The 142,964-nt window shown below is 43.2% G+C and overlaps 7 protein-coding genes and 1 pseudogene across 22 annotated transcripts in view; 5 read left to right on the top strand and 3 right to left on the bottom strand.

Moving 5' to 3' along the window:
• LOC111956636 (uncharacterized) overlaps positions 1-1,711 on the top strand; it is a 3,720-nt gene extending 2,009 nt beyond the window's left edge. The window contains exon 2 of the mRNA XM_023977154.2: positions 1-1,711. This exon is cut by the window's left edge and continues 909 nt beyond it. Within this exon, the coding sequence (XP_023832922.1) occupies positions 1-792 (792 nt within the window). The 3' untranslated portion in view covers positions 793-1,711.
• Positions 1,712-3,003: 1,292 nt separating this feature from the next.
• On the top strand, positions 3,004-30,731 carry LOC111956612 (chromodomain-helicase-DNA-binding protein 8). Of its 7 annotated transcripts, none has more exons than XM_023977113.2 (39): positions 3,004-3,124; positions 4,063-4,148; positions 4,420-5,481; positions 5,651-5,920; positions 6,049-6,159; positions 7,846-8,336; positions 8,432-8,546; positions 8,697-8,918; positions 9,024-9,092; positions 9,209-9,264; positions 9,419-9,536; positions 9,690-9,767; positions 9,915-10,052; positions 10,165-10,286; positions 10,361-10,604; positions 10,784-10,960; positions 11,151-11,393; positions 11,522-11,681; positions 11,926-12,136; positions 12,520-12,715; positions 12,833-13,003; positions 13,110-13,403; positions 13,501-13,721; positions 13,882-14,084; positions 15,343-15,499; positions 15,586-15,675; positions 15,796-15,899; positions 16,015-16,138; positions 16,255-16,330; positions 16,414-16,745; positions 18,546-18,778; positions 26,002-26,664; positions 26,767-26,879; positions 27,065-27,292; positions 27,510-27,605; positions 27,791-27,934; positions 28,079-28,186; positions 28,300-28,404; positions 29,522-30,731. In XM_023977113.2, exons 3-39 carry the CDS (start codon positions 4,507-4,509, stop codon positions 29,870-29,872), a joined length of 7,809 nt encoding a protein of 2,602 aa, XP_023832881.1. In that variant the 5' UTR covers positions 3,004-3,124; positions 4,063-4,148; positions 4,420-4,506; the 3' UTR covers positions 29,873-30,731. The 7 variants fall into 7 exon arrangements, with proteins under 7 accessions (XP_023832881.1, XP_023832882.1, XP_023832875.1 ...); XM_023977114.2 differs by having other exon boundaries at positions 8,694-8,918; positions 16,414-16,688; XM_023977107.2 differs by having other exon boundaries at positions 8,694-8,918.
• Positions 30,732-31,780: 1,049 nt separating this feature from the next.
• LOC111956629 (TOX high mobility group box family member 4-A) lies at positions 31,781-38,503 on the top strand. 7 transcript variants are annotated; one of them, XM_023977142.2, is made up of 10 exons: positions 31,834-31,872; positions 33,808-33,867; positions 33,941-34,006; positions 34,144-34,440; positions 34,553-34,807; positions 34,946-35,296; positions 36,147-36,227; positions 36,434-37,210; positions 37,303-37,457; positions 37,626-38,503. In XM_023977142.2, exons 1-10 carry the CDS (start codon positions 31,867-31,869, stop codon positions 37,681-37,683), a joined length of 2,106 nt encoding a protein of 701 aa, XP_023832910.1. In that variant the 5' UTR covers positions 31,834-31,866; the 3' UTR covers positions 37,684-38,503. The 7 variants fall into 7 exon arrangements, with proteins under 7 accessions (XP_023832912.1, XP_023832911.1, XP_023832910.1 ...); XM_023977144.2 differs by lacking the exon at positions 33,808-33,867 and having other exon boundaries at positions 31,781-31,872; positions 34,147-34,440; XM_023977143.2 differs by lacking the exon at positions 33,808-33,867 and having other exon boundaries at positions 31,781-31,872.
• A 743-nt stretch (positions 38,504-39,246) lies between these two features.
• LOC139023432 (tripartite motif-containing protein 14-like) lies at positions 39,247-49,297 on the bottom strand (annotated as a pseudogene).
• Positions 47,297-54,054, bottom strand: LOC111956637 (uncharacterized). Its single transcript, XM_023977155.2, has 4 exons — positions 53,690-54,054; positions 52,891-53,030; positions 52,382-52,466; positions 47,297-52,252 (listed from the first exon to the last, which is right to left on the bottom strand). The coding sequence occupies exons 1-4, from the start codon at positions 53,952-53,954 to the stop codon at positions 50,865-50,867; spliced, it is 1,878 nt and encodes a 625-aa protein (XP_023832923.1). The 5' UTR covers positions 53,955-54,054; the 3' UTR covers positions 47,297-50,864.
• A 2,896-nt stretch (positions 54,055-56,950) lies between these two features.
• Positions 56,951-71,042, bottom strand: LOC111956668 (calsequestrin-1). Its single transcript, XM_023977202.2, has 11 exons — positions 70,644-71,042; positions 61,579-61,672; positions 60,772-60,872; positions 60,497-60,608; positions 60,241-60,314; positions 60,007-60,137; positions 59,289-59,334; positions 58,120-58,174; positions 57,895-57,995; positions 57,680-57,754; positions 56,951-57,333 (listed from the first exon to the last, which is right to left on the bottom strand). The coding sequence occupies exons 1-11, from the start codon at positions 70,878-70,880 to the stop codon at positions 57,190-57,192; spliced, it is 1,170 nt and encodes a 389-aa protein (XP_023832970.1). The 5' UTR covers positions 70,881-71,042; the 3' UTR covers positions 56,951-57,189.
• Positions 71,043-84,980: 13,938 nt separating this feature from the next.
• On the top strand, positions 84,981-97,119 carry LOC111956634 (DDB1- and CUL4-associated factor 8). Of its 3 annotated transcripts, none has more exons than XM_023977151.1 (13): positions 84,981-85,040; positions 85,880-85,950; positions 86,114-86,203; positions 86,456-87,087; positions 87,235-87,375; positions 87,836-87,930; positions 88,124-88,234; positions 88,326-88,456; positions 88,703-88,810; positions 88,960-89,090; positions 89,268-89,387; positions 89,519-89,635; positions 94,321-97,119. In XM_023977151.1, the coding sequence occupies exons 1-13, from the start codon at positions 84,985-84,987 to the stop codon at positions 94,426-94,428; spliced, it is 1,911 nt and encodes a 636-aa protein (XP_023832919.1). In that variant the 5' UTR covers positions 84,981-84,984; the 3' UTR covers positions 94,429-97,119. The 3 variants fall into 3 exon arrangements, with proteins under 3 accessions (XP_023832919.1, XP_070292804.1, XP_023832920.1); XM_070436703.1 differs by having other exon boundaries at positions 84,988-85,128; XM_023977152.2 differs by having other exon boundaries at positions 84,988-85,252.
• Positions 97,120-97,824: 705 nt separating this feature from the next.
• On the top strand, positions 97,825-135,051 carry LOC111956628 (complement factor B). Of its 2 annotated transcripts, none has more exons than XM_023977137.2 (18): positions 97,825-98,019; positions 98,310-98,516; positions 104,663-104,848; positions 105,558-105,731; positions 105,851-105,943; positions 106,069-106,211; positions 106,615-106,747; positions 106,900-107,025; positions 109,749-109,844; positions 125,024-125,161; positions 125,269-125,378; positions 125,497-125,620; positions 129,047-129,188; positions 129,274-129,350; positions 132,423-132,523; positions 132,883-133,006; positions 133,468-133,517; positions 133,824-135,051. In XM_023977137.2, the coding sequence occupies exons 1-18, from the start codon at positions 97,962-97,964 to the stop codon at positions 134,004-134,006; spliced, it is 2,265 nt and encodes a 754-aa protein (XP_023832905.1). In that variant the 5' UTR covers positions 97,825-97,961; the 3' UTR covers positions 134,007-135,051. The 2 variants fall into 2 exon arrangements, with proteins under 2 accessions (XP_023832905.1, XP_023832906.1); XM_023977138.2 differs by having other exon boundaries at positions 97,859-98,019; positions 98,313-98,516.
• Positions 135,052-142,964: the final 7,913 nt, after the last annotated feature.

Below are 142,964 nucleotides of genomic sequence, written 5' to 3'. Positions count from 1 at the left end.
CGCTGGAATTCTGAATACTGTGCAGTGGAAAAGATGGTTTCTCTCCCTGAAACAAAACTAATGGATGTTTGTGACAGCCTGGGGGTCCCAAGACTGCTATCTTACGAGATAGCATTTTTAAAAGAATACATAGATGTCTTCAAGCCACTTGCTTTTGCACTGGACCTCTTCCAAGGAGAGCAAAAATGTTTTCTTGGACTGGTCATACCAACGGTACTCACATTGAAGAAAAAGCTATGTGAGAAGAAAACTCTTACACTCTATCTCTTCGATGTAATCAACCCTGTTCTAGAAGCAATAGATTCCCGCTTCAAACAGCTGTTTGCTAGTCTGGATGCAAAAATGGCAACAGCGACTACTCCACAATTTCGTTTGTGGTGGCTACCAGAAGCTGAGAGAGAAGACATGCATTTGATGCTAGTAGCTGAGGCGACCCCAATGGAGCTGACTGATGGTGCACCAATCGGCAGCGACGACATGCAGTCAGAAGATGAATTCTTCAGTTTCGGACCTGGGACCGGCAACAGTGACACAGAAGAGGAAGTCCGGAGGTACCTAGAGGGAACCAGCAAAAATCTCAGCTGCCTGAAATACTTCCCAAGAGTGAGAAAGCTGTTCCTCAAATTCAACACCATCCTACCTTCAAGTGCTCCTGTGGAGCGCCTCTTCAGTCATAACGGGAACATTCTCACCCCCCAAAGGAATGGTCTGACTGATGATCAGTTTGAGCAAGTTCTCCTTTTGCGTTACAACAGCAAAATATGCATACAGGACAAAATATTCCCTGAATGAAAAAGGAATGTGATTTTTCTCACAGATTATGTATTAGAGGTGTATTCTTTGTTGCGTTTGTTAAGCTGTTTAAAAGTAATCAAAGGCTGTGCGTACTGAGGTTTAAACAGAGATTTATGTTTGAAAAATGTTTGTCTGCGTGACATATTATTATACTGAACAAAAATATAAATGCAACATGTAAAGTGTTGGTCCCATTTTTCTTGAGCTGAAATAAAATCCCAGAAATGTTCCATACACACAAAAAGCTTATTTCTCTCAAGTTTTGTGCATAGATTTGTGTACATCCCTGTTAGTGAGCATTTCTCCTTTGCCAAGATAATCCAGCCACCTGACAGGTGTGGCACATCAATAAGCTAATTAAATAGCATAATCATTACACAGGTGCACATTTTGCTGGGGAAAGTAAAAGGCCACTAAAATGTGCAGTTTTGTCACACAACACAATGTTGCAGGTTTTGAGAGAGCGTGCAATTGGCATGATGACTGCAGGAATGTCCAACAGAGCTGTTACCATTTAATAGAATGTTCATGGCTGTGCTCCTGCCCAGTAATGTGAAATCCATAGATTAGGGCCTAATGAATTGATTTCAATTGACTGATTTCCTTCTATGAACTGTAACTCAGTAAAATATTTGAAATTGTTGCATGTTGCATTTATATTTTTGTTCAGTGTATGTGTATATATATATATATATGTGTATATATTCTGAATATTGAGTTATGTACTAGTTGTTAAATGTGAATGTTTACTTAACTATACTTGTCAGAACATTGAGTGTTCTTTACTAGTTGTTAAACGTGACAATCTACTTTTCTTTACTACTTTGCTTAAAAAAAATGTACACAAGGCTAATAGCCTACTTTTTACACGAGTACATTTGAAAATGAGTAACAAAAATAAAATGCAACGTGTTTATTAGTGCTTTTATTAAACATGAGGTTACCTTAAATATTTTAAAAGATGTAATGTAATTTGTATCAAGTAGGGTGGCAAAATTCCAGTAAATTTCCCAAAATTCACAAGTTTTCCAGAAATCCTGGTTGGAGGATTACAGATATCCTGTTATTCCTTCCTGATTCCAACCAGGATTTCTGGAAAACAATGGCATTTGGGCAAGGTTGCTGGATTTTTGCAACTCCAGTATCCAGTAACTGATTTTCTGTGCTCCTACATGGCTTTGGAGACCTCCAAACAGAGGAACAGGTTCACACTCACAGTTTACACACACTATCACCTCTAGGCGGCAATGTTGAGTGTGTGTGTACTGTGAGTGTGAACCTGTTCCTCTGTTTGGAGGTCTCCAAAGCCATGTAGGAACACAGAAAATACATTACTGGATACTAGGGCTGTAAAAATACAGTAACTGTTGGCAACCTATCTTTCATTTAGCAGGCCACTTTTACTATAATGTACCAGTTCAGTTTGTGTGTATCAGGAAAATAAAAACACAAGACAATACCCAGTTTCAACTTAAATAGAGAGCACCATACAGAAAATCATATACTTGGAGCATAATGGGGCAAAGGTGAGATGAGGGCATCTCATCAGGTGGCAGTTAATGGACAACTGGGCATTTGAAAGAATTGAGGTGAGGTGTCATATATTCCTCTGCTGCTAGTGATTTTGTTAGTGAATCCAGTGCTAATAATAATATATTTGATGGGTGCACCTTCTAGAGACCATCACAACATAAGCCTCAAGGTGCATTTCAGTTTTGATTTAGTGTACAGAAATAATATAATTAAGAACATTTTAAAATAAGCATTGCATCTCCAGTCTAGGCACAGCTAAAATTTTGAGTGAAGGGTTATAACATTGAATCAACATGGTCACCTTTTGTAGAGGCTGAAAATATAAGAGGTCAAGTTGTATTATTGCCTGGATGGTTAACAAAACATTCCCCATTATTAGATACATTATGCAGGTAATAGGACATATCTTTACTTCTTATTCAAGTTAAACTTTCAGTAAACTGGTGGTTACTCGTTTATTTGGATGTTTGACAGCAAAATCCAACGTGTAGAACCTCTGAGCCAAATTGTCCCAACTAGGCCGCATTTATTGTTTTCTCAACCTAACTATGTCTATTACTGTCTCCCGCCCAGTATTCCGTTCATTATATGATGGACAGCCCTATTCAGCCAATGGTATATTAGAATCCTGCCGGTTTGTGTAAATTCAGACCAATGATAGTCAAGCGGATGGGATTCGATGGGCACAGGTTCAATGTTTTCGCTGGCAAGAACGTTAGTTCCTGCTCTTTGCTGGCCGTTTCCTGTAATCGTACAGTGTTGTGAGACGGAGAAAGCCATGTGTGTCGATGGAAAGGTACATTTAGCACCCCTAAATTATAACTGAGAGTCGGGGCAGTGGATAGTATGGTTATTAGGGGATCTTTTTTCTGATGAACAGACGTAGTCCAACCCAAATAGCATTGCGGCCTTACCCGTGTCTGATCGTAGACAGACTATGGTTATTGTGGCACGTTGCCTTTGGTTTGGTCCGGTTTGTTGATGAGATTGAAATAGTGGATGGTAACGTTATGCAGTAAATTATGGAGATGCTGCTACCTATTGACAGATCTATTATATAGTACCGTTTTTATATACCATTTGAAATAGATTTATCCCAAAACAGCCTCATCCAATTCAAATAGCAATTTAATGCTAACGTTATATCTGTACTGAAGCGGGTTTGCGGAGAGCAACACGGTCAGAAAGAAACCATGTTATCCTAGACGGATGTTTTTCGCCCACTTGCCATTTAAACTATTACTTTCCATACAAACACTGTACTTAAAATAGTCTATGATCACAATGAAGGCATGTTTGATTGAAGGAAAAACAGAAACTACTAGTTAGTGTTTGTTGTTGTTATAGCTAACTAGCATCGATGGATCAACTTATGATTCCGGGAAACGGTAAACAATACGGGAATGACGATATAGATAGCTTTTCAGAACCCCTACTTGAAGCTGAATGCATCGATTGTTTTCGTATTATTGAAACAAAGTCTTTATGTTATACTATTTTCACCAAAATCATAAAAATAGGTCAGCAACAGGGCCCCGGTGCGCTAGTTAGCTTACTAACTACCGTACGAACTAGCTTACGTTACTAACTAACTAGATACCACATGACAACTCAGACAATTTCATCCCACAAAGAGCAGCGAGTGTCATGGCACACTTTGCCTGCTACTTTCAGTAAGTATATTGGAATAGTGATTTTCCCTGGTTAAGCTAACCCCTTATTCTCTCTCTTTAGGAAAGAGACATCAGCGAATGATCTCTCAGATGGGGATCATTGCACACAGAGAGAAGTAGGCACTGAAAACAAGGAAGAGGAAAGGGGTGAGGAAGAGGTGGAAAAAATTGTGCGATTCTCCTCTTCCCTGAACCTCTTTCTCTGGTATCTAGCTTAAACATAGATTTTTTTCCCCCACCACCCCAATATTTGTCATTAGAGGATACACTGACAAAGCCCAAGTAAATTGTCTGCACAGGACTGAAACCTCAGAATCCATTTTAGTAAGCGATTGACGTTTTGATAGAAATGTGTTTTGGTTATCTAATCACAGAAGGATATTTATGATCTTTTTGTTTTTCCAATAGTTTTTTTTAGGACATACCAGTCAGATCTACGGTTCCCTATCTTTCTGACTGAGAGCAAGGCTGTTTTGTTCTCTATATCTTCTGTGGACTGGGAAAAATGGCAGATCCCATCATGGACCTCTTTGATGACACGCCACTGTTTAACCTGGATGCCCTGCCAGACGATGCCTTCACAGACCCTGTGGAGGAGGCTCTGAAACTGGCTCTGGGGCAGGTGGACCCCCCCTCCGAACCAACCCCAGACCTCTCCTCCCCAGCGCMCAGCATACCAGTGGCAGCTCCAACCATCCCAGACCCAGTACCTGTGCAGCAGCTGGCCCCAGTCCCGGTTGCCCTCCCTCAGACTGTTTCAATAGCTACAACAGTACCTCAGACAACACTCTCTGTAGCCAGTAACACCAGTGGGGCTGCCACAGTCCTGCTGGGCTCGTCTCTGACTGTCAATAGCTCTACTGGCACCACGCAACACATCACCACACAACAATTCACCACACAGCAGCTTACACAGATCGCACAGCAGCTTACTCCTCAGCAGCTAGCTGCCATCACCCAGCAGGCCGGAGGCCAGGGAGGTGCCAAGATCGTCATCCTGAAAGGACCCGGGGGGCAAGCACAGGTGCTGCAGACTGTTGCTGGGACAGGCTCCCAAGCGGGGAAGGTCACCTTTGCCAGGGTACTGTCTGGAACCCAACTCAGGCCTGGCATGCAGATACTGTCTGGAGGAACGGTCCTGAACCAAGCGTCTCCTGSGCAGGGACAGGTAAAGGTGGGAACTGGGGTACAGAGACTGGTTCAGTCGCCCAACGGACCCCTGAAGCAGGTACAGTTGATCTCCATTCCTCAGGGCCAGTCCCAAAGCCAGACTCAGACTGTCCAGGTGCAGATACCGCAAGCCCAGCTTGCCCAGGCTCAAGTGCAGCTCCAGACCCAAGGACAGGCAACGCAAATCCAGCTACAGCCCCAGACACAGGTGCAGCTGCAGTCTGCCATGCAGACACAGGTCACCGCTGCTGCTACAGGCACCACTACAGTCCGACCACAAGGGGTCACCCTTACTACAGTACCACAACAGGTAAGATTGCCCTCTGAGCTCAATTTGGCCTAACCATCAGGATTGTCAAATACTATGTTTTCAGTAGTCAGTAACCTCCATTAACCAGGGCTCTTCACCTCAGGTCTCAAGATTGTACATTTCTAACTAAATTAGCATCTTTTAATTGATAATTTCTCTCTCCTCTCAGGGTGAAGCCAAGAGGATCACCCTGGTGCTGCAGCAGCCTCAGGGGGGTGCGGCCCAGGGGGGTGCTGTGACAGTCGGTGGGTCGGGTCAGCTGCAGCAGGGCCAGCAGCAGAGGCTGGTGTTGGGTAATCTCCCAGGGAAGCTGGTCCTCCAGGGGGGTCAGCTAGCTGCTCTCACCCAGGCAAGGGCAGGGCAGATGGGGGCACAGCCTAAAGTGCTCACCATCCAGCTGCAAGTGCAGCAGCAACCCAACCAACAGGGGGGACCCAAGGTAAGGAGGAGGAGGAGGAGTGGCTTGAATTAGTCGTTAGGAAATTCTCCACTCTGTTAACTAATCAGAAATACTGACCTGTTCTATGAAGACTTTGATCTGTAACTAGAACGGTCTCTGTCCTGCAGTTTCAGCTGGTGTCCGGAGGGCAAGGAAGTAGCCCACAGGTTGTTCAGATCTCCCAGGGCCAAGGTGGACAGAGACTAGCCGTGCCGCTCAAACTGCTGCTGCAACCACAGGTACACACAAACATATACACATACATATATATACATACATACATACCAGTCAAAAGTTTGGACACACCTGCTCATTCCAAGGTTTTTCTTAATTTTTTACTATTTTCTACAATTTTCATTGTAGAATAGTATTGAAGACATCAAAACTATGAAATAACACATGGAATCATGTAGTAACCAAAAAAGTGTTAAACAAATCTAAATATATTTGAGTTTCTTCAAAGTAGCCACCCTTTGCCTTGACAGATTTGCTTACTCTTGGCATTCTCTCAACCAGCTTCACTTGGAATGCTTTTCCAACAGTCTTGAAGGAGTTCCAACATATACTGAGCAGTTGTTGGTTGCTTTTCCTTCACTCTGTGGTCCAACTCATCCCAAACCATCTCAATTGGGTTGAGGTTGGGTGATTGTGGAGGCCAGGTCATCTGATGCCACACTCCATCACTCTCCTTCTTGGTCAAATAGCCTTTAGACAGCCTGGAGGTGTGTGTTGGGTCATTGTCCTGTTGAAAAACAAATGATAGTCCCTCTAAGCGCAAACCAGATGGGATGGAGTATCGCTGCAGAATGCTGTGGTAGCCATGCTGGTTAAGTGTGGCTTGAATTCTAAATAAATACATCTAAATAAATCACAGACAGTGTCACCAGCAAAGCACCATCACACCACCACCTCCCTGCTTCTCGGTGACCTACTCTGCGTTTCACAAAGACACAGCGGTTGGAAGCAAAAATCTCAAATTTGGACTCATCAGACCAAAGGGCAGATTTCCACCTCTTTAATGTCCATTGCTTGTGTTTCTTGGCCCAAGCATGTCTCTTCTTATTGGTGTCCTTTAGTAGTTGCTTCTTCAGCAATTCGACCATGAAGGCCTGATTCACACAGTCTCCTCTGAACAGTTGATGTTGAGATGTCTGTTACTTGAACTCTGTGAAGCATTTATTTGGGCTTCAATTTCTGAGACTGGTAACTCTAATGAACGTATCCTCTTCAGCAGAGGTAACTCTGGGTCTTCCTTTCCTGTTGCAGTCCTCGTGAGAGACAGTTTCATCATAGCGCTTGATGGTTTTTGCGACTACTTGAAGAAACGGATTGACTGACCTTCGTGTCTTAAAGTAATGATGGAGTGTTGTTACTCTTTGCTTATTTTAGCTGTTCTTGCCATAATATGGACTTGGTTTTTTAGCAAATAGTGCTATCTTCTGTTTACCATCCCTACCTTGTCACAACACAACTGATTGGCTCAAACGCAAAGGAAAGAAATTCCACAAATTAACTTTTAACGCGGCACACCTGTTAATTGAAATGCATTCCAGGTGAAGCTGGTTGAGAGTGCCAAGCATGTGCAAAGCTGTCATCAAGGCAAAGGCTGGCTACTTTGAAGAATCTCAAATATAAAATATATTTTGATTTGTTTAACACTTTTTTAGTTACTACATGATTCCATGTGTTATTTCATGGTTTTGATGTCTTCAATGTTATTCTACAATGTAGAAAATGGTACAAATAAAGAAAAATCCTTGAGTGAGTAGGTGTATCCAAATTTGAGTGGTACTGTGTATACACACACGTCTACATGATAGATGTATCGAGTTGCAAATCTCACTTGTCAAACCTTACACGTGTAGGTTATTTTGCCTCTTAACAACTTAACCCGTGTGTGTATCTATCTATATATATCTCCACAGACAAATGCCACCTCGACGGCAGGCAGAGCTGTCTCCGTAGTGAAGGTCATCAACACCTCAGCTGCCGGCTCCGCCCCTTCCACCACCACTATGTCGTCACCAGGGATACGGCTAGCCAAGGCCCAGGAGCCTGTACGTCGTTTGGAGACCCTGTGCAAACAGGAGAAGGCCAACCGTATTGTGGCTGAGGCCATTGCCAGGGCCAAGGCCCGGGGAGAGAGGAACATTCCACGAGTCCTCAACCAGGATGAACTGCCTGCCGGACAAAAGGCTGCTGACCAAGGGGCCGCTGCAACAACCACTGGCACACCTGGAGCCAAGAAGAAGGGAGGAGGGAGTAAGAAGAAGAGCCCAGCGGCGGCAGCAGGGAAGGGCGGGGCTGGTGCAGAAAAGAAAGGCAAAGCCAAGGCAGCAGGTGGGGCTGCTGGTGGGACACTTGGAGGGGCGGCTGGAACCGGCTGCAGCAAGAGCAAAAGCAAGGCAAAGATCAAGTAAGTTGCAATGTTCTCATTGTCTTTTTTGGGGGGTGTTGTATGTATTTCTCCAACTAATTCTCGTTCTCATCCTCCCCTGTCTCTCGCTCCAGTACAATCACTCTAGTGGGGGGTAAGAAGAGGAAGAGGAATGCCTCCTCAGACCACTCTGATGGGGAGTTGAGCCCCGCCTCTCCCTCTAAGGCCCTGGATGAGGACATGCTTGCGGTGAGTCACATCCCTCCTACTGACATACACTTACACACAACGCCCCCCCCCCCCTACGTATAATACGTACAGTACTGCACTGGATGTTTGTCAAGACTTCCTGACCGATGTCTGACTTTTGTTCATGTCATCTCCCTCTTCCACCAGAAGAGGCGTTCTAACCGTCAGGTGAAGAGGAAGAAATACACTGAGGATCTGGACATCAAAATCACTGACGACGAGGACGAACCGGAGGAGGACGTGGACGTAACCACCACGACGGCGGCGGTGGCGTCCATTACCGGAGGAGGAACGGGGCAGCTGATGGGAGAGCAGCTCAAACAGGAGCTGCAGTTGGACGGGGACAGCCTTTCCAGCATGCAGTTCTTTGTGGTGAGTGGGAGATTTTGATCAGGTTTGAGCTGTTCTGTTGAGTGAGTGTTGGTTATCTTATCACCTGCACATGACAGCTGTATAACACATGTATATGTATCACAGGAAAACCCCAACGAGGAAGATGCAGCAATTGTTGACAAAGTTTTGTCCGTGAGGTTAACTAAAAAGGAGGTGAGTGTGCTTACTGTGCTTTTTTTCTGTTAATTGTTAGTATTTGGGGATTTTGCTAATTTAAGAAGTTACAAATCATTATGTATCATGTTTGTTCCTCTCTTCATATTTTAAAGGTGTCTCCAGGACATTACATCAATGCTGAGGAATTTTTTGTCAAATATAAGAACTAGTAAGTCTCACTCTTTCCTGAGGATGTCTATTGACTAAAATGTCGGTGTGAGATTCACAAAATTGTTTGTGGAGCATCCAAGATCAACAGTGCATGGGGAGTGTCTTCCTTTATATCCATGGCTGACCCCTGATCCCCCCGTTCTCTCTCTCAGCTCCTACATGCACTGTGAGTGGGCCACTCTGGAGCAGCTGGAGAGAGACAAGAGGATCCATCAGAAGCTCAAGAGATTCAAGGCCAAACATGCACAGATGAGACTCCTCTTACAGGAGGTAAGGGAATAATATGCCGTCTTTCACAGAAACATTTTGGTAACCCTCCGATTGTGAAGTAGATGGGTATGTGTATAGAGGTGTATCATATCATAGGGATCATAGTCGCTGTGTTTTTTGTGCGTCTTATCCTCTCTGTGTTCCTGTCCTTAGGAAGAGGAGCCCTTCAACCCAGATTATGTGGAGGTGGACCGGATCCTGGATGAGTCCAACAGTGTGGACAATGGAGAGGTGAGAGAAGTCAATGACTGAATCTGATCTCTAAAGGACAAGTCTTAATCTGTTCTTGTAAACCATGAATTAAAACCATGAATTGATCTCATTGTGAAAATTCTGAGTTAGGATTATTTGTCTCTAAGTGTGTATTGTATCTCCCAGCCGGTGGTGTATTACCTGGTGAAGTGGTGCTCTCTGCCCTATGAAGATGCTACCTGGGAGCTAAGAGAGGATGTGGACGAGGGCAAGGTGGAGGAGTTCAGGAAGATCCAAGACCGCCAACCTCAACTCAAGAGAACGGTGCGTGTGGGTGTTCACTGGTTGTGTGTTCACCACATTCCATGTGAGTGTTGCCACTGCTTTAGTCCAATATGTCATCATTCCACAGTCTAAACCATTCACTCCTCATTAGCCCCGGCCCCAAGCAGCTGCATGGAAGAAGCTGGAGGAATTCAGAGAGTACAAGAGTGGGAACGTACTCCGAGAATACCAGCTAGAAGGAGTCAACTGGCTGCTCTTCAACTGGTACAACAGGTACTAATGTTTCTTTTATTGAAATCATTTCATATCCCATTCTATCCATATTAACACATCCTCTCGCCCTACAGGCAGAACTGTATCCTGGCAGATGAGATGGGTCTAGGGAAGACCATCCAGTCCATCTCTCTGCTGTCCGAGGTGTTTGGTGCCGGGGTCCAGGGCCCCTTCCTGGTCATCGCTCCTCTCTCTACCATCACCAACTGGGAGAGGGAGTTTGCCACCTGGACTGACATGAACGCCATCGTCTACCACGGCAGCCTGGCCAGCAGGCAGATGATCCAGCAGTACGAGATGTACTGCAAGGATGACAAGGTGTGTGTGTCGCATTCTGTTTGTGTAACCTTAGAACAGAAGAATGGATTACAGTGGTTGCAGTGCTAGTGTTGTTGTGCAGTAGGAACTGTCGGAAGACAATGATTCTCTCGTGTACCAAGAATCAAATTATCTGAACATCGACATCTAGTTCCTCTAACTAGAGTGTTGGATTACAGGATCATCTGATCCCAGGGGCGTATAAGTTTGATGCCCTGATCACCACGTTTGAGATGATTCTGTCCGACTGCCCTGAGCTAAGGGAGATCTCCTGGCGCTGTGTGATCATTGACGAGGCTCACCGCCTCAAGAACCGCAACTGCAAGCTGCTGGACAGTCTCAAGATGCTGGACTTGGTGAGTAATCAGGGGATAGATAGTCTAAGGGACAGGGTGACAAATGTATTACTTGTGATGTGACAACGTTTTGGTCTTATGTTTACAAAGAGGCATAATAACACCCTCTCTACCTCTTTTTCTCTCTGTTCATCTCCTTGTCTTCCTCCTCCACTCTCTATTCCACTCCTCTGTCCTCCCTGGTTCTTAGGAGCATAAGGTGCTTCTAACTGGTACCCCCCTCCAGAACACAGTGGAGGAACTCTTCAGTCTGCTGCACTTCCTGGAGCCAGCTCAGTTTTCATCAGAGTCTGAATTCCTTCGTGACTTTGGAGACCTCAAAACAGAGGAGCAGGTCCAGAAGCTCCAGGCCATTCTGAAGCCTATGATGCTGCGCAGACTCAAAGAGGACGTAGAGAAGAACTTGGCGCCAAAACAGGAGACCATCATTGAGGTAAGATTTGACACTCAAAATTAATAATATTGCACCATATAACCAAGGTGACCTTGTATATGAGTAGCAGAATTATGTTTTTCTTAATGGACCATAACCATCAAGCTAATACAACCTTATTTACACAGGTGGAGCTGACAGATGTGCAGAAGAAATACTACCGGGCCATCCTAGAGAGGAACTTCAGTTTCCTCAGCATGGGAGCCACCAGCAACAGCAACGTTCCCAATCTGCTCAACACCATGATGGAGCTACGCAAGTGCTGCAACCACCCCTACCTTATTACCGGTACCTTACACCACAACAACACTTCAATACCCTTCCTCCTCCAAAAACAATACCCTTCCTCCTCCAAAAACAATAACCCCAACAGCGTCTCCTCTTAATGCAGCTAGCCTGCAATCACTTGATGCTTACCACAGCATCTGTTGACCTAACATCACTCCAACTGTTCATCTGTATACGCCAATGTCTTCATACCTTTCCCAGGATGCAATGGGATAGTAACCCCCCTTCTGTCTGTTCTGTCCAGGGGCAGAGGAGAAGATTGTGGCTGAGCTGAGGGATGTTTACGACCCCGTGGCCCCAGACTTTCACCTGCAGGCGCTGGTGAGATCCGCAGGCAAGCTGGTCCTGCTGGACAAACTGCTGCCTCGCCTGAAGGCCGGGGGACACAAGGTGCTCATCTTCTCCCAGATGGTGCGCTGCCTGGACATCCTGGAGGACTACCTCATCAACAAGAGGTATGCGTACAGCCCAACACATCACTGGGGCCAAACTTCCTGCCATCCAGGACCTATATACTAGGTGTGTCAGAGGAAGGCCCAAAAAATTGTCTAAGACTCCAGTTACCGAAGTCAGACTGTTCAGTAAGCATTTCATGATAAGGTTGTATTCGGCGCATGTGACAAATAAAATGTGATTTATGACGGTCTAGATAGACTGCCTGCCTCATCAGCGGGTATGGGCATGTTGAAAAACAATAGATTTTGTTAGTAAGTTTTGTTTTACTACATTATCAGTCTGTGGTAGTAGACTAGGATGTGGGTGATTTAAAAGTAGACAGACTGGATGTGAAGAGTAATCTAGATGAGTAAGAAGTTGTCTTTATCAACGTTCTGCCCAGATACCTGTACGAGCGTATTGATGGCAGAGTGAGAGGGAACCTGCGTCAGGCAGCCATTGACCGCTTCAGCAAACCAGACTCGGACCGTTTCGTCTTCCTGTTGTGTACCCGGGCTGGAGGTCTGGGCATCAACCTGACTGCTGCTGACACCTGCGTCATCTTTGACTCCGACTGGAACCCTCAAAACGACCTGCAGGTAATGTCTGATCTCCCGCTTTTGTGTCTGGTTCCTTCCAATGTTTCGTCCTAGTACCCTTACCACACTGTACAAATGGCATCCTATTGATGTACTAATCCTGCCTTCTCCCAACAGGCTCAGGCGCGGTGTCACCGTATCGGCCAGTCGAAGGCGGTGAAGGTCTACCGTCTGATCACCAGGAACTCTTATGAGAGGGAGATGCTGGACAAGGCCAGCCTCAAACTAGGTCTGGACCGGGCTGTACTGCAGAGCATGAGCGGTAATAAGGAGAGCAACGTCAATGGAGTAAGGAGGTCCAAGCTGTTGTTTACTTAATATGGAGTTTTTTTTAGTCTGCTGTTTGTTTAGATGCTAACTGGTTAATGTCCGTCCTGTTCCACTCGTTTCGTAGCAAATCCAGCAGTTCTCCAAGAAGGAGATTGAGGACCTCCTGAGGAAGGGTGCGTACGCTGCCATTATGGACGAGGAGGACGAGGGCTCCAAGTTCTGTGAGGAGGACATTGACCAGATCCTCCAGAGGAGAGCCACCACCATCACCATCGAGAGCGAGGGCAAGGGCTCCACCTTCTCCAAGGCCAGCTTCGTGGCTACCGAGAACAGGACCGACATTGCCCTGGATGACCCCGAGTTCTGGCAGAAGTGGGCCAAGAGGGCAGACATAGACTTTGATTCCATGAATAGGAAGGTAATGCTGATGTCTCAGGCGTGTGTGTGTTTACTCTGTGCTTGTTTTTTGTGAGAAAAGCTAATTTTCCTTATGTTTTCTCACACCCTCCCTGTAGAACACCCTGGTGATTGACACGCCCAGGGTGAGGAAGCAGACCCGTCAGTTTGCCACCCTGAGGGGCGAGGGTGGGGAGATATCTGACCCCGATAGCGACGATGAGTACCCGCCCGCCAATTCCCGGCAGTCCCGGTCCGCTAGGCGCTCCGAGCGCCACACCGGAAACGGCTACGGCCGCACCGACTGCTTCCGTGTGGAGAAACATCTGCTTGTTTACGGGTAGGTGTATTTGGCTAGGGCCTGGAGTTGTTTTTATTTTCTAGACAGGTGTAGTTATAATACATATGATAGTAAAGTTGTTAACGGAGTTTCTAATAAAGTAAGCTCCACGCTATTGTGTTGAGCCTCCTTTCTCACTCTGCGACCTGTGTTTGTCCAGGTGGGGGCGCTGGAGGGACATCCTGTCTCATGCACGCTGTAAGCGGCGCCTCGGGGAGCGAGACGTGGAGACCATCTGCAGGGTCATCCTGGTCTTCTGCCTGCTGCATTACCGTGGAGACGAGAACATTAAGAGCTTCATCTGGGAGCTCATCACCCCGCCGGAGAACGGCCGGGAACCCCACACACTCCTCAACCACTCTGGTACGGACTGAACCCCACACACTCCTCAACACGTGAGAACCTCATGGAGGGTTGGGGGTGTCCAGTCCGGTCGCGAGTGGTTTACCGCGACTGAACTCTGGCTCAGTTACATCAGACATTCCGGTACTAGAAGGTTGGCGCTTGAGGAGCTTGTGTGGCCGGGGTTTCAGCACACGTCCGTATACCAGAGTTCTGGGTGAGATGTACGCGAGTGTGTGAGGTTCACAGACTCCGTACTTCCACGGTTATATCAGATGCCAGTGGTATGGAGCGTACGTTCTGCTAGTAGCGGTCTTAGGCCACTCTGTACGGACTGAACCCCATCATCACTCCTTCTTCACGCATCTCTGGTGACGGACTGATATCCTCTTCTCAGGCTCTCGCGCCGACATTGGCCACTCTGGGTACGTTCGTTGAGGGCCAACCCACCAGAGTCTCCTCTTTAACTATGCGTCTGGGCGTTACGGTGAGCTGTAACCCCGGAGCTACACTTCTCACCACCAGTGCTGGCGGTATCGTCGCACGAGCCGGCGAAGCACTATCTGGCCACAACGCAACGTCTGCGTACCGGATGCACAGGCCCACACACTCCTTTCGACCACATACTGGCTACTTAAGGTAACCTGAGGGTCGATGACCGGGACTGTAAACCCTGCCACGCAGCACACTCCTGCAGAAAACGACTCCTACTGGTGATTACAGCGACTTGAAGCACACACTCAGCGCCTCTCCACGTTCGCTCGAGGCGTCCGCTTACACGCACCGTCGTGCAGTGGTACGGACGTAGACAACCGCCAGCATTGCTCACTCTCCTCCACCACGCTCCTCAGCTGTAGGGACATAAGAACACGCACGAGGTACGCTCCAGTGAGTCAGAGCCACGGATACTGAGTGCGGGAGACTGTCACACACCACATACGCGTACGCGCCTACGCAACCACTCTGGTACGGACTGAACCCCACACACTCCTCAACCACTCTGGTACGGACTGAACCCACACCACTCCTCAACCACTCGGTACGGACTGAACCCCACACACTCCTCAACCACTCTGGTACGGACTGAACCCCACACACTCCTCAACCACTCTGGTACGGACTGAACCCCACACACTCCTCAACCACTCTGGTGCGGACTGAACCCATTGTCTAAATATTTCTTGCCGTTTTGGATAACTTTGTGTTAATGTATTTTCTCTCACTTTAGCGTTGCCTTCCAGGGTCCTGCGTATATGTTTCAATGTGTTTCTCTGTCTAGGTTTGTCCATCCCTGTTCCTCGGGGCAGGAAGGGGAAGAGGGTGAAGGCTCAGAGCTCCTTTGATGTTCAGAAGGTGGAGTGGATCCGCAAGTACAACCCCGACTCCCTGCTTCTGGACGACAGCTACCGCAAACATCTCAAGCACCAGTGCAACAAGTCAGTGTGTATTCAGCCTCAACCTCTAGAGAGTCCTGAAGTGTTTGTGCTCAGTGTCAGAGCATTAACCCTTTCCTCGTCGTCAGGGTGTTGCTGAGAGTACGTATGCTCTACTACCTGAGACAGGAAGTCATTGGAGAACATGCTGATTCTGTGCTGAGAGGAGCTGATGCCAGGTCTCAACCTATTAAAAATCCTTGTTATCTGCTATACACATGCGCACACACATACGTCTACACACACACGCACACACTCACACAGGTGTATACTGAATCCATCTGTCTGTGTCCTCGTAGGGATATTGACATCTGGATGCCTGAGATGGAGCAGCTTGAGGTGCCATCAGGTTGGTGGGATACAGAGGCAGACCGCTCCCTCCTCGTCGGAGTTTTCAAACATGGTGAATGTGAAAAAGTATTTAGGAGTTTGTTTACTTGTCAAGAATATCTTGTTTATCAGTAGGAACGTGGTGTTTAGTGAGTGTGTTTTGTAGTAACTCCAGTGTGTTTCTCCAGGGTATGAGATGTACACCACTATGCGTGCCGACGACTGTCTCTGTTTCCTGGAGAGAGCTGGTCGCCCTGACGACCAGGCCATTGATGCTGAGCAGCACTCTGCAGACGCAGAGCTGGGAGACGGGTGAGCTACACTGGCTAATCTTATTAGCACCTCACCAAACAACCCGCTAACTATATATTACAGAATTATTTAGAGCTGGCCTCACCACCATTAACTTGAAAAAAAAATTCCCCCAGAGGAGACGATGACAAGTATTCTGAAGACCCGGAGTTCAAGCCTGCGTTAAGGCACACCAAAGACCTATACGAGGAGGTGTGAATCAGTGCTTATTATTCTCATTGATTGATTTTTGTTGCAGAATATTGTTGACATTAATGATAATCCCTCTCCCCCAGGCCGACTCCTTGAACATGGATGATGATATCTGTGTCGAGGACAAGGCAGGGCCTGTTAAAACCAAGGGGCCGCCCTCTGGCCAGTCCGGAGCCTGTGAGTGGCCGACCAGCTCATCACTTACCGCGCGGCTCCGGCGTCTGATCACGGCATACCAGCGCAGCTACAGGAGAGAGCAGCTGAAGGTGGAGGCAGCAGAGAAGGGCGACCGCAGGCGCAGGAGGTGTGAGCAGGCCAGTAAACTGAAGGAGATTGCACGCCAGGAACGCCAACAGAGGTACCAACTACTACCCTCAACTATTAACTCTGCAAGCATATGTGTCCTGAAACTGAGGTACAGTTGTTGATATGTTTGTTTAATGTGTCTGTATGGTGTAAGGGACAGTTCAAAATTTACTGGGTTGGGGGTCCAGAATAGCGGAAGGTTTCATAGCCGAATGTTACCTGCTTGCATGCTCCTCCCCTATCAATACTTCCTTTATGTACTACACTTCTCAGCATGCTTACTATACAGTCAACTCTATTCTGCCCTCTATCCAATGTGACAATAGTGGTAGGTGGATTGTTTGTCCAAATCTGCAATAGGTTAACTAGCAATCATATCAAACATAAAACCAATTTTCAATATAAATCCACAAGAACTTAGAGGACAAGCTGATGGGCAGTAGAGAGGCCATTGTGCATGAAAGAACAGTCAAGATGTGACATGCAGCTCAAAGGTGTCCTATTGATCTTGTTAAGGCTATACAAATGCAATATACTGTAACGGATTTTGTAGATTCTTAAAGTTGATTTGGACATTACATTTATGGGACATTGCAACTCAATAGATGCTTGTAGTCAGCCTGAAGTAAACATTTCTAAAGGTAAGATGGCTATAGCTTATTTGCTCTATAAAATCAGCAATGCGTGCTTATAGTCATTTTCAATGATTTTCCCCAAAAACCTTCCCAATTAAATGTTGACTGCAAAGTAGCAGTAGCATATCATGAGGATTTATATCAATCGGGTGCACATTTGTTTTGCATACTCTGCCATGTGCAGTACAGAAACACTGATAGACTAACACAAATGTACTGTGACTACAACTTGGCTGGGACATGCTTTCAATGGTGCTATCAACCGTCACAATCCTCGCTATATGAGCCATGATACAGTTCCTACGAAGTGGGTTAACTATATTGGCACGATGCAGGGTGTTTGGCTTTTACGCCAGTGACCTGGGTTCACTTCCTTGTCCTGCCGTTTACTACTTTTTTATTTAAAACATTTTTTTCCTTTATGTAACTAGGCAGGTCAGTTAAGATAATTCTTATTTTCAATGACGGCCTAGGAACAGTGGGTTTAACTGCCTTGTTCAGGGGCAGAACGACAGATTTGTACCTTGTCAGATCGGAGATTCGAACTTGCAACCTTTCGATTACTAGTCCAACGGTCTAACCACTAGGCTACCAGGTCTTCTACAAAGGGTGTTTAGTATTATTGTTTAGTATTATGATAAGTATTATCACGTGCGTTTTGCCTCCTTTCCGATCCAAACAGATATTGATCGACCCTAACGCTTCAGTATAACCCAAATATTTCATTTAACTTTTAAAATGTAGTATCTTTTTGTATGTGGTATAAACACAACCAGTCACAATGTTATAATCTGATTAGGCTACTTCAAAAGTCTCTTGTAGGCTAAGTGCGCACATTCATCCACTCTAATATAATTCCAGCATCCAAACTGCGCAACGGCCATTCGATGAATGGAAAGAGACATCGAAGAGTGTCAAGCCGATACTGAGTGGGAGGGATGTATTTTCTGTTTGTCGAGATTGACATACTCCATTTGATTGAGGTGTTGAAAATGCAAACAGTCTATAATCGGTATGCAGTGATGTCACTTATTGGTTGTGTGGGGTGCATTGGCACAACCTGTTGGTGGAAAATGTGTTGCATATATTTAATATAATTATAAATATAGCGTCAATGTTAAGTCAAGGAGGGTGAGATTATAKATTTTTTTACAGTACAAAGGGAGGGTCATGTGAATTTCGAACTATCCCTAACCGTACATTCTGGTATACGATTGGGAGTGAGTTTTTAGTGTTTTACTACTTTAACCATCAGTCTTTTGTCTCCTTGCTAGGTGGACCCGTAGAGAGGAGTGTGACTTCTACCGTGTGGTGTCCACGTTTGGTGTGGAGCGGATAAAGAAAGAGGCAGATGCCCCAGAGGGGGAAGAGGCTGAACTGGAATGGGCTCGCTTCCGGACATTTGCCCGTCTAGAAAAGAAGACTGACGAGAGTCTGAGCCGTTACTTCCGCTGCTTCATGGCTATGTGCCGGAGGGTGTGCAACCTGCGGCCCGCCCGCGGAGAAGGTCAGAACTACATCAAATGTTATTACAGTCAAGGTGTTGATAAAGTGTGTAGTCACATAAAGGTAGACTCAGCAAAATGACGTTGCCACGAGCCGCACCGCATATATTGAGATTAGCGAGATGCAAGACTTCGCTCTCACAGTCACAAACAGTATCTGCGCATGTGCACAGGTTCACTTCATTCTGTACAGCATGCTAGCCACGGGACCCAAACAGCGGAGAAGTTGAGCCTTGCGCTTCAACGCTCTTAGTTATTGTGGAAATTCAGCCACTGTGCTGTTTACTTTCTGCGTCAATGTCATATCATTGAGTCTACCTTTTAAATCAGTCAAATACACCGAACGAAAATATAAACGTAACATGTAAAGTGTTGGTTTCATGAGCTGAAATAGAAGATCCCAGAAATTTTCCAATACACACAAAAAGCTTCTTTCTCTGAAATGTTGTGCACAAATGTGTTTACATTCCTGTTAGTGAGCATTTTTATTTTGCCAAGATAATCCATCCACCTGACAGGTGTGGCATGTCAAGAAGCTGATTAAACAGAGTGAACATTACACAGATGCACCTTGTGCTGGGGACAATATAAGGCCACTCTAAAATGTGGAGATTTGTCAAACACAATGCCACAGATGTCTCAAGTTTTGAGGGAGCGTGCAATTGGCAGCCACCTGGACAGCTGATGAAACTGGGTTTGCACAACCGAAGAATTTCTGCACAAACTGTCAAACTGTCTCAGGGAAGCTCATCTGCGTGCCAGGGTCTTAACCTGACTGCAGTTCGCTGTCGTAACCGAATTCAGTGGGCAAATGCTCACCTTCTATGGCCACTGTCACGCTGGAGAAGTGTGCTCTTCGCAGATGAATCCCGGTTTCAACTGTCGCGGGCAGATGGCAGACAGCGTGTATGGCGTCGTGTGGGCAAGTGGTATGCTGACGTCAACGTTGGGATTATAGTATGGGCAGGCAGGCAGGCATAAGCTACTGACAACAAACACTTTTTATTGATGGCAATTTGAATGCAGAGATACCGTGACGAGGTCCGGAGACACCTTGTCTTGTCATTCATCCGCCTCCACCTCATGTTTCAGCATGATAATGCACGGCCCCATGTCGCAAGGGTCTACACAATTCCTGGAAGCTGAACATTTTCTAGTTCTTCCATGGCCTGAATACTCACCAGACATGTCACCCGTTGTTATTTTTTTAATGCTGCTCTTTAATTACTTGTTACTTTTATCTATTTTTCTTATCCATATATTTTTTTAAACTGCACTGTCAGTTAGGGGCTTGTAAGTAAGCATTTCACTGTAAGGTTGTATTCGTTGTTGTATTCGGCATGTGACTAATACAATTTTATTTGATTGAGCATGTTTGGAATGCTCTGTATTGACGTGTATGACAGCCTGTTCAAGGTGCCTGTAATAACGCCACGACGGCAGTCAAATTTCACGTGACTGTTTAGTTAGGGTAATTGGGCTTCTCCAAGCTATGATGCTGCTGATGGTCATTAGTAGCCTACCAAACTTGCTAACTGCCTGGTACTCCGCACTCTATTGTCTCTCTAATCACTCTGACATCAATGCAAATGTAATCGAAAATCTAATCAAAAACTTCATGAGAGCTAATGTTGCGTAACATTTTCTATAGGCTATGCAATTGCTTGAGAAAACAGTGATGTACTCTATTAAAAGGATCCCATCACCTTTTTAGAGGCTAGGCCTACTATATTTATTTTTCAACTTTTCTAATATTAAGCACATTGCTTCTCTTTACAATATGAGTATAGRCTACCTGGCTGGCATAAAAATTTACCGCGGGAAAAGCGTCCTCCATTCGCAATTTAAGTGCATAGATGCAGTGGCGTGCCTGGGGCCTGGGCCTTCAGTGAGGTACTACACAGTCCCACCCGAATTAATCCACCTCTTATTACCATCATTATGATGCCATGGCTCTAGACACTATACATTTAGACAGAAACGCAGTATAACCAGGCGTTGCGTCACCTTGAAATTGACATTTTTGGGTAAACAGTGTTTACCCAAAAACATGACACAATCAATGAGTCTTTTCAATATTTCCCTTCACCTTTTCATTGTGCAGCTCCGTTGCCCTGCGCGCTTGTTCGTTGAGCTGTAGATCCACTCCGGTGTCCCCAAAAGTTTTCAAAAGCACCATTGCTTGTAAGTGCCCAGCCGTACTTTGGTGTCTCGTTGCTGCCTTGGTTAGACAACTCAAGTTTGCAAAGCCAGTGTGGCTCCAAACACCAAATCGATCACTTGCAAATAATAGGCATTCCCAGCAGTACAGTTTGCAGTGCTTCTCGGAGCCTGTGAGCCATTGATAGCGCTCGTAGTTGGAACCCCTTTCCCGCCTGTGACAGGCTTTGTAGCGTCGGCGTCCGGCGACCTCTCCTTACAATGTCTAACTTTTCTTGAAAAGTTCGTCTTGAGAATGGCGTTATAATTATATCCTCGACCAAATCGATATCTTCTCCTCCTTCCGCCATTGTGGGTTGAAAAAACAGCTTAGTAGTACGCGAATTAATTCGTTTATCAAATTCAGTTTCCTAGATCTGCATAGACCTGCCCATAGGACCTGCCTCTCAATATTGGTAATCCAATCAAAAGACGTGCACGCACTACGCCTGCTAGCTGGCTCCTGTGTAACACTGGAGCCAGCCAGCAGGCGTACAATAGCCAACTCTAAAGCTGATTGGTTGACACTAAATTTTCATTTCCATTCACTATAAGCTACAAGCGCCCGCACTGTTGATTCTGAAGGCCTGAGGGCAGATTTTAGACCCCTGGCAACACGTGATGGCTGAATATGATTGGATAAAAGATCTAACATAAAGACCAGCCCTCCAAATCTCAACCTGGGGCTGGAAGCAGTGCAACCAAGAGGAAAGCTATGAAATGAAGAGTATAACTCTTACTCTGGGGAATAATTTAATACATATTTATGGGAAAATATATWTTTTTTAAAATATTATATTCTGATGATGTTTAGGCCAGCAGAGAAGGCCTTGCTGGCCCTGACGGCCCACCACTGCATAGATGACATTTTATATAAACGTTTTCCCCTGCCCCTGTTTCGAGACGGGTGCATGATAATGATCCATTCTAAATCAAAACAAATTTCACACTTATATGATTTAGTACATGTAAAGACCAGATTAAATCAAGAATAGTCTGATGGGTAATAACATTAGCCTATCACTTGTGAATGATGACCAGCTTGTGTGCAGTAAGGCAAGAAACAGCGCATGCCATTTTTAAAAACGTTTTCAAATTGTAGTCGCAAACCTCATGTAGCCTAGCCCAAATGCCTATGTGTTTTTAAGGTTTGTATCATAACTGAAGTGTCCAAATAACTTCTTAAAATTAAGCACATTTAATCCGCTTTAAAACGAGTGTAGAGCCTAACTGGCATACATACGCAGCGTGTGAGTTTCAACTTTGAGGGAGAATTTTCACCATAAAAAGGCACCTTTTTTATAATAAAAGCATTAATGCATAATCGCATTTCCAGTCACTTTTGAGAATAGTGTTTTCCAGCTAATTGATTGCATTTTGGAATTTTCGCGCTTATAGCCTACTGCCGTGTGCGCATTGCTGAGCTTATGTGAAGAAATAGCCTAATAGTTTATCAAAAATGTTCAACTAAACGTTCTGATCTGTTGCGTCAACCTAATAGAGTATAAAAGTTTTTTTGATGCTAATGGTTGTATTAATTTGGGATCTATCGCATCCCATAACTGTCCGACTATGTTTGGAATATATATTTCTCGCACAGGATAGAGTAGGTCAACTATTGTACTATTTATTTATTTATTTTATTTGACCTTTTATTTAACCAGGTAGGCCAGTTGAGAACAAGTTCTCATTTACAACTGCGACCTGGCCAAGATAAAACAAAGCAGTGTGACAAAACAACAACACAGTTACACAAACAAACGTACAGTAAATAACACAATAGAAAAATCGATGTACAGTCGTGGCCAAAAGTTGAGAATGACACCAATATTAATTTACACAAAGTTTGCTGCTTCAGTGTCCTTACATATTTTTGTCAGATGTTACTATGGAATACTGAAGTATGATTACAAGCATTTCATAAGTGTCAAAGGCTTTTATTGACAATTACATGAAGTTGATGCAAAGAGTCGATATTTGCAGTGTTGACCCTTCTTTTTCAAGACCTCTGCAATCTGCCCTGGCATGCTGTCAATTACACATCCTGACTGATGGCAGCCCATTCTTGCATAATCAATGCTTGGAGTTTGTCAGAATTTGTGGGTTTTGTTTGTCCACCCGCCTCTTGAGGATTGACCACAAATTCTCAATGGGATTAAGGTCTGGGGAGTTTCCTGGCCATGGACCCACAGGACTGATGGTAGCGCTCACCTTGTCTTCTCCGGACAAGCTTTTTTCCGGATGCCCCAAACAATCGGAAAGGGGATTTATCAGTGAAAATTACTTTACCCCAGTCCTCAGCAGTCCAATCCCTGTACCTTTTGCAGAATATCAGTCTGTCCCTGATGTTTTTCCTGGAGAGAAGTGGCTTCTTTGCTGCCCTTCTTGACACCAGGCCATCCTCCAAAAGTCTTCACCTCACTGTGCGTGCAGATGCACTCACACCTGCCTGCTGCCATTCCTGAGCAAGCTCTGTACTGGTGGTGCCCTGATCCCGCAGCTGAATCAACTTTAGGAGATGGTCCTGGCGCTTGCTGGACTTTCTTGGGCGCCCTGAAGCCGCCTTCACAACATTTGAACCGCTCTCCTTGAAGTTCTTGATGATCCGATAAATAGTTGATTTAGGTGCAATCTTACTGGCAGCAATATCCTTGCCTGTGAAGCCCTTTTTGTGCAAAGCAATGATGATGGCACGTGTTTCCTTGCAGGTAACCATGGTTGACAGAGGAAGAACAATGATTCCAAGCACCACCCTCCTTTTGAAGCTTCCAGTCTGTTATTCAAACTCAATCAGCATGACAGAGTGATCTCCGGCCTTGTCCTCGTCAACACTCACACCTGTGTTAACGAGAGAATCACTGACATGATGTCAGCTGATCCTTTTGTGGCAAGGCAGAAATGCAGTGGAAATGTTTTGGGGGGATTCAGTTCATTTGCATGACAAAGAGGGACTTTGCAATTAGTAGCAATTCATCTGATCACTCTTCATAACATTCTGGAGTATATGCAAATTGCCATCATACAAACTGAGGCAGCAGACTTTGTGACATAAATATACATTTTCATTCTCAACTTTTGGCCATGACTGTACAGTGTGTGTGCAAATGTAGAAGAGTAGGGAGGTAAGGCAATAAATAGGCCATGGAGGCGAAATAATTACAATTTAGCATTAACACTGGAATGACAGATGTGCAGATGATAATGATGTGCAAGTAGAGAATAGAGATACTGGGGTGCAAAAGAGCAAGAGGATAAGTAACAAAATGGGGATGAGGTAGTTGGGTATGCTATTTACAGATTGGCTGTGTACAGGTACAGTGATCGGTAAGCTGCTCTGACAGCTGATGCTTAGTTAGAGAAGGAGATCGAAGCCTCCAGCTTCGGTGATTTTTGCAATTCGTTCCAGTCAATGGCAGTAGAGAACTGTAAGGAAAGGCTGCCAAAGGAAGTGTTGGCTTTGGGGGTGACCAGTGAAATATACCTGCTGGTGCGTGTGCTACTGGTGGGTGTTGCTACTGGTGACCAGTGAGCTGAGAAGGTGGGGCTCATAGACTTAGATGACCTGGAGCCAGTGGGTTTGGCGACGAATATGTAGTGAGGGCCAGCCAACGAGAGCATACAGGTCGCAGTGGTGGGTAGTATATGGGGCTTTGGTGACAAAACGGATGGCACTGTGATAGACTACATCCAATTTGCTGAGTAGAGTGTTGGAGGTTATTTTGTAAATGACATCGCCGAAGTCGAGGATCGGTAGGCTAGTCAGTTTTACGAGGGTATGTTGGCATCGAAATAGGAAGCCGATTTCTAGATTTCATTTTGGATTGGAGATGCTTAATGTGAGTCTGGAAGGAGAGTTTACAATCTACCAGACACCTAGGTATTTGTAGTTGTCCACATATTCTAAGTCAGAACCGTCCAGAGTAGTGACGCTAGATGGGCAGGAGGGTGCAGGCAGCAATCGGTTGAAGAGCATGCACTTAGTGTTTATTGCATTTAAAAGCAGTTGGAGGCCTCGGAAGGAGTGTTGTATGGCATTGAAGCTCGTGTGGAGGTTTTTTAGCACAGTGTCCAAAGAAAGGCTGGATGTATACAGAATGGTGTTGTCTGCGTAGAGGTGGATCAGAGAATCACCAGCAGCAAGAGCGACATCATTGGTATGATTGGTATAGGCATGGATTTTTTTTAAGGGGCATTACATCCACACAAAGGTTGATGCCACCGGGAAATTCAAGGCATTGTCAAATTGTGAATTAGAGACTGAAGTGTGCTGAGGAAAAACCAAAGCAGAGCTCATGCCTTTTCATACGACTTTTTTCAAATCATCGTTAGTTGCTTCATGCAGCCTTCGAATGTAATAGAAATCTAAACATATAGCCCAACGTTTGTATCACAACTAAAGTTGCATAAATAACTCTAAATTAAGCATATAGGAGGACCTGTTTCTTTGTTAACCGTTCAACACGCAATAGCTGCATATGCGCACTCCTTCAAATCGTTTGGAGAAAATATCCTTTTATTTTATTATGCTATGTTCAATTGTATTCTTCATATTATAAAATAATGCCACGGAATTCTATGCAAATCTTGTCTGCTAAATGAACGAGTGTAGTCTACAGCCATATGGCATAGCCAGATCGGAGCATAACATTAGAACAACTGAGTATTCTGTTCTTCAACATTCCACAGGCTACAATCAACAGCCTGATCAACTCTGTGTGAAGGAGATGTTGCGCTGCATGAAGCAAATGGTGGTCATACTAGATACTGACTGGTTTTCTGATCCATGCACTTCTTTTTTCTTTTCTTTTTCTGTGACCCAACAGATGCATATCTGTATTCCTAGTCATGTGAAATCCATAGATTAGGGCCTAATGAATTGATTTCAATTGACTAATTTCCTTGTATGAAATTATTGCATGTTGCGTTTTCATATATTTTTGTTCAGTGTATATTAATAAAGCATGGTGTTTAATATTTTGGTAGATCTGAAGAGAGACAGGTCCCTAACCCCTCTCTCCGTCCCCAGACCCTTCAGAGCTGGGCCAGTCTCTGGCCCCAATCACTGAGGAGCGGGCCTCTCGCACCCTGTACCGCATCAGCCTGCTGCGCCGTCTCCGTGAGCACGTCCTGCCTCACCCTTCCCTGGAGGAGCTCCTCCTGCTGGCCCCGCCCAGCTCCGAGCTGCCTGCCTGGTGGAGCACTCCAGCCCATGACCGGGAGCTCATGCTGGGTTCCACCCTCCACGGCGTCAGCCGCACTGAGCTCTCGGTCTTCCTCGACCCGCAGTTCTCATTCAGCCAGGCCCGCCACGACTACCTCGAGAACCAGCAGAACCAGCCCGCCCCCGCCACTCCCCTCCTCCAACCACAGGCAGAGGAGGGCTCAGTCGTCAAAGACGAGGAGGGTCTGGACAAGGAGTCCCGCATCCTTGGAGCCTCTGAGGCTCTCGGCCACTCAAATACCCAGATCACACCCCTCTCCCGTCCCGATGGGAAGGGCCGAGCCCGGCCCGGCTTGGGATGGAAGAAGAGCAGGGGGAGAGAGCCGAGAAGTGGAGGAAGTAAAGGAGAAAGAAGTGTAGGAGGGATTTCCGATTCCGATTCGGACTCTGATTCTGGCTCGTCTACCTCCTCCCAGCGATCAGGCAGCTCTGACGACAGTGGTGACAGTGACACAGAGAGGGAAAGAGGTGAGTGGGGACTGAGTGATATCGAAGTGTGAGGATTGAGATAAGACAACACATTGATGGGGTTGAACAAACATTTATGTTTTTTTTWAATTCTGTTTTCAGCTGCTTTGAAGATGGAGGAAGATGGTGAGAACAGCTTGCTCTCAATGACTCTATCTCAAGATGGCGCGCCACCAGAGTCCCTTACCGACCCCTTCAGGGTTGATTGGCCCAAGGTATGTAGGTGGGGGACATTTACAGTCTGCAACTATAGAGTATGGATGGATCCAGATATGTGGATGATGTTCTGGTTGCTTGCACATTAGTACTTCAAATACAGTATTAACAGGAAGTTGAATATGAACTGTACAGTAGAAGGGATTGTTGTGTTGGTGGAGTGATTGGCTGGTTTCTCCCTCAGGACCGTGTGTTGATAAACCGTCTGGACAGCCTCTGTACCCTGGTGCTGTCTGGGCAGTGGCCAACAGGGCGGCGCTATGCCTCTGACGCCCAGCTCAACCCAGGCTCTGACGACCTAGGGGCAGGGGATGAGCTCAGCTTTGCACGGCTCATGCGGAAAGGCAACAACACGCCCGGTGGAGAAGGAGCAGACGGACAGGAATCTGAGTTCACCGTCAAACTCCTGAAGGTGAGATGAGAGGAACACAGAAAAGTTTAATCAATTCTGGTGCTGGGGACCCACAGAGTAGTCAGTATTTTGTTCTAGCCTAGTAATAACACCTGATTCAGCTTTTTAAGCCATTGAAGTACATTGGGATAAAGCTTCTTTAACTGAGGTACAGATGGAATGACTAAATTGTCTGTCTTTCTCCATCCCCCTTTTTTTTACTGTCCTACTCTCTTAGGAGGAGGGGCTGAAGCTGACCTTCTCTAAGCATGCCTTGATGTCCAATGGGTCAGGGGGAGAGGGGAGCGGACGCAGGAAGCGTAGGGACCAAGAAGTACACATATATACAATACTAGTGCACATTCTCATAGTCAGAGTTTAAGACTGCTCATAATACACAGATGTGCAGACAAAGAAACAAACTCGCAAAAACTGACTAAACAAACTCTGAAATCTACGTACTCAAACATTCATGTAATGTTTGCATTTATCATGCCTCATTCATAATCTTCCACCTAGTTGTCAGATCCAGACGGAGCAGTCCCGGTGGTCGATGCCATGACGGGCACAGTGCTGAGTGGGGAGCGAGCCCCTCGCCGCAGAGACCTGCCCAACTGGCTGAAAGAGAACCCAGACTATGAGGTGGAGGGAGACATGTTGGAGGTAGATTTACCTGGAAGATTATGTCCATGTCTCTCTGCGCCTATGTCTCAATTGAGGCTCTGGGCAGAAGTACTGCACTTTGTGAGAAATACAGTATCATTTGAGATTTTCAGTGACTGTCTCCTGTGTCCCGCCCCCCCTCAGCTCCTTGTGAACCGGAAGAAGAGGAGGAGGAAGAAGAGGACTGAGAAGACCGCAGCACTGTCGGGCAGTGAGACGGTTAAGGTCATTGATATGAGGACAGGAAAGAAGGTGAGAAATGGCAAAGGATGAATTACATGGGTGCATTGGGATCCTCGGTCAAATATTTATTTATTTGTGGATGTTGATTGCTTAAGGGTGGATTTTCTTTCCTTTTTATTCAGGTTGGGGCTGCGTATGGACCTATGCTGCAGGATCTGAGGGAGTTTCTGGAGGAGAACCCTGACTGTGCAGTGGCACCAGAATGGGCTGAGATGGTCCAGAGCTCTGTGAGTACCCTTAACCTATTTACAGCACACGTTAGGGCTGGGCAATATGGCCAAAATCTCCTATCCTGATATAGGTAATTTCAAATCCTGATAACGATACATATCACGATATAGCACATTTTCTGTAAATTCAATTAATAAATAGTTTATATAAAATGACCACATGTAAAGGCCTATTTCTTATTACATTTTGAATTATACTCAACAAATAAAAGGCACTTACTCATATTTGATTATTTCTCCTTTTATTTAGAACCTTTGTGCAAATGTTCAATTAAGCATGTAACAAAATATTAATGTATAAAATCTAAAGGTAAATAGAAAACATTTCAACTATATATATATTTATATTTTTGGGGGCTTGCCTGTTAGCATGTTATTTTGGCATTAATACGTGTCTTATCAATTTGCATTTGGTACCTTGGGTCGAGTGTTACCACCAACTCACGAAACCCCCGTTTCTTGACCGTGTATATTGGGGCCATGTCTTTGCAGATGTAAGTTGTAACGGCAGCTGTTATCTTCGTGATTCTTTGCCATATGGTGTGCCGCAGGCAAAACCCGCTTGCAACGTTTGAGTTGGGGGTTTGTTTTGAGCACTCGACTACTTTTTGGAGTCTCATCCGTAGACTCTCTTTGTACTGTTTCACATGATTCTTGCGTAGGTGGTAAAAGATGTTAGTGGTTTGAGCCTGTTGTTGGGACCGGCCTGCCACATATTTTGCAGAGGACGGTTTTCTGGTCCGTGTCAGACTTCATACCCAAACCACGTCCATACAACCGAAGTAGCCCCTCTTTTAGGTACGAGCTCTGTGTCTCCGTGCTCTGTGTCACGTTCACTCTCCTCCATGTTTGTGTTGCGAATTTCCTTCCACACGTGAACACAGTGTTGTCCAATTGACAAAAAATATTGCCGTAAAGAGTGTGATTTGCGACACAACGAAATAAACGATAGAGCATAATATTAAACGATAGAAAAACATCTATCGTCACACGATATATATCGTCATATCGCCCAGCCCTAGCACACGTCATTAAGTTCAGTGAATCAGTTCTGCTTCACATTGTAAAATATTTCCAAAAACTGATCCTGGTTCACTCCATTTTGTCCTTCCAGGGCTTTCTGCCAGACAGCCTCTTCCACCGGCTCCTCTCTGCACGCTCTGTCATCCCCAAGAGAGTCCGCCGCCGCCGCCACCACCACCACCACCATGCTCCTCAGCCTGCCCCGCTGGAGGACCCAGTCCTGGGCGGAGGTGAAGAGACCCTGGTCTCAGACGGGGCCTACATGATGGAGGACGAAGACTTGGAGAATTCCCCTTTCCTGACTCAAGCTTTTGATGTTAAGATGGAAGGCGGTGACAGCTTGTCACAAGGGGGATACGAGAGTTCTGACAGGGAGGCCCTTTTGGACAACGTCATCATGGCTCAGAAGGACTCAGACTCTTCCTCCAGCTCAGAGGATTGACCAAGACCATTTTGTCTGATATAGTCCCAGAAAAATCATGTTATTTTCCCTTTCATGTTATTGCTCACTGTTTATTTTTATCATGATATATATTGAATTTTGGATGAATTTGTTTTTTGTTTTTTGTTCTTTTTACTCACTTGGTTTATGTAGATTTTTGGAAAGGACCAGGTTTGCACCCAACTCTTTCCATTCCCTTCATTCATGATATTCCCCCTCCCTCCATGACCATCCCCTTGGCACCCTATCTACCCACACAGTGAGTCCACGCCCAACTCTGTTTCTCAACCCACTGCTCTTCTTCTCCCTCAAACCCATTCCCAGTCTCAGCTTTAAGGGGAGCCCTGCTGTGAAGGCATTTGATCGAAGAACCTCCTAGCTAGTCCTCCAGTATAACTGGACGAGAGGACATGCGTACTGAGCAGACCAGAACTTTGCTCCCATGATGCCTGAGTCTGATGTCAGGCCATTTCTGCTCCCTGTTGAGTCAGTGAACTTGAAGGGGTCCAATTTGTGATGTACATTTTTCTGGTAGGGTAAAGGTGGGGGGGGTACCGGTATATAAGTTACTGATCCAGTGCTAGGAAGATGGGTGTATTGTACAATGTAGAACTGGTCAGTTGTGTGCTATGGTGCAAAGATGACCACGATGAGTTAATATTCTTGTTTTATGACCTGAATGTATCTGATATGAATAACAATCTACAGTGAAAGCAGCCAAGTCCTCTTGTCCTTGTGTATTTGTGTGAAATAGCTGAACACATGCTGTCAAGAAAAAGTAGTTTTTGTCAGGCATTTTCCCTGTTAATTTACAATCCTGAGTTTTAAAAAGGATTAAATTAAGATGTTTTTTGATGTATATTTGGGAAAATCCCACGTTTGTGAATGCCCCAGGTCGCTGGTTTTCAGGGTTCTGACTAGAGTACGACTTTTTCGTATGCAGGTAAGGAGAATTTACGCAGCAGGTTAGAATAATTAAGGTGGCAGGTTGAGACTACGGTTAAGGTTGGCTAAAATGCTTTGTTAACCTACTCCCTCTAGTCACAGGCGTATTTCAGGGGACACGAACAGTGTAAAATTACAATACCAGATATCCATCAAGTGGACATATGCTCTGACATAAACAAGCATGGTGCTGGTCACAATCTATTTACGTTTATACGTGGTCACCGGAAAGCAGTCTAAAGCGAAGAGTTGAATCTGGCGTATCTTATCTGGTGCCTATACTTGAGTGAATTTTCTCCTGCCTTGCAAGCGCCAATGAAACTTTTAGAGATGTCTTTAGTGTGAGCGCGCTGCAATGTTTCTTCAATTCTATCAACGAAAATGGAGAGGGGTATACACGCTGGTCAGCATGATTTTGTTGTTGTTGTAAAACGTATTAGCCTCGATGTGAATGGTTTAATTACACGCGACCGGCATTGATTGCATAACTGGTTTTCATTCGATATGGCTTTATAACAAACCAACTATCTCTCCATCTCAGAAGGTGGACCTCGCGGGCTAGCCCACCAGCTCGGCCCATCCGGTCCGGTTCTTCCCCTGGACGACAAGTTCTCGCGGCACCGAGTGATACTGATATGCTTCGGGCTCCAATTCATGTGCTATAGTAGCAAATACTGGTATGTATTAGCTCTACTGAATACTCACGCACCCATTTCCGTTATATTGAATTATGTTGAGCAATATTAGTTGGGGTTACTTTTTAAATGGTTCAACTCGTTCTTCAAGATGACAATGAAAATAGTGAATAAAGTATGTTTGTTAAACAACCCCCTTACTGTTCTATTTTACTTAATTTGATTATGTGAGTTGTGTGTTGTAAATAGCATTCTTATGGTATGTTTTGTTATCAAATACATTATTACCGATGATAACCAGTAAACAAGGCCAACGGAATCTTAGTGACGTCATTTCCCTGAATCAAGGAAACCCGGAAACCAAGTGTATCAACTAAAACAATTAGAAAATAAGTGGACCGATGTAGTGCGAGGATGGAGGTAAGAGAGGGGATAAGAAGCGTAGGAATTTGTAAAAATGTTTTTATTGAAGATTGAGTATGATTAAGTCTACTGAACGCCTTGATATTTTGTACCGTCTTTCCACTTTTAATAGCCTTCTGTCTATGCTAAGAATTAGCCACGCCAGGTAGCTTGTTAACCAAAACTTCCCCAACACTCATTTTTGACACGTCCATCATGCTGGTTGTCATTTGTAAAGCTGATAAACAACTATCACAGCTATTATCACACCACGTTTTTACTATGACAATATTTAACTAAGTACAGTAGTTATAGCCTCCCTGTAAACAAGAGTGTATGCATAACGCCTATACTGTGGCAAAACCTTTTCGAAACCTATTCAGTCTGTTGGTGTAGGTGGTTTCCAGTTTCCACTATTATCACACCAATCCATTCCTTAATAATCCACGAGGGGGTGTACAGTCCTCTCTTAGGACAATGGTGACATAATTCCAAATTGACCTATATCCCAACTGCCCAGACATGTTGGATAGGTCTCAGCAAAGTTATATTTCGACGTCCAGTAAGGTGAGATTTGACGATAGACGTTCCAGCGATATTTTCATCAAACTATTTAATGAGAGAATCCTGTCTGCTATCAGGAGCGCCGAGCCAGAGATGCTGTCTTACTCACTGGACAATGGCAGCAGCAAGATTGGTGACCTGTTGCCACAAGAAAAGGGCAATTATTTAACCTTTACCTAAATACCTATTTATGTTTATTCCCCCTTTTGTACTTGAACTATTTGCACATCATAACAACACTGTATATAGACACATGACATTTTAAATGTATTTTCTTTCGGAACTTTTGTGAGCGTAATGTTAACTGTACATTTTTGTTTATTTCACTTGCTTTTGCAATGTTTCCCATGCTAATGAAGCCATTTAAATTGAAATTTATAGTTTTGAGGAGATGGGAAATGTATACGTCGGCAGTGTGTCGCGCGGTGCTTTCTGGAACAAGGAGAGCTCTCCTTCAATTAGTGAATAGCAGTCAATTGGGCACTAGCTCAAAAACCAAACATTAGCAATAATTTCGTCAAGAAGTACAACAGTACAAATCTTTTCCGATATATAATATAAAGAACTTGTTCTCTGTGATATCGTATAGCTTTGGAAACGTAACATTACGTACTTTCGAGGAAAATAAGCAGGTTTCTCGACACCCTGGTTTTGAGAAGCGATTGCGTGGCGATTAGTCTTGCAACCGTGTTGACGCAGCATGACAACCTGAACACGATTGGTCTACAGGCTGCTTGGTGATGTGTTATACGTTCCTCAGTTCATTGACCAATGGGATTCCTATCTCCTTTTTCTAATATCTGCCTAGAATTAGTTGTCGAGTTTGCTGAGTAGGGACCGAATGAACCCTAGCAACGTGATTTTGACACATTGCCTTATAGTTAGCTAAATATCACAGGGGAACCTAATTCTTATGGGAAACAAAGATTGTTCCCATAATTAGTTAAAAATAACAGCAAACGTGAGCTAAATCGGAATGATTCCCTGGAAGCTAGCATTAGCATTGTTGTCTAGCCTGCTAGCTAGTTAAGTACTTTATATTAATTTCATCAAATACTCAATTAGCTCTCTGATAATGCTGAACAAATCATTTACTTYCAATGTAATTTTGTAAATCAAAGTTACCTAGCTAACATTTGTCAGSTTACATATATTGATGTACAGCTAGTGGTTAGCTAGCTAGCACACCAGTTAAAGTGAGGCGATTGATTCGTCTCGTTTGGCATGATGGTGCTCTCTAACTAGTTTGGAGTTCTTATTGTAGCTCAGTGGCTAGGAGACTGCATCACAAAGAGCTCACCACTCTTGGTTGTTAAATTGCACAATTTTGATTGGTTTGTCACGATGGATCTTCATTTTTACTCTGACCTCTCTGATGGCACCGATCAGAATGCCGACCAGGAGTTCTTGGAAGCACAGGGTTATAATGGATACGACCCAGTTAATAAGGTATGGGGCCTATTTCTAAACAAGGGGAAAGAGAGAGTATTCACACAACATGAAAACAATATGTGTTTTGCAGTTTCCGGGAGGCAATGATACTTACCTCACCATCTCTGGGGCAGGTCATCCTTTTCTCTCCTCTGAGGTGGGTGTCATGATCCTCAATGCCTGCACACATTCCACAAAGCATATTATTCACATTGTGCAGTGTATTCACACCTAAAATGTTCATGTAATCGATTTGTCCCATTAACAGTTGTCCTTCTCCTTCTCTCTGTTTAGCAGACATTCCATACCCCCAGTCTTGGAGATGAGGTGTTTGAGATCCCTCCCATCTCCCTGGACCAGGACTCGGCCCTCAGTGTGGGGGATGAGGTGTCCCATTTTGGGGAACTATCGGGGGGAGCAGGGGGTCCTTCCGGTGCTGGAAGCCTGGCGAGGAATGCTGTGGTTGGGGGCAATGACCCCTCCTTTGCCTCCACCTATGTGAACCCAAACTCTCAGGGCCTGGAGCACCTGAGTCTTAGGGTGATGAGCCAGCCTGGAGGGGGGGCCCTGCTCAGCTCAACACTGGGGGTGGTAAGTGGTGTACTTATGAATATTACTAGAAGACTTTGCGCATCAAGAATGTTTTTTTCAAATTGTAATCATTTTAAGACTTGTGAAAACTCCTGTCTTTGTCTCTCTCTAGGAACTTGGCCACTCCATTGGCTCCCATTTCAGCAGCTCCTCTCCAATGACCATTGATGTCCCACTTGGTGACATGAATCATGGCCTATTGGGACACAATCAGCTAACCACGATTGACCAATCAGAGTTGAGTGCCCAGCTTGGGCTTGGTCTTCATGGCGGGAACATTCTGTCCCGTTCCAAGTCCCCTGACCAGCTGTCTGCCACGCCTTCTCCAGCAGGCTCCCTCCAGGATGATGACATGGATGACTTCAGGGTGAGTGTCTGTTTGTATGTTTGTTTATATGTGTAGGACTTGTTGGTTTGTCATGTGTTGCTGAAGTCTTGCTAAGTCAACTGATCTGGCCTTGTATCTTTCCCTGTTTCTCTGTCCACTGGTCCCACTGTCACCCAGAAGAGTGTGCTGGTTGACTCTCCAATGTCCCTGTCGGTCTCCCCTGCAATTCTCTCCCACCTCTCCACCATGCCGGGCTCTGCCCCCATGCTCTCCTCCATCTCCCCTGCATTAGTGAGGCGCGGTGGGGGAAAGCCGGCCATGGTGGCCGCTACGGCAGGGCCTGGAGGAGGGAAGAAGGGAAAGAAGAAGAAAGACCCCAACGAGCCCCAGAAACCCGTCTCTGCGTACGCCCTGTTCTTCAGGGACACCCAGGCTGCCATCAAGGGCCAGAACCCCAATGCCACATTTGGAGAGGTGTCCAAGATCGTAGCCTCCATGTGGGACAGCCTTGGGGAAGAGCAGAAACAGGTATACAATACACACTTTTACTAAAAGATATACCGTAAAACTTCAATTAATAGCCCAGGCGCTTATTTGCCTCAATCACTGAACACAACCGGCGCTTATTAAAACAGGGGTGGCAGGTAGCCTAGTGGTTAGAGCGTTGGGCCAGTAACCGAAAGGTTGCTGGATCGAATCCCGAGCGGACAAGGTAAAAATCTGTCGGTCTGCCCCTGAACAAGGCTGTTAACCCACTGTTCCCCGGTAGGCCGTCATTGTAAATAAAATACAAATTCTTAACTGACTTGCCTAGTTAAATAACAACATTTTTAAATGTATTAGGTGGGAGTCTATTTTGTTCATGCACACAGCGTATTAAAAAAAATACAACCACACTGTTTGTGACCAGTATAAACATTATTAACAAATCCATCGCCGATCAGACTTACAAAGACTAGGCTGCCTATCGTACACCCACGATTTCACTCTTCATCACCGTTCTCTCACCCGTTCCACCGGGCCCCAGTATAGTTGAGCCGGGCATGTCAAACCACACAGCTGTCTGATCCATGGCAATGATGTTGCTTTCCTTTATTTTCTTTTGCCAATCTTTACATTACACACTGCAGGAAACCCGTAAACAATTCTTTTGAACCCAGCGTTTATTTGAAACGGGCGTTTATTTGTTGAAATGACGGGGTCCCTATTAAAAGGGACAGGCGGCTATTTGAGACTGCGTTTCATTCAAGTTTTACGGTACACTTAGAACAATTGAAGGACATTGTGGATAAAAGGATATACTGTAATTCATGTAATAAACAGGATTGGTGTTTACTCTTGTCTTAATCTACATAATTATACCCTCTGTCACTATTAGGTGTATAAGAGGAAGACGGAAGCAGCGAAAAAGGAGTACTTGAAGGCATTAGCAGCTTACAGAGCCAATCAGCTCTCACAGGTAAAATCTCTAGGCCTGTCTTTGCTTTGAAATCATGTGACTAGCCATGAAAATGTCTATAAGCTGTTCTTCTCAATTGTCATTTCTCAATAAATGTAATATACTCTTATCTCACCAATTCAATAATATATATATAGAATAATAATACAGAAATAAAATCTATTTTTTTATTATATATATTTTTTCCTCCCCTGGGTTCTCTTCAGCCCTCCATTGAGATGATGGACACGGCCTCTTCACCACCACCTCCAGTGCCTGAGCCAGTGAATGTGGCCCTCCTGGCTCCCGTCCGCCCCTCCCGCCTCCCCCAGCACAACCCTGACCAGAATACCATCACCAACATCTGCACCTCCAATATCATTCTGGACGTCCCCCAGGTCACCACACGCTCCCGCACAGGGGCTCACAAGCCCCTCACCCTGGGCTCCACCACCACAGCCACCCCGACCCTGATCCCAAACATCACAGCCACCCTGACCCCCACCATCACCAAGATCATCATCTCCAAACAGATGCTCCAGGCTGGGGCTCAGCTCCACCAGATCCCCACCTCCATGGTGACTGTGCTCCCTGGCGGTGTGCGCACCCTGCTGCCCTCAGCCCCACGCCAGCCCCCACCTCTGCAGCAGATGCAGCATGCCCCTCCTCCCCCACGGCTCCAGCAGATGGTACACTCCCCAGCCCCGCCTCCCCTCCAGGCCAAGCCCAGAGGAAGTGCTGGACCTGGGCTTCCTGTGTCCATCACCGCGACACCTCCCCCTCCACTACAGATCACAATAGTCCCTGCTTCTTTGCAAGCAGACGCATCCTTGCCCATTATTGTTACGACAACAGCAACCGCCAACTCAATTTGTGTCACCAATTCCACTGTACCTACATCTGCTTACTCCACCCATACAGTGGCTCTGCAATTGGCAAAGTCCACTGACTTGACGGCCAGTGCAGATGAGGATGCGGTTACGGAAGAGTTCACGTCAGGAGAGGTAGGCTGAGGTTTTTCTTCGTAAATTGACCCAATGTGCATGTTAAATATGCTTGGTGTTTTAATCATCAACTTTTCCCTATTTTTCTTCAGATGGAAATGGAGTTCAATGTGTCTCCAGGTGCCACTGATGTGGCTTCTGGCCCTCTGACTATGTGTGTGCGTGCAGGATGCACCAATCCTGCAATAGAGAGCACGGACTGGGACAAAGAGTACTGCAGCAATGAATGTGTCGCCACTCACTGCAGGTGTGTGGGTTTGAATTTAAATGTATGTGTTCCTTTATTTCTGTGAGGAAGGTTGATGTTGTTTTTGGGACGTTTAAGTGAAAGTGGTGTTGGAGTAGGAAAGGGAACATGATTGATTATGTTAATAGACTTAAACACTTGTCTCCTTTTCTCCTTTCTCTCCTTCAGGGATATCTTCATGGCCTGGAGCTCCATCAGGAATCACAACACCATGTTTGTCAAGTAAAGACCAGCATTACCCAGACAAATGGAGGAATGTGTTTTGTTGGGTTGGGTGATAACAGACCTACGGTAGACTGATTGGGGTGAGAGGAAAAGATGGAGTTCGGAGGGGAAAAGAAAAGCACACAGTGTACCACGAAGCGATCCATTGGAAAGAATTTATAAACATTACACATGGGATTCATTTACAAATTCATGGATAGTTGAGACCGTGGCCGAGATGTTTTATTGTTTGGACGTGCATACCTTTAACAGGTCTAGTCACACTGATGGTGTTAGAAGAGGATGTAGCCATATGAAGGGACCTAAAGTCATAGTGGGATTCCGAAGGGTTCTATTCCAGAGGGTACATTGGAACATAGTGCCACTAGTTGTGACACCCCCATTTGATAGGTTCATTGAAATCAGGTTTGACATAGAAAAATTAGGATCAAAGATTTTTTGTGATCCATGGCAGCCAAAAGCTTAATAAAGTGTGCTATCTTAACTATTTGGATAAATATATATTTGATACCCACCTTTTTTTTGTTGGTTGCCTTTAGGTCCTTGAAAAACATTTGTCAGTGTCTCTTCTTTTTAGAGAAACAGAATCAGGAAAATACAAAACATTTCAGTGAAACTGAAAATATGTGATTTGGAGTAGTGTATCATACAATACTCTTGTTTTCTTTTTACATTTAGTTTAGTGGCCTCTAGGGCRAATACTCTTACTTTTTCATTATTGTGATGGAAATGTTCACTGTGTCCGTGGTGAGTAAACGACAGCAGAAATCAAGGTAAATTTGTTATTTGCATTTTTAATAAAAGAGAGATGAAGATAAGGAGCCCAAACTCTGGTCTCATTTATTGTGAGTAGCGGTGAATAGTGTGTTTCAGTGCTAAAGGGGATGCTTCAATCACATCAGACAGAACAACAGACAGTATTCCAGTAAGTTATTTCTGAGCCTCACTGTATAATGCATTTCCCTAATACATCCTTTACAATGGACAATAAGCAATAGTTAAATACACCGATGTTTGTTCATAAACAAAACATTTAATCAAAATGCTATGGAGTCATGTCAACATTTGAATATAAAAGAAACCTGAGACATTGGAATTGTACATTTGGTTCAGTGCTTGGTGAATAGTGTGTCATAAACCTCATTTACACCTTGTGCTAACGTGTTCTGTAATCTGATCAAGGTTCGTCGCTTGTACACATTGTATTAAAATGTGCCTCTTATCCTTCCACTGTGTCCATATTGTGACCAGATTAGCTGGCCTGTATGCAAAATATTTTACAGATATTCTTTCAAAATCATATGAATCTCTTTTAAGACAATTACCTACAGTATGCCATTAGTCCAGCGCTTCCCAAACTCAGTCCTGGGGACCCCAAGGGGTGCACAATTAGCTTTTTGCTCTAGCACTACACAACTGATTCAAATAATCAACATCAAGTTTTGATTATTTGAATCAGCTGTGTAGTGCTAGGGCAAAAAGCTAACTGTGCACCCCTTGGGGTCTCCAGGACTGAGTTTGGGGAACACTGCGTTAGTTAATGGTGCTTCCTGTAACCAATTTTTAAAGGCCTGTATAATGATGATTTAAAGGGTTTGACAATCATATGTTTACACTTGATTGATATCGATGGGCTCCCGACTGGCGTAGAGGTCTAAGGCACTGCATCTCAGTACAAGAGGTGTCATTATAGATCCTGGTTCAAATCCAGGCTGAATCACATCCGGCCGTGATTGGGAGTACCATAGGGCGGAGCACATTTGGCCCGGGGTATGCCGTCATTGTAAATAAGAATTTTTTCTTAACTGACTTGCCTAGTTAAATGAAGGTTAAATAAAATAACCAGACAACGGGTTCTTGACTACCTCTGGAGGTTGTCAGGAAGATCAGATCACAATGTGTATTTTAATCTACACTGCTCTAAAAATGTGAGTACAATCAGAATGTGGGCAAGATCAGGACAAAGGGCACATGTTAGCACCAGGTAGAAACAGGGCTAAAGTAGAACCATTACCGTGTCTCTATAATTGTGACTCTACTTGGAGGATCTATGTGGTAGAGGCCGAATCCCAGGCACAGTCTGGCTGAGCTGAGCCTTGAACTGGTGTAGCTGGGTCAGTTTCATACCCACTTGAGAAAAAGTGATGGTTCCCTTCCCAAAGTCTACCATCACTGCCAATCTGTTGCCCTTCAGGGAATTGGCGATCTCCCTCTTCATCTTGTTGTGGTAGGCAACAGATTGCCCTTGTGTGTGATGCTCCAGGATTCATTTTGTGTGTGATGCTCCAGGATTCATTTTGTGTGTTATGCTCCAGGATTCATTTTTGAGGCCAAAAGTGAGGCCCTCAGTCCCCTAGCATTTAATGCTCTGGTAGGACACAACGATATCCGAGTAGCTCACGGCCTCCACCTCCCAGTAATGTCTCTCAGAGGAGTAGCACTGGGTGGTGAGAACCTCAGGTGCTTTGTCAAAGCGGGGGAGGGACAGTTTGTAACCCAACTCCACAGACTGGAGGTCAGTGGTGGAAAAAGTACCCAATTCTCATACTTGAGTAAAAGTCAAGTTACCTGAATAGAAAATGACTCAAGTAGAGGTGAAAGTCACCCAGGAAAATACTACTTGAATACTACTTAAAAGTCTAAAACGATTTGGTTTTAAATATATTTAAGTATCAAAAGTAAATGTTGCTAAAATATACTTAAGTATCAAAAGTAAGAATAATTGAAAATTCCTTATATTAAGCAAACCAGATGGCACCATTTTCTTGTTTAAAAAAAAATATACAGATAGCCAGGGTCACACTCCAATACTGACATAATTTAAAAATAAAGCATTTGTGTTTAGTGGGTCCGCCAGATCAGATGCAATAGGGATTACCAGGGATGTTTTCTTGATAAGTGTGCGAATTGGACCATTTTCTGTCCTGCTAAGCATTCAAAATGTATGGAGTACTTCTGGGTGTCAGGGAAAATTTATGGAGTAAAAACTACATCATTTTCTTTAGGAATGTAGTGAAGTAAAAGTTGTCAAAAATATAAATAGTAAAGTAAAGTACAGATATCCCCAAAAATTACTTAAGTAGTACTTAAAAGTATTTTTACTGCTGGAGGTCCAGGGACACGTTGAGAAAAGGACTGGCCGAGTCTATGTCCAGATTCAAGGCACCTAAGAAGACAAATGGACACAGATCAGTGACACACACTGCTTATGTTGGGCTCCTCTGATGTCTGCATTTCTGTGGCCCTTTGGTGAATTTTAAACCATGAATTCTGTAAACAACTACATCACATCTCTTATTACCATGTGGCAGGTGAGCCTGGAATGGGAGGGTTGCTAGTTTGAATCCAGGGACGGACAGGAAAGATTTGGTGGGAAGTGAGCTGGCAAACAGGATTGCTGTTATAAAATCCTAGATGCCATTTCCTGCCATTGTGCCCTTGAGCAAGGCACTTAACCCCCCACAACAACAGCTCCCTGGGTGCCCAGTGTGGCAACCCCCCTCACTGCCAAAAAATCCCTGTGTGTGTCTTTCATGGGGGGTTGGAAGTCAAATTTCGGTTGGACCTTAATTGACCAATAAAGTGATATTAATCTTAAACAAATAATCTTAAACAAGTAATAAATATGTAATGACCTACTTATTACTACAGTACCAGAATCTTAAAGCTTGATTATCTACAAAGAACAACATATCCTTATTACTTCTCACCTGCCATGGAGGAGTAGACATTGTGGAAGAGAGTCTGCCATTTCTTCAGTGTATCTGTGAAATTCTGATTTTAAACATAGGCTATGATGTAGAATTTTTTTTTCATCAGACAGACACAAACACCTACACATAGCTGCACACACATCTGTGCACACACTCAGGCATACAGGCACACGCCCACGCTCACTCATTCACCTTGCCGAAGTCCAAGTGTATGCAGGTCAATGATTGGCAATGTTATTTGGGGCAGGTAAGAGAGCAATGACTCCTCGTGATGCAAGAATGCTATATTCAAATTCAAGACCATAATAGAGGACAATGAACCAGAGGCACAGCAGCACCACAGTAACTGTTAATGCTGGAGTCATTGATATTAGAGGTCTGCCTCTGTGCACAAAGAAAACTATGAATCTCAAAATAAATCAAAAACACTAAAAGCATTAGAGTGAGTATACACTGAACAAAAATAGAAACGCAACATGTAAAGTGTTGGTTCCATGTTTCATGAGCTGAACTAAAAGATCCCAGAAATGTTCCATTCTTACAAAAACCATATTCTTTCTCAGATGTTGTGCACAAATTTGTTTACATCCCTGTTAGTGAGCATTTCTCCATTTCCAAGATAATCCATCCACCAAGAAGCTGATCCCGAAGAAGAAGTTAAACAGCATCATCATTACACAGATGTACCTTGTGCTGGGGACAATAAAAGGCCACTCTAAAATGTGCAGTTTTATCACACAATACTATGCCACAGACATCTCAAGTTTTGAGAGAGTGTGCAATTGACATGCTGACTGCAGGAATGTCCACCGGAGCTGTTGCCAGAAAATTGAATGTTCATTTCTCTATCATAAGCCGCCTCCAACATTGCTTTAGAGAATTTGGAAGTCTGTCCAACTGGCCTCAAAACCGCAGACCATGTGTGTGGGGTCGTGAGCAATTTGCTGATGTCAATGTTGTGAACAGAGTTCCCCATGGTGACGGTGGGGTTATGGTATGGGCAGGCATAAGCTATTGACAATGAACACAATTGTATTTTATTGATGGCAATCTGAATGCACAGTGATACCGTGAGGAGATCCTGAGGCCACATTCTTTTTAACACACAGTCAGTTTTCTCCCCAGAACATTGGACGTCAAGACGATGAGGTTCATCTGCTTCTTGTCCAGACATGGAGCAGTAGTATCTCAGCACCTCATCCTCATGCTCAGGGTACCTCCTCTTGCTCAGGTCTCCTAGGGGTTTGACCAGAGGATGTCCCACGTAGGCAGGGAGCTGCAGGTGATGCTGGACATGCTCCTGCCACAGCGACACCTCACACTTCAGACACGTCTTTATAGCCAGGCTCTGTTTCTCTGGACAGTAGTCACAATACACACTCAGTCCTCTTAGCCTTCAATGAAATCAGAAATCAATCGGTTAAAGCTGCAATATGTAACTTTTTGGGCAACCCAACCAAATTCACATAGAAACACGGGTTATAGATCTGTCATTCGCATTGAAAGCAAGTCTAAGAAGCTGTAGAGCTGTTCTACAGTGGCTTTGGAAAGTATTCAGATCCCTTGACTTTTCCACATTTTGTTACATTACAGCCTTATTCTAAATAAATAAAAAAATCCTCAGCAATCTACACACAATACCCCATATTGACAAAGCGAAAACATTTTTTTTTGCAAATAAAAATACAATAGAAATACCTTATTTACATAAGTATTCAGACCCTTTGCTATGAGACTCGAAATTGAGCTCAGGTGCATTCTGTTTCCATTGATCATCATTGAGATGTTTCTACAACTTGGAGTCCACCTGTGGTAAATTCAATTGATTGGACATGATTTGACACACCTGTATATACAGTATAAGGTCCCACAGTTGACAGTGCATGTCAGAGCAAAACCAAGCAATGAGGTCAAAGAAATTGTCTGTAGAGCCCCGAGACAAGATTGTGTCGAGGCACAGATCTGGGGAAGGGTACCAAAAAATATCTGCAGCATTTAAGGTCCCCAAGAACACAGTGGCCTCCATCATTTTTAAATAGAAGAAGTTTGGAACCACCAATACTCTTCCTAGAGCTGGCTGCCCGGCCAAACTGAGCAATCGGGGAGAAGGACCTTGGTCAGGGAGTTGACCAAGAATCCGATGGTCACTCTGACAGAGCTCTAGAGTTCCTCTGTAGAGATGATAGAACCTTACAGAAGGACAACCATCTCTGCAGCACTCCACCAATCAGGCCTTTATGGTAGAGTGGCCAGATGGAAGCCACTCCTCAGTAAAAGGCACCTAAAGACTCTCAGACCATGAGAAACAAGATTCTCTGGTCTCATGAAACCAAGATTGAACTCTTGGGCCTGAATGCCAAGCGTCACTTCTGGAGGAAACCTGGTACCATCGCTACAGTGAAGCATGGTGGTGGCAGCATCATGCTGTGGGGATGTTTTTCAGCGGCAAGGACTGGGAGACTTGTCAGGATCGAGGGAAAGATGAACGGAGCAAAGTACAGAGAGATCCTTGATGAAACCCTGTTCCAGAGCGCTCAGGACCTCAGACTGGGGCATAGGTTCACCTTCCAACAGGACAACGACAAGTCTCTGAATGTCCTTGAATGGCCCAGCCAGAGCCCAGACTTGAACCCGATCAAACATCTCTGGAGAGACCTGAAAATAGCTGTGCAGCTACGCTCCCCATCCAACCCAACAGAGCTTGAGAGGATCTGCAGAGAAGAATGTGAAAAACTCCCCAAATACAGGTGACTTGAGGCTGTAATCGCTGCCAAAGATGCATCAACAAAGTACTGAGTAAAGGGTCTGAATACTTATGTAAATGTGCTATCAGTGTATGTTTTTTAGTTTTTAGTTTTATATAAATTAGCAACATTTTCTCAAATCCAGTTTTTGCTTTGTCATTATGGGGTATTGTGTGTCGATTGATGAGTGGGGGGGAAAGCAATGTTATCAATTTTAGGATAAGGCTGTGACTTAACAAAATGTGGTCTGAAAGGGGTCTTAATACTTTCCGAAGGTACTGTATGTGCACTATTTCTATGATTCCCGTTCTGAAGCTTCGTTTTTGCATCTTTTACTTTCGGTTTATGTACATCAATGAGCTGAAAATACAATATTTTTGGTTATGGAAAATATATTTCACAGCAGTTTAGATGGTACAATGATTCTCTACACTAGACTTGCTTGTTTTGTCACCTAAATAGAAATTAGGCAAACTATTACAATTTTAGCAACCAGGAAATGGCGGAGCGATTTCTACATAGTGCATCTTTAATCAAATGGATAGTCATGACACAGTCATAGCAAGTCAACCAAACCAATCTAGTGACAGATAGATCAAGACACAAATGATAAATGCAGCAACAGAAGTCTTGGCAAAAGTAATAAACCAGAACTGTGAACAAAGAGAGAGGAGCACCTTCAGGTTCTCTTTAGCCCTCTGCGATGTTAGCCAGGGGTAGCATAGCTTTCCTGGACCCCAATGATAGCCCCCCAGTATGAGCAGTGGAAGGGCATATCCGAGGCGAAGTCTATCAAATCAAATTTTATTTATATAGCCCTTCGTACATCAGCTGATATCTCAAAGTGCTGTACAGAAACCCAGCCTAAAACCCCAAACAGCAAGCAATGCAGGTGTAGAAGCACGGTGGCTAGGAAAAACTCCCTAGAAAGGCCAAAACCTAGGAAGAAACCTAGAGAGGAACCAGGCTATGAGGGGTGGCCAGTCCTCTTCTGGCTGTGCCGGGTGGAGATTATAACAGAACATGGCAAGATGTTCAATGTTCATAAATGACCAGCATGGTCAAATAATAATATCACAGTAGTTATCGAGGGTGCAGCAAGTCAGCACCTCAGGAGTAAATGTCAGTTGCTTTTTAGCAGGTCCGGTGAACAGGTCAGGGTTCCATAGCCGCAGGCAGAACAGTTGAAACTGGAGCAGCAGCAAGACCAGGTGGACTAGGGACAGCAAGGAGTCATCATGCCAGGTAGTCCTGACGCATGGTCCTAGGGCTCAGGTCCTCCGAGATAGAGAAAGAAGAGAGAAGGAGAGAATTAAGAGAGAGCATACTTAAATTCACACAGGACACCGGATAAGACAGGAGAATCCTCCAGATATAACAAACTGACCCTAGACCCCCGACACATTAACTACTGCAGCATAAATACTGGAGGCTGAGACAGGAGGGGTCAGGAGACACTGTGGCCCCATCCGATGATACCCCCGGACAGGGCCAAACAGGAAGGATATAACCCCCCCCCACTTTGCCAAAGCACAGCCCCCACACCACTAGAGGGATAACTTCAACCACCAATTTACCATCCTGAGACAAGGCCGAGTATAGCCCACAAAGATCTCCGCCACGGCACAAACCAAGGGGGGCGCCAACCAGACAGGAAGATCACGTCAGTGACTCAACCACTCAAGTGACGCACCCTCCTAGGGACGCATGAAAGAGCACCAGTAAGCCAGTGACTCAGCCCCTGTATAGGGTTAGAGGCAGAGAATCCCAGTGGAGAGAGGGGACCGGCCAGGCAGAGACAGCAAGTTGCTCCAGAGCCTTTCCGTTCACCTTCACACTCCTGGGCCAGACTACACTCAATCATATGACCTACTGAAGAGATGAGTCTTAAGTAAAGACTTAAAGGTTGAGACCGAGTCTCTGCGTCTCTCACATGGGTAGGCAGACCATTCATAAAAATGGAGATCTATAGGAGAAGCCCTGCCTCCAGCTGTTTGCTTAGAAATTTCTAAGGGACTAAATCTTAGGAGGCCTGCGTCTTGTGACCGTAGCGTACGTGTAGGTATGTACGGCAGGACCAACTCGGAAAGATAGGTAGGAGCAAGCCCATGTAACGCTTTGTAGGTTAACAGTAAAACCTTGAAATCAGCCCTTGCCTTAACAGGAAGCCAGTGTAGGGAAGCTAGCACTGGAGTAATATGATTTAAAAAAATTGGTTCTATCACACCCTCCAGACACACCATACAGTAGCTGTGCCCACAGGGCAGCAGTCCTTATGTTCTGGCACACTGGGCATATCAGCATCACCTTCAACTGGGTTCTCCTTGAGGGAGGAATGGTACATTTATTGTCCATCTTGCTCCCTTCCTGTTGTTCAAAGACGATTGGAGCAGAAGGCAGAAACGTAGAGTGGAATCCCAGAGGGTTTAAGGAATTGTCTCTCTGCAGTCTGCTGTGGGTGGAGCTCAAAGTTGCCCGTTTCAATGGTAGCCACCTGCTGAAGTGAATGGCATGTTAACACAGTAGGTAATGAGCCATGGGAAGGTCTGTGCAGCTAAATCACACAAAATAACCTACCTATAAGGTCGTCCGTGAGTCCTTGCCTGTGTGTATTTCTCTGGGAGAGTCTCAGTTGGATACTCCTCACGTCCTCTATCCTTGCCTCCTCCTAAAAACCAATTGGAGAAGGTCAGAGTGGAGAGACCTCTGCCTTTCTCATCCAACGAGTTTTGAAGAGGTCGAGGAGAGAGGACGCAAGGAGGGTGAAATTGAGATTCTCCCTCTCTCGGTGTGCAATTCAAGCATTCAAAAGTGAAAGCAAAGCTCACTCATATGTTGCAAAATGCATGACACCAGCTGTATTTCTGTATTTCGAAAGTAATACATCTTGAAAACTTATCGCTGACATGCAAAACATTGGGACTATATCAACAATGGACTAATGAAACAAATACCGTAAGATCGTTTTGGGGTTTTAACCCTTACCATTTAAATGTAAACTTCAACGGGGTAGGGATGTCCCAAGGAAACAGGATAGCAAGGACCAGTTATGGCATCTTTGCGGCTGGAATTTTTGAATATGCTATAAAATAGAATATGCTACTGTAACATACATGAACTTTTGGAACAAAGTGAACAGAGACTGACATCAGAAGTGTCTGGTTGTGTGAATGTTTAAAAGTCATTAGGGAAACCAAAAATACAGGTGATGTCTATTATTGCCAGGCAAAGGGCCAACTTGTGGCTGTGATTGTGTAACAATCAGGAATTCCCACAAGATTACTACAGTACTTACCAAAATCCATATAATAAAACACAGACCTTTGATTAGTATTTTCACACATATTACAAAAACTATTTTCCAGTAAAACATTATTTTTTTTTTAAATTGGAACACAGATTACAGCATTTTGGGTTAGAATTTCATACAATTAGTTGACAAAAAAAAGCTATGTAGTAATATATTTCTAATATCTTCAGAAAATAAGCCAGAGACATCCGCTATAATTGCATAATACATATGAAATAACTCCTCTCTACACATTAAAAGGATACATCATACTTCCCATTTTGAACTAAGTCATGTGTTTTTAGAGAAACTTCCCTACTTCTATAAAGGAAAACGTAAGGAGGATGTTTACCTGACAAACACAGCAGTATGGATAAAAAAGAATGAGAGAAAGTTGCTGCATTACTAAAATATTTGGCATAATGGTTTAGTAAGAGTTAGAGATAAAAGTATCAAAGTTCACACCAATCTCTAAAACAATTTATGAACAAAGACACACAAAGGAACAATCTGTTTGTATTTACAACAAAGTGAAGATATGTATCATGAACACAGATTGTGGTCTGAAAATAATCACAGCCCGGGTCCCTTGTGTTTTGTACAACGAAATACAGTGTAAAGACCTAGAGCCAGTTTTCCAGACCCAGATTAAAAGGAATACTTAATTTTGGCATTGAAGTCTCATCTACTTCCCCAGAGTTAGATGAACTGGTGGATACCATTTTTATGTCTGAAGTTGAAGTCGGAAATGTACATACACCTTAGCCAAATACATTTAAACTCAGTTTTTCACAACTCCTGACATTAAATCCTAGTAAAAATTCCGTCTTAGGTCAGTTAGTATCACCACTTTATTTTAAGAATGTGAAATGTCAGAATAATAGTAGAGAAAATTATTTATTTCAGATTTTATGTCTTTCATCACATTCCCAGTGGGTCAGAAGTTTACATACACTCAATTAGTATTTGGTAGCATTGCCTTTAAATTGTTTAACTTGGGTCAAACATTTCGGGTAGCCTTCTACAAGCTTCCCACAATAAATTGGGTGAATTTTGGCCCATTCCTCCTGACAGAGCCGGTGTAACTGAGTCAGGTTTGTAGGCCTCCTTGATCGCACAACTTTTTCAGTTCTGCCCACAATATTTCTATAGGATTGAGGTCAAGGCTTTGTGATGGCCACTCCAATACTTTGACTTTGTTGTCCTTAAGCCATTTTGCCACAACTTTGGAAGTATGCTTGGGGTCATTGTCCATTTGGAAGACCCATTTGCGACCAAGCTTTAACGTCCTGACTGATGTCTTGAGATGTTGCTTCAATATATCCACATATTTTCCCATCCTCATGATGCCATCTATTTTGTGAAGTGCACCAGTCCCTCCTTCAGAAAAGCACCCCCACAACATGATGCTGCCACCCCCGTGCTTCACGGTTGGGATGGTGTTCTTCAGCTTGCAGGCCATCCCCTTTTCCCGCCAAACATAATGAGGGTCATTATGTCCAAACAGTTCTATTTTTGTTTCATCAGACCAGAGGACATTTCTCCAAAAAGTACGATCTTTGTCCCCATGTGCAGCTGCAAACCGTCTGGCTTTTTTATGGCGGTTTAAGAGCAGTGGCTTCTTCCTTGCTGAGCGGCCTTTCAGGTTATGTCGATATAGGACTTGTTTTACTGTGGATATAGATAATTTTGTACCCGTTTCCTCCAGCATCTTCACAAGGTCCTTTGCTGTTATTCTGGGATTGATTTGCACTTTTCGCACCAAAGTACGTTCATCTCCTTCCTGAGCGGTATGACGGCTGCGTGGTCCCATGGTGTTTATACTTGAGTACTATTGTTTGTACAGATGAACGTGGTACCTTCAGGCATTTGGAAATTGCTCCCAAGAATGAACCAGACTTGTGGAGGTCTACAAWTTTTTTTCTGTAAACAATTGTTGGAAAACTTACTTGTGTCATGCACAAAGTATATGTCCTAACTGACTTGCCAAAACTATAGTTTGTTTACAATAAATTTGTGGAGTAGTTGACAAACTAGTTTTAATGACTCCAACCTAAGTGTATGTAAACTTCTGACTTCAACTGTATATACAAAATGATGTGGACATCCCTTCAAGTCAGTGGATTTGGCTATTTCAGCCACACCCGTTGCTGACACGTGTATAAAATCAAGAACACAGCCATGCAATCTCCATAGACAAACATTGGCAGTAGAACGGTCTTACTGAAGAGCTCAGTGACATTCAACATGGTACCGTCATAGGATGCCACCTTTCCAACAAGTCAGTTTGTCAAATTTCTGCCCTACTAGAGCTGCCCCGGTCAACTATATGTTCTTATATTATGAAGTAGAAACATCTAGGAGCAACAACGGCTCAGCCACGAAGTGGTAGGCCACACAAGCTCACAGAATGGGACCGCCGAAGCGCGTAAAAATCGTCTGTCCTCAGTTGCAACACTCACTACAGAGTTCCAAATTGCATCTGGAAGCAACATCAGCACAAGAACTGTTAGTCGGGAGCTTCATGAAATGGGTTTCCATTACCGAGCAGCCGCACACAAGCCTAAGATCACCATGCACAATGCCAAGCGTCGACTGGAGTGGTGTAAAGCTCGCCACCATTGGACTCTGGAGCAGTGGAAACGCGTTCTCTGTAGTAATGAATCACGCTTCACCATCTGGCAGTCCGACAGACGAATGTGGGTTTGGCGGATGCCAGGAGAACGCTACCTGCCCCAATGCATAGTGCCAAATGTAAAGTTTGAACATCTCATTCCGAAATCAACGAGCAGGTGTCCACATACTTTTGGTCATGTAGTGTAGTTTCGCAAGCCAATTCTAACTAGCGTTAGAGCAATGACCGGAAATCTTATGTTATCTACTAGCATACTAGCAGTTACTATAGCCTTCCAGTCATTGTGCTAGTTAGCAACTTCCTTCAAACTGAATGCAGTCATAAAAATGGTATCCATGAGTTCATCTGACTCTGTGGAAGTAGATAAAGGGCTTCATTGCCAAAATCCCGAAGGGTCCCTTTAAGCCTAGTCCAGCATGCGCAATAGAAAAACTCCATTGAAATAACGTTTTGATTTAAAATTAGGCATAATCTGTGTCTGGAAAACCAGCCCTTACCGTATTAGAACATTATGACTGTCAACAACATCAGTGTCCACTGAAGCTTACACTCTGATGATCATTCTGGACATTCCAAACCTATGAAGGATGGTTGACTGTGTCATTTCAGATCTCTCCACTGTCCCCATCTCTCATAATGGCAATTTACCATCATAGCACCTTATCAAAAATAACCAACCGGGTTGGTTATAATGAGGAATGGACATTTAGTAGTTTCAGTTAGAGGTAGGACAGTTTTGTAAGGTGGCCTACAAAAGGCTGCTCATGCTTTTAGCACAGTTCTCTTTCGCCGGAAAATTTGCTATTTCGCTGTCGCTCCCAAGTGATCAATGCTGTGTTTCTCAAGATTCCGGAAGATTCTGAAGCTCTTGGAGCAGAAGGAGCAGGTGAAAGGTCTCTCACCAGTGTGAAAGCGCAGATGAGCCTTCAGATTGTCCCTGAGACGAAAGCTCTTCCCACACTGGGGGCAGCTGTGAGGTCTCTGCCCTGTATGGAACCGTTCGTGCCTGCGGAGGCTTTTCCGCAGGGCGAACGTTTTGGAGCACTGGGAGCAGGAGTAGGGCTTCTCACCAGTGTGGAAGCGCTCGTGCCTCCTCAGGATCTTCCTGCGCTTGAAGCGCTTCCCACAGATCTTGCAGCCATGGGCGCGGTTTGAGGAGAGGACCCCTTGCAGCCGCCAGACACCGTTCCCACACTGAGTGAAGCAGCAGAGGCGTCGACCCGTGTGGAGGCCTTGGTGGGTCTTGAGGTCCTTCGGCATGGGGAACCTCTTGTTGTCATGACAGTTGCTACCATTAGCCTTCTTCCCTCCAGAGTTCTTTCCTCCGGGCACCAAAAGCAGGTTCACCAGCTGGACAGAGCAAGGCCTCGTCAACTTCTGCTCCAAGGAGGTCTGGTCCAGCTTGAAGTCCACCTTCTCCTTCTTTGTCTGGTCCAGTTTGAAGTCCACCTTCTTCTTCTTTGTCTGGTCCAACTTGAAGTCCACCTTCTTCTTCTTTGTCTGGTCCAGCTTGAAGTCCACCTTCTCCTTCTTTGTCTGGTCCAGTTTGAAGTCCACCTTCTTCTTCTTTGTCTGGTCCAGCTTGAAGTCCACCTTCTTCTTCTTTGTCTGGTCCAGCTTGAAGTCCACCTTCTCCTTCTTTGTCTGGTCCAGCTTGAAGTCCACCTTCTCCTTCTTTGTCTGGTCCAGCTTGAAGTCCACCTTCTTCTTCTTTGTCTGGTCCAGCTTGAAGTCTACCTTCTTCTTCTTTGTCTGGTCCAGCTTGAAGTCTACCTTCTTCTTCTTTGTCTGGTCCAGCTTGAAATCCACCTTCTTTTTCTTTGTCTGGTCCAGCTTGAAATCCACCGTTTTCTTCATTATAGCAGAGGGAGGGTTCGTTACATCCATAAATTTCAACTTACTCTTAGCCTGTACAGGGGCCAAAGCCCCATCTGAGGAGGACGTGCTGTAGGCTGTCCCTTTGGCGGTGCTGTAACTGGCCTGCTGGAGCTCCACCTGGTTAGGCTTTTCTTTATATGTAGGCTGTCGTGTTATGTCCTCCTCCTCTGCCTTTGGGACCATTTGGCAGATGACTTTAGTCTCGCATTCTATGTTGATTCCATTCTCGGTTTCTGTCTTGAGGAGCTGGGGTTTCTGCTTAGTTGGGGAGCTTTGAACAGGAACATAGAGGTGGATTGGATCCACAGTGGCTGGAGGACAGAAAATAAAATAGTTGTTAAATAGTACCCTCAACCCTTTATATACAAAGAGTTTATAACAAATATATTTCAGTGTTTATAGCTTTACTACCACCTCCTAGAATAAATTTGTTTTTTTACCAGAATAAATCACTTGTTTTTCTTCTGGCTCAGTGGTTGTTGAAGATTTTGATTCTAGACTGCTCTCCTCCACCATCTCCACAACCTGACGACAGATGACAAGCCAAAAAGACAACTACTTAGGTTCTGTAATACAGGTGTCAGCTAATCAAATTAACTTGAAGCCTACAAGTCAAAAGGGCATTAGTCCTAGTAACAAACAAATCTTATGGTTCACAATGAAGCCCTTTATCTACTTACCCACAGTCAGATGAACTCGTGGATACTATTTTTATGTCTCTACATCCAGCATGAAGGAAGTTTGAGGTAGTTTTGCGAGCCAATGCTAACCAGCATTAGCACAATGACTGGAAGTCTATGGTAACAGCTAGCATGCTAGTTAGCAACTTCCTTCAAAATGCACGTAAAGACATACAAATGATACGAGTTCATCTGACTCTAAGGAAGTAGATAAAGTACCTCATTACCAAAATCACAATGTATCCCTTTAACCCAAACAACTCACTGACCTTCTCTTCTAGAACAGAGCACTTGAGTTCAGCAGGCTGATTAGCCTTCAGCAGGGGGATACGATGTGCAGGACCCTCCTCCTCATTGCTCCCATTCAAAGAACCACTGCCCCCCTCCAAGGACAAGCCCTGTTTTGGGTCTAGAGAATGCATGGGAAAGGGGAAGGGTGGAAAACAAAGCACACAAACATTCCATTTGTTAGACTGCATGGTGCAGTCTAACAAATGGTGCATAAACTGTGTGTATTTACTCAAATGTAGGAAAGTTTAACATATGGCTTTCGTGAGAACATGATTGTATACTTGCTTCAAAGTATCCAGAAGAATTGTTTTGATGAGATTGTGAACAATGTTTCACTGCACTCTCTGCAGAGCAACAATGTTAGCTACAGGACAATGAGACTACGACGTTTTAATTTAAAAAATGTATGCCAAACAAAAACCATTGACTTCAAACCATACAACTCTATGCACAAAGGCTACTTTGAACATTTTACACAGTAAATACATAAACTGTGCAGATGCAGTCTGGTAACAGAATTATGGTAAAATGTCAGTTTTCATTCTGTTACCAAACTTTATCTGCAGTTCTTCCTGTAAATGTGTTTTTGTAAAATTGTCAGTGGAAATTGTTAAAATTAGTATTTGTGCATTGAGTTGTATGGTTTGCTAAACTTTGAAATCAATGGTTTTTGTTTGGTATACATGTTCATCTGAAAAAAAAATCTGAATTTCTGCCTAATTCCGTTACCATGGATTTACCAGTGTAATGAAGTACTACTAAGGTTAGCTAACATACTTTCATGTAGCTCTGAGGACGTTGTTGTCTCCTCATCCACTTGAACTCCGATACTGCGAAGACATTTTTTGCCAGACTTTTTTGCAGCGTCCACTGTTTGCAGGGTTTCATTTTGTTCCCTCCGCCCTTCAATGAGAATAGTGGTTCCCGAAGCAAGGAAGCGACTCTCGAACAGTTTCGTTATTTCCACGACGGCCACCTTTGCAAGTGAATCCAAAACAGACGCAATCTGTGTTTCAAAATTCACATCGTCGGAAACAGACATGCTAACAGCTAATCGTGAGCGCGCGGTAATAAATCTAACTAAAGTCGAACAAATGTTAAAACCAAAAAGCTTAACATGGGGAGATATTAAACTGTGTTTATCATCAACCACATGGTCTGAGAAACAGGGGGCGTGTCTCTGACGTTTAATGAAATAAAAAGTACGTGTTTCCACTAGTTACCACAGCCACAAAGTATATCGTAAAAATGTATGAACATTTCATTTAAGGTTAGCAGTGTCGTTAAGGTTAGGTTTAAAATCACATTTTAAGAAGATAAATTGTAAAAATAGGCGGGGTTTAGGATTTGGTGGCTGTGCTAACTAGTGACGACCACACGTACGCTTAGCGTCTTGTGCCAAATATTTTTTTTTCCGGGGAAAGCGTGGTGCGTAATATGGTAATATCTCATTATGTAATATGGGGGAAAATAAAATAATGCTAACAGTGAGAGATATTTGTTGTTATTATCTTATCTGAGTTGTATGGTACACACACAGTATTGTACAACTAACCTTGTGGGGACACACAATTCAGTCCCATTCAAAATCCTATTTTCCCTAACTTCTAAACCTAACCCATACTCTTACCCTAACCATAACCATAACCCATAAACCTAACCCTAAAACTAACACTAGCTCCTGACCCTTAACATAATTCTAACCTTTACCATAAATCCTAGAAATAGCATTTGACCTTGTGGGAACTAACAAAATATCCCCAGTTGGTCAAATGTATGTTTGTTTACTATTCTTCAAATCAAATTGTATTTGTCACATACACATGGTTAGCAGATGTTAATGCGAGTGTAGCGAAATGTTTGTGCTTCTAGTTCCGACAATGCAGTAATAACCAACGAGTAATCTAACCTAACAATTACACAACTACTACCTTATACACACAAGTGTAAAGGGATAAAGAATATGTACATAAAGATATATGAATGAGTGATGGTGCAGAATGGCATAGGCAAGATGCAGTAGATGGTATCGAGTACAGTATATACATATGAGATGAGTAATGTAGGGTATGTAAACATAAAAGTGCATAGTTTAAAGTGGCTAGTGATACATGTATTACATAAATATGGCAAGATGCAGTAGATGATATAGAGTACAGTATATACATATACATTATATTAAGTGGTATTGTTTAAAGTGGCTAGTGATACATTTTTTATCAATTTCCATTATTAAAGTGAGCTGGAGTTGAGTCAGTATGTTGGCAGCAGCCACTCGATGTTAGTGGTGGCTGTTTAACAGTCTGATGGCCTTGAGATTGAAAAACAGCTTCTGTCTCGGTCCCTGCTTTGATGCACCTGTACTGACCTCGCCTTCTGGATGATAGCGGGGTGAACAGGCAGTGGCTCGGGTGGTTGTTGACCTTGATGATCTTTATGGCCTTCCTGTGACATCAGGTGGTGTAGGTGTCCTGGAGGGCAGGTAGTTTGCCCCTAGTGATGCGTTGTGCAGATCTCACTACCCTCTGGAGAGCCTTACGGTTGTGGACGGAGCAGTTGCCGTACCAGGCGGTGATACAGCCCGACAGGATATTCTCGATTGTGCATCTGTAGAAGTTTGTGAGTGCTTTTGGTGACAAGCCGAATTTCTTCAGCCTCCTGAGGTTGAAGAGGCCCTGTTGCGCCTTCTTCACAACGCTGTCTGTGTGGGTGGACCAATTCAGTTTGTCCGTGATGTGTACGCCGAGGAACTTAAAACTTACTACCCTCTCCACTACTGTCCCGTCGATGTGGATAGGGGGGTGCTCCCTCTGCTGTTTCCTGAAGTCCACAATCATCTCTTTTGACGTTGAGTGTGAGGTTATTTTCCTGACACCACACTCCGAGGGCCCTCACCTCCTCCCTGTAGGCCGTCTCGTCGTTGTTGGTAATCAAGCCTACCACTGTAGTGTCGTCCGCAAACTGGATGATTGAGTTGGAGGCGTGCATGGCCACGCAGTCGTGGGTGAACAGGGAGTACAGGAGAGGGCTCAGAACGCACCCTTGTGGGGCCCCAGTGTTGAGGATCAGCGGGGTGGAGATGTTGTTACCTACCCTCACCACCTGGGGGCGGCCCGTCAGGAAGTCCAGTACCCAGTTGCACAGGGCGGGGTCGAGACCCAAGGTCTCGAGCTTGATGACGAGTTTGGAGGGTACTATGGTGTTAAATGCTGAGCTGTAGTCGATGAACAGCGTTCTCACATAGGTATTCCTCTTGTCCAGATGGGTTAGGGCAGTGTGCAGTGTGGTTGCGATTGCGTCGTCTGTGGACCTATTGGGGTGGTAAGCAAATTGGAGTGGGTCTAGGATGTCAGGTAGGGTGGAGGTGATATGGTCCTTGACTAGTCTCTCAAAGCACTTCATGATGACGGAAGTGAGTGCTACGGGGCGATAGTCGTTTAGGGGACTTCTGGTCCCCACAAGAATAGTTAAACATGTCCACACACACACACAATAAATCTTTTTCCAAGCTGTCATTTATTTTAAGCCTTTACAGTATGTTTAAGTTTTCTTGTTTAAAAAAAATGAATACTGTTGTTATATTTCTTTGTCAGTAGAAAACATCCATGTGATTTACAGCACATTTCAGTGCACAAGAAGAAAAAAAGCTTACCAACTAAAGTTACAATAATTCAACAGAGTAGGTTGGTATGACCCATGACCTGTCTGTAGGAAAAGCCTGCTTGCACCCTTGGATTTGACAAGTTAGAAGAGGGGTGGGTGAACATTTAATCTAGAGAAAATAAAACAAAAATAAAATACATTCAGACGACAAGTTTACAGATGGACTCAGACTTAAAATGCATCAACAAAGTAACCCCTCTATTTGTTTGAAATATAAAAATCAGAAGCATCAGGTGTTTTGAGATTTAGTGCTAGTGAATATCCAATAGTTGTATTTTGAAAGTATTATTTTCACGGTCATTTTTTTGTATCCTTTTCATATTGTATGGATGGCAAAGTTACAGGTGTGGTGTGAATAAAAAAATGGGGCTCTGAGAAAGTACTGTCTTTTATGGATTCAAAGCAAAGTGAAAAAATGAAACAATATTTTGACAAGATGCTCTGAGCAAGGATGTTGAAAACATGAGGATGTCCATATGAGCGGACATATTTAACTTAATGACGTGTTACAACAGAGGACAAGGAAAACTTGAGGAAGGGGATGATGTGATTGGCCAATTCTATTATATTGGCCAGATTTAGACATAGGCCAGTGAAATGATGAGATCAACAATTTACTCATCATCATCGTCATCATCATCATCATCATCGTCATCTGGATCAATTTCATCTGAAAGAACATCTTCAATCCATTCCTCAAGCTCATCTGCGCTTGGTAGGTCGTCATCATTGTCGATTTCCATCCATACACTGTCGGCCTATAGAGAGACAAAAAGCAATTCAGTGCCAAAGATAGACTATTGAATGTTTTTTAATGCTAGTGGAACTAGAAATAGAATGATTAGAACGGACGTCACCATTAAAGTCACTGAAAGCATAATGGGTGCACTACCGGCCATTGCGAGTGTAACCATAGCAGCAAAGCAGGAAGTAAAAGCAGGAAATGTACCCATCAATCTGTGCTGTAATTTGTTGAATCAACTGAACAACACATGAGTTTACCAGTTAAATTGCCAGCGTTAGAGGTTCCAAGCCTGTTCTATTCATTCTATTTCTATGAGTAGAACCTCATGACTCCTCATACATGACAGAAACATTACTCACATCTTCAACATCCACAACACCAATCTGGGGAGAGCCCAGGTCAATTCCAAAGGTCTTCTCCCAGTATGGGACAAGCTAAAGAGGATGGATAATATTTCAGGAAGAAATCAACAGCAATCAGAATCTCATATCACTATCCCCCATATTTAATGTGGGAAATTGGATAGATGGATTATATTGTATTGATAAGTGACCATCCATGACCATGATTTTACCAGCGGGAAGTCATCTGGATCAATCCAGACAATGCTGAGGTTGGGATTATCATTGTGCTCCTCTGCTACTTCCTTTAGGATTTCCAGGAACTCAAAACCATCTGGGAAGTCAAAGGTCAAGTGTCAAATGTACATAAAGCCTTATGAAACCCCTCTTGCTGACAATGGTTCACTCCTCCCCCACCCAGCCCTATTGACTCATTAGCCTCCCCTTTGGTTCTGTACCTGGATCATCCTCTTCTGCGAATGCAATGATGTGCTCACCATCGATGTCATCCTCCTAAGAAAATACAGACTCCTTAAACGCACTAACACCAGGTAAGAAAACTGGCATGGGGAATATAGACTACCTACAAGTGTATTTCCATCCTTGTTTGCACATTTAGGCCACATAAATACACTGAACAAAAATATAAGCACAACACGTAAAATGTTGGTCCCATGTTTCATGAGCTGAAAAAAATCKCAGAAAATGTTCATATGCACAAAAGCATATTTCTCTCAAATGTTGTCCACAAATTTGTCTACATCCCTATTAGTGATAATTTCTTATTTGCCAAGATAATCCATCCAATTGACAGATGTGGCATGTCATGAAGCTGATTTAACAGCATGATCATTACACAGGTGCACCTTGTGCTGGGGACAATAAAAGGCCACTTTAGAATGTGCAGTTTTGTTACACAAAACAATGCCACAGATGTCTCAAGTTTTGAGGGAGCATGCAATTGGCATACTGACTGCAGGAATATCCATCAGAGCTGTTGCCAGAGAATGTAATGTTAATTTATCTACCATACACTGCCTCCAACGTTGTTTTAGAGAATTTGGCACTACGTCCAACCAACCTCAAAACTGCAGACCACGTGTAACCACGCCAGCCCAGGAGCTCCACATCTGGCTTGTCTGTAATAAAGGTATTTTGTGGGAAAAAACATATTGTGATTGGCTGAGCCTGGCTCCCTATGCCATCCCAGGCCGCCCCATGGCTGCACCCCTATCCAGTCATGTGAAATACATAGATTAGGGCCTAATGAATTTATTTCAATTGACTGATTTCCTTATATGAACTGTAACTCAGTAAAATCTTTGAAATTGTTCCATGTTGCATTTATATTTTTGTTCAGCATGTTGCGTTTATATTTTTGTTCAGCATGTTGCGTTTATATTTTTGTTCAGCATGTTGCGTTTATATTTTTGTTCAGCATGTTGCGTTTATATTTTTGTTCAGCATGTTGCGTTTATATTTTTGTTCAGCATGTTGCGTTTATATTTTTGTTCAGTATACTATATAGGTGGATAACAATAAAAATTGGGGAGGCATGCTTACTAAGAAGACATCATCCATTTTGTTTTGTCGGATGATTTTTATGGTAATAGTTGGTATAGCTTACCCAGATCTCATACATGTTATCGGGCTCCATCTTCCTCAGGGTTGGTCTATAAAGAAATAGGACGTCAGATATTTATTTATTGTTCATTGAGCAAGGTTACACTTTTTAAACTTTGAGTCTTACTTTAATGGGAATAGTCAGTTAAGAGTAATTAACACAATACTTAGCATATTTATATGTTTTCGCTTTCTGTAATACACATGACTTCCAGTGACCTATTTGCAACACTCATTTGTGTACGGGTTGATGGTCACTAGACTTGTTACTGACTGTTATGGATTGTTCTCATATCGTTTGATAGGGATTGACGCCGGAGCTACTCAAGGTACAAGGACCGAGGACACACTGATTATTATTGTATTGATGACATTATGAACACTCTGTGATTCTGTAGCAGAAAAGTTACTGTCTTTTGTTTTGACTTTGTACAAGCCTCTTGGGCTGATGTTTAGAGAACATTTAGTACTGTTCGATTAGAATTTAAAGGGGCCCGTCTCCAACAGGCCCGATTATACATTTTTTCTGGAGGTGTCTCCCTGTTGCAACTGTTGATTTTGATTGATATTATCAACGACTGCTCTCCTTTTGGTTCACCTGAAAATTCCCTTTACACCTAGTTATAGGGTTTTTACAAGTCAAATCACAAAGCCAGGAAAGAACACCTGACRCTTCTCATTATGTATTGTGCCATTCTGGCCACTGTGGCCATGAATCTCACCTGTCGTGATCCTCTATGTACTCGACAAGCTCCTCCTCTGTGTAGGGCTTTCCGGGGATAACTATGGGTTCATCTATAAAGGGTTCATAGAAGTCCACCTCATTCACCTTCAGGCCCAGATCCTTGGCAACCTGGAATACAGAGGATTGGACTGAAGGAACAATGGGATACTTTTAAAGGAGAGTAGAGCTCCAGTGTAATTTTGAGGATGTAGTTGTTAGTAAGGTTCTTCACCTTGGGAGTGAATGTAGCGAAGAACTTGATGTGTGGGTGGAACTCCTCAGCCGCGTCCACATAGGCCAAATAATCTGAAATGTTACAGGCATCTGTTAAGACCTTAGTAAAATCTAGATTTTTTGTTGACAAATACACTGTTAATACACTGTTTTATCCATAAAATGTACACATAACTTATAATATACAGTAAAAACACAGAAATAAAATGTTTTAAATAATACATTATATAATATAATACATTATATATTCTTACGTTCAGACTTTTCGCTCTTAAAGTAGCCAACCAGTTTGATATCCTCCTCAATGTTATGGAAACCTTTAACCTCCGGATCGTTCTCAATGATCTCAACTGGGTCTTCAAGAACCTTGAACAGAGTAAAAGAAGGATGGATGGAGAGAGGAAGATCATGGTGGGGGAAAAGAGTGTGAAACAGTACAGAATATATCAGTGGTGGATAAATAGTCTGTTTCCTACAAATTGTAGCCAGGTAAAAGAGAGCATAAATAGATGACATTACTCTCACATACATCATAGATGAACTCCACAATTGTGTCTGCAGCAAGCTCCCCATCGTACTCAATGATCTCGTTCTCGGTGAAAATGTAGATGCTGTCGGCCTCCTCAAGTCCTGAGGAGATAACAGAATTTCAACTCGGGGCTTACATATACAGTCATACCCTTGAATCCACTAGTGGTCAGGCTTGCTCATGGGTTGCCTTAGCACAGTGACACAAGATGTGCATCTCAAAAGTGTAGTGGCTTCTTCTCCTTGCTTCATCATCACTGAGGTGAGATAATTAAAAAGGTGATGTCTCAGTGGGCAATGGGCGTCCACCATATTGCTTTCTCCTATAATATATTTCCTATTTCTGGGAGAGTGTAAGTCTCAGTGACCCCTTCCTTCAAAATAACCTTTTTGAAAAACAGTACTCCGCAAAACTGTCATCGTAAGAGTGAGGTATCTTAGTCAGCAGCCTGTCGAAGTGCGACCTGCACAGCAGCTCGTGCACATAAACAAGTAGAAATGTGAAATAGTGTTCTGCAGCGCCCTCCACAGGGGAAATTATCTACATTGATAGTTGCAGAGGAAGGAGGCAAGACAAGGAGAGGAATCCATGTATGACTATTGAGATGCATCCATTGAGACCGGTCAAGCAGTTTACTCCACTGAGCACATACCTGGTCAGTGGTGATGTCTAGATTTGATTGTGACACTTTGACAAATGGATCATGTTGAAAGATGGTGACAATTTCACCATAACTGGCCTCAGAACTATAAATAATCCCATGAATCTTGAATATCGTTAATAGTGTCTATTTCTGTGCGTATTTACCTAGTTTCTTAGCAACAACACTGCCCTTCTTCTCATCAACAAGGCCAAATCCAATATCCTCATCGTCAAGGTCACCAAGGACCTGAGCTGCAAGCTGTGAAAAAAAAACACTTTCACATAACTGAAGACACAGTGGCACCCTTATGCCTGAGCAGGAATATCTTCTGTATAATGTACGAAGAACTTATAAGGACTTTTGGGGAGTTTGTTTTTAAGTTTATTTATGAGTATTCTGTAAGGAAATTGATATGCATTCATTTCACCCTCAGCTTTGTGGGTTTGCAAGAGGGACAGGTGTCATTCTCAGTGCACTGTGTACACACTAAAGCAAACAGAAATGTTGTTGTTTTATTTCGCACATTTTCATTCAGTTCCTCCACCATAAAAGCCTGGGACTCAGAGCGCTGTCCATGCACTTTCTAAATCTGTGTGAAACTTGACCCTTATAACTGACAACTGGCTCAACCAACGATGTTGCCACATCCGTGGCCTGCATACGGAGGGGGTGGGATAACAGTTCTGCTGACTGCGTTGGGGTAACTGGGTGCTTGGATAGCAACAGGTGCAACCCTGCTTTCACATATCTCTTGTAGCACTTCATCAAGGAGGTGCAGGCACCCAAACATACATACACATAGACACACAGACTGACATGAAGGATAAGTTATCAGTGCTTCTGTGCAGTTAATTTTATTGCATAGCAAAATCCCATAACCAGGCTGTCATGTTCCACACCATGGCAATGATGATAGCTGGCACTGATGGTAGGCCTAGAGATCCTAGCCAGAAACTGCGGGATGCAAGCAATAGTGGCCCTTGCTTTATGTCTTGGTGTGCAATTTGATATTATCTACCTTTTGGGGGAATTTTATTTGTGAATAACTGTAAAACAGCGGCCCAAATGTCTGCGGTGAATTATTATACTGTATTATAATAGTACAATAGCAGGCTGTCCCAGGAAAGCTGATTTTCAGCTAAAGTCCCCACTATTTACTTGTCAGATTAATAGGTTTTACCTTGTAGACACTTCCCACTGCGTACAAACTGTTTTAAACAAATTTGTTTCCATGTCATTTCAACAAAAAAAATTCAATCTGATGATGCTGAATCAACATGGAAAATTGATAAAATTTGCAAAACGTCATCAACGTGCATGAATTTAGGGACTTTTTGTATTTTTTTCACCCAACCTAAATTCAATGACATGGTTTGACTTTTTGTTGTTTTCACTTTGAATTCACGTTAGATGACAACTCAATCAAATATGAATCAAAACTACACGCTGAACTGACGTCTGTGCCCAGTGAGTTATGTGTCCATATTTGTCATGGGGGGGAGTGGTATTCATATGAAGAGGTTCTAAGGGGGTCAGGATCTAGATCGGCCTGTTAAATAGATTGAGGGCTAAACTCAGCTAAAGGCTTTTAGCCAAACAGACTACTACAGCTATATAAGGTTGCTGTTTGGGGGCATGAGTTGTGAAGCGGGCAGGTTTCTTGCCTGAGTGCAAGGGGAGAGTTTGCTTCGTGACAAATCAGGGAAGGGAGGAGGGAGGAGCACATACTGTACATCTAAATGAGATGACATGCTATCCTCATCTATCTCATTGCCTGACCTAGATTATACCATAGAAATAGAATAAATAGAATGGGTGTCTCCATTCAAGTCGATGATGGCATAATGGGTGGACTGGCATCAATTCATGAACTAGCCCACTGCAAAGAACATCAGGCTCAGCCTTTCATAAATATGTGGGACTGACTCATAAACGATATGTAAAATCTGATATGGACAGTGTTGTATAACAGTCTCATCGGTTGTTCCCTACAAATGCTGTTTTGAATTAAAAATAAATTGTACCTAGATTAGGAGAAGAAGGCTGCAAAGGCTGCAAAGCCGAAACGTCTGTGTATGCTATCCTGATGCAGTGAATTTTTTTCTCTCAAAATGAAGTAAGATTTGAGACATCTTTTTGAGTGCAGACCCATTACACCTTTTGTTTGTCCTAATTTGCGGGTTTTTTACACACTAGCCAAGCTTCTGGGAGAGCGCGATGGTTCTCTTTTGATTAGCCATTGAGAGTGTACCCATAGCAGCAAAGCAGGAAGAAAAAGCAGGAAGTGTACCCATCAATCTGTGCTGCGATTTGTTGAATCAACTCAAGTGTACCACATCAGTTAGCATCATTTGAATACAGTGGAGGCTCCTCAGATGAAGAAGGGGAGGACCATCCTCCTCAGTGAATTTCATAAAAATAGTGAAACATTATTTTTTAAAATAATTTTCAGATAAAACCATATGCACATCACCAAATAATTGATTAAACACACTGTTTTGGAATTAAGGTCTACAGTAGCCTCAACAGTACTCTCTGGGGTAGCACCATGGTGTAGCTGGAGGACAACTAGTTTCCGTCCTCCTCTGGGTACATTGACTTCAATACAAAACCTAGGAGGCTCATGGTTCTCACCACCTTCCATAGACTTACACAGTAGTTATGACAACTTCCAGAGGACGTCCTCCAACATATCAGAGTTCTTGCAGCATGAACTGACATGTTGTCCACCCAATCAAATGATCAGAGAACAAATCTAGTACTGAAAGCATAAGCTACAGCTAGCTAGCACTGCAGTGCATAAAATGTGATGAGTAGGTGACTCAAATAGAGAGAGACAATAGTTGAACAATTTTGAATAAATAAATATTCAAAATGAAGGATACGCAAGAGATAGAGAGAGAGCTAGCTATATTTTGTTGTATACATTTTTCCACTTCAAGATGCACTATGTAGAAGTCGCTCTGCCATTTCCTTCTTGCTAAAATTCTAATAGTTCGCTTAATTTCAGTTTGTAACAAAACAAGTATAGCGTAGAGAATCATTGTACCATCTAAACCGCTGTGAAATAGTTAGCTAGCTAGCTAGTTTAGCCTACTGAGACACACGGCTCAAACAGAGGGATGTTATGTTAGCTAGCTGGCTACGGCTTTCCAACACTGGAACTCTTCCAAGTCAAGGTAAACTTTTGGTTTTATTAATCTATTCCCACAGGGGCCCTGTATTACTTGCTGTACACTGTACTGCATGATTGTATCGGGTTTACTAACGCGTTAGTTTTAGTAGCTATGGTGACAACGATGTAGGCCAGCATTTCCCAAACTCAGTCCCTGGGACCCCAAGGGTTGCATGTTTAGTTTTTTTGCCCTAGCACTGCACAGCTGATTCAAATTATCAAAGCTTGATGATTAGTTGATTATTTGAATCAGCTGTGTAGTGCTAGAGCAAAAACCAAAACGTGCACCCCTTGGGGTCCCGAGGACTGAGTTTGGGAAACCCTGATGTAAGCTGTGTGTAGCGGTTATGGTATGAAGGTTTGGCTTGGAAAGGTTTTTTTCGCCTGGTCACAGAATAGCGTGTAGCTGCGAGAAGGAATTATACAATGAGCAAAGAGATCATGCTGTTTGTATGTGGCTGTTATGAAAGTGAGCTGTGGTTGGGGGTGATCATGGGTGTATTCATTCCGCCGATTCTGTAAAAATGAATCTTAAACGGAAGCAAAAGGAACAGAGTGCTGATAAACATACCTGAACTTGTCCAATAGAAACTCTTGTTTGCAACTGTTTGGACTAATGATTACACCCTAGATCATCTAGATGCAGATGAAATCTCGCGTCTTGTGACGGCCGGCCGCCCAACAACCTGCCCGCTTGACCCTATCCCCTCCTCTCTTCTCCAGACCATTTCCGGAGACCTTCTCCCTTACCTCACCTCGCTCATCAATCATCCTTGACCGCTGCTACGTCCTTCAGTCTTCAAGAGAGCGAGAGTTGCACCCCTTCTGAAAAACCTACACTCGATCCCTCCGATGTCAACAACTACAGACCAGTATCCCTTCTTTCTTTTCTTCCAAAACTCTTGAACGTGCCGTCTTGGCCAGCTCTCCTGCTATCTCTCTCAGAATGACCTTCTTGATCCAAATCAGTCAGGTTTCAAGACTAGTCATTCAACTGAGACTGCTCTTCTCTGTGTCACGGAGGCGCTCCGCACTGCTAAGCTAACTTTCTCTCCTCTGCTCTCATCCTTCTAGACCTATCGGCTGCCTTTGATACTGTGAACCATCAGATCCTCCTCTCCACCTCTCCGAGTTGGGCATCTGGGCGCGCCCCACGCTTGGATTGCGTCCTACCTGACGGTCGCTCCTACCAGGTGGCGTGGCGAGCTTGTCTCTGCACCAGTGCTCTCAAACTGGTGTCCCCAGGGCTCTGTTCTAGGCCCTCTCCTATTCTCGCTATACACACAAGTCACTTGGCTCTGTCATATCCTCACATGGTCTCTCTATCATTGCTATGCAGACGACACACATTAATCTTCTCCTTTCCCCTTCTGATAACCAGGTGGCGAATGCATCTCTGCATGTCTGGCAGACATATCAGTGTGGATGACGGATCACCACCTCAAGCTGAACCTCGGCAAGACAGAGCTGCTCTTCCTCCCGGGGAAAGACTGCCCGTTCCATGATCTCGCCACCACGGTTGACAACTCCATTGTGTCCTCCTCCCAGAGTGCTAAGACCTTGGCGTGATCTGGACAACACCCTGTCGTTCTCAACTAACATCAAGGCGGTGCACGTTTCTGTAGGTTCATGCTCTACAACATTCGCGAGTAGACCGACTGCTCACACAGGGCGGCGCAGGTCCTAATCCAGGCACTTGTCATCTCCCGTCTGGATTACTGCAACTCGCTGTTGGCTGGGCTCCCTGCCTGTGCCATTAAACCCCTACAACTCATCCAGAACGCCGCAGCCCGTCTGGTGTTCAACCTTCCAAGTCTCTCACGTCACCCCGCTCTTCCGCTCTCTCCACTGGCTTCCAGTTGAAGCTCGCATCTGCTACAAGACCATGGTGCTTGCCTGGAGCTGTGAGGGGACGGCACCTCCGTACCTTCAGGCTCTGATCGGCCCTACACCCAAACAAGGGCACTGCGTTCATCCACCTCTGGCCTGCTCGCCTCCCTACCTCTGAGGAAGTACAGTTCCCGCTCAGCCCAGTCAAAACTGTTCGCTGCTCTGGCACCCCAATGGTGGAACAAACTCCCTCACGACGCCAGGTCAGCGAGTCATCACCACTTCCGGAGACACCTGAAACCCCACCTCTTTAAGGAATACCTAGGATAGGATAAAGTAATCCCTCTACCCCCCCCCCCCCCCTTAAAAGAGTTAGATGCACTATTGTAAAGTGGTTGTTCCACTGTATCAATAAGGTGCATGCCCAATTTGTAAGTCGCTCTGGATAAGAGCGTCTGCTAAATGACTTAAATGTAAATGTAAATGTAAGAGTGTGCAAGGTGGTATTGAATAGGCACACAATGTACTTACTCAAGTCCGATTTGGATTTATTTGGCAGTTTTTGCTCCATAACATGTAGAAGTTGTCCCTTTTTAGGTTTAGAAGAAGATTAGTTAGAATAGAAGCTGGTTAGAATAGCTAGCATACAGCAATCGTTTATGGTAGTCAAATTTGTTTTTTAATTGTAACTCTTTACCACATCTATTGCGAGTGTACACATCAGTTTACCAGTCAAATTGCCAGGGTTAGAGGTTCCAAGCCCGTTCTATTCATTCTATTTCTATGTAGTATACTCTCTCTCTCTCTTTCTCTGCAATAGACCAAAACAGAGTGCAGAGTGAACATTAATTTCACATAATGTCATGGCACTACTYCCTTTCAAATAGCAACACAGCACTTTAGGATACACAAAAATCCACAATAGCAGCACTCGATAAATATAGACCCAGAGCCACACCAACCAAGGACTATTTTGGCAAGGTGCTGATGACGCTCAAGTCTCTAGGATCCGCTGACAGGTACAGTACTGCAGCCGTCTGTCAGCCCAGTCCAGTCAGCCGACACCGCAGTACTGGGGCCTGAACCTCCTGGGCTAGGCCTCGATGTCCCATAACATACAGAGGAGGGGGCAGGCAAGCATTCTCAGATGATGATTAATATATCATTAATCAAAACACCCTGCTGAGTAGACATATGTCTCTCACACACACGGACCTACATACATACATACATGCACACATGTCGGACCTACATACATACATACATGCACACATGTACTAATATACACCCACATGCACACACGCAAGTGGATGTGTTCGTTTCCTGAAGCCTTTGTTTCCACCCGGGGAACCTGGTCATGGCAAAATTCTACAGTAGACTTTGGTATATTTGTTCATTATTCGTTTTCCAGGTGATTAAATGAGTAAAAGAAAAAGAAAACCATACAACTCCTTAAGAGGCACCAGTCCCAAAATAGCTCTTCAGCCATCAGAGCTGTGTTGTGTTTCTCTTCAGGGAATCCTGGGAGCTGTAGTCCAAAGTGGTTAAGTTGTAGTCCTAAGAAGTTGGGCCAGGCCTGGCAGAGCTGGATTTGAGAGGATTAGCTCATTGGCCATCTGAAGAGCATTTATATTTCTTTATAAACCACCAGTCATTCACACCCATTTGTCTTCAGTTTCAGGCCATCCAGGGGTACCTATGGGTTTCACTGCTGAATGAGATAACCTTTGTGCCTCCTGAGAGGGCTACTGATTTCACTGGAGATCAAGAACCAGTATCCCCTTTCAAGGGTGAGAGAGTGCAGGGGTTAAAGATTGAACAATGTAGTTAATTCGAAATGTAGGTTGGCACTTGCTTTGGTGCCAAAACTAATCAAAAAGTGTCTATGAAATCACACAATGCATACCTTCTTGACATCCATATTGCTCAGATATGAGTGAATTAGGAATAGCTGCACATCTCTCACTGAACGTATGGAATTGTGTAGACAGTAGGCCTATGTGGAGTTCTCTAAGTAACAGATTTACAATGGAGTGGTGTAGCCATTGAAATAGAATGTACACATTTTATTTATATGGGTAKATTTTTCTTCTATGTGCTGAACGTGACTGTTCTGCAGCTGAACATCTTGAGTGACAGGATGGAGCTTTAACCTTTGACCTTTAGCCTATCGTGAGGGGTTATAGGGATGGCATGTTGGCTGGTAGGAAGGCCAGTTGGAAATCAGGGAGAAGAAAAAGGTCACTTGAGTGTGCGATGGATGTAGCGAGGGGCGTACTTCAAAGAACAGGGTCACATAAACAGCTGTAGTCTGAAGCAGACCTACGGTGTAACTCTGTTGAAATGAGGTGATGACACGTCTAAATGATCATGCTATGGATGTAACCCTCTCACCAGGCTGAACGTGACTGTTCTGCAGCTGAACATCTTGAGTGACAGGATGGAGCTTTAACCTTTGACCTTTAGCCTATCGTGAGGGGTTATAGGGATGGCATGTTGGCTGGTAGGAAGGCCAGTTGGAAATCAGGGAGAAGAAAAAGGTCACTTGAGTGTGCGATGGATGTAGCGAGGGGCGTACTTCAAAGAACAGGGTCACATAAACAGACACACACAACGCACCCGTGGTCACACACACCCATGGTCACACACACCCATGGTGACACACACATATCAACATGGACATATGGCCATGTACACACACATATGGATTTACTCCGCACACCCTATTACAATCAATACAAGAAATGTAGAACATTTCTGATAGATGTTAGGAAGATAGAAGAGATTATTCTTATGGATTGTAAATCAGATCAGTCAACGAGCTGATGACTTGGGGTCCTGCTACTTCTGTCCATGTCATGTTTGAGTCATAAATGGTCGACAGTACAGATAGCAGGTCGAACACCTGCTATCTGTACTGTCGACCATTTGCCAGGATTGGTGATGGGATCCCGTGTCCTCACGACTCAGCACCCCCTCCATGCCACAGGCATGTGACAAATGTTTTTGTCTCAGTTGTCAGTATTTCTTATGTCGCTGCACTAATTCCTGCCCCACACCATTCCTTAAAGACAGACCCATCCCTGCCATCTCCCATTTCATCTAAGACCACAAAATCATGAGTCAGTCTTAAAACAATACACCCCAGGGATATTTACAGCAACCCAGAGATTTCTGGAACAGCAGGTGAGTCAACATAGTACCCCTACAGTCCCCTCCAGGCACTAGCGCTTATTTGGCAATTTATAGTATCAGCTGATTATTAATTCCTGTTACTATCTCATGTCTGCCTCTACCCATTTACCCCTGATGACCAAATTCATTCACTAAAAAGCCTTTCAAATTCAGTAAACTGTCCAATCCATGCAATAGTCGGACCCTTGCAGCTTTTGCTTCTTATCTATTGCCTTGAACATCTTAATTTAATCAATGTCTATGTTGTGGCATGTTTCAAAGGCCACATTTGAGTTGCCTTACCCTTAACAACAACACTTAGTTACCTGTAAATACTGTCTGTATCCACGTAGCCCCTTAATACACACTATCATGCCTCATCCAGTTGATTAATTACAGCAGTGATGGTGCATCCCTACCCAGGCACTGTGTGTCCCACTTCTACCTCCCAGTTACCCATCCCCTCTCCTCACCACCCCCCACTCAGTTGTCTGAGTCCTTCCAGTCGCCTGACCCAGTCCTCCCAGTCCCCTGACCCAGTCCTCTCAGTCCCCTGACCGAGTCCTCCCAGCCCCCTGACCCAGTCCTGCCAGTCACCTGACCCAGTGCACTCAGTCCCCTGACCCAGTCCTCTCAGTCCCCTGACTCAGTCCTCCCCACAAGATGTTGGTGACACCTTAATTGGGGAGGAAAGGCTCGTGGCAATGGCTGGAGCGGAATCAGTTGAACGGTATCAAATACATCAAACACATGGTTTGATGCCATTCTGGTCGCTCTGTTCCAGCCATTATTATGAGCCGTTCTCCCCTCAGCAGCCTCCACTGGTCCTCCCAGTCCCCTGACCGTCCTCCCAGTCCCCTGACCCAGTCCTCCCAGTCCCCTGACCCAGTCCTCCTAGTCCCCTGACCCAGTCCTCCCACCCCCCTGACCCAGTCCTCCCAGTCCCCTGACCTAGTCCTCCTAGTCCCCTGACCCAGTCCTCCCAACCTCCTGTCACCTGACCCAGACCTCCTAGTCCCCTGACCAAGTCCTCCTTGCCCAGTGACCCACCTCCAGGGCCAGTTCCTCGATTTCAAACTGTTTCTGGGCAACGGCATCGGATCCGGGATGCTCATGGTAGTACAGAACCATCACATCATGCGTCTTCATCACAGACTTGTAGTTCTTGGRAGTCAGCTCGATGACCCGGTCCATCCCATCGTACTCAGGGAAGTCCAAACCCTGCTCACCCCATGACAGTCCCCCGCAAGACAGAAGGACTGCCATAAGCACCCAGCTCCAATTCATGTTTCTTTGCTTATTTGGAAATTAATTGTAGTTTCAGTGAGTTAAAATTTAAAAAAAATCTTAAAAATGAGGAAGGACTTCCGATCCCCACCACCCAGAACAGAGCAAGACCAACTCCTGAGCCCCCCTTATTAAACCCCCTCACACGGGGAGCTGGAAACAGGGCAGAGAGAGCAAGAGGGGGTGGGCTCAATTATGGATGTAGGTGTGTGTGTGTGTGTGTGTGTGTGTGTGTGTGTGTGTGTGTGTGTGTGTGTGTGTGTGTGTTGTGTGTGTGTGTGTGGTGTGGTGTGTGTGTGGGTGTGTGGTGTGTGTGTTGTGTGCAGAGGGCATTTCGGGCTGAACCATTTTTAGCTCAGCTTGTTTTGGGTTTTTTTGCACAAAATTATCATTATATGGCTCATTATTAGTTCCTCAAGGGAAGAAAATGGGCTGGTGTGTTAGAAATGGAGGGGCGGAGTCTAGTCCCAGACCGCGCCGTGGTGTGTGTGTGTGTGTGTGTGTGTGTGTGTGTGTGTGTGTGTGTGTGTGTGTGTGTGGTGTGTGTGGGTGTGTGTGTGTGTGTGTGTGTGTGTGTGTGTGTGTGTGTGTGTGTGTGTGTGTGTGTGTGTGTGTGTGTGATATAACTTTACAAATTGAAAGGGGAGAAGTGAATTATAAATAAAAGTCTGCTACATGATCTCATACTAACTCCCCTCTCCCTACGTATTCAGTGGCAAGCAGTGCTAATTCCTATTTAGTCACCCCCACCCCACCGGCTCTTGTGGAGGGATATGAGGGGGAGAGGGATTTAGAGATGGGATATGTGTACTGTAAGGGGACAGTGTGACAAGGGGAGTGTTGACCGAGATGCCAAGCATATCTGGTGTCATTGACTGTAGAAAATTAAGGCTGTTTGCTTAACCCATGGCCTGCTATGTTTCGTTTGTCTCTGTGTTACTGTATCTGAGAGAACGAGAGGGAGAGTGTTTAGTGAGGAGCGGTCATATTAATACTTACACAATACGACTTTTGTAAGCATTATGTATTTCAAACAACTGTGGAGTCCTATCCTAATGTGTATTTGGGGGTGTTAGTTGTACAGGAGAAAAACACAATATTTTAGCTACATGGGCCAAGTGTGGTTGATGCGTAAACTCATGCAACTGAAATGCACTGCCTACTCTTAGGCAACAGCAGCCTCTAGTGGTGTAATATGGCATGGCAACAAATATGTGCAGTAATTTGGAGCCAAGCAGCCTCTCAGGATCGCTAGTTTTCTTTGATTGATGATTTGATATGTTTGGCACATATACCATTGTATTGTAACCAACAGAAACTGAAGACTTGGATTTAATTTAAGAACCTTTATTTTGGTCAGCAATTAACATAGAACAGATCAAGATTGGTTAAAACATTTTTTTAATATATATATATATATACAGGACCAGTCAAAAGTTTGGGCACACCTCCTCATTCAAGGGTTTTTCTTTATTTTTACTATTTTCTACAAAACGATGAAATAACACACATGGAATCATGTAGTAACCAAAAAATTGTTAAACAAATCAAAATATATTTAATATTTGAGATTCTTCAAGGTAGCCACCCTTTGCCTTGATGACAGATTTGCACACGCTTGGCATTCTCTCGACCAGCTTCACCTAGAATGCTTTTCCAACAGTCTTGAAGGAGTTCTCACATATGCTGAGCACTTGTTGGCTACTTTTCCTTCACTCTGCGGTCCAACTCATCCCAAACCATCTCAATTGGGTTGAGGTCGGGTGATTGTGGAAGCCAGGTCTTCTGATGCATCACTCTCCTTCATGGTCAAATAGCCTTTACATAGCCTGGAGGTGTGTTGGGTCATTGTCCTGTTGAAAACCAAATGATAGTCCCACTAAGCGCAATCCAGATGGGGTGGAGTATTGCTGCAGAATGCTGTGGTAGCCATGCTGGTTAAGTGTGCCTTGAATTCTAAATAAATCACAGAAATTGTCACCACAAAGCACCCCCACACCATCCCACCTCCTCCTCCATGCTTCACGGTGGGAGCCACACATGCGGAGATCATCCGTTCACCTACTCTGCGTCTCACAAAGACAGCGGTTGGAACCAAAAAGCGCACATTTGGACTCATCAGACCAAAAGACAGATTTCCACCGGTCTAATGTCCATTGCTCGTGTGTCTTGGCCCAAGTATGTCTCTTCTTATTATTGGTGTCCTTTGGTAATGGTTTCTTTGCAGCAATTCAACCATGAAGGCCTGATTCACTCATTCTCCTCTGAATAGTTGATGTTGAGATACGTATGTTACTTGAACTCTGTGAAGCATTTATTTGGGCTGCAATCTGAATTGCAGTTAACTCTAATAACATTATCGTCTGCAGCAGAGGTAACTCTGGGTCTTCCTTTCCTGTGGCGGTCCTCATGAAAGCCAGTTTCATCATAGCGCTTGATGGTTTTTGCGACTGCACTTGAAGAAACTTTCAAAGTTCTTGACATTTTCCGGACTGACTCACCTTCATGTCTTAAAGTAATGATGGACTGTTGTTTCTCTTTGCTTATTTGAGCTGTTCTTGCCATGATATGGCCTTGGTCTTTTACCAAATAGGGCTGTCTTCTGTATACCCCCTCTACCTTGTCACAACACAAATGACTGGCTCAAATGCATTAAAAAGGTAGGCCTCCCGAGTGGCGCAGTGGTCTAAAGCACTAGCTGGGGGGGGGGGGGGGAGAAGAGAAAAACCTGCATTAAAAGGAAAGAAATTCCACAAATTAACTTTAACTTTCACCTGTTAATTGATTCCATATGTGTTATTTAATAGTTTTGATGACTTCCCTATTTTTCTACAATGTAAAAAATAGTCAAAATATAGAAAAACCCTGGAATGAGTAGGTGTGTCCAAACTTTTGACTGGTACAATATATATATTTAGCTAAACAGGTGGGGCTCTGTCCCACCTGCCCTAAATGACGGGTCGCCACTTAAACTTAACAAGAACTTGCACTTGACTTGCAGATGTTGTCATAGGTTTCAAGCTCCAACAATGGAACAATATCTAGCAATACAATTACAATACACCCATAATCTAAAAGTTTTTTAAAAAAGAACAAAAAATGAAAACATCAGAACGAGCAATATCAGAAGGAGCAAAGTCAGAATCCTGATTTATTTTTATTTTATGTATCATTTTTTTTTWAAATTGCATTTATTTGTATCCTCATTAGCCAACGCCAATGGAATACAAATGCATTCGGAAAGGATTCAGACCCCTTAACTTTTTCAACATTTTGTTACGTTACAGCTTTCATCTAAAATGTATTAAATGTTTTTTTCACCTTAACACATTTACATAAGTATTCAGACCCTTTACTCACTACTCTGCTGAAGCACCTTTGGCAGCAATTACATCCTCCAGTCTTCTTGGGTATGACACTAAAAGCTTGGCACACCTGTATTTGGGGAGTTTCTCCCATTCTTCTCTGCAGATCCTCTCAAACTCTGTCAGGTTGGATGGGTAGTGTCGCTGCACAGATATTTTCAGGTCTCTCCAGAGATGTTCGATCGGGTTCAAGTCCAGGCTCTGGCTGGGACATTCAGAGACTTGCCCCGAAGCCACACCTGCGTTGTCTCGGCTGTGTGCTTAAGGTCGTTGTCCTGTTGGAAGGTGAACCTTCGCCCCAGTCTGAGGTCCTGAGCGCTCTGGAGCAGGTTTTCATCAAGGATCTCTCTGTTCTTTTTTCTGTTAATCTTTCCCTCGATCCTGACTAGTCTCCCAGACCCTGCTTCCGAAAAACATCCCCACAGCATGATGCTGCCACCACCATGCTTCACCATAGGGATGGTGCCAGATTTCCTCCAGATGTGACGCTTGGCATACAGGCCAAATAGTTACATTTCGGTTTCATCAGACCAGAGAATCTTGTTTCTCATGGTCTGAGATTCCTTTAGGTGCCTGTTGGCAAACTCCAAGCGGGCTGTCATGGGCCTTTTACTGAGGAGTGGTGGATTGGTGGAGTGCTGCAGAGATGTTTTTTTTCCGGTCACAGCTTGTAGACTTATTTACGTGCTGCTGTGCGGTTTGTTGCTAACGTTTCTTTGCTACCTGCCAACATTACGGTTTTGATTTWTTTTTWTTTTTTTCCTCGCTCAACTTTTTTCATTCAACTTTTTCACCCTGGATGTTTTATCTGGACATGGTTCTTCACGACCTACACCAGCCGAAGCTAAGTAGTAGCATTATCATTATGCCTTCTAACCGCAGTCGCTGTACTCATAATATACAGGAGAACGATCGGCTTATGGCGATGATAGCCATGCTGCAAGCCCAGCTTCAGACGCAATCGTTAGGCAAGGGTCATTTCAGTGTAGGAAAGGATGAAACAACGTCTGTGCCACCAATAAGTACAGATTGTAGTAAAAATCCCCTCGCACAGTCCCCACAACCGGACAATGTACTCATGGCTTCTGGGAGGAAATGCTGTAGGAATGCTCAACTGGTGTCGCTCATTCAGCCGACAGAAACTTTCAACCGGTTCTCCCCATTAAGCAACGAGTCGGAGTCAGAGGCCGAGCCTTCTCTGGTCTCTCCTCCACCCGTTACGGGGTCTGAGACGCCAAAGCCTCCCACCATTAGCTCTGACAAATTGAACACCCTAGTCATTGGCGACTCCATTACCCGTAGTATTAGACTTAAAAATAATCATCCAGTGATCATACACTGTTTACCAGGGTCAGGGCTACCGACGTGAAGGCTAATCTGAAGATGGTGCTGGCTAAGGCTAAAACTGGCGAGTGTAGAGAGTATAGGGATATTGTTATCCACGTCGGCACCAACGATGTTGGATGAAACAGTCAGAGGTCACCAAGCACACCATAGCTTCAGCGTGTAAATCGGCTAGAAAGATGTGTCGGCATCGAGTAATTGTCTCTGGCCCCCTCCCAGTTAGGGGGAGTGATGAGCTCTACAGAAGTCTCACAACCCAATCGCTGGTTGAAAACTGTTTTCTGCCCCTCCCAAAAGATAGAATTTGTAGATAATTGGCCCTCTTTCTGGGACACCCACAAACAGTACCGAGCCTGGCCTGCTGGACGGACTCCATCCTAGCTGGAGAGGTGCTCTCATCTATGAACATAGACAGGGCTCTAACTCCTCTAGCTCCACAATGAGATAGGGTGCAGGCCAGGCAGCAGGCTGTTAGCCACCCTGCCAGCTTAGTGTAGTCAGCTCAGCTACCCCCATTGAGACCGTGTCTGTGCCTCGATCTAGGTTGGGCAAAATTAAACATGGCGGTGTTCGCTTTAGCAATCTCACTGGAATAAAGAGAGATGTTGTGATATCTCACATCTCAAAATAGGGCTACTTAATGTTAGATCCCTCACTCCCAAGGAAGTTATAGTCAGTGAACTAATCACTGATCATAATCTTGATGTGATTGTCCTGACTGAAACATGGCTTAAGCCTGATGAATTTACTGTGTTAAATGAGGCCTCTCCTCCTGGTTATACGTGTGACCGTATCCCCCCCGCATCCCGATAGCAAATTTCAATTTACCCCCCAAAAATGACTGTGTTTTTGTCTTTTGAGCTTCTAGTCATGAAATTTATGCAGCCTACTCAATCACTCTTTATAGCTACTGTTTTACAGGCCTCTGGGGCCAAATACAGGGTTCCTCACTGAGTTCCCTGAATTCCTATCGGACCTTGTAGTCATGGCAGATAATATTCACATTTTGGTGACTTTAATATTCACATGGAAAAGTCCACAGACCTACTCCAAGAGGCTTTCGGAGCCATCATCGACTCAGTGGGTTTTGTCCAACATGTCTCTGGACCTACTCACTGCCACAGTCATACTCTGGACCTAGTTTTGTCCCGTGGAATAAATATTGTGGATCTTAATGTTTTTCATCATAATCCTGGACTATCGGACCACCATTTAATTACGTTTGCAATCGCAACAAATAATCTGCTCAGACCCCAACCAAGGATCATCAAAAGCCGTGCTATAAATTCTCAGACAACACAAAGATTCCTAGATGCCCTTCCAGACTCCCTCCACCTACCCAAGGATGTCAGAGTACAACAATCGGTTAACCACCTAACTGAGGAACTAAATATAACCTTGCATAATACCCTAGATGCAGTCGCACCCTTAAAAACAAAAAACATTTGTCATAAGAAACTAGCTCCCTGGTATACAGAAAATACCAGAGCCCTAAAGCAAGCTTCCAGAAAATTGGAACGGAAATGGCACTACACCAAACTGGAAATCTTCCGATTAGCTTGGAAAGGCAGTACCGTGCAGTATCGAAGAGCCCTCACTGCTGCTCGATCATCCTATTTTTCCAACTTAATTGAGGAGAATAAGAACAATCCCCCCCKAAAAAATTATACTGTCGCAAAGCTAACTAAAAAGCAGCATTCCCCAAGAGAGGATGGCTTTCACTTCAGCAGTGATAAACTTATTTGACGAAAAGATCATGATCATTAGAGAGCAAATTACGGACTCCGCTTTAAAGCTCAGTTGTCCTGAGTCTACACAACACTGCCAGGACCTAGGATCAAGGGAGAAACTAAAGCTTTTTAATACTATATCTCTTGACACATTGATGAAAATAGTCTTGGCCTCTAAACCTTCAGGTTGCATACAGGACCCTATTCCAACTAAACTACTGAAAGAGCTGCTTCCTGTGCTTGGCCCTCCTATGTTGAACATAATAAATGGCTACCTATCCACCGGATGTGTACCAAACTCACTAAAAGTGGCAGTAATAAAGCCTCTCTTGAAAAAGCCAAACCTTGACTCAGAAAATATAAAAAACTATCAGCCTATATCGAATCTCCAATTCCTCTCAACAATGCTAGAAAAAGCTGTTGTGCAGCAACTCACTGCCTTCCTGAAGACAAACAATGTATACGAAATGCTTCAGTCTGGTTTCAGACCCCATCATAGCACTGAGACTGCACTTGTGAAAGTGATAAATTACCTTTTTATCATCACCAGACCAAGGCTCTGCATCTGTCCTCGTGCTCCTAGACCTTAGTGCTGCTTTTGACACCATCGATCTCCACATTCTTTTGGAGAGATTGGAAACCCAAATTGGTCTACACGGACAAGTTCTGGCCTGGTTTAGATCTTATCTGTCGGAAAGATATCAGTTTGTCTCTGTGAATGGTTTGTCTTCTGACAAATCAACTGTAAATTTCGGTGTTCCTCAAGGTTCAATTTAAAGACCACTATTGTTTTCACTATATATTTTACCTCTTGGTGATGTCATTCGGACATTCGAACATTCAAACTTTCACTGCTATGCGGACGATACACAGCTGTACATTTCGATGAAACATGGTGAAGCCCCAAAATTGCCTTCCCTGGAAGCCTGTGTTTCAGACATAAGGAAGTGGATGGCGGCAAATGTTTTACTTTTAAACTCGAACAAAACAGAGATGCTAGTTCTAGGTCCCAAGAAACAAAGAGATCTTCTGTCGGATCTGACAATTAATCTTGATGGTTGTACAGTTATCTCAAGTAAGACTGTGAAGGACCTCGGCGTTACTCTGGACCCTGATCTCTCTTTTGACGAACATATCAAGAATATTTCAAGGACAGCTTTTTTCCTTCTTCGTAACATTGCAAAAATCAGAAACTTTCTGTCCAAAAATGATGCAGAAAAATGTATCCATGCTTTTGTCACATGTAGATTAGACTACTGCAATGCTCTACTTTCCGGCTACCCGGATAAAGCACTAAATAAACTTCAGTTATTGCTAAACTTGGCTGCTAGAATCTTGACTAGAACCAAAGAATTTGATCATATTACTCCAGTGCTAGCCTCTCTAGCTTAACTAGAGCCCTAGCCTTAACTGGCTTCCTGTTAAGGCTAGGGCTGATTTCAAGGTTTTACTACTAATCTACAAAGCATTACATGGGTTTGCTCACCCATCTTTCTGATTTGGTCCTGCCGTACATACCTACACATACGCCACGGTCACAAGATGCAGGCCTCCTTATTGTCCCTAGAATTTCTAAGCAAACAGCTGGAGGCAGGGCTTTCTCCTATAGAGCTCAATTTTTARGGAATGGTCTGCCTATCCATGTGAGAGACGCAGACTCTGTCTCAACCTTTAAGTCTTTATTGCAGACTCATCTCTTCAGTAGGTCCTATGATTGAGTGTAGTCTGGCCCAGGGAGGTGAACGGAAAGGCACTGGAGCGACGAACCGCCCTTGCTGTCTCTGCCTGGCCGGTTCCCCTCGCTCCACTGGGATTATCTGCCTCTAACCCTATTACAGGGGCTGAGTCACTGGCTTACTGGTGCTCTTTCATGCCATCCCTAGGAGGGGTGTGTCACTTGAGTGGGTTGAGTCACCGACGTGATCTTCCTGTCCGGGTTGGTGCCCACCTCGGGTTCGTGCCGTGGGGGAGATCTTTGTGGGCTATACTTGGCCTTGTCTCAGGGTAGTAGGTTGATGGTTGAAGATATCCCTCTAGGGGTGTGGGGGCTGTGCTTTGGCAAAGTGGATGAGGTTATATCCTGCCTGTTTGGCCCTGTCCGGGGGTAATGTCAGACAGTTCCACAGTGTCTCCCGAACCCTCCTGTCTCAGCCTCCAGTATTTATGCTGTAATAGTTTGTGTCGGAGGGCTAGGGTCAGTCTGTTATACCTGGAGTATTTCTCCTGTCTCATCCGATGTCTTGTGTGAATTTAAGTATGCTCCCTCTAATTCTCTCTCTCTCTTTTTCTCTTTCCCCTCTCTCTCTCTTTCTCTCTCTTTCTCTCTTCTCTCAGAGGACCTGAGCCCTAGGACCATGCCTCAGGACTACCTGGCCTGATGATTCCTTGCTGTCCGCAGTCCACCTGGCCGTGCCGCTGCTCCAGTTTCAGCTGTTCTGCCTGCAGCTATGGAACCCTGACCTGTTCACTGGACATGCTACTTTGTCCCGGACCTGCTATTTTGGAACCTCTCTCTACCGCACCTGCTGTCTCTAACTCTGAATGATCGGCTATGAAAAGCCAACTGACATTTACTCCTGAGGTGCTGACCTGTTGCACCCTCTACAACCACTGTGATTATTATTATCTGACCCTGCAGGTCATCTATGAACATTTGAACATCTTGGCCATGTTCTGTTTTAATCAGGTGGCCAGTCCTCAGAGCCTGGTTCCTCTCTAGGTTTCTTCCTAGGTTCTGGCCTTTTTAGGGAGTTTTTCCTAGCAACCATGCTTCTACATCTGCATTGCTCACTGTCTGGGTTTCTGTACAGCACATTTGCTAAAATTTCTAAACCTGTTTTTGCTTTGTCATTATGGGGTATTTTGTGTAGATTGATGAGGAAAATATTTATTTAATCCATTTTAGAATAAGGCTGTAACATAACAAAATGTGGATAAAGGGCAGGGGTCTGAATACTTTCCGAATGCACAGTATATGAATGTGAATAGTGTGCATGGACATTATATTAATAGAAGAGGTGTATGCAGCATTAGCTACATAGGATGAGCCATGACTAGAATACAGTGTATGATGTGGTAAAACAGTATGTAAATGCTATTGAAGTTACCAGTGTTCAATGAAGAGCTCCAAAAGTATTGGGACCATGACACATGTTTTGTTGTTTACATATACGTGAATTTGTCCCAATACTTTTGGTCCCCTAATATGGGGGGGACTATGTACGCAAAGTGCTGTAATTCCTAAATGGTTCACCTAATATGGATGGAAATATCCTCAAATTAAAGCTGACAGTCTGCACTTTAACCTCATAGTCATTATATAATTTAAAATCCAAAGTGCCGGAGTACGGAGCCGAAACAACAAAAACTGTGTCACGGTCCCAATACTTTTAAAGCTCATTATACAGTTGAAGTCGAAAGTTTACATACAATTAGGTTGGAGTCATTAAAACTCGTTTTTCAACCACTAATTTCTTGTTAACAAACTATAGTTTTGGCAAGTCGGTTAGGACATATACTTTGCATGACACAAGTAATTTTTCCAAAAATTGTTTCCAGACAGATTATTTCACTTATAATTCACTGTATCACAATTCCAGTGGGTCAGAAGTTTACGTACACTAAGTTGACTATGCCTTTAAACAGCTTGGAAAATTCCAGAAAATTATGTAATGGCTTTAGAAGCTTCTGATAGGCTAATTGACATAATTTCAGGCAATTGGAGGTGTACCTGTGGATGTATGTCACGCCCTGACCTTAGTTCCTTTTTCATGTCTCTATTTTGGTTTGGTCAGGGCATGAGTTGGGGTGGGCATTCTATGTTTTGCATTCTATGTTTTGTATTTCTTTGTTGTTTGGCCGGGTGTGGTTCTCAATCAGAGGCAGCTGTCTATCGTTGTCTCTGATTGAGAACCATACTTAGGTAGCTCTTGCCCACAGGGGTTTTGTGGGTAGTTGTTTTCTGTTTTTTGTGTCTGCACCAGACAGAACTGTTTCGGTTGTTCGCTTTGTTGTTTTTTGTATTTCAGTGTTCAGTTTTTATTTAATAAATGATGAACACTTACCACGCTGCGCTTTGGTCACCTTCTTCTTCAGACGGCCGTTACAGAACTACCCACCACCAAAGGACCAAGCAGCGTGGTAGGAGCGAGCAGCATTGGTTGGAGAGTTGTACATGGGAGGAAATCCTTGACGGCAAGGGACCCTGGGCACAGACGGGAGAGTATCACCGTTCCAAAGAGGAGCTGGAGGCAGTTAAGGCGGAGCGGCGACGCTACGAGGAGTTGGCTCGAGGAGGCGTGCACGAGAGGCAGCCCCAGAAATGTTTGGGGGGGGAACACGGGGAGATTGGCGGAGTCAGGTCATAGACCTGAGCCAACTTCTCGTGTTTGCCGTGGGGAGAGAGTGACCGGGCAGGCACCGTGTTATGCAGTGAGGCGTAGGGCAAAGGACCTTGTGAAGATGCTGGAGGAAACCGGTACAAGAGTATCTATATCCACAGTAAAACGAGTCCTATATCGACATAAGCTGCAAGGCCACTCAGCAAGGAAGAAGCCACTGGTCCAAAACCTCCATAAAAAAGCCAGACTACAGTTTACAACTACACATGGGGACAAAGATCATACTTTTTGGAGAAATGTCCTCTGGTCTGATGAAACAAAAATAGAACTGTTTGGCCATAATGACCATCGTTATGTTTGGAGGAAAAAGGGGGATGCTTGCAAGCCGAAGAACACCATCCCAACCGTGAAGCACAGGGGTGGCAGCATCATGTTGTGGGGGTGCTTTGCTGCAGGAGGGACTGGTGCACTTTACAAAATAGATGGCATCATGAGGCAGGAAAATAATGTGGATATATTGAAGCAACATCTCAAGACATCAGTTAGGAAGTTAATGCTTGATCGCGAATGAGTCTTCCAAATGGACAACCACCCCAAGCATACTTCCAAAGTTGTGCCAAAATGGCTTATGGACAACAAAGTCAAAGTATTGGAGTGGCCATCACAAAGCCTTGACCTCAATCCCATAGAACATTTGTGGGCAGAACTGAAGAACTGAGTTTAAATGAATTTGGCTAATCTGTATGTAAACTTCCGACTTCAACTCTACATAGGGCAGCAATCTTTTTTATTTATTTACTTTTATTTAACCAGGTAGGCTAGTTGAGAACAAGTCCTCATTTACAACTGTGACCTGGCCAGATAAAGCACAGCAGATTGACACATACAACAACACAGAGTTACACATGGAATAAACAAACGTACAGTCAATAATACAGTAGAAAATTAAAAAAAAAGTCTATATCCAGTGTGTGCAAATGAGGTAAGATAAGGGAGTTAAGGCAATAAATAGGCCATGGTGGCGAAGTAATTACAATATAGCAATTAAACACTGGAATGGTAGATGTGCAGAAGATGACTGTGCAAGTAGAGATACTGGGGTGCAAAGGAGCAAGATAAATAAATAAATACAGTATGGAGATGAGGTAGTTGGATGGGCTGTTTACAGATGGGCTATGTACAGGTGCAGTGATCTGTGAGCTGCTCTGACAGCTGGTGCTTAACGCTAGTGAGGGAGATATGAGTCAGTGATTCAGTGATTTTTGCAGTTCGTTCCAGTCATTGGCAGCAGAGAACTGGAAGGAAAGGCTGCCAAAGGAGGAATTGGCTTTGGGGGTGACCAGTGAGATATACCTGCTGGAGCGCGTGCTATGGTTGGGTGCTGCTATGGTGACCAGTGAGCTGAGATAAGGCGGGGCTTTACCTAGCACAGACTTGTAGATGACCTGGAGCCAGTGGGTTTGGCGACGGGTATGAAGCGAGGGCCAGCCAACGAGAGCGTACAGGTCGCAGTGGTGGGTGGTATATGGGGCTTTGGTGACAAAACAGATGGCACTGTGATAGACTGCATCCAAGTTGTTGAGTAGAGTGTTGGAGGCTATTTTATAAATGATATCGCCAAAGTCGAGGATCGGTAGGATGGTCAGTTTTACAAGGGTATGTTTGGCTGCATGAGTGAAGGAGGCTTTGTTGCGAAATAGGAAGCCAATTCTAGATTTAATTTTGGATTGGAGATACTTAATGTGAGTCTGGAAGGAGAGTTTACAGTCTAACCAGACACCTAGGTATTTGTAGTTGTCCACATATTCGAAGTCAGAACCGTCCAGAGTAGTGATGCTGGACGGGCGGGCAGCTGCAGGCAGTGGTCAGTTGAAGAGCATGAATTTAGTTTTACTTGCATTTAAGAGCAGTTGAAGGCCATGGAAGGAGAGCTGTATGGCATTGAAGCTCGTCTGGAGGTTAGTCAACACAGTGTCCAAAGAAGGGCCGGAAGTATACAGAATGGTGTCGTCTGCGTAGAGGTGGATCATAGAATCACCAGCAGCAAGAGCGACATCATTGATGTATACAGAGAAGAGAGTCGGCCCGAGAATTTAACCTTGTGGCACCCCCATAGAGACTGCCAGAGGTCCGGACAACAGGCCCTCCGATTTGACACACTGAACTCTATCAGAGAAGTAGTTTGTGAACCAGGCGCGGCAATCATTTGAGAAACAAAGGCTGTGCCGCTCTGTCATCTTGTCAACAAGGTAGCATGATGCATCATTCAGAAACGTACAACATCTCTTTTCCATAAAATCCTAACCTTTTCCTAACCTCAACCAAATTATCCTATCCTGCTAAGTTAATTATCCTAACCTGCTGTGTTAGTTCTTCTAACCTGCTATGTAAAATCATTTCAGACACAACCGTAGATGCCATTAGTTACCAGTGTCACCACACATGTTCCAGAATGCAATCACTTCACCCGATGCAAGCTACACCCAACCCAGTGCCCGGGTGAGATTAATCGAATACCCTCAATCTTCTCTGCTGCCTTAGACTGTTAATTTAAAGGTTGGTGGTTTGAAATCACCCAGGCCCGAAAGCTTTTCTGAGTTACTAAATCGTAATAATAAATGGCATAACAATTGATAGGGTATAATTGGTATGTGGATCAATCAATCATGCGTATAACGATGCCATTTTGAGTGTCCTACAGGTGGGAAACAATTTTCACCTAAAATCACTTTTTTACATTGTAATGGGAATTTTAATGTTTGTTGCTTTTCTTATAACTAATTTCTGTGTTCTATTCATGTGCTGTTCTATAAACCAATTTCTGTGTTCATGCAAGTGGCTGACTGAATGAATCCTCCCTATCAGTAGCTGCAATTTGGCAGTGCGCCCAGACCTTGTTTTGAGAACGAAAGATATCTCCGTTTCAAGGTCTCAGCTTAGAGAGAAGAAGCCTCTTGAGCTATTGGTCTGCCACATGTTATGAACCTGTATTGGTCGTCACATGAATTAAACAAAATGGTAATGCTTAATTAATTATGCTAAATCATGCAAATATAGCTTGTCTGTTATAGCCGTGTAAAAGGCAAATGCTGGGACTGCCCAGGGAGAGCTCCTGATTGGCATGTGTACGATGGTGCATTGAGTTGGTTGGAACCTCTCCAGCGCGCTGACAAATAAACAATGATTCATTTCAGATTGACTTTGAGTGTCCCTGTGTAAGAATTTCCACAACAACATATTCACAATATTTACATTTGATGACACGGTACATTATTTATACACAGACCCACATTTCCGGCGAAAGAAATCCTTCGCCGGAAAAGGAATGACCGAAAAACAGAAGCTGAACAGTCAAAACATAAACAGAGCTAGCACACACTCGTGAGCGCACATAGTCTTTAATTTGACTGTTTCTTTTGACACGCATCCTTCATGTCGTGTGTTTTTACTCCAAGATTTTCTGTCCAAGGTGCTATAGCTAGCTAAGTAACGTTAGTATAGTAGGTTGAAGACAATAAATCTGCGCCGAAGATTAGAACAAACGACGTACTGTAGCTAGCTCCGCTCATCGGGCCTAAGACTTGTAGTTAGAGGTAACAGCTTTAGCTAGCTAGCTAGCATGCCAGCCATAGCTGTTTACTAATTTTAACTGGCGTGAAATTGGTCAAATTCCTGAACAACGTTGAACTAAATGTACCAAAATATGTACATTTGCTAATCCAATCAACTAACAGAATAAGTAGTTAATATCTCTACAGCAGAATGGACATGGTGGCCAGTCAGCTGTTTTGATTTTTGTTAAATGTCAGTGTTGCTGCAGCAGCTAGCTAAGATTAGTTTGACAGCTAACGTTAGCTAGCTAACTTACTTCCAATTCCAAGCTACAGGCTGCAAGTCCTATGTTAGCTAACTAGAGACTGGCAGCTAGTTTCATGTTTTAGTGTGCACTCGATTTAATTTAGTTGCTGATATGTTAGCTAACTAGGTTGGCTAGTTTGCAAGATTTCCAATCATACCGTGACTTGAGAACATAATTCGTTCATCAGTCACAGCTAGCTGACTTGTTGAGTGACATGTCTTGCTACCTTGCTTTAACAAAGGCCATGTCAGTTGTTTGGACATATTGCAATTACTGGCAATATATATATTTATTATTATTAGGAGTCTTCAAAAGCAGCCGGCAGACTAATTCATTTGACCCTGCCTCGGTTTCATTCCAGGCTCTCCTCCTGTCCACACGAAGAGAGAAGCAGGATGGCTGAGGCAGATGGTAAATCCAGTGAGCTTAATGGTGAGGGATCACATAGGCCTTACTGATCACCCAGGCCTCACTGTTGGCCGACTTGGAATACGAACATACGCTGTTGTTGAACTACTACTAGTAAGCCACACTACCAGAGCCAGCTATGTAAGACTAATGTGAATGTGTGGCCATATCTGTGTGTGGTTGTCAGGTGGGTCTGAGGAGCCAGATCCAGGAGAGGACCAGTGTGGGGAGGGAGATGCTTCCACAGCCACAGAGGGGCAGTCTGGCTCTCAAGCAGGTAATCAATCATAGACTCAAACCAGAGGGACAGTCTGGATCTTAAGCAGGTAATCATAGACTCAAACCAGTGCAGTATAAGAGGACTGTTGTTGTCATAGTCCAACATGTAGCCACAACACACAGGACACTATAACTTTGATATTATACACTCTACAAACAATTTGTTTTACAGTGGATAAGTTTCCTCCCTGCTTCTTGACAGAGGCACTTTTTTTGTCAATGTGTGACAACTTCCTCATCTTTCCCTCAGCTCCCAAAAAGGCAGGAGACAGCGCAAAGGACAAGCCAATGCCAGATGCAGAGGGTGAGAAGGTGCCTGGCGAGGGAGAGGAGGAGGAAGACACAGACAGCATGGACGGCAGCGGCCTCTACTCCCTGAACGAGGAAGGGGAGCGAGATGGTGAGGGGGGTAGAAGAGAGAGAGTGAAGGAGAGAGATGCAGGTAAGAGGGCCGCCAGAAAGAGGAACCGCCCGAGCGGTGGCACCGCTCACCACTCCTCCAGCTCTGAAGTGGAGGATGATGAGGAGGAGGAAGAGCAAGAAGAGGAAGACGAGCAGGCCATGGACGTGTGGCTGGGGGAGGAGCTGCGTGATCTTGGCAGGCCATCATGGCGGGCGGTGCCCTCCCTGCAGTTGAGGGAGATTGGCCGGGGCTCACACCAGTTTGTGAGACGTGTGTGTGGCGCGCGGGGGCTGGTCCAGAGGCTGGAGCTACAAGGGCGCCTGGAGAGACACACCGGCTGTGTGAACACCCTGCACTTCAACCCCTCAGGCACACGCCTGGCCTCTGGCAGTGATGACCTACGGGTGGTGGTGTGGGACTGGGCACGTCGTCGGGCTGAGCTGGAGTTTGACAGTGGGCATAAGAGCAATGTCTTTCAGGTGAGGAGGAGAGCATAGAAAGGAGGGGAACACTTCTGGTGTTGTTGACAACCATTGAGAAACCATGTGAAAAATATGAAAGGAAAGCTAGAAATATGGTTCAGGACCTTTTGAGAGATGTTGAAATGTACCTTTCTTCCTCCAAAGGCCAAGTTTCTTCCCCACAGTGGAGACTCAACTCTGGCCATGTGTGCCCGGGACGGTCAGATCAGAGTGGCTGAGCTCTCTGCCATGCAACGCTGCAAGAACACCAAGAGAGTGGCTCAGCATAAAGGGGCAGCACACAAGGTATGGAGACCGTGTGTATACCACACAAGGTATGGAGACCGTGTGTATACCACACAAGGTATGGAGACCGTGTGTATACCACACCAAGGTATGGAGACCGTGTGTATACCACACAAGGTATGGAGACCGTACTCCCTAGAAAGGCCAAAACCTAGGAAGAAACCTAGAGAGGAACCAGGCTATGAGGGGTGGCCAGTACTCTTCTGGCTGTGCCGGGTGGAGATTATAACAGAACTATGCCAAGATGTTCAAAATGTTCATAAGTGACAAGCATGGTCAAATAATAATCATGAATAATTTTCAGTTGGCTTTTCATAGCCAAATGACACCCTTTCCTCCGTACTGTGGGGAATGGGTTGTCATTTAAGATGCGGCCGTTCTAAGCCTTTTTTAGCTTTTAGCTTTTTTAGCTGAAAGCTGAGTTGATTTAAGTGTGTTGTGTTTACTCTGTGTGTGTCAGCTGGCCCTGGAGCCAGACTCTCCCTGCTGTTTTCTGTCGGCTGGGGAGGATGCCGTGGTGTTTGGCATCGACCTTCGCCTCGACCGGCCTGCCAAGTGAGTGTCATCACTGTCTGATATGCAAGTGTTAACGCCATTACTGCAAGATCGCCTGGACGTTACTGTACTAAGGCCATTCGTTTTTCCTGATCATGTGACCAATCTGGGAAAAACTTAAGTCAAAGTTTAGAACATAACAGCCTTTTAACCCTTTTTCTACTATTTGTTTCCTCTTTTCTTTTGATCTTAGTAAACTGGTGGTGGTGAAGGAGGGGGATAAGAAAGTGGGGTTGTATACCATCTTTGTGAACCCTGTCAACACACATCACTTTGCTGTGGGAGGGAGAGATCAGTATATCAGGTTAGACTCAAATCCCTCTTGTGTCCGTAAAGCAGAGGAAGTGCATTGTCTTGGATTCTCTCTTACCTCTCCTCACCTTCTATCTCTGTAGGATCTATGATCAGAGGAAGATAAATGAGAATGATAATAATGGCGTACTGAAGAAGTTCTGTCCATCTCACCTGGTGTCCAGCGAGTCCAAAACTAACATTACCTGCTTACTGTACAGTCACGATGGAACAGGTAAAACACAAGGACTCAAGCACACTTTTATTCGAAGTTGGAGTTTCTCTGGCTCTTGCTGTTATGACTGTCCTCATATTTGTCCTCCCCATCAGTGACCAGGGATAGAAATGCCATGAATAGAGCGGAGTTGATTCCTTATTCTACATATGAGAGGAATGTTTGTTCTACATAGAAATAGCCTATCTGTACGTTCCAAAATGTTGCGTCCAGCTGAATGCGCCCCATGTCTGTCTATCGCTTCAGAGCTCCTGACAAGTTACAATGATGAGGACATCTACTTGTTTGACTCCAGCCACAGTGATGGTGCAGATTACTGCAGGCGATACAAGGGCCATCGCAACAACGCTACAGGTACTGGGTTAAAAGGGGAATGAATGATTATGAACTAGTCAATTATAAGTAACACGAACACTGGTGTTTTACCATGCTATAACTGTGACTTCCAGTATAATACTCTCTCGCTGTCTTTTCCCCTCCCCCTCTATTTTTCCATCTCACAGTGAAGGGGGTTAACTTCTATGGTCCTAGCAGTGAGTTTGTGATCAGTGGCAGCGATTGTGGACACATCTACCTGTGGGACAAGGTCTCAGCTCGCATAGTCCAGTTCATGGAGGGAGACAGAGGAGGAGTGGTGAGAGGGAGAAATGGTGTGTGGGTGGGAAGATGTATGATGGCCAAAGGAAATGGCTTGATAATGGGCAGGTGCAAGTAAAACCCTTAAATGAAATTGAACAGTATCAGTTTCACAGTTATATGCTCACTCACTAATCTGTCTGTCATTTGACTCTAGCTCAACTTCTTCTCCTAGGTGAACTGCCTGGAGCCCCACCCTCACCTCCCAGGTCTTGCCACCAGTGGTCTGGATCATGATGTTAAACTTTGGGCCCCCACTGCCGAGAACCCCACAGGGCTCAAGGGCCTCAAAGACGTACGGTGGTTCATACCATTGATTCCACACACACAAACCTCAACATATCCCAAACATCCCATGGCATATAGGCTTGGATTCTGCATACCAAAGCTGTGAGTGTTGATGTGACTGGTGTTGTGGTCGTTCAGGTGATGAAGAAGAACAAGCGTGAGCGTGACGAGGACACTGTTCGACATGGAGATCAGTACGACACACAGCTCCTATGGTTCCTCATGAGACACATGAGAAACAGACGGTCCCAGAGGGTGAGTGGAACACACCATAACACTGTAAGGGGTGTGTATGCTAGAGCTAGACCGATATATGATTTTTGGATCCGATTTTAGTGCAAATATTTACCGATAACTGATATCTATTTTTATTATTATCACTGGATAGTACCAAAAATATTATTTTATTTTTTAATGGAAAAACTGTTACTCTAGTGAAAGGAGGATGAACTGCGCTGATTCCAGCAAAAAATTAGCCTCTGAAGACTGAGCTGCCTCATGCTATCCAGCTGGAAAACGACATACCCATACATTGACAATGTGTACTATCTAGCTTCAGTATGTGGTAATCGATTGTAGGGCAGTAGCTACTGAATTCTGTCACTTGAAAGGAAAAGCATAAATCAAGCGCTACTTTGAACCTGCTATGTTTTTGTAGTGTCTCTGAAAACATTTGAATGACAGAGCTTGAGGAATACCCTTCGCAAAGAGCAAATATAACACCAGATTTCACAGGCTTCACTAAAGAGCTGTAACGTTAACACTACTACAGAATTGAACGTTCTTAGCACGGCACTTGCTTTACATTTGGGCATAGTATCCATTGTTTGTCACGGCTCCCAACACCCTACTATTACATGTAACCGTATATGGCCAGTGCTAATTTTGGTCAGTTTGAGCTGACAAGCTTCTATCCTCTCAGCACTGACTAGAAGCAGTAACAGTTAGTTCACAGTTGTTCACTCTCTCTGACTGGTGTAGTTGCGTTGGCTGATAGTGTCCTGTCTTGCTGTAGCGCTCCAAGGCATGATAGCCTTATAGCCATGTAAAGAGTGCCCTCTCCTGGACAAATAATACAAACAAAAAAATTCAAGTCTAATTCTGTAAGCGTTTTCTCTGTCTAATATCACTCCTTTTCGGTGGATTAAACATTGATACAAATACATCAGTAAAAGGCTAATATTGGCAGATTTTTTATGTTGATATCAGTCAACTGATAAATAGGTCGGGCTCTAGTGTACACTTATTACTATGAAATTATTAACGGGGTACCAATTGCTATAAGGCAACAAGAAACTACAAAAATATATACAATTTAACTGTAGTTGTACTTATCATTATGAAGGCAATTAAGTTCTTAAAATGACACAGCAATGCATTTTTGGAGATAGTAGATATTTTATAAAACTACAATTTATTTTATGAAATAATCAGGGTAAAGCAATGAATGGAAAAATTGATGTGGCAAAATGATGTACTTATGTGATAGGCTACAGAATCTGTTACCTACATGGAATGGTGATTAGAGAGCCTAAGATCAAACAAGCAGTTATTCTTCATATTTCAGAATGAAACAAGGCAGGGATTACAGGAGGAATATAGACAGTAATAATAGAAGTGACATACAGGTTACATGTTGAATTTTAAATCAGGGAAAGAGGTGAGATGGAGCTGGATACTCTCAGGTATATCCTGAGTCCAAAGCAAAGGAGTCAGAAGTCCAGTATCTCAAGGTCCCCGAAGGGGGTAGTGCTTGAATAATTCTGTAGTTCAGAAATGACAGTAACCATATGGCTGGTTTACAGTCTGAACAAAAGGAGTGGTATTCACATATTCCGTTTATAGTCCTGGACAGGAAGAGGTGAGGTGTCCCGTCAGCAGAGCTGTGATTGGCTCAGGTGAGTGAATAATTCCTGGGACCGGGTCATTCATCGACTGCATTGTTTTGTGACTTATGGCAGGGCATGAGTTAATGAATTGTCCACATAAATGGAGGTGACTTTGTACACTCGTAACGTCTTCCACTGCCTGTGTGAAGACCGTGATTTCACAGATACCAAACGGTATACTTTTCTGTTTACCAATGAGGGTAATAACTGTTAATTGTCAGAAAAGCATATCGCACACATTGTAAAATTCAGTCTTATTACACACGTATCTCAACAATGTCATTTTCAGTCCGTTTACATTGTTTCATTGAGGAAATAAGAATTTGTCCCTGGATGCTCTCCATTTTTCTCAATGGAAAAGTAGTTTGGCTGAGTCTTATTCTTCAGTCTTCATTGGGACCCTGCTGGGTCTCTGTCTTCAACAGGCCGTCTGAGTACCTACCATTCGATTAAACTTACCACCCTTGACCTGATAGGAGCTTTGGTGTAGACTAGAGGTGTGAGATAAGCAAAAGAGGGGAAGGATGACTCCTGCTGGGAGCTTGTTATGAGTGCTCCCCTCCTTTGTTCTCTGGTCAGTGAAGAGGCCCTTGTGTATTCTCATTGGCATGGATGTTAATTTGACGCTCCTTTACTTCGCCCCCTGTTGGCCATCCTTTGAGTGCAGGACTGTTGAAGCTGATGGACAAATGGATCAGAGCATCAACAGCATTTGACATCACCTTTTCTTCTCCCCACATTTGATATGAACTTGTAAATGTATATTTGATCAGGGTAGAGGAAGGACATGAAGCTAGTGAGTGGGTCTTAAAATAATTTAATCCTATTTAAGGTACTTATAGTTGATTCTCGGTTGTCATTTATGAGCAACACTAAAATGGGTTCTTGGTTGTAAGCGGTGAAGAGGGTAGGGGATCTAAAGAAATAAGTGTGGTTTACAGGTATCAGTCTGCCCAAAATCTACATTAAGGAGGACAGGTTTAGTCGTGTTGATAAAGATGTTATCAATGAGGGGTTTAGCGGAAAACAGTGGACGCTGTCTGTTCAATGTCTAGAAAGGAAAAGGGTTAATCACTCACACGCCTCAGAGTTGACATGGATTGGAGTCACTGCATTCTGAATTCCTTCAGTGAATTCACGCACATGTTTACCATCTGTACTTGGACGTTGTCATGGGTCCTAACCAATGATGTGTATAAACCCTGGATGACTGACAGGGGGCGCTGTATTAAAACCACAGGGCTGCCATCTTGGCAGCACTCAATTGTAAAAAAAWATATATATTTTGGAAGCTATAGAAATGCATTAGTCTACATTTGTTTTTGACACATTTGTTCTACTACAGACACCTTAATTAATGCATATGTTTAAAATATTATGTGAGCTAAACATAAAAAATAAAACATTTTCCTGAAGGAATGTTTTTTTTTGTACTAATGTTACTGTTCTCACTACAACAACAAAAATAAATACATGTAATTTTGTCCTTAACATTTAATTGAAATACTGTAGAATTCCATTGTTTCCCTAGGAGGACCTTCAAGACAGCATCAGCAATCCAGAGTTTATATACGTCATTGGTCATACCTCGACAAATTCTGACAGAGGGAACTTTGAGTGCTGAATGCAGGTTGACTACGAGGAACGTACCCTCAAGTTTTACGAACAAGATTAAAAGATAACACACAACCAGGAATTATTTTATGCCTAACCAATACGATTCTGAGTCTACCTAAAATGCAGTTCACCCCGCTGGAACTCTTTCTGAGTTGCTTTGTAAAGGGGCTGTAACTGGTTAAAACGGGCAGCAAACTATGCAGCTTTTGCCTCTTTAGGGACATCTTGCGTCATCTGGCCAATGGTCTCTTGAGCAGGGTATTATAAGTCGTTCCTGAGAGGCTATACATACCCCTGCAAGAGTTGCATGTACACATAAAAGAGCTTGTTGGCTCTGGGAAATACATATACAAAATGATGAATGGTTCTGCATTGGGTGTGTACTGTAAATACAAAGGGCTTTATGGCCTTGGAAAAGGTGTGCACCAATTATATTGGGTGGCAGTAATAAATCACTGAGTTCCAGTCAGATGGTTGAAATCAAAAAGGGAAATAAGATCAATGTTAATAACTAAGACTCATGTGGTATGCGCAGAGATTAGTGTTCACTTAATGTCTACACCTACAGACTGGGAAAAGAGTGGGTTATTAACCATATGGGTTTACCTTATCTGACCTGGGGCAAATTGGGTGACAAGTGGAGGTTGTGTACCCTGTGATGCATAGGTTTTGATCACTAACAATGCTAATATGGTCCTGAAACAAAAACAGTACGCCTAACTTAAAGAGCAGGGCACTTTCAGACATAATAGTGTTAGATTTTCACCTCATGTAATTGTTAATCTAAATGATGGTTCAAGGTCAAGCTACACTAGTATGGGCAATTGAGGTTGAGCAGTGTCATTTGCTAGCAGAAAACCATTAGCAATACAAGTGGACCTCGAATATTAATTGGGTAAAACAATGTTACACCTAATTCAAAGAAGGTTATCAAAAGTCACAGCTTATCACTTACTACTAGAACATTTTAATTATGACTCGGTCTACTGTAGTCTCAGCGAGGGAGTTTTTCACTCAATTAGCAAGGGGTCTGAAACATCATCAGTAGGATCACACCACAAGGGAAAACTTTTAAATAATAGCGTTGGCTCATTCAACACCAAAGCAACAATTTGATTTGTTATAGCAAGCCAAATCTTATGCAGTTTACACACACAAATGATTAAGGATGACTAACTTCTAGGGTAAAACCTTAACACGTCACGAGAAAAATGTAATGAGCCTACACTCTGGTTGGAGGTGAGTGGCTGAGACGGGGAGGGAGGATGCTCCTCTGCACCACCCACCACGTCTCTTCCAGTAATCAAACCAGTACATCTCTCTCTCCCCTCTTTTTCTCCAGGAGTATCTACAGGGACTTTTGTGTTGAGCATTCTCTGTCTCTCTCTTTCTCCCGCTTTATTTCTTTCCCTCTTTTTTTTCTCTCTTCCCTAGACACGTCGGGAGGGTGCAGAGGGAGAGACTGATGAGTCATGGAGCTCTCCAGATTCCTCTGATGAAGAGGATGGAGGGCCAGACCACGTCCAGTGCATGTCCTCCTGAGCCAAAGACATATACAAGCCAGCCACACACACACACACTGCATTGCCCTAGTATTGATGCATATATGCAGGCACTATTGGCTCACACATGAACACTGGGAGACCATGAAGTAACAGTAAAAAGGTACACGCACACACACACACAGAGACATACAAACAACTGAGAGGGAGGGTGACTAGTATAGACAGACACAAAACCTCACTTCTAATCAGACAGGGAGTGATTGTAGACAGTTGTGTTCATGCACAGTCTGAGGGGAGGGGGCTGATGCACTCTCAACACTGATTTTATTCTAAATGGGGTTCTAGGGAGGCTGATGAGTGCTCACATCCTTACACAACCAGTTAGACTCATCTACACCCATACATATGCTCTGCCAAGCCAGAGAACATAAGAACTTCAACATCTCACAATCAGTTGGCCGTCACCTGCAATGCACACGTTACCCCACTCTCTTTCCCCTCTACTTTTCTGTTAGGGGATTTGAAGAGAGTGGGGGAAGAAAGGGGTTGATGTACCTTCAGACCTTTGGATCAACCCTAAAATGTGATTCACTCCATTTTTTTTTCAAGGGCCAAACCAGAGCCCCTAACAACCTCTCTAGGGTTAGCCTCAGAACATCCGCATGTGGTCTGTATTTTTGTATTTTTTTTCACTCCCTCAGCCCAACGCCTTCCAACAACCCCCCCACTCCCATCCCATGCTACTGAGTGCACTTTAATCAGGGATGTTTGGGTTTCTTAGACAAGTGTACGCTGGAGGGGCCAACCATGCATTGTTATGAAACATTGGCTATGTTGGCTCCCCAGAACACCTCAGTAAAGTAAAGGTGCGTCGTAAAATGAGACAGGTATTTGACTAGTTGTTTAGTTTGGGATATGCACTTAGCAGGAGTGTCTTGAACAGAGCTCCAGCTGAAAGATTCCCTTTCCTTCCACCAACTTAACCCCCTCCCTCCTTTACACTCCTCCGGGACGAGCACCCTGACCTAAGCCTCTACCTCCCTAAAGGCCTTCCCACGCTGTACGTCAAAATCTGTATTTTACCATTATTACATGTCACACTGTGCGATGTTACCAAATTAAAATCTTGATATCAACCTGGCCAGATTGTACAATTTGCTTCAGTTCTGTTGTCACATTCTGCGATTGGCTATTACAACTGCAGCACTGTGTTTGATCTGTGCATGAGCCAGCACCAGCAGTGCAAGCCTCCCAAGCCAATTTGGAGAAAATTAAAGTATGCATCTTAGAAATAGTTTTCACATACAAACGTATATATGTCTGAACTCAGAATCAAATGGGCATCCCAATAATAACATGGTCGTTGTGGTGGAACTTTTATTTTGATTGCCGATTTTGTGCATTTATCAAAACCCCATCAAGTAGCCTGTTTTCAGATGTCATGTAAACAAGATTATTAGGGAAATCGTTCTTGCAAAGCATGTAAATGTTTAAATCAAACTATTATATTAATCTGACTTAATGTGTGCATAATCAGTGTCAGCCATGTTGTTATTAGTCGTAACACCAGCCACACAATACGATAAAGGCCAACATTTCTGACACGGCTAGAACTTTGTCGAAGCCATAGACCCTGTAACACTGAACGACCCAAGATGTCCAACAATTGTTTACGACCTAAGAATTTGACCGCGATGTGGATATTTTGGCTGTGATGGCAATATCGTGGCATAAGACGGCTGAAATCGTAGTCTGTGCGAGCCTTATCCCATCTTTCTCTGAGCGTACACGTCTTTGAGCTGGAGGGCTGCTGAGGAACACCTGAATGGTCTCATTGTATATATATATACAGTACATCCAAAAGGATTCTCACTTTTCTGTTTGAGGAACCCTGAATCTACCTACATCCATGGCTCATGCCAGCTGTCAGTCTCTGCCAGAGTTCAGACTCCGTAAAGGAGAAGCGGGGGGTTGATCAGTCTCTGGAGATCAAAGCATCTGGGTAGCAGTGCTGATCTTGGATCTGTCCATATAATCTTATTCATTATGATCTGAAACTGATCCTGGATCAGCACTCTTACTTTGAGATGCTTTGTGGTTTCGGCCCAGATGTAGAGACTGCTGTTTGGCTCTCTTTGGCCTTTGTGGGATTTAAGAAGCCGTTCCTCAATCTGTATTTGAGGCCATCTGCCCTGTCAGACCTTCCGGGGGGACAGGAGGAGGGAGGATCGATCTGCTTGCCAGTTGTTTTTGTTTGAGAGCGATAAAGTCCAGCTTTTTCTCTTTTTGTGTGAGATTATAAAAGTTTGAATTCATGTACATATATTAAAACTGTATAGAAATAATCTTTAGCAATGTTTGACTTAAGAAAATGTCAAAATATTTGATTGGTATTGATGCAGGGGTTTATATTATATATGAGGATGAAGTACTTTTAAAATGAAGATACGAGGATGGCTTTAGTTTGTTTTTCTTCTGTAAATGACAACCCCAATTGTTACAGTATATCGGTAGGATTCAGTTAAACAATGAATCAAGTTTGGTTCCTTCTCATTTTCAATTTACAATTTTCTCTGTCCTGCTGGCTGTTTTTATTTGTTCTTGTATATATATTTAGGCTTTTGATCAATGATTTATCCCACTGCTGCCTAATATTGTGTTCTACCGGGTCAGTTGGAAACATGTATGATTTGTGCAATAAACAGAAGACTATCCCTTGTTATTTTGACATGGTTGTTTTTAACTTATTCAGGCATCAGGCTCTGTTATCCAACAACTGAAGACACTTTTATAAAGATTCTTTTAATGTATGATTTTAATGAGATATATTTTTTCATTCTCCTGTCCGTGTTTATTACGTATTTTGTTTTATGTGAAGCACTGTTACTTCTTTTGAAAAGCACTATATAAATAAAGTTAACTAGGAAGGAACTCAATTATTTAGAGTGAAAAGGTATAGAATTTCACCAAAAAAATGCTAAGCTTGCCCGAGGTATGGGGAACCGAACAAGTATGGATATATGATAGACCACCTGGCTTCCAGTAAAGTTAGTCTGTGTGCTTAAGCCATTTCTTCTAACTTCTGTTATTTGTTGAACAGTGGAGGAGTTGCCTAATGTACAAACTGATCTGACTAGTGGGCTAGAGACTACCCACATAATTGCTCAAACAGAAATCCACACACCCTTCAGCAAATCACTGGCTCTTGTCAGCAAGATAAAGGCACAAATTAAGAAAATATTTGAATCAATATCTTCTTCACTGAGGAATACCTGGGAGACTGTTGGCAAATAACTATGGGTCATTACCTTGTCTCAGAGCTCTCCTTTTACTGTAAAAGCAAATCCATGAGTGATGGGTCCAAGCCAAAGTCAAGTTTTTTGCTGTGTGTGTATGTTTAACAGTGGCCTAGTTAAACAGTGACCGTGTTATTGATATAACAGTGTTTGCTACCTTTTCGATTCTCAGCATAAATTCTCAGGCTCCATATTTATGCCCACAAATAACGCACATTCCCAAATGCTCATCTCTAAACCGTGTCTCAACTACTGCAACTCTTAAGACACAGGGATGAGACCTGAAATATTGACTTTGATATACTCCTTAATTCTCTGCCTTGTCTGCACTGGTAAGTCATTGGTATATGTTTGTATTTATGTTAGGCTGTCTTACTCCTTAAGGTGTTGAGCAATATAATCATACTTTGATAGAAAATAAAAGTATTGCAATAGTGTGTATATGACTATTAGTAAAGGCAAGAGTGACAATTGTTTTTTCCTGAACCCTAGCTTTGCCTCAGACCTGTACAGAGCCATAGATACTTGTCTTTATGCTGTACCTATAATGTTATGTTCAAACTATCTTCTGCCAATTACACAAGCACACACCCTCATGTCTCTCTCTCTCCATCTCTCTCAGTAGTCTTGTCTGGAGTTTCTGTCTGCAGTACTGATGGCATGTCCATTCGAGGAGGGGAGTACAGTCTCTCAAATGGATCAAATGTGGGCAGTGAGCTGTTGTACCACTGTCCTGATGGTTATTACCCTTACCCCAAACGTATGCACAGATGTCTGGGCCATAATCGCTGGTCCCCAAGCCCCAGTCGACGAGGCAGTGAGTGCAGGGGTGAGTATGGTGAATTGATGTTCAATTTGGTTAACTTAATTCTGTACTCAGATCTTTCTGCTGTTCATGATAACACACAACGTAGCACCTCCACCCCTGAGGGTCTTTGACAACCATCCCCAAAAGGTCCACCACCCTTGCCCAATCTGCCTTCTCATTCAAAGCAACAAAAAAATGGAATGGCCTTCTCTCCTCTCTGAAAGCGTGTAGTAGTTTCCAAGCCTTTCTTGTCTGAGGCCAAAAATGATCAAGTCCAATCAGACATACTCACATTGATTTAAACCTAAAAGGTCACTGACTTGTTTTTATGCAACAGAAGACACATTAAAACCAGACGACTCACTGGACAGACGTTTTACATTTTCAAATCAAATGTTTGTACCTCCAATAAGTATGTTATGCTCGGTTTACAAATGCAACAATGGTATGGTTAATTAAGACAGAAATAAAAGTAGGGAGGTTGGTCATGGAGGATGGTTGGGCGTGTACTGCGAACATCTAGCAATCCAAAGGTTGCATGTTCGAGTCTCGTTGGGGACAACTAACAATTTAGCTAACCCTTCCCCTAACCCAGGTTTTCCAAACTCGGTCATGAGGACCTCAATGGTTGCACATTTTATGATCACGTTTTCATTGTTTTAATCAGCTGTGTAGTGCTAGGGCAAAAACCAAAATGTGCACCCCTTGGGGTCCCCAGGACCAAGTTTGGGGAACGCTGCTCTAACCCTTATTCTAACCTTAACCCAATTCACATAACCTGCTATGTAAAACCTCCTTACCTTTGTTGTTAGTTCTCCTTAACCTTAAATTCTCCTTGTAATTCTCATTTATGACTCCACAAGCAGCCTGGTCTCAGAGAAAGACGTAAAATATTATACGTCCTCCAAGACTCCTCCAAGATGTATGATAGGTGAGGTCATCCAAGTAAAGGCCCTTTCTCACCATTATTTTCGTCAACTCAATATTAGGAAGGTGTTCCTAATGTTTTGTGTATGTGTATATTAGCTTATAGGCCTGCTAAAGTGAATCTTTGGCGACCACCTGTGCTATAGGCAACCCTAAAAGACAGACAAAAAAGTATTCGCTGGAGTTTACCCTTATCAATAAGTGGTTGCACTGATTTAGATAAAGCACCCAACCAAATGTAAATGTTGCGTCAAAATAACCACCCATTTCTTCACTAAAATGTAATAACGGCTGATCATTAGCCTATGGACAAGTTGCATGCCTGTATTTCAGTTTTTTTTAATGGTTGTCAATTAATCTTCATATAGCCTATATCACGGCTTTGATGGATCCTTTTAGGTGGGTGGGTTTGTGTACGATTTCGCAAGTTTTCTATGTCCATTCAGAAAGTTTCCTAAAATAGGCCTAGCTTGTCTAGACTTCATCTCTTTAATCAGATCGAAAGAAAATTATAGGCAGCAGCAAGTGTAATGATGGTCAGCATATATGTTCGAGGAATGACGACTGGTGGCAGTTTTGCATTTCCTCTCTTATTAAATGGGGTGCAACTGAATGAAAACGTGATTCATCCTACAGTATAGAATGAATCAGATCTTTTTTTTTACAGTAGTGTATGATTTTTCTCTCATTACTGCGTCCTCTCTAGCCAATTTGAACAACATATTGCCACTGAGAATGAACGCAGCAGCATTGGTGACATTCTGCGAATTTGTCTGAAAGTGGAGTGAAAAACTCCTAGGACTTGGTGTGAATGGTTTAGTGCATCAAAATCGGAATCTGTATTCATTCAGAATTTCAAAGAAAAGATCTCAGCGCAGTTGTGAATAAAGGCCTTAAGACTTATGACACTAATTCGTACGATATTGTACGACCGCTATTCCATTTGTAATGTAACGTTATATATCATACTATACAGAGGGAATAACATTTACGTACCAAATCCTACAAATCCTTAGAATTGATTAAAACACAGTGCAATTTCAAAAGGTGCAATAACTGGGATATGTGTGTTGGTCAATTTCCTCAACAAATGATCAGGTCTATATATAGTTATCAAACATACATTAGTAATGGAAAGGAAACTGACTCTTTGTTTAAGTATTAAAAAAAAGACTCCTTTAGTAATACAATTTGTAGGCAGAAGTTGGTACAGACTACAGTATAACAGTATATGATAGTTTCTCCCCCAAGTTCTGCAAAATGTCTAAGACATCCTGTAACTCATATTGCCTCCCCAATCCCCTTACGTAACTTTCCCTAGCAACAACATTTTAATAAATCTAACCTCCCCCTGACAGCAGGAACCATCTTATCAGCAAGTAAAAACTCAGAAAATGGGTTTGACTGAAACTTGACCTTTCATCACAAGTATAGAGTCATAACAATGTGAACGAGTGTAAGCATCTTCTGACAGGTGGCTGGTTTCATCAGGTCTGTGGCAGCCTTGTGTTCTCAGAAAACCAGCTAGCCACGGTAGGATCCAGACAGGAGGAGTCTGAATGTAGACGCCTTCTGATAGTGTCTGAAGGTCACAACACTCAAAACAGGTTTTAACACACACACAGAGGTCTCCTGAAGAGGAGACCTTACAGTTTATCATAACATCATTTATTAACCCTTTAAAATGTATCAGGCATTGGTTTAACCTTCTTCATGTGCAATATTTAGATTTTACTTTGTGTTATACCACTCATATTATCAGGTCCAATAGCAATGATTGCAATGACTTTTATTTGCAATGTCTTGACTTCTGTATTGAAACTTGTCTCTATGTCCAGAAATCTGTTTTTCTTTATGTCTGGTGTATTCGGGAAATATTCAGACCCCTTGACTTTATCCACGTTGTGTTAGGTTACAGCCTTATTCCTAAATTGATTACATTGTTTTTCCACCCTCATAAATCTACACACAATACCCCGTAATGACAAAGCAAAAACAGGTTGGCTGTGTGCTTAGGTTGTTGTCCTGTTGGAAGGAGAACCTTCACCCCAGTCTGAGATCCTGAGCGCTCTGGAGCAGATTTTCATCAAGGATCTCTCTGTACTTTGCTAGACTTGACTAGTCTCCCAGTCCCTGCCGCTGAAAAACATCCCCACAGCATGATGCTGCCACCACCCTGCTTCACCGTAGGTATGGTGCCATGTTTCCTCCAGAAGTGATGCTTGGTATTCAGGCCAAATAGTTCAATCTTGGCTTCATCAGACCAGATAATATTGTTTCTCATGGTCCGAGAGTCCTTTGGGTGCATTTTGGCAAACTCCAAGCGGGCTGTCATGGGCCTTTTACTGAGGAGTGGCTTCCGTCTGGAGTGCTGCAGAGATGGTTGCCCTTCTGGAAGGTTCTCCCATCTCCACGGAGGAACTCTGGAGCTCTGTCAGAGTGACAATCAGGTTCTTGGTCACCTCCCTGACCAAGGCCCTTCTTGCTCAGTTTGGCTGGGCGGCTAGAGTCTTGGTGGTTCCAAACTTCTTCCATTTAAGAATGATGGAGGCCGCTGTGTTCTTGGGGACCTTCAATGCTGTAGAAATTTTTTGGTATCCTTTCCCAGATCTGTGCCTCGACACAATCCTGTCTCTGAGCTCTACAGACAATTCCTTCAATCTCATGGCTTGGTTTTTGCTCTGACATTCACTGTCAAATGTGGGACCTTTATATAGACAGGTGTGTGCTTTTCGAAATCATGTCCAATCAATTGAATTTACCACAGTTGGACTCCAATCAAGTTGTGGAAGAATCTCAAGGATGACGAATGGAAACCGGATGCACCTGAGCTCAATTTCGAGTCTCATAGCAAAGGGTCTGAATACTTATGTCAATAAGAAAATGCTGAAAACCTGTTTTCGCTTTGTCATTATGGGTTATTGAGGATTTGTTTTATTTAATCCATTTGAGAATAAGGCTGTAACGTAACAAAATTTGGGAAAAGGGAAGGGGTCTGAATACTTCCGAAAGCACTGTATTTTGTCTGTTTGTATATAATGTTTTCATGTTTATATGTTCACCTGCCCAGAGAATGATGGAAATTAGCTGTTAGCTAAATCTGGTGCTAAGCATAATTTATCTGCCTTTATTTTGTACTTATTTTTGTTGTTGTACATTGTCCCTGTCCAAATAAACAAATAAATAATACAAAAATATATCACAGCTGCCCATGTGCCTTAAAGTTGATTATGTGGTTGTTACTGACAAGAAGCACATGGCTGAGCTTTTTAATCACCACTTCATTTAGTCAGGATTTCTATTGGACTCCATGCCTCCTTGCCCGTCCAACATTTCCTCATCTCCCACCCCTTCTAATGTGACTAGCCCCGATGCTCCTCCCTCTTTTTCCCCTGCCCCGCTACAAAGTTTCTCCCTGCAGGCGATCACTGAGTCCAAGGTGCTAAAGGAGCTCCTTAAACTTGACTCCCAAAAAACATCTTGGCCAGATGGTTTAAACCCTTCCTTCTTTACAGTTGCTGCCCATATAATCGCCAAGCCTATCTCTGACCTTTTTTTACCTGCCTCTCCTCTCTAAGGAGGTTTCCATTGCTTGGAAGGCAGCCACGGTTCGTCCTTTATTTAAAGGGATAGATAAAGCTGATCCTAACTGTTATAGGCCTATTTCTATTTTGCCCTGTTTATCAAAAGTGTTTCAAAAACTTCTCAATAATCAACTGACTGAATTTCTTGATGTCTATAGTATTCTCTTTGGTATGCAATCTGGTTTCCCTTCAGGTTATGGATGTGTCACTGCAACCTTAAAGGTCCTCAATGATGTCACCATTGCCCTTGATTCTAAGCAATGTTCTGCTGCTATTTTTATTGACTTGGCCAAAGCTTTTGATACGGTAGACCATTCCATTCTTGTGGGCCGGCTAAGTAGTATTGGTGTCTCTGAGGGGTCTTTGGCCTGGTTTGTTAACTACCTCTCTCAAAGAGTGCAGTGTATAAAGTCAACATCTGCTATCTCACATCAACAACATAGCTCAGGCAGTAGGAAGATCTCTCATCCATTTATATGCAGATGATAGTCTTATACTCAGCTGGCCCATCCCCTGATTTTGTGTTAAATGCTTTACAACAAAGCTTTCTTAGTGTCCAACAAGCTTTCTCTGCCCTTAACCTTGTTCTGAACACCTCCAAAACAAAGGTCATGTGGTTTGGTAAGAGGACTYCCTCTCTCCCCACAGGTGTGATTACTACCTCCTGAGGGTTTAGAGCTTGAGGTAGTCACCTCATACAAGTACTTGGGTGTATGGCTAGACGGTACACGGTCCTTCTCTCAGCACATATCAAAGCTGCAGGCTAATGTTAAATCTAGACTTGGTTTCCTCTATCGTAATCACTCCTCTTTCACCCCAGCTACCAAACTAACCCTGATTCAGATGACCATCCTACCCATGCTAGATTACGGAGACGTAATTTATAGATTGGCAGGTAAGGGTGCTCTCGAGCAGCTAGATGTTCTTTACCATTCGGCCATCAGATTTGCCACCAATGCTCCTTATAGGACACATCACTGCACTCTATACTCTTCTGTAAACTGGTCATCTCTGTATACCCGTTGCAAGGCCCACTGTTTGATGCCTATTTATAAAACCCTCTTAGGCCTCACTCCCCCCTATCTGAGATATCTACTGCAGCCCTCATCCTCCACAAACAACACCCGTTCTGCCAGTAAAGGTCCCCAAAGCACACACATCCCTGGGTTGCTCCTCTTTTCAGTTCGCTGCTGCTAGCGACTGGAACGAGCTGCAACAACACTCAAACTGGACAGTTTTATCTCAATATCTTAATTCAAAGACTCAATCATGGACACTTACTGACAGTTGTGGCTGCCTTGCGTGATATATTGTTGTCTCTACCTTCTTGCCCTTTGTGCTGTTGTCTGTGCCCAATAATGTTTGTACCCTGTTTTGTGTTGCTGCCATGTTGTGTTGCTACCATACTGTGTTGTCATGTGTTGCTGCCATTGTTGTCTTAGGTCTCTCTTTATGTAGTGTTGTCTCTCTTGTCGTGATGTGTGTTTTGTCCTATATTTTTATTTATTTTATTTTTAATCCCAGCCCCCGTCCCCGCAGGGGGCCTTTTGGTAGGCCATCATTGTAAATCAGAATTTGTTCTTAACTGACTTGCCTAGTTAAATAAATAAAAAAAGAACATTCACTAATATTCTCCCTCTATCTCGCTCCCAACAGTCATGACATGCCCTTATCCCAGTGAGCTGAGAAATGGTGAGGTGTCTCCTGGTCTATTGCGGTATGTTGTTGGGGACCAGACCACTTATGAATGCCATGACGGTTACGTTTTCGCCGGCTCCGCCTCCAGAGTCTGCCAGAGTAATGGGAAGTGGAGTGGTGACACGCCTATCTGTGATCATGGCTGTAAGTGAAAAGATCTCTTTGGTCCAAACTCTTACAAATCCCTTTACCAACCCCCAGAGATCCTGAAAGGCCCTGTGCAGTCAAAAACATTTTCCTGTCTTTTATGTATATTTCCACACTATTATGTTGGAATAACACTGTGAAAATGATGATTATGCCCTTTTAGTGTAATTGTTGATTGACAAAACCACCTGATATTTCTGCCTGTTTTGGTGGGATGGAGTTTTGGCCTTCCATGGTGACATCACCATGTGGTAAATTACTTAATAGACCAATAAGAAAGAGAGTTCCAAACCTCTCTGCCAATAACAACACATTTTTTGTTTCCCCCTCCCCACTCAGGCCACTGCCAGACAGTCCTAGCAAAATTCTTGCTTGAGAAATTGGTCTTTGCTAAGAAGCTATTTTTGTTTCTTTTTGACCATTTCAATTGAAAACAATCACAGTAAGGTACTTAATTGTTACAGAGAAATGACTTGTAATGAGATAAAAATGGCTGCATCGGGCCTTTAAGGGTTGATTAGGTCATGAGGACTGTAAGACATAGGGGACGTCTGCATCTCAGATGTAGAGCTGACTGTGTTCCAAATGGCACAGAGCATTAGTCTATTGGAATAACGTGTTTTCTAAAGGTAAAGTTTTTGTATATAAAGGTAATTCTTCCGGTCCATTGTTTCCTTATCTTACTCCACCTTATCCCACACCCTAGCTGGACATTGCCGTGACCCTGGCGTTCCCCCGGGGGCCAAGCGCAATGGAAATATGCTTGATATAGGTGACCGGGTGACCTATGAATGTTCTTTAGGACTGATGCTGCTGGGATCGAAGGAGCGGATATGCCTGGAGGGTGGAGACTGGTCAGGAACTGAGCCTGTCTGTTACAGTGAGGAACCATAAACCCATCCCTCACATTGTCAATAAATCCATGTAACACATAATACACAGATGCAGTTAGAAGCAGTTAAACTAGATACGTACAGTTTGAACATTTACATTTTACAGGTAAAAACTACTATGACACCCCAGAGGAGGTGTCCAAGTACTTCTCTACATCCCTCGAGAATCGTCTGGCCATATCTGGCCTGGATGACAATAGTGAGTTGCCAAGACCCATATGTAGTGAATGACATTGTTCCTCTTTTTGTTTTGTTTTATACACCCCGTGCTACATTTTCTTTGCTTTGAAATCTGAACCATGCGAATTGAATATTGTCTTACAGCTGATGGGCAGCAAGTACAAAGGTCCATCCAGATGAGGCAGGGAGGCAAGCTCCACATCTACATTGCTCTGGATAATTCAGGGAGCATAAGCAGAGATAATTTTACTGTGGCCAAAAACTGCGTTACAGCACTCATCAACCAGGTACAGTATTACTAGTATTAAGACAAACAGACAGCTCAGATCTGTTGTACAATCTTTACAATACATTTAGGGCCCTATTCAGACTTGAGGAAAGTTTACTTAACATGGATTTAAGTAATACGATGTTGACTTGAGTCCATGTTTTATTGACTCATGTCCATGTTAAGTCTACTTATCTCAAGTCTGATTAAGGCCCTTAGTAATATATAATAATATATGCCATTTAGCAGACGCTTTTATCCAAAGCGACTTAGTCATGCGTGCAATACTTTACTTTCAAGTAACACAATTGCAGTACAAATGATCAGTTATTTGTTTTGATATCAAGAAATTTTTGTTTTGTTATGCTTTGGTTGTGTTTCTTTTCTCTCACACTTCCTCCTCTCCATTTTTGACTGGGCAGATATCTTTTTTTGAAGTCATCCCAAGGTACGGAATTCTGAGCTTTGCTTCTGAGGTCAATGAGATTGTTGATATCTTCTCTCCTTCCTCACACTCAGACATGGTTTTACAGAACTTAAGTAATGTCACCTATGGTAAGAACACGGTTTTTATTATTTGACCATCACAATCTACAGTATGTAAATAAATGATGTATTATTGTTAGTTTTTTTCCCTTTTATGTCTGACTGGCAAACATGTTGGTGGCAATACATAGTTCTCAGAGTAAGATTTCCTCCTTCAACAGGTAAATTAAATGGTACTGGAAGTAACCTCTCAAAGGTGTTTAAAAAAATCCTTGAAAAGATGGCTGTCTTTAAGGAACGAAATGAGCTTGAAGACACACAGCAGGCCATTATTATGTTTACAGATGGTAATGTTGTTGTGTGTGTGTGTATTTGGTTTTACTATCCTTGTGGGGAACATAAGTCCTCACAGTTAGTGTGGACATTTCCCGGTCCCCACAAGGGAAAAGGATATTTTAGGTTTAGGTGTTAGGTTTAGGGTTACAATTAGGGTTAGGTGTTAGGTATTTGGGGTTAGGTTTAGGGTTAAGGAAAATAGGATTTTGAATGGGAATCAATTGTTTGGTCCCCACAAGGAAAGTAAAACAAATGTGTGTGTGCGTGTGCGTGCACCAGTCAAAGTTTGGACACACCTACACATTCAAGGCTTTTTATTTTTTTCCTACATCATAGAATAATAGTGAAGACATCAAAACTATGAAATAACACATATGGAATCATGTAGTAACCAATCAAGTGTTAAACAAATCAAAATATATTTTATATTTTATATTTTTCAAAGTAGCCACCCTTTGCCTTGATGACAGCTTTGCACACTCTTGGCCTTCTTTCAACCAGCTTCATGATGTAGTCACCTGGAATGCATTTCTATTAACAGGTGTGCCTTGTTAAAAGTTAATTTGTGGAAATTATTTCCTTCTTAATGTGTTTGAGCCAATCAGTTGTGTTGTGACAAGGTAAGGGTGGTATACAGAAGATAGCCCTATTTGGTAAAATACCAAGTCCATATTATGGCAAGAACAGCTCAAATAAGCAAGAGAAACAAGAGTCCATCATTACTTTAAGACATGAAGGTCACTCAATACGGAAAATTTCAAGGACTTTGAAAGTTTCTTCAAGTGCAGTCGCAAAAACGCTATGATGAAACTGGCTCTCATGAGGACCGCCATAGGAAAGGAAGACCCAGAGTTACCTCTGCTGCGGAGGATAAGTTCATTAGGGTTTCCAGCCTCAGAAATTGCAGCCCAAATAAATGCTTCACAGAGTTCAAGTAACAGACACATCTCAACATCAACTGTTCAGAGGACACTGTGTGAATCAGGCCTTCATGCTCGAATTGCTGCAAAGAAACCACTACTAAAGGACACCATTAAGAAGAGACTTATCATTTGTTTTTTCAACAATGACCCAACACACCTACAGGTGTAATTGCTGTAAGGGCTATTTGACCAAGAAGGAGAGTGATGGAGTGCTATATCAGATGACTTGGCCTCCAATCACACGACCTCAACCCAATTGAGATGGTTTGGGATGAGTTGGACCGCAGAGTGAAGGAAAAGCAACCAACAAGTGCTCAGCATATGTGGGAACTCATTCCTGGAAAAGCATTCCAGGTGAAGCTGGTTGAGAGAATGCCAAGAGTGTGCAAAGCTGCCATCAAGGCAAATGGGGGCTGCTTTGAAGAATCTCAAATCTCAAATATATTTTTATTTAACACTTTATGATTACTACATAATTCCATATGTGTTTCATAGTTTTGATGTCTTCACTATTATTTTACAATGTAGAAAATAGAAAAAATAAAGAAAAACCCTTGAATGAGTAGGTGTGTCCAAATTTTTGACTGGTACTGCATGTGTGAATGTACAGTGGGGAGAACAAGTATTTGATACACTGCCGATTTTGCAGGTTTTCCTACTTACAAAGCATGTAGAGGTCTGTAATTTTTATCGTAGGTACACTTCAACTGTGAGAGCCGGAATCTAAAACAAAAATCCAGAAAATCCCATTGTATGATTTTTAAGTAATTAATTTGCATTTTATTGCATGACATAAGTTTTTGATACATCAGAAACCTTAATATTTGGTACAGAAACCTTTGTTTGCAATTTCAGAGATCATACGTTTCCTGTAGTTCTTGACCAGGTTTGCACACACTACAGCAGGGATTTTGGCCCACTCCTCCATACAGACCTTCTCCAGATCCTTCAGGTTTCGGGGCTGTCGCTGGGCAATACGGACTTTCAGCTCCCTCCAAAGATTTTCTTTTGGGTTCAGGTCTGGAGACTGGCTAGGCCACTCCAGGACCTTGAGATGCTTCTTACGGAGCCACTCCTTAGTTGCCCTGGCTGTGTGTTTCGTGTTCTATGTCATGCTGGAAGACCCAGCCACGACCCATCTTCAATGCTCTTACTGAGGGAAGGAGGTTGTTGGCCAAGGTCTTGCGATACATGGCCCCATCCATCCTCCCCTCAATACGGTGCAGTCGTCCTGTCCCCTTTGCAGAAAAGCATCCCCAAAGAATGATGTTTCCACTTCCATGCTTCACGGTTGGGATGGTGTTCTTGGGGTTGTACTCATCCTTCTTCTTCCTCCAAACACGGCGAATGGAGTTTAGACCAAAAAGCTCTATTTTTGCTTCATCAGACCACATGACCTTCTCCCATTCCTCCTCTGGATCATCCAGATGGTCATTGGCAAACTTCAGATGGGCCTGGACATGCGCTGGCTTGAGCAGGGGGACCTTGCGTGCGCTGCAGGATTTTAATCCATGGCGGCGTAGTGTGTTACTAATGGTTTTCTTTGAGACTGTGGTCTCAAAGAAAATTTCTTGTCATGCAATAAAATGCAAATTAATTACTTAAAAATCATACAATGTGATTTTCTGGATTTTTGTTTTAGATTCCGTCTCTCACAGTTGAAGTGTACCTATGATAAAAATTACAGACCTCTACATGCTTTGTAAGTAGGAAAACCTGCAAAATCGGCAGTGTATCAAATACTTGTTCTCCCCACTGTATAATACAATTCAAGGTAGATTTAATGTATTTAATTCTCGCCATTCCTGCAGGCAAGACTAACATGGGGGGAAGTGCAGAGCCCACTGTTATCAGGATTAGGAACCTGATGGAAGAAATACATGGCAAAGACTGGCAGAAATATCTGGGTAAGATCAACTGCTGAACACTCTTGTTATAAATGTGCTCTTTTCACCTTATGTAGCCCCGCCCACTTGACCCAGTTCTTGATTGAACGCTTTTGTCTTTCAAACAAGCAAAACCAAACAAGTAAAACCATTGTTACGGTGCCTTCAGAAAGTATTCACACCGCTTGACTTTTTCCCCATTTTGTTGTTATTACAAAGTGGGATTATCTATGGATTGAATTGTAATTTTTTGGTCAACAATCTACACAAAATACTCTTGTCATGAAAAATAATAAGAATATATCTTGATTAGATAAGTATTCAACACCCTGACTCAATACATGTTAGAATCACCTTTGGCAGTGATTACAGCTGTGAGACTTTCTGGGTAAGTCTTTCCACACCGGGATTGTGCAAAATTTTCCCATTATTCTTTTCAAAATTCTTCAAGCTCTGTCAAATTGGTTGTTGTTCATTGCTAGACAACTATTTTCAGGTCTTGCCATAGACTTTCAAGCAGATTTAAGTCAAAACTGTAACTCGACCAAAACTAAGTCGAACGTTCACTGTCTTCTTGGTAAGCAACTCCAGTGTAGAGTTGGGCTTGGGTTTTAGGTTATTGTCCTGCTGAAAGCTGAATTCATCTCCCAGTGTCTACTGGAAAGCAGACGGAACCAGATTTTCCTCTAGGATTTTTCCAGCGTTTAGCTCCATGGTTTGTTTTTTTAATCCTGAAAAACACCCCAGGCCTTAACGGTTGCAAGCATACCCATCACATGATGCAGCCACCACTATGCTTGAAAATATGGAGAGTGGTACTCATTAATGTGTTGTATTGGATTTTCCCTAAACATACACTTTGCTTTCAGGACAGAAAGTTAATTGCTTTGCCACATTTTTTGCACTATTACTTTAATGCCTTGTTGCAAACAGGATGCATGTTTTGGAATATTTCTTAAGATAGTTATCTGCATTGCATGCGTCTCAATCACCCGCATCCGGCTATGTCACACTTCCACATCTGCGGTGAAAGGTGACAGAGAAAGAGGGTGTTTGTCAGACCATGAGTCATCCCAAAAATCGGTCTTCTCACAAAATCTGTATCGTGACCGCTCTCTTGAACGATGGGACTCTCACGAACACGATGGTGTTCTCCGTGTTCGCCTTCAAGCTACTCGTCTGAAGTCGGTACAGCCAATTTGCTAACTTCTGTCTGTATTGTAATATGAGCAAAGGTGAGACTCTCACAAACGTGTGGGTTTTTTGCTCTAAGACACCCACAGGCCTCACAAGACTTGTCTTAAAGTCCCCTGGTACCAGTTGAATGGAAATACAGTGCCTTCGGAAATTATTCAAACAGCTTAATTTTTTCCATATTTTGTTACAGCCTTATTCTTAAATGAATTACATCTTTTTTTCAGCAGTCTACAATACCCCATAATGACGAAGCGAAAACAGGTTTTTAGATTTTTTTGAAAATGTATAAAAAAAGAAAAAAGAAATACCTTTACATAAGTATTCAGACCCTTTGCTATGAGACTCGAAATTAAGCTCAGGTGCATCCTGTTTCCATTGATCATCATTGACTGGTGTCAACCTGTGGTATATTCAATTGATTGGACATGATTTGGAAAGGCACACACCTGTCTAATATAAGGTCCAGTGGTGGAAAAACAACCTAATTGTCATACTTGAGTAAAAGTAAAGATACCTTAATAGAAAATGACTCAAGTAAAAGTGAAAGTCACCCAGTAAAATCCTACTTGAGTAAAAGTTAAGTATTTAAAAAAAATATGCTTAAGTATCAAAATCATTTCAAATTACTTATATTAAGCAAACCAGACGGCACGTTTTTCTTGTTTTTTTCATTTACAGATAATCAGGGGCACACTCAGACATGATTTACAAACAAAGCATTTGTGTTTAGTGTGTCTGCTAGATCAGAGGCTGTAGGGTTGACCAGGGATGTTCTCTTTAAGTGTCTGAATTAGACCATTTTCCTGTCCACCTAAGTATTCAAAATGTAACGTGTACTTTTGGGTGTCAGGGAAAATGTATGGAGTAAAAAGTACATTATTTTCTTTAGTAATGTAGTGGAGTAAAAGTGAAAGTTGTCAGAAATATAAATAGTAAAATAAAATACAGATACCCCCCAAAAAACGACTTAAGTAGTACTTTAAAGTATTTTTACTTAAGTACTTTACACCACTGATAAGGTACTACAGTTAGTTGACAGTGCATATCAGAGCAAAAACCAAACCACGAGGTCGAAGGAATTGTCCGTAGAGCTCCGAGACAAGACTGTGTCGAGGCACAGATCTGGGGAAGGGTACCAAAAAATGTTACCAAGAACACAGTGGCCTCAATCATTCTTAAATGGAAGACGTTTGGAACCACCAAGACTCTCCCTAGATCTGGCCGCCTGGCCAAACTGAGCAATCGGGGGAGAAGGGCCTTAGTCAGGGAGGTGACCAAGGGCCGTAGTCAGGGAGGTGACCAAGGGCCGTAGTCAGGGAGGTGACCAAGGGCCGTAGTCAGGGAGGTGACCAAGGGCCTTAGTCAGGGAGGTGACCAAGAACCAGATGGTCACTTTGACAGAGCTCCAGAGTTCCTCTGTGGATATGGAAGGACAACCATCTCTGCAGTACTCCACCAATCAGGCCTTTATGGTAGAGTGGCCAGTCGGAAGCCACTCCTCAGTAAAAGGCACATGACAGCCTGCTTGGAGTTTGCCAAAAGACCACATTTTTAAAAATGTAATTTCATTTATTAAGTAGGCAAGTCAGTTAAGAACAAATTCTTATTTACAATGTCGACCTACCAGGGAACAGTGGGTTAACTGCCTTATTCAGGGGCAGAACCACAGATTTTTACCTTGTCAGCTCGGGGATTCGATCCAGCAACCTTTCAGTTACTGGCCCAACGCTCCAACGAGTAGGCTACCTGCCGCCCCTAGATAAATACTCTCAGACCATGAGATACATTCTCTTTGAACTATTTGGCCTGAATGCCAAGCGTCACGTCGGGAGGAAACCTGGCACCATCCCTTCAGTCAAGCATGGTGGTGGCAGCATCATGCTGTGAGGATGTTTTTCAGGGGCAGAGACTGAGAGACTTGTCAGGATCGAGGGAAAGATGAACGTAGCAATGTACAGAGAGATCCTTGATGAAATCCTGCTCCAGAGCGCTCAGGACCTCAGACTGGGGCAAAGGTTCACCTTCCAACAGGACAACAACAAGTCTCTGAATGTCCTTGAGTGGCCCAGCCAGAGCTCAGACTTGAACCCGATCAAACATCTCTGGAGAGACCTGAAAATAGCTGTGTAGCAACAATCCCCATCCAACCTGACAGGGCTTGAGAGGATCTGCAGAGAAGAATGGGAGAAACTCGCCAAATACAGGTGTGCCAAGCTTGCTTTGTCATTATCGGGTATTGTGTATAGATTGGTAAGGACAAAAAAACAACAATACATTTTAGAATAAGGCTGTAATGTGGAAAAAGTCAAGGGGTCTTTATACTTAACGAATGCAATGTAAACTCAGCAAAAAATAAACTTCTCTTTTTCAGGACCCTGTCTTTCAATGATAATTCGTAAAAATCCAAGTAACTTCACAGATCTTCATTGTAAATGGTTTAAACACTGTTTCCCATGCTTGTTCAATGAACCATAAACAATTAATGAACAGGCACCTGTGGAACGGTCGTTAAAACACTAGCAGCTTACAGACGGTAGGCAATTAAAGTCACAGTTATGAAAACTTAGGACACTAAAGAGGCCTTTCTACTGACTCTGAAAAACACCAAAAGAAAGATGCCCAGGGTCCCTGCTCGTCTCCGTGAACGTGCCTTGGGCATGCTGCAAGGAGGCATGAGGAGTGCAGATGTGGCCAGGGCAATAGATTGCAATTTCCATACTGTGAGACGCCTAAGACAGCGCTACAGGGAGGACGGACAGCTGATCGTCCTCGCAGTGGCAGACCACGTGTAACAACACCTACACAGGATCGGTACATCTGAACATCACACCTGCGGGACAGGTACAGGATGGCAACAACAACTGCCCGAGTTACACCAGGAACGCACAATCCCTCCATCAGTGCTCACACTGTCCGCAATAGGCTGAGAGAGGCTGGACTGAGGGCTTGTAGGCCTGTTGTAAGGCAGGTCCTCACCAGACATCACCAGCAACAACGTCGCCTATGGGCACAAACCCATCGTCGCTGGACCAGACAGGACTGGCAAGAAGTGCTCTTCACTGACGAGTCGCGGTTTTGTGTCACCAGGGGTGATGGTCGGATTCACGTTTATCGTCGAAGGAATGAGCGTTACACCGAGGCCTGTACTCTGGAGAGGGATCGATTTGGAGGTGGAGGGTCCGTCATGGTCTGGGGCGGTGTGTCACAGCATCATAGGACTGAACTTGTTATTGCAGGTAATCTTAACGCTGTGCATTACAGGGAAGACATCCTCCTCCCTCATGTGGTACCCTTCCTGCAGGCTCATCCTGACATGACCCTCCAGCATGACAATGCCACCAACCATACTGCTTGTTCTGTGTGTGATTTCCTGCAAGACAGGAATGTCAGTGTTCTGCCATTGCCAGCGAAGAGCCTGGATGTCAATCCCATTGAGCACATCTGGGACCTGTTGGATCAGAGGGCTAGGGCCAGGGCCATTCCCCCCAGAAATGTCCYGGAACTTGCAGGTGCCTTGGTGGAAGAGTGGGGTAACATCTCACAGCAAGAACTGGCAAATCTGGTGCAGTCCATGAGTAGGAGATGCACTGCAGTACTTAATGCAGCTGGTGGCCACACCAGCTATTAACCTGCCCAGGGACTGCGGTTGAAAATTAGCCGGCTGGCTAAAACCGGCACTTTTACTGAAACGTTGATTAATGTGCACTGTCCCTGTAAAAATAAAAATAAACTCAAACTCAAACACCAGATACTGACTGTTACTTTTGATTTTGATCCCCCCCTTTGTTCAAGGACACATTATTCAATTTCTGTTAGTCACATGTCTGTGGAACTTGTTCAGTTTAAGTCTCAGTTGTTGAATCTTGTTATGTTCATACAAATATTTACACATGTTAAGTTTGCTGAAAATAAACGCAGTTGACAGTGAGAGGATGTTTATTTTTTTGCTGAGTGTATATATATATATGGAGTGCCGAAACAAGAGGTTAAATAAAGGTAAAAAAATATAAAAGTTACCTGATCTTTCTTATATCTCTCACATATACACCACCGGTCAAAAGTTTGGGGTCACTTAGAAATGTCCATGTTTTTGTCCGTTAAAATAACAGCAAATTGATCAGAAATACAGTGTAGACATGGTTAATGTTGTTAATGACTATTGTAGCTGTAAACGGCTGATTTTTAATGGAATATCTACAGAGGCGTACAAATGCCCATTATCAGCAACCATCACTCCTTTGTTCCAATGGCACGTTGTGTTAGCTAATTATTATTATGATATATTTTTTTGATTGAACCTTTATTTAACTAGGCAAGTCAGTTAAGAACAAAATCTTATTTACAATGACGGCCTACACCGGCCAAACTCAGACGACGCTGGGCCAATTGTGCACCGCCCTATGAGACTCCCAATCACGGCACGTCTGGGACCTGTTTGTGATACAGTCTGGATTCGAACCAAGTTGTGTGTAGTGACGCCTCTAGCTGAGATGCAGTGCCTTAGACCACTGCGCCAATTGGGAGCCCAAGAGCCTAATCCAAGCTTATCATTTTAAAAGGCTAATTGATCATTAGAAAACCCTTTTGCAATTATGTTAGCACAGCTGAAAACTGTGTCCTGATTAAAGAAGCAATAAAGCGGACCTTTCGACTAGTTGAGTATTTGGAGCATCAGCATTTGTGGGTTCGATTACAGGCTCAAAATGGCTAGAAACAAAGAACTTTCTTCTGAAACTCGTCAGTCTATTCTTGTTCTGAGAAATGAAGGCTATTTAGTGAGTTAGTGAGGGAGATATAAGTCTCCAACTTCAGTGATTTTTGCAATTCGTTAGAGTCATTGGCAGCAGAGAACTGGAAGGAAAGGCGGCCAAAGGAGGTGTTGGCTTTGGGGATGACTAGCGAAATATACCTGCTAGAGCGCCTGCTATGGATGGATGTTGCTATGGTGACCAGTGAGCTAAGGCGGAGCTTTACCTAGAAAAGACTTATAGATAACCTGGAGCCAGTGGGTTTGGCGACGAATATGTAGCGAGGACCAGCCAACGAGAGCATACAGGTCGCAGTGTTGGGTAGTATATTGGGCTTTGGTGACAAAACGGATGGCACTGTGATAGACTGCATCCAATTTGCTGAGTAGAGTGTTGGAGGCTATTTTGTAAATTACATCGCCGAAGTCGAGGATCGGTAGGATAGTCACTTTTACGAGGGTATGTTTGGCAGCATGAGTGAAGGAGGCTTTGTTGCGAAATAGTAAGCAAATTCTAGATTTAACTTTGGATTGGAAATACTTAATGTGAGTCTGGAAGGAGAGTTTACAGTCTAGCCAGACACCTAGGTATTTATCGTTGTCCGCATATTCAGAACCGTCTAGAGTAGTGATGCTAGTCGGGCGGGCGGGTGCGGGCAGCGATCGGTTGAAGTTCATGCATTTAGTTTTTCTAGCATTTAAGAGCAGTTTGAGGCCACGGAAGGAATGTTGTATGGCGTTGAAGCTTGTTTGGAGGTTTGCTAACACAGTGTCCATAGAAGGGCTGTATACCGAATGGCGTCATCTGCGTATTGGTGGATCAAAGAATCACCCGCAGCAAGAGCGACATCATTGATATATACAGAGAAAAGAGTTGGCCCGAGAATTGATCCCTGTGGCACCAGAGGTCTGGACAACAGGCCCTCCGATTTGACACACTGAACTGTATCTGAGAAGTAGTTAGTCAACCAGGCGAGGCAGTCATTTGAAAAACCAAGGCTGTTGAGTCTGCCGATAAGAATACGGTGATTGACAGAGTCGAAAGTCTTGGCCAGGTCGATGAAGACGGTTTCACAGTACTATCTTTTATCGATGGCGGTTATGATATCGTTTAGGATCTTGAGCGTGGCTGAGGTGCACCCGTGACCAGCTTGGAAGCCAGATTGCATAGCAGAGAAGGAACGATGGGATTCGAAATGGTCGGTGATCTGTTTTGTTCACTTGGCTTTCGAAGACTTTAGAAAGGCAGGGCAGGATGGATATAGGTCTGTAACAGTTTGGGTCTAGAATGAATCCCCCTTTGAAGAGGGGAGGTGACTGCGGCCGCTTTCCAATCTTTAGGAATCTCAGTTGCTGCGGGGGGTGCAGAGCTGTTGGCCGGGGTTGGGGTAGCCAGGTGGAAGGCATGGCCAGCCGTAGAGAAATGCTTATTGAAATTCTCGATTATCTTTATATACTTGATTTATACTTGATGTGGAATAGATTTCCATGTAGTCATGGCTCTATTTAGTACTGTGCACCTTCCATAGTCTGTTCTGGACTTGGGGACTGTGAAGAGACCTCTTGTGGCATGTTTTGTGGGGTATGCATGGGTGTCCGAGCTGTGTGCCAGTAGTTCAAACAGACAGCTCGGTGCATTCAACATGTCAATACCTCTCATAAATTCAAGCAGTGAGGAAGTCACTCTCTCCTCCACTTGAGCCAGGAGAGATTGACATGCATATTATTAATATTAGCTCTCTGTGTACTTCCAAGGGCCAGCCGTGCTCCCCTGTTCTGAACTAATTGCAATTTTCCAAAGTCCTTTTCTGTGTCACCTGACCACACGACTGAACAGTAGTCTAGGTGCGTCAAAACTAGGGCCTGTAGGACCTGCCTTGTTGACAGTGCTGTCAAGTTGGTAGAGCAGCATCTTATCATGGAAAAACTCCCCATTTTAGCTATTGTTGTATCAATCTGTTTTGACAATGACCGTTTAAAATCAAGGGTAACTCCAAGGAGTTTAGTCACCTGAACTTGCTCGATTTCCACATTATTCATTATGAGATGTAGTTTAGGGTTTAGTGAATGATTTGTCCCAAATACAATGCTTTTAGATTTAGAAATATTTAGGACTAACTTATGCCTTGCCACCCACTCTGAAACTAACTGCAACTCTTTGTGTAGTGTTGCAGTCATTTCAGTCGCTGTAGTAGCTGACGTGTATAGTGTTGAGTCATCCACATACATAGACACTTTCCTCAAAGCCAGTGGCAATTCATTAGTAAAGATTGAAAAAAGTAATGGGCCTTGGGGAATTCCTGATTGTACCTGGATTATGTTTGAGAGGCTTGCGTTAAAAAAAAACTCTGTGTTCTGTTAGACAGGTAACTCTTTATCCACAATATAACAGGGGGTGTAAAGCCATAACGCATCAGTTTTGCCAGCAGCAGACTATGATCGATGATGTCAAAGGCCGCACTGAAGTCTAACAAAACAGCCCCACATGCTTTTTATCATCAATTTCTTTCAGCCAATCATCAGTCATTTGTGTAAGTGCTGTGCTTGTTGAATGTCTTTCTCTATAAGCATACTGAAAGTTTGTTGTCAATTGTGTATAGCTACGTTTGCTAGCTAGTTAGCAGGAAAATCTCCTCAACAAACTGCACTTTCAATTTAGGTGTCTACAATCTCATTATGTTCAATCTGTAGATCGATGTGCCTCACAGAGTGGAGTCTGACATTCACATCGGCACCATACAATGCACCCTGGACTGAAGAGACAGACAAATAGGAGAAATGTGTTTGACCCTCTGTTAAATTACAAATTTCTCGAGGTAGGAATATGATCAGTGGCTCATTTGAGCGAAGACAACCTCCCGAGTTATGGCATCGGCCAGTATTAAAATTTGACATGATGAGAGATGTTTTTGTGATCTAAAAGTTGTATTCCTATTAACTTCCAGTGTAGTGAGAGCAACTTTTCATAATGCTACATCATACAGGCCGAATTTCTGCCTGCTTGAAATAACTCAGATGCACATGAAAACATGAAAAGGCCCAGGGAATCGATAGAACACCACTCAGAGATGCACAAAAAACAATATAACATTCAAAATGGGGGAATGTTTTCTTTATGACACTGCTCAGACAAACTCTGAGCCAGGAGTAAAATCCTCTCATAAAAGTTTATCTCATCTGGTAATCTCTACAGTTTGAGGTACTGAAAAGATAGTGATGATGCTCAATGACATTGTTGCAAATAATGGGGAATAACCAATTGCGATGAGGCATTGCCAGCTGTGAACTCTATAGCATGCTTCAGACAACCACAGTGACTGTCACTGTACAGTAATCCCTCGTTTATCGCGGGGGTTACGTTCCGAAAATGACCCGCGATAAGTGAAATCCGCGAAATAGAAAACTTTTTTTTTTTTTACAATTAGCAACTATTACATGTATACAAATACAGTGACTCACGTGTAGGCCGTTTCGTCGACATTATGGGTTTAGGAGATGTTCGAAATTACAAGATAATTTGGCCAACTTAATGTAAATTTGCCAAGCTGTTTTATGTACATACACATAACTGCACGAGACGACAAAATGATAGCACAATTCGTAGCATGTTTTGATACAAGAAGCGGGAGTGAGTTTTTAGCGAATCAGAATGCAGAGCACAATGCACCAAAAAAAAAAAAAAAATGCATTATGAAAATCCGCGAAATAGCGAATCCGCGATAAGTGAACCGCGAAGTGGCAAGGGATCACTGTAAATCAAATGTTGAAATGGTAAAACGTTTGATAACTATAATTTTCGCCTGACACAATAACTTTGCCTACTCTTAATTTTTGCCTAATATGTTTGCATGCATAACGTTATTAACCAATGCTGACATTTTGAATGAAGTGGTAGGCATTACACTGAATCATACAGTATTATACCGGTTGAAAGTGGAATTTTGATGATATTCCCATTATATCAAAACACTTGTTACTCCTGTTCAACAACTTTTTAAATAGCTTTTGCATGCGCTCTAAAGGGATAACGTGAAATAACATGATATAGGTTAATGAAAATTTTTGATTATTTATTAGCTTAGTGGTTATACATATTTAGACATATGTGAATTAGGCCTCATGTAAAATCATTGTCAAAAGCGCAAGAGATACTGTTGCATGTAGGTCTACATATTTATATTTATATTTATGGGTTGATCATATAGAAATATCAAAACATTATTTTAACAACTCCAAAGCAATTGCCTGTTTGTGGTGCGGGAACCACTGACTCTCTGCCTTTTTCTATAATCAAGACACCTGCTGGTTAGTCTGAACAGCTCATGAGATCTCTTAAATATCTGTCGACTAGGTGGAACTCTTATGATAATCTTTTACCCATAAGAGTAGTAGGAGTAGGAGTAAAATGTCTTTATTCTCAGCACATACGACCGATTTTGTACTCTGAGGCACTTTGGAAACGGGTCCAGGTTCGGATGTTCTCAGGATGTTCAGTGTATTAGTTGTCAGGATGTTACCTGATGGTCCCAGAGAAAGGTTCCCCCGAAAAATAAGCTGACCACCTAAATAATTCAAATACTGACCTATATTGTATGTTCAAAACTATTGGGAAATTATATAATTTTATACTAATACAATTGCTCAGAGAAAGAGTTAAAAAAAATATATATATATATATTTGAAATTTTACCCGTTTTCTCCCCAATTTCGTGGTATCCAATTGTTAGTAGTTATTATCTTGTCTCATCGCTACATGCGTCCTCCGAGCCATGCGTCCCCCGAAACACAACCCAACCAAGCCGCACTGCTTCTTAACACAGCGCGCATCCAACCCGGAAGCCAACCGCACCAATGTGTCGGAGGAAACACCGTGCACCTTGGGACCTGGTCAGCGTGCACTGCGCCCGGCCTGCCACAGGAGTCGCTAATGCACGATGAGACAATGATATCCCTACCGGCCAAACCCTCCCTAACCTGGACGACGCTAGGCCAATTGTGCGTCGCCCCATGGACCTCCCGGTCGCGGCCGGCTGCGACAGAGCCTGGGCTCGAAACCAGAGTCTCTGGTAGAGAAAGAGATTTTGAGGACAAACAAATTACTTTTTAAACAAAAGGGTAGGGGTCAAAATTATTGACACCACTAAAGATTCTTATTAATAAAGTAGTCAAAAGTTTAGTATTAGGTCCCATATTCCTAGCACGCAATGACTACATCAAGCTTGTGACTCTACAAACTTGTTGGATGCATTTGCAGTTAGTTTTGGTTGTTTCAGATTATTTTGTGCCCAATTGAAATGAATGGTAAATAATGTAAAGTGTCATTTTGGAGTCACTTTTATTAGAAACATATTATATTCTTATTTATAAACACTTCTACATTCATGTGAACGCCACAATGATTATGGATAATCGTGAATAAATTGTGTATAATGTTGAGTGAGAAAGTTACAGAAATTCAAAGATCATACCCCCAAGACATGCTAACAAGGGAGTTTAGCATGTCTTTGGGGTATGATCTTTGACCCTCTAACTTTCTCACTCATCATTATTCAGGATTCATTCAGGATTATCTGTAATACACTCACTATTGAAAGGAAAGAAGAGGGCGCTCAACCAATGTGTGTCGAGGTTCGACCCAAAAATGTAATCATCATTGCAAAGGAAAAGGCACAACACTCGCTTACCATTAGCATAACTTCCCTCCAGCTAGACCAGACGAAGGTACTTAATGTTGGAACCAAAGCACAGCGAGACAATCTGTCTGCACATTTTAATTCACGGGCAATAAAGATACAACACCTAGGTGTTATTTTCTATTCTGAATTCAATTTCAAATCACACTAGGAATGTGACCAAAATAGCTTTTTACCGCCTGAGGAACATTGCAAAGGTGTGGACGTTTTTCTCTCAGGCTGATACAGAGAGACTAATCCATGCTTTTATTACAAGCTGGCTTGACTACTGTAATGCTCTCCTGTCTGGTCTACCCAAGAAAGCCATTGGTCAACTGCAAAACATACCGAATGCTGCAGCATGGGTACTGACCAAGACCAGAAGGAGAGCACATTTTACACCGGTTTCAAGAGTACATTTTAAGATTCTTCAATTGGTTTTTAAATCAATCCACGATACATGTCAAACATGCTTTTAAGTTATGTACCCTGTAGGTCCCTCAGGTTCTCTGGCCGTTTAACTATCCCAAAGCCTACCAGGAGGCGTGGAGAGGTAGCCTTTAATTATTATGCCCCCAGCCTCTGGAATAGCCTGCCAGAGAACCTGAGGGGGGGGGGGGCTGAAACTGTGGACTTATTTAAAACTTTTTAGCTTTTCTTTTCCTTAGGGTGCTTTTCAGTGATTCAGTTTGTATTGTTCTTGTTTTGTTTTTACCCTCTAATGTTTGTTGTGTGGTAAATATGTAATTATCTATTGCATTATTATTTCTTTGCAACTTTGTGTTGCATTTCATGTCTGAAATTTGCCTTATAAATAAAGCTAGATTTTATTATTTGAGCGAGGTTAAAAGATCAAAAGTTTCGGCCTACAATGGCTTTCATCAGTCGTTATTGCTCATCTTTATCAAAGGTTAATAATTTTGGATACCATTGTATCTGTGCAAGCACACCCTACTTCCATTACACATCACCGCTTGTTACTGTTGCCGAGTCCATCAAGGCCCTGATTGGTGAACCACTGATCCATTCAGAGCTCTTTGTCTGTTGGCAAGGTTAGGGACAGCCACGCACACAGTGCTTTTAACATAGTGTTTTCAACTGACATAATTTACATACATGATTACATTGTGAATGTTAATTTATGCACTATTATTATTCAACATGTCTTCACCTGGGATTTGAACTCACAACTTCTTGGTTCACGGCATTCAGATCTTCATGCTACACCTGTTTTGCTACACTTTTGCACTTCAAAGTAAATCTGAGCTCTGTTAAAAATACTACTTGTGATAAGCTTTTCAATTTATCATAGTGATTCAGGAGTAACATTAAAACAGAGTAATATACCCCACCAACATAATACATAATATTCAGAAAAGCCTCAAATTGTTCAATGATTAGAGAATAGTCAGATTAACTGATTTAGCAATGCGGATGGCACTCTTTTGCTGCAGAAATGTGTTCTAGGTAATAAATGTGTATGTGACTTCTGAGAATGCTACAGACCCAGTGGTTCCGCAGAAACATCAGTGTACTCCAAATCCAGAGGTTGTGAGTTAAAATCCCAAGTGGGGTCATATTGAAAAGTCAGTACATTAAAAGTGATCATGTCAAATGTAATAATTTTGTAATTAACTTTTGTACACTATTTTTGCTGAACAGCGTCCTGCTTACCTTAACCCCCCCCATCCCATGTCATTATTTTACTTACAAAACAAATGTTCTGGAAACATCTTGAAAAGGTCCAGACATAGTCCTCAGTGACGTCCTGGTAACTTACAGGGAACTAGACAAAGGTCCTCTAGAGAACGTTTCCTTAGGACCATCACGCAACGTCCTAATGACTAGTCAAGTTACTGTCCTGAGAACGTCCTAAAAAAAGTCCTGACACCTCAGAATCCCCTTTGGTCGCCAATAACATTTACACATCCTCAAATTTTACTTGGTGATATGGTGCTGCTACTGATTAACATCATAAAGAGACAATACAGACAGTGGAGTTTAAACAAAGTTTGCATACATTATATACAACTAGTGATTATACGCAACTCAGTGACGTCCTGGTAACTTACATGGAACTAGGCAATGGTCCCCAAGAGAACGTTCCCTTGGGACCATCATGCAATGTCCTAATGATTAGTCAAATTAATGTCCTGAGAATGCCCCAAAAAGACCTGACATGGTCTTCAGTGACATCCTGGTAACTTACAGGGAACTAGACAAAAGTCTTCCAGAGAATGTTCCCTTGTGACCATCATTTGACATCCTGAGGACTGGTACAGAGTGTCCTGAGAACGTTCAAAAACGTCCTTTTTTATGTTAATATTTTTTTTTTACCCCTTTTTCTCCCCAATTTTCATGGTATCCAATTGGTAGTTACAGTCTTGTCTCATCACTGCAACTCCCGTACGGACTCAGGAGAGGCGAAGGTCGAGAGCAGTGCGTCCTCCGAAACACAGCCCAACCAAGCCGCACTGCTTCTTGACACAATGCCCACTTGACCCGGAAGCCAGCCGCACCAATGTGTCGGGGGAAACGCCGTACACCTGGCGACTGTGTCAGCGTGCACTGTCTGCCAGTCTGCCACAGGAGTCGCTAGTGCGCGATGGGACAAGGACATCCCTGCGGCCAAACCCTCCCCTAACCCTGACGACGCTGGGCAAATTGTGCGCTGCCCCATGGGTCTCCCAGTCGCGCCAGGATGCGACAGAGCCTGGACTCAAACCCAGAATCTCGAGTGGCACAGCTAGCACTGTGATGCAGCCTTAGTCCACTGCGCCACTTGGGAGGCCCCTATAAAAATGTCCTTGATGACATGTCTGGAACATAACCCTCTTGGGGACCATGACACAACGTCCCGGTGTAAGCAAACTAGGACATGCATGGAACATGCTTGTGTGGTCGTTGAATGTCATGAGAAGAACGTTCTGTCAGAGCCAAACAGGGTTGTTCCCTAAGGGTCATTCAAAGACCTTATTGTGACATTCTATCGAAAGGAAACCAGGACCTGTACTGGATGTCACCTTGTGTTTTCTGAATATCCTGAATATAATGTCCTATTGGAACCTCCTGGGGATCTTTTTGTAATATTCCCTAATGGTCATGCCACAACCTTAAGTAAAGTTCCATCTGTAACAAGCCATGACCTGTCTGCAATGTCCCCTTGTGGTCATTGAATGTCTCAAGGACAACGTCTTGTCAGAACCAAATAGGAACCTATTTGTAACGTTCCCTAGTGGACTTATTATAACGTTATTCTGCGACCAAACCGGGACCTGTACTGAGCGTCCATTTATGGTCCCAAGGTTAATTTAATGTTTTAATGTTCCTAGAACATTCTCAGAATGGATGGGATAACAGTGGGATAACTTCTCTCTGAATACCTAAAAGGGACCTCATGGGAACATGGCCAAATGTCCTTAGGACATCCTCTGTTTGCTGGGTGCAATGTAGTCGGGCAGGAACTCAACCAATGTGAATACTTAAACTCAAGGAGAAATTTAAAAAAAGATCAACACACAGGAAATAAGAGGTGAAGGACACGTGTCGTAGATATCATAAGCTGTCTGTCGCTTTTCTTTCAGATATTTATGTTTTCGGTGTGGGGGCAGAAATGAACGAGGAGGAAATCAACAAGTTGGTGTCGAAGAAGAGTTCAGAAAAGCATTTCTACAAACTAAGGGATGACACCAAACTGACATCCTTGTTCAAGATGATTATAGGTCAGTGTAGGATTGCATGGGTGTTCATGTAGTGTGTACAAATTTAATTAGTGCACATTGTTGTACATGATCATAGGTGTGTTTTTTCTCTCTCTGCTTCTCTATAGATGAGAGTAACAGTGTAAACCTGTGTGGTCTATCCTGGGACCGCGATGGTGATGATTCCACTACATCCAAACGGCAAGAATACCCTTGGGTAGTCACAATCTCTGTCTTGGTGAGTCAATTAACAACAAATAGATCTTAGAGAAACATTTTACATGAAAGAGGAACTACTATGCAGCTACTGTGTAGGCATGCTACAGTATTTATCTATTTCTCCTTCTTCCATTCAGGTCGGAAATGAGCATAGCTCTTGCATGGGTGCCCTTGTTACACCTAGATTTGTCCTTACAGCTGCTCACTGTTTCAGGGAGAAGCAGATAGATATGATTAAAGTGAAGGTCTCTGACCAGGAAGGTACTGTTCTTCTCTGAACTTCTCTGGGCAATGTGTACAATGTACAATTCAATAATGGTGCCGGAGGGGAGGGCTGCCGTTTTACAGGCTCCTAACCAACTGTGCTATTTGTTTTCTTTTTTTTTCCGCATTGCTGTAAACTCATTTTGTACATAATGTTGTTGCTACCATCTCTTATTACCGAAAAGAGCTTCTGGACATCAGTACAGCGGTTACTCTCCTCAAACTGGACAAATATTTTTTCTTTAATGAGTCCGACGCGGAGGATAAACTGCTTTGTCGAGACAAGGACCAAATTCCCGTCATCAGCGTGAAGAAAAGACAGAGAAAAGGGGGGAGGAGGGCGGGGTGCCTTGTAAGAATTTGCAGACGAGTAGGTAAACCACCACTACCCTCTGAATTTATTGGACAACGTGCAATCATTGGAAAACAAACTGGACGATCTAACATTGACTATCCTACCAACGGGACATTAAAAACTGTAATATCTTATGTTTCACTGATACTTGGCTGAACGACGATGCGGATAATATAGAGCTGGCTGCCTTCTCTGTGTTTCGGCGGGACAGAGCAGCTACGTCTGGTAAGGCGATGGGGGCGGGACTGTAAGTTTCTGTTGGTCAATAACTGCTGGTGCGCGATGTCTAATATTAAAAAAGTCTTGAGGTATTGCTTTCCTGAGGTAGAATACCTCATGAAAAGCTGAAGACCACATTATCTACCAAGAGAGTTTATATTATATTATATTATTCGTAGCTGTCTATTTACCACCACAACCGATGCTGGCACTAAGACCGCACTCAACGAGCTGTATAAGGCCATAAGCAGACAAGAAAATGCTCATCCAGAAGCAGCGCTCCTAGTGGCCGGGGACTTTAATGCAGGCAAACTTAAATCCGTTTTACCAGCATCACATGTGCAACCAGAGGAAGAAAAACTCTAGACCACCTTTATTCCACACACAGAGATGCATACAAAGCTTTCCCTCGCCCTCTATATGGCAAATCTGACCATAATTCTATCCTCCTGATTCCTGCTTACAAGCAAAAACTAAAGCAGGAAGTACCAGTGACTCGCTTAATACGGAAGTTGTCAGATGACGCAGATGCTACGCTACAGGACTGTTTTTTTAGCGCAGGCTGGAATATGTTCCGGGATTCATCCATTGGCATTGAGGAGTATACCACCTCAGTCACCGGCTTCATCAATAAGTGCATTGACGACGTTGTCCCCACAGTGATCATATGTACATTTCCCAACCAGAAGTCATGGATTGCAGGCAACATCCGCACTGAGCTAAAGGCTACTGCCGCTTCCGGATGCTGATAAGAAAGCCTGCTATGCTGTCAGGTGAACCATCAAACAGGCCAAGCGTCAGTAAAGGACTGAGATTGAATGGCTTTGACGCTCGTCGGATGTGGCAGGGCTTGAGAACTATTACGGACTACAAAGGAAAACCCAGCCGCGAGCTGCCCAGTGACGCAAGCCTACCAGACGAGCTAAATGCCTTTTTATGCTTGCTTCGAGGCAAGCAACACTGAAGCATGCATGAGAGCACCAGCTGTTCCGGACGACTGTGGGATCCCGCTCTCCGTAGCCGATGTGAGCAAGACCCCATAAACAGGTCAACATTCACAAAGCTGCGGCGCCAGACGGATTACCTGGCCGTGTACTCAAAGCATGCGCGGACCAACTGGCAAGTGTCTAAACTGATATTGTCAACCTCTCCCTGGCCGCGTCTGTAATACCTACATGTTTCAAACAGACCATCGTCCCTGTGCCCAAGAAAGCGAAGGTAACCTGCCTAAATTATTACCGCCCGCGAAGCACTCACGTCTGTAGTGCTTTGAATGGCTGGTTATGGCTCACATCAACACCATCATGCCAGAAACCCTAGACCCACTCCCAAGTCGCATACCGCACCAACAGATCCACAGATGACACAATCTCAATCACACTCCACACTGCCCTTTCCCACCTGGACAAAAGGAACACCTATGTGAGAATTATTTTCATTGACTACAGCTCAGTGTTCAACACCATAGTGCCCACAAAGCTTATCACTAAGCTAAGGACCCTGGGACTAAACACCTCCCTCTGCAACTGGATCCTGGACTTCCTGACAGGCCTGACAGGGGGTAAGGGTAGGCAACAACACATCTGCCACGCTGATCCTCAACACTGGGGCCCCTCAGTGGTGCGTGCTTAGTCCCCTCCTGTACTCCCTGTTCACCCACGACTGCGTGCCCAAGCATGACTCCAACACCATCATTAATTTTTCTGACGACACAACAGTGGTAGGCCTGATCACCGACAACAACGAGACAGTCTATAGGGAGGAGGTCAGAGACCTGGTGCCAGGACAACAACCTCTCTCTCAATGTGAGCAAGACAAAGGAGCTGATTGTGGACTATAGGCAAAGGAGGGGCCGAACAGGCCCCCATAATCGACGGGCTATAGGGGTGCGGGTCGAGAGTTTCAAGGTCCTTGGTGTCCACATCACCAACAAACTATCATGGTCCAAACACACCAAGACAGTTGTAAAGAGGGCACAACAACACCTTTTTCCCCTCAGAAGACTGAAAAGATTTGGCATAAGTCCCCAGACCCTCAAAAAGTTCTACAGCTGCACCATCGAGAGCATCCTGACCGGTTGCATCACCGCCTGGTATGGCAACTGCTCGGCATCTGACCGTAAGGTGTAACAGAGGGTAGTGCGTATGACCCAGTACATCACTGGGGCAAAGTTTCCTGACATTCAGGACCTACTGTATATACTAGGCGGTGTCAGAGGAAGGCCCCAAAAATTGTCAAAGACTCCAGTCACCCAAGTCATAGACATTTCTCAATGCTACCGCACGGCAAGCGGTACCAGAGCGCCAAGTCTAGGACCAAAAGGCTCCTTAACAGCTTTTACCCCCAAGCCAGAAAACTGCTGAGCAACTAATCAAATGGCCACCCGGACTATTTACATTGATCCCCTCCCCCCTCCTCAATTTGTTTTTACACTGCTGCTACACTCTGTTTATTATCTATGCATAGTCACTTTACAAATTACCTCGACTAACCTGTAACCCCACATATTGACTCGGTACCGGTACCCCCTGTATATAGCCTCGTTATTGTTATGTACATTTCTTGTGTTACTTTTTGATTGAATAGATTTGTAAAAAATATTTTGTAACTCTATTTCTTGAACTGCATTGTTGGTTAAGGGCTTGTAAGTAAGCATTTCACGGTAAGTTTTACACCTGTTGTATTCCGCGCATGTGACAAATAAAATTAGATTTGATTTGATAATTCATTGTAATGCATTTGTTAAATTCAATTGTAGCTTATTCTCTGATGCCTTGATTTCAGCACATGGTCAGGTGTGAGGCAAACACCTGATTAAAAAATAAGATCATATTTGTCTGTTGATTCAGATATGACGTTGGAGCAGAAACCTATAATTCATCCAGAATATGATGTCTTTAAGAAGAAGGATAAGGGGGTTTCAGAGTTTTATGACTACGATGTGGCACTCTTGAAGTTGAATAGTGATGTCAAAAGGTCTAAATATATCAGGTAAGTCAGGACATGGCAAGCCCAAAATATGGCATGGTTTATGAGGACAGAGGACAACTCTGAGAAATGTAGCTGTATTTTGCAGGCCCATCTGTATTCCTTGTACTGAATCCTCCATCCGTGCGTCAGGTCTCCATACATCAACAACCTGTAAGGCGCAAGGTGAGTGACATCATTTATCTAATGAATGTAAGTGTGTCATAACTACCCAAACATAAGCACACAAAATATGAGCAGAAACGATTTCTAGCGCCAATTATCAATAAGCAGAGGGTGCGCAACCATATTGAACCGTCCCGTCCCCCAGGACACCTCTTAACCTTTTTTTTTTTTTAATAAATAGATTAATTCGTATAAATACAAATCTATTTTCACATCAATACATGGGGTTCATTATTAGGATACTTAACATGATTTACATATTTAATAGTGTCAATGGACAACTTGTTGACCTGCTTCTTCTTTTTATTTCTGTTTTTAGTTGTTTAAACAATGTTTGAGGGGACAAAAAATATTTTTGTCTTCCAAATCTTATTGTTTACAATGCATATTATTGTCCACCATAGATGTTTAGTACGCCTCTTTCCCATAGCCAAACAACCATAGTATAACATTCTGCGCATGTGTTTCTTTACGCACACATTTTTTTACATAGCTCCTGCTCACCCTCTCCCCCACTTCTTGTTTCTCATTTTACTCGCACTGTTTTTAACCCTTCCTATCATCTTTAAATTATTGGGGGTCTTGATTTTTGACCAATGACCAGTCATCAGCATTGGCATGCAAAAGCAGGCTCACATATTCAGATTAGGGACGGATCGAAATTTACTTGGGGCAGGGGTGGTCCAAAATAGGGGAGGATTGTCTAACTTTTGTTTTTACTTTGGGAAGGGTTGTGTGATGTTTTTTATTGGGCACATGGGACGATATTGCGMTTTTTTCCTGGTTTACGTTACCTCTTTTGCCGGTTTTATTACTATATAATTTCTTCCATCCTATCCAAATTTCTCGATCCAACATTAATAATAACATTGATTGGATATTCTCTGAACTCTTTGGCCTGAATTCCAAGTGTCACGTCTGGAGGAAACCTGGCACCATCCCTACGGTGAAGCATGGTGGTGGGGATGTTTTTCAGCGGCAGGGACTGGGAGACTAGTCAGGATCGAGGGAAAGGTGAATGGAACAAAGTACAGAGAAATCCTTGATGAAATCCTGCTCCAGAGCGCTCAGACTTCCGACTGGGGTTAAGGTTCACCTCCCAACAGGACAACAGCCCTGAGCACACATCCAAGACAACGCAGGAGTGGCTTTAGGACAATCAATCAAATGTATTTATAAAGCCCTACTTACATCAGCTGATGTCACAAAGTGCTGTACAGAAACCCAGCCTAAAACCCCAAACCGCAAGCAATGCAGGTGTAGAAGCACGGTGGCTAGGAAAAACTCCCTAGAAAGGCCATAACCTAGGAAGAAACCTAGAGACTAATCAGGCTATGAGGGGTGGCCAGTCCTCTTCTGGCTGTGCTGGGTGGAGATTATAACAGAACATGGCCAAGATGTTCAAATGTTCATAGATGACCAGCAGGGTCAAATAATAATAATCACAGTGGTTGTCGAGGGTGCAACAGGTAAGCACCTCAGGAGTAAATGTCAGTTGGCTTTTCATAGCCGATCATTCAAAGTATCTCTACCGCTCCTGCTGTCTCTAGAGAGTTGAAAATAGCAGGTCTGGGACAGGTAGCACGTCCGGTGAACAGGTCAGGGTACCATAGCCGCAGGCAGAACAGTTGAAACTGGAGCAGCAGCATGGCCAGGTGGACTGGGGACAGCAAGGAGTCATCAGGCCAGGTAGTCCTGAGGCATGGTCCTAGGGCTCAGGTCCTCCGGGAGAAAGAAAGAAAGAGGGAAAAAAAGAGAAAGAGAGAGAGCATACTTAAATTCACACAGGACACCGGATAAGACAGGAGAAATACTCCAGATATAACAGACTGACCCTAGCCCCCCGACACATAAACTACTGCAGCATAAATACTGGAGGCTGAGACAGGAGGGGTCGGGAGACACTGTCCCGGGAGACCCTGTCCAGGGGTATCGTCGGACAGGGCCAAACAGGCAGGATATAACCCCACCCACTTTGCCAAAGCACAGTCCCCACACCACTAGAGGGATATCTTCAACCACCAACTTACCACCCTGAGACAAGGCTGAGTATAGCCCTGTTGAGTTTCCTCTGTGCTCTTTTCCTCTCCTCAGTGTTGGGGGCTCCTTAATCCTTCTTTGGGTTGTGTGCCCTGTTACTCTGCATTTTTCTTACATAACAACCTAAACTAGCCTACATGCAGGATTTGTACTTTCTAATATAATCCGTTACAGTTACCAGTTACCTGACACACATTCTAATCAGTAACTTTTGGATTACCCAAACTAGTAATGTAATCTGATTAGTTTCAGTTACCCTTGGATTACTTTCCCCTAAAGAGGCATTAGAAGAACACAAAAAGGATCCATCAAACGCATTTGCTGTGTCATCATAGTGGTTTCAAGTGGAACAAACTTAAAAGTGCACCTTTTTTTAACACTGAATTGAATGTCATTGAGAAAACAAAGGTTGCATAATGTATTTTTTCCGCAAAAATCCTTTCTGAATTTAAAAGTAATCCAAGAAGTAATCATATACTTTTTCAAAAGTATCTGTAATCTGATTAAAATATTTTTGCTGGTAACGTAACAATTACAGTTACAGTTTTTTTTGTAAACAGATTACATTACTCCCCAACAATACCTACATGTAGCCCAGCCCTGTCTGCAAATTGCATTGGGGCAGAACAATCTGCGATTTAACATTAAATAACATACAATTGTTAGTTCGCTTCTCAGTGACCAAGCAACACTGCACTATTTGATGGACAGCACACCATTGAAATTCGCCAGAGTAGCCTACTGTTCCACCTCTGTGCAATATGTCAATCATGTTGTTTATTATCAACAAAGGTCGTTTATAGTTAGAACAGACTAAGAAATTTGTACAACATGTCAAAGTTTTTACAGCAGACAAAGAGATCATTGCCATGGGAGATGAGGGGAACAGAAAAGAGGGATCAGCATCTATAAAATTGTGTCCATAAAGCAGCACATGCTCAGAAAGTACGGTTGTTTAGCTATCGTTATTAATATTCAATGTGCATTTACTGTAGTATGCTATCTAATGGTAGTTGATCTTTCTTTGCCCAGAGGAATTCCTATTGAATCAGAATTCTGTACCTGCCAGATTCATGTCTGAGTGGAAGGGTCAGATGTACGAGAAGGATGTTCAAATCAAATTGAAAGAAAAGGTGAGAATGTTTGTGTGAAAACCGTCTCGCCAGCAGATTCAAACAGATTTTTCGAATTTTGCTTTGAGATGGCCATGAGCAGGCTGGAATTCAATCAAACATGCCATAGCAATGTTTATGCAGTGTCTAGGCTTACACACTTTCACCCAAAAACATATAGTTACTTTTTATTCATAAACTTGTAAGCATCTGCCGGTGAGGATGGTCTACTTGCTAATACAAGTAGTAGTAAGTCTGGAAAGTACTTTAAACAATTCCACAATCTGATTTGTCCATGGGCTATAAGAATAAGAGTTACGGCGTGAATACCACAATGATGGGTTCTGTGAACTCTGACAGTCTCTGTTCCTTTTTCACAGAGGGAGAGCTGTATTAAGGATGCAGAGGAAGCTGAGGGCATTAAAAACTACAAGGAGGCTGTGACTAAGAACTTCCTGTGTACAGGAGGGACAGATGACAAAGTTGAGGACATTGCCTGCAAAGGTACATTCAATCAATGTATCAAGGAAATGTATCACTATGCAAACTAAACACAGTATTACAGGAAACTTCTGCATACAGTCATTTTTATATTTTCTAGCACATCCCATAGCTGTGTAATATTTATGAATGGTCATTTACATGTATGGTGTCTCACCTGGCAGTGTGCAAATACACGTAGGCTATATTTATTTATTTTTTTATTTATTTTACCGTTATTTTACCAGGTAAGTTGACTGAGAACACGTTCTCATTTGCAGCAACGACCTGGGGAATAGTTACAGGGGAGAGGAGGGGGATGAATGAGCCAATTGTAAACTGGGGATTATTAGGTGACCGTGATGGTTGAGGGCCAGATTGGGAATTTAGCCAGGACACCGGGGTTAACACCCCTACTCTTACGATAAGTGCCATGGGATCTTTAATGACATTGTATTACATGTACAGTATGTGTGCATTTAAAGGTGACTCTGGTGGCGCCCTGTATCTGAAAAATCTAAAACGTCGGATTCAGGTGAGTGTACATTATATAACCTATACTTCCACGTATAAATACTATGTTTCTTTTATCAGCATGGTGCTGGTTGTATCAAGATAAACAGTAAATCGCACCGGTGACATTCTCGTGAAATGTGCAGAATTAGGTTTCTCTTGAAATGTTGAACCTCTCTAGATGTTTTAAGGCCTTTGTAGTTCAAAGTCTCAATTTGTGATGTACTACTATTCCTTTGAATGTGTTTTGGGGAGTTAAACTTGGCCACGTTAAAATAACAATTCACTGTCTGTATATTATTAAAGTAATCAACTTATTTTGTCTTAGGTGGGTGTGATCAGCTGGGGGGTTAAGGACCTGTGTATGGGTAATAATATCCCAAAGCCTCTTTCAACTGCAACTACTAGAGATTACCACATTAACCTATTCCGAATGCAGAAGTTCCTCAAGGAGCACCTGGGAGAAAAAAAAAATGAAACTAATTATGAGCCTTTAAAATTTGTTGACTGATAATCATATGTGTAACTTGCATACATACATGCTAAATACAGTAGGCCTATATCAACAATTCAAATAGAATGTAGAAGTTGTGCCCCTGCAGAAGTTGTGAAATGTGAAGAGTAGTTCATTATTTTCAGTCAATGTGATTTTGTTTGTATGTTTATTGTAGGAATATGAAATTTATGTCTGCAATGGTTTAGATTTTTACTACAAATTAACAGGATTTGGTTTAGTTCAAATGTGTTTGTTGACAGTTCAGTCAAATATCTAATGAAAATCTGCTGTCTTTGACCTGTTGTGTAGTTGGTTATGCATCAAAACACAATGATTGTCTTTGGACTTTACTTTGGTCAAGACCCAAAAGATAGTTTTACGGTAAGGGGCATGTCCTGGTTAATTTTCAACCCAGTCAAGTGTTCCGAGAAATGATTATGAATTTTGCCAGTGGAGATGACAGTTGTGACAATGATGTTATGTGTGTCATTTTTAGATTACAGTGGCTTTTGGGCATGGCATATTTCTTTTAATCCAATACATTTTTCATTTCTTATTTCAATCTATGTGGGTACATCTTCTCATTCTAAATCAGGGATGGGCAACTTTGATGGGGGTGGGGGCCACAAATATCCGGAACTCATCATGAGGAGCCACAGTGGTTCGTGGGTCTGCATACCCACATCCATACTCCCCCCTCCACCTTGCGAGAAAAACATTTTAGCAGCCCCCTCCTCATCAAATCAAATCAAATTTTATTGGTCACATACACGTGTTTAGTAGATGTTCTTGCGGGTGTAGCGAAATGCTTGTGCTTCTAGTTCAGACAGTGCAGTAATATCTAACAAGTAATATCTAACAATTTCACAACAAATACCTTAAACACACATCTAAGTAATGGAATGGAATTAAGAATATATAAATATATGGACGAGCATTATCAAAGCGGCATAGACTAAGATACAGTAGATAGTATAGAATACAGTATATACATGTGAGATGAGTAATGCAAGATATGTAAACATTATTAAAGTGACATTATTAAATGTGACTAGTGTTCCATTTGTTAAAGTGGCCAATGATTTCAAGTCTGTGTATGTAGGCAGCAGCCTCTCTGTGCTACTGATGGCTATTTTACAGTTTGATGGCCTTGAGATATAAGCTGTTTTTCAGTCTCTCAGTCCCAGCTTTGATGCACCTGTACTGACCTCACCTTCTGGATGATAGCGGGGTGAACAGGCAGTGGCTCAGGTGGTTGTTGTCCTTGATGATCTTTTTGGCCTTCCTGTGACATCGGGTGCTGTAGGTGTCCTGGAGGGCAGGTAGTTTGCCCCCAATGATGCGTTGTGCAGACCGCACCTCCCTCTGGAGAGCCCTGCAGTTGTGGGAGGTGCAGTTGCCGTACCAGGCAGTGATGCAGCACGACAGGATGCTCTCAATTGTTCATCTGTAAAGGTTTGTGAGGGTTTTAGGTGACAAGTACAATTTCTTCAGCCTCCTGTCTGTGTGGGTGGACCATTTCAGTTTGTCATTTAGTTCAGTTACCTTGCGTTCTTGGGTAATGACAGGGAAGAGAAAATTATTCAGTTTTAAAGTTAATTTCCAATTCTGCACACTTGGTCATGGGGCATAGAGAAAGTTTAGCAGTTTTACAGCTAATTTCCTGCAATTCTACACATTTTGCCATCAGTTGGAGACAAATGTTTGCAGTTTTTAATATGATAACTGATGATCAATGGGCCCCACCCCTGTCGGTAATTCTGCCATGCTTACTACAAGTTTAGATAGCTTGGCCGCAAGACTAATTTACAATCTAAAAATGTTTTGCTGACATGGGCTGATTGAGTAACTGCTGATGCACAACCGAATTTCGAAATTGCACCTTGTGTATTCTATTATTATTGAATCAAATAAAATGTGTCAAATTGGTCCACGGGTCTACAAAAGTGATAGGTCGCTAGTTGCCCATCTCTGTTCTAAATCAACTAATATGGCAGCTGAATTACTCTAAGTCATTTCTACCATTATGAGCAAGATTAGTAACACCAATGATGATAACACCAATGACAAATCTGTGGTAAATTTAATAACTCCAACGACACGTTGGATTTAGACATATCAAAATGTCACGACATGATATGAAAGCATGCAATTTATTAGGCTATAGATTAAATAAGTTAGGATGAACTTCACAGGGTGGTGAAAATGCACAGTGATGAACTGGATGCTCCTTTCAATAAATGTGAAGGGTCTTATTCTGGTAACATGATGATTTTATGCTTGGCTGCTGTTTGACAAATAAAAATTATCTCGCACTTTTGTCCATAATAATCTCATCATGTAGGGTATACCGCACTGTATCTGCAAGCTGTTGGCTATTTAATTTTTTTTTTTAATTGAACCTTAATTTAACTAGGCATGTCAGTTAAGAACAAATTCTTATTTACAATGACGGCCTACTTGTAAAGCCAATCTGGATACCACAGCAAGACCTGCACCCAAAAGAAAATACATTAACTGATTGACATTTAGTGTTATGTCTTGTGTGTACATTGTTAATTGTACAATTTATTTTTTTCTCAAGACTGATATATTTGGCATGTTCTGACTTTGCCCTGATTCCATATCTATCCCATCCAACACATTTTATACAGAATGTGTTTTGCGTATGTGTATATATTTCACTATTTAAGAGTAAAATAAACCTAAACACCCCGGCCAAACCCTCCCCTAACCCGGACAACGCTGGGCCGATTGTGCGTCGCCCTACGGGACTCCCGATCATGGTTGGTTGTGATACAGCCCGGGATCAAACCCGGGTCTGTCATGACGCCTACTAGCACTGCGATGCAGTGCCTTAGACCGCTGCGCCACTCGGGAGCCCCCAAGCACACATGCCAATACAACAGTTGATACTTTCACTATGCCTATGCACAACATTTTGTGACAGAACCAGTAGGCCTAGAGTTGAAAATGCTATGGAAACCCATTTAACTTTTATTTTTGATACGGTACATGGGAATTTATGTCCACTATGTATTTACGCACTGACTTTTCTCCACAACAAGTCAATTTGATAGAAACACAACTCTGATGGGAAAATGCACTGTGGTTTTTATGCCAATTTTAGAATAGTGACATGAAAATCTGTCACCAATTCGATGGAAACCTAGCTATAGACACCCACAAAACAAGCTTGTAAGAATTGTACTTAAACTCCCCCCTCATACTCATCTGGATATCAAGCATTTTAAGCAGCTAGGCTGGCTATCATTGAAAAAAAGAGTAGTATTGATTCAACTTGGTCTGGTCCACAGAATTATCAAGGACTAGCCAGAGACTATAATATTCACTGTTTTCAATATAGGATTCTATCTGGTAAGAACAAATGTCTATATACCGGCGCTGTTGAGTGTAACAAACTACCACAGCAACCCAAAGCCATACCAACCATAAACACTTTTTAAAAATAATGTAAAAGCATCCTAATGTGTGAACTGTAGAACCTTTTTTGTCTGTCTCTATAATGTCTGTATCTATGTAATTGTATATGTATTTATGTAAACAAATAGGGACCATAATGGAAATTAGTCCCCAACATTATTGTGCAATCCTGGTCACTTAAAAAAATCTTTGTACTCTGTGTAGATATGTATTTTTTAACTGAGACATAAAATCAATCAGTCAATCCAAACTGTGCAACGGCCATTTGATAAATGGAAAAAGACATATGTTACAAAATACCAAAAAGTTGAATGACATTCAGAGATTGTCAAGCCAAGCCTTTGATACTGGGTAGGCCTACTACGTAGGGAGTGATGTATTTTCTGTTTGTCGAGATTGACATAGTCTATTTATTGTGGTGTTGAAAACGCAACACATGACATTGAAGGGCCGAAGTCGGTACGCTTTATTTATTGGTTGTGTGGTGCATCGGCACAGAAACTTGCTGGTGGAAAATGAGTTGCATATATTTGTAATAATTATACTGAACAAAAATATAAGCGCAACATGTAAATTCTTGGTCCCATGTTTCATGAGCTGAAATAAAAGATCCCAGTAATGTTCAATACGTACAAAAAGCATATTTTTTTGTTTACATCCCTGTTAGTGAGCATTTCACCTTTACCAAGATAATCCATCCACCTGACAGATGTAGCAAATCAAGAATCTGATTAAACAGCATGATCATTACAAAGGTGCACCTTGTGCTGGGGACAATAAAATGCCAATCTAAAATGTGCAGTTTTGTCAAACAACACAATGCCACAGATGTCTCATGTTCTGAGGGAATGTGTGCAATTGGCATTCTGACTGCAGGAATGTCCACCAAAGCTGTTGCCAGATAATTTATGTAATTGTAGAGAATCAGGCAGTACGTCCAACCGGCCTCACAACTGCAGACCACGTGTAACCACGCCAGCCCAGGACCTCCACATCCGGCTTCTTCCCTTGTGGGATCGTCTGAGACCAGCCACCAGGACAGCGAATGAAACTGGGTTTGCACAACTGCATAATTTCTGCACAAACTGTCAGAAATCGTCTCAGGGAAGCTCCTCCGCATGCTTGTTGTCCTCACCAGGGTCTTGACCTGACTGCTGTTCAGCATCGTAACTGACTTCGATGGCCACTGGCACGCTGGAGAAGTGTTCTCTTCACAGATGAATCCCAGTTTCAACGGTACCGGGCAAATGGCAGACGTTGTGTGGGCGAGCCGTTTGCTGATGTCAACTTTGTGAACTGAGTGCCCCACGGTGGCGGTGGAGTTATGGTATGGGCAGGCATAGGCTATGAACAGCGAATGCAAGACGAGATCCTGAGGCCCATAGTGATGCAATTCATCAGCCGCCATCACCTCATGTTTCAGCATGATAATGCACGACCCCATGTCATAAGGATCTGTACATAATTCTTGGAAGCTGAAAATGTCCCCAGGTCTTCCATGGCCTGCATATTCAACAGACATGTCATCCATTGAGCAAGTTTGGGATGGTCTGGATCGATGTGTACGTCAGCGTGTTCCAGTTTCCAGAAACTTTGCACAACCATTAAAGAGGAGTGGGACAACATTCTACAGGCCACAATCAACAGCCTGATCAACTCTATGCGAAGGAGATGTGTCGTGCTGAATGAGGCAAATGGCGGTCACACCAGATACTGACTGGTTTTCTGATCCACGCACCTACTGTATTTGATGGTATCTGTGACAAACAGATGGATATCTGTATTTCCTTCTCGCTATTCGTTGTCTGCAGCTGGCTCTGATCGTAGTTTAGGCTAATGAAACAGGCAGGGAGAGTGAGCTCGTCCGTGTTGTTCGGCGAACCCAAGTCGATTTCCACGTTTGTAAACACAGGGTCGCTACAGTCATTATTATTTGTGGTCCTAAACATTATATTGAATAATTCTATGAGGTGGAAGGTGTACTCTTTTTACTACTGTACAGGGGGAGGGTCATGCAAATAGTTTTGAAGCTGAGGAGGGGGTGCTTTTTMGGGGGGGGGGCACCTTGAGTTGTACCCAGCCCCCTTCCCCTAGTAAATTTCAAACTGTTCCTTTGTGATCAAAAATAGTTATTCAAAGGGTTATCCTACAGGGACAGCCGAAGAACCCTTAAAGGTTCTAGATAGCACCTTTTTTTCTAAGAGTGTACTGGCAAGTGGCAATATGTCTAAAGATAAGCAGTTAGCTACAATTGCACTGCCTTCAATATTATGGGATGAAGATGTAACATGGCAAATTAATGAACATATTTGTGAGGAAGAACAGAGCTACCCAGCTGGCAATGAGCACTGTTCAGGCAGGCTGCCCTCAAAAGTGATGGCTTGGTGCAGACAGAACCTGCTTTCCATCAGATCCTGCAACCTCTGCTACAAGTAGGTCATATGATTTTGCTTGCTCTGGACACCAGAAAAGTGACATGATATATCCCTAGTTGACTGCTAACATAAATAACTTGCAGTTGTAAAACACAGTTTATTTATCTAGTCTATCTTGCCTTTTGAAAGTCTCACCGTTTATGGCTGTAATGACAGGCTACATTTGCACGGTGATTTGTGCGCGCATGTTCGCGTGTGCACACTTGCACATGCATGCGCGGGGGTAGCAAGTTTTGTACCACTCCTTTTTGGAGGTCTCAGGTCAAAAAGTTTGATAACCACTGGGATAGCGGCAAAAAATGTAGTTGGGTTGTCTATATGGTAGCTACAGATGTAGCTACCAGTATTTCTTACAATCAATTTTGACTGGAAATGTGTTGGCCATTGCGAATTGGAATTGTGTTGGTAAGTGCAGCATTTATTCCAGTTCAAAAATAGTTTTGTTAAATACTTACTTACTTACTTACTTACAATACTCATCAGATTGTGCGGCTTTCCCCTCTTGTAATAATTGCTCAACTAGTTTGTGACCGCAGTTGCAGTTCCAATTAACTTTTTTTTGTTTGAGCACATGCCCCTCAAACGGTCTGTGCATGGCCCTGGACAAAATGGTGTTCTAAGAGGACCTGACTTGTGAGTTATTTTAATAATACCTCTATAAGACTAAAATGTATAATAATAGTAAGAAATTGATTAATCTGATGGTATGAATTATTTGGTGTTCTTTACCAAAATAACAAAACAAACACTTTATTTTTTATTCAATCAACATTTAATAACGCTAATCAACATATTTACAAACATAATGAGAATGATCATGAAGAAGTAGGAAATGGAATGAAAGATAAGAAGAGACCTGGAGATATCTGACTATTAGGAATGTTACACTCAATCGGTGAGGAAAGTCTTTGTTCTCTATGTGGCCAAGGATCAAAGGGAGAAGATAGCTGTTTGTGCATTGGTCCTGAGTTGAATTTCCTCTGTGTTCTTTTCCTCTCCTCAGTGTTGGGGGCTCCTTAATCCTTCTTTGGGTTGTGTCCCTTGTTGCTCTGCATTTTGCTTACATAACAACCTAAACTAGCCTACATGCAGGGTTTGTACTTTCTAATGTAATCTGTTACAGTTACTAGTTACCTGACACAAATTCTAATCAGTAACTTTTTGAGTACCCAAACTAGTAATGTAATCTGATTAATTTCAGTTACTTTGGATTACTCTCCCCCTAAAGAGGCATTAGAAGAACACAAAAAGGATCCATCAAACGCATTTGCTGTGTCATCATAGTGGTTTCAGGTGGAACAAACTTAAAAGTGCACCTTTTTTTTAACACTGAATTTAATATAATTGAGAAAACAAAGGTTGCATAATGTATTATTTTTCCGCAAAAATCCTTTCTGAATTTAAAAGTTATCCGATAAGTAATCATATACTTTTTCAAACGTATCTGTAATCTGATTAAAATATTTTTGCTGGTCACGTAACAATTACAGTTACAGGTTTTTTTGTAAACAGATTACATTACTCCCCAACAATACCTACATGTAGCCCAGCCCTGTCTGCAAATTGCATTGGGGCAGAACAATCTGCGATTTAACATTAAATAACATACAATTGTTAGTTCGCTTCTCAGTGACCAAGCAACACTGCACTATTTGATGGACAGCACACCATTGAAATTCGCCAGAGTAGCCTACTGTTCCACCTCTGTGCAATATGTCAATCATGTTGTTTATTATCAACAAAGGTCGTTTATAGTTAGAACAGACTAAGAAATTTGTACAACATGTCAAAGTTTTCACAGCAGACAAAGAGATCATTGCCATGGGAGGTGAGGGGAACAGGAAAGAGGGGAAAGCAGCAGCTACGTATAAAATTGTGTCCATAAAGCAGCACATGCTCAGAAAGTACGGTTGTTTAGCTATTTAAAAAAATATATATTCATCCGGTATTTTACCAGGTAAGTTGACTGAGAACACATTCTCATTTGCAGCAACGACCTGGGGAATAGTTACAGGGGAGAGGAGGGGGATGAATGAGTCAATTGTAAACTGGGGATTATTAGGTGACTGTGATGGTTTGAGGGCCAGATAGGGAATTTAGCAAGGACACCAGGGTTAACACCCCTACGATGTGCCATGGGATCTTTAATGACCTCAGAGAGTCAGGACACCCATTTAACGTCCCATCCAAAAGACGGCACCCTACACAGGGCAGTGTCCCATTTTAAAGAGTGTCTCCTACTGGCCCTCCGAACCCAACTTCCAGCAGCATCTGGTGTCCCATCCAGGAACTGACCAGGACCAACCCTGCTTAGCTTCAGAAGCAAGCCAGCAGTGGTATGCAGTGTGGTATGCTGCTGGCAAGCTATTGTTATTAATATTCAATGTGCATTTACTGTAGTATGCTATCTAATGGTAGTTGATCTTTCTTTTCCCGGAGGAATTCCTTCCTTCAAATATTATTTAACCCATGCAGAAGTTGTGAAAAGTTGTGAATTATTTTCAGTTTGTGATTTTGTTTGTATGTGTATTGTAGGAATATGAAGCAAATTTCTGCAACAGTTTCAATTTTTACTACAAATCAACATTAGGATTTGGTTTGTTGACAGCTCAGTCAAATATCTCATTGAAATCTGGCATCTTTGACCTGTTGGGTAGTTGATTATGTGACAAAACACAACGATTGCCTTTGGACTTTGCTTTGGTCAAGAACCAAAATATAGTTTTACGGTAAGAGGCATGTCCTTGTAATCATTATCCCAAGTAAGTATTGCGAGAAATAATTAGGGATTTTGCCAGCGTGAATGACAGTTGTGACAATTATCTTTTGTGTTTTACAAGCATCTTAATATGTATACTACTGTGGAAATTGGATAAATACTTCTGTGTCATAGTACATCATGACACTGTACTCAACTTAGTGAAACCCACATTGCAACCAGTTACAAATAGGCCTTATACTGTAAATATAATTATGTTGTCAAATAAACTGTTTACCAGCATACAAAACTAACTTTTCAGTGTGTGTGTGTTAGTGAGAGAGAGATAGAGCTGCTGCATAATTTGGGGGATTTGGGATTATACTTTTTGACAAT

This window comes from Salvelinus sp. IW2-2015, linkage group LG32, assembly GCF_002910315.2.
Source record: "Salvelinus sp. IW2-2015 linkage group LG32, ASM291031v2, whole genome shotgun sequence".
NCBI lineage: Eukaryota > Metazoa > Chordata > Actinopteri > Salmoniformes > Salmonidae > Salvelinus > Salvelinus sp. IW2-2015.
This window is presented reverse-complemented; position numbering and strand designations above follow the sequence as displayed.

What these genes read in the sequence shown, in the direction of transcription:
- LOC111956637 (XM_023977155.2), bottom strand. Translation starts at nt 53,954, where the DNA reads ATGTCTGTTTCCGACGATGTGAATTTTGAAACACAGATTGCGTCTGTT. An exon ending in GCTCTGTTCTAGAAGAGAAG is followed by an intron (nt 52,467 to 52,890) that starts GTCAGTGAGTTG and finishes ATCTGTCGTCAG; the next exon opens with GTTGTGGAGATGGTGGAGGA. An exon ending in AAAACAAGTGATTTATTCTG is followed by an intron (nt 52,253 to 52,381) that starts GTAAAAAAACAA and finishes TCTGTCCTCCAG; the next exon opens with CCACTGTGGATCCAATCCAC.
- LOC111956628 (XM_023977137.2), top strand. Translation starts at nt 97,962, where the DNA reads ATGAGACCTGAAATATTGACTTTGATATACTCCTTAATTCTCTGCCTT. An exon ending in CTTGTTCAAGATGATTATAG is followed by an intron (nt 125,162 to 125,268) that starts GTCAGTGTAGGA and finishes GCTTCTCTATAG; the next exon opens with ATGAGAGTAACAGTGTAAAC. An exon ending in AAAAGGTCTAAATATATCAG is followed by an intron (nt 129,189 to 129,273) that starts GTAAGTCAGGAC and finishes TGTATTTTGCAG; the next exon opens with GCCCATCTGTATTCCTTGTA.
- LOC111956629 (XM_023977139.2), top strand. Translation starts at nt 33,763, where the DNA reads ATGGATCTTCATTTTTACTCTGACCTCTCTGATGGCACCGATCAGAAT. An exon ending in GATACGACCCAGTTAATAAG is followed by an intron (nt 33,868 to 33,940) that starts GTATGGGGCCTA and finishes TGTGTTTTGCAG; the next exon opens with TTTCCGGGAGGCAATGATAC. An exon ending in AAGAGTTCACGTCAGGAGAG is followed by an intron (nt 37,211 to 37,302) that starts GTAGGCTGAGGT and finishes ATTTTTCTTCAG; the next exon opens with ATGGAAATGGAGTTCAATGT.
- LOC111956634 (XM_023977151.1), top strand. Translation starts at nt 84,985, where the DNA reads ATGACCGAAAAACAGAAGCTGAACAGTCAAAACATAAACAGAGCTAGC. An exon ending in GCAGTCTGGCTCTCAAGCAG is followed by an intron (nt 86,204 to 86,455) that starts GTAATCAATCAT and finishes TCTTTCCCTCAG; the next exon opens with CTCCCAAAAAGGCAGGAGAC. An exon ending in GAAACAGACGGTCCCAGAGG is followed by an intron (nt 89,636 to 94,320) that starts GTGAGTGGAACA and finishes TCTCTTCCCTAG; the next exon opens with ACACGTCGGGAGGGTGCAGA.